The sequence below is a fragment of the Haematobia irritans genome, chromosome 5 (genome assembly GCF_050003625.1).
Source record: "Haematobia irritans isolate KBUSLIRL chromosome 5, ASM5000362v1, whole genome shotgun sequence".
Taxonomy (NCBI): domain Eukaryota; kingdom Metazoa; phylum Arthropoda; class Insecta; order Diptera; family Muscidae; genus Haematobia; species Haematobia irritans.
Genome location: NC_134401.1, coordinates 134,984,405 through 135,128,583, shown reverse-complemented (window position 1 = coordinate 135,128,583; position 144,179 = coordinate 134,984,405). Strand labels below are relative to the sequence as shown.

The following is a 144,179-nucleotide window of genomic DNA, read 5'->3' as shown; positions in this document are numbered from 1 at the left end:
GTGATCTGTCAAATACTAATGCATGAAAATCCTAACCTCAAAAGAATCACCCTTTACTATCGTGGAGTACATACGCATACAGTCGAAATTTCAGCCCACGGATTTGAGAAAAATGGAAAAACAAAAACACCGCTTTATATTGTGTATACATATAAAATTTTGACAGAATTTTCTTTATTTATAAATTTTGTCAAAATTTTATTTCCATAGAAAATGTTGTCAATATTTTATGTCTATAGAAAATTTTGTCAAAATTTTATTTCTATAGAAATTTTGTCAAAATTTTATATTTAAAGCAAATTTTGTCAAAATTATATATAGAAAATTTTATCAAAATTTTATTTCTATAAAAATTTTATTTCTATAGAAAATTTTTTTCAAAATTTTATATCCATAGAAAATTTTGTAAAAATTTTATTTCAATAGAAAATTTTGTTAAAATTTTATTTCTATAGAAAAGTTTGTCAACATTTTATGTCTATAGAAAATGTTGTCAAAATTTTATGTGTATAAAAAATTTTGTCAAAATTGTATTATATATAGAACATTTTGTCAAAATTGTATTTCTATAGAAAATTTTATCAAAATTGTATGTCTATAGAAAATTTTGTCAAAAATTTATTTCTATAGAAAATTTTTTCAAAATTTTATTTCTATAGAAAATTTGTCAAAAATTTATTTCTATTGAAATTTTGTCAACATTTTCTTTCCATAGAAAATTTTGTTAAAACTTTATGTCTATAGAAAATTTAGTCAAAATTTTATATCTATAGAAAATTTTGTCAAAATTTTATGTCTATAGAAAATGTTGTCAAAATTTTATGTCTACAGAAAATTTTGTTAAAATTTTATTTCTATAGAAAATTTTGTCAAAATTTTATGTCTATAGAAAATTTTGCCAAAATTTTATTTCTATAGAAAATTTTGTCAAAATTGTATTTATATAGAAAATTTTGTCAAAATTTTATGTCTATAGAAAATGTTGTCAAAATTTTATGTCTACAGAAAATTTTGTTAAAATTTTATTTCTATAGAAAATTTTGTCAAAATTTTATGTCTATAGAAAATTTTGCCAAAATTTTATTTCTATAGAAAATTTTGTCAAAATTGTATTTATATAGAAAATTTTGTCAAAATTTTATGTCTATAGAAAATTTTGTCAAAACTTTATTTCTATAGAAAATTTTGTAAAATTTTGTCAAAATTTTCTATAAATTTTGTCAAAACTTTATTTCTATAGAAATTTTGTCAAAATGCATATGCCTACAGAAAATTTTGTCAAAATATTATTTCTATAGAAAATTTTGTCAAAATTTTATTTCTATAGAAAATTTTGTCAAAATTGTATGCCTATAGAAAATTTTGTAAAAATTTTATGTCTATAGAAAATTTTGTAAAAATTGTATTTATATAGAACATTTTGTCAAAATTGTATTTCTATAGAAAATTTTGTCAAAATTGTATTTCTATAGAAAATTTTGTCAAAATTTTATGTCTACAGAAAATTTTGTCAAAATTTTATGTCTATATAAAAATTTTGTCAAAATTGTATTTGTATAGAACATTTTGTCAAAATTGTATTTCTATAGAAAATTTTGTCAAAATTTTATGTCTATAGAAAATTTTGTCAAAATTGTATGTCTATAGAAAATTTTGTCAAAATTTTATGTCTACAGAAAATTTTGTTAAAATTTTATTTCTATAGAAAAGTTTATCAAAATTTTATTTATATAGAAAATTTTGTCAAAATTTTATTTCTATAGAAAATTTTGTCAAAATTGTACATATATAGAAAGTTTTGTAAAATTTGATGTCTAGAAAATTTTGTCAAAATTGTATGTCTATAGAAAATTTTGTCAAAACTTTATTTCTATAGAAATTTTGTCAAAATGCTTATGCCTACAGAAAATTTTGTCAAAATTTTATTTCCGTAAAGAATTTTGTTAAAATTTTATTACAAAAGAAAATTTTGTCAATATTTTATGACTAAAGAAAATTTTGTCAAAATTTTATGACTAAAGAAAATTTTGTCAAAATTTTATTTCTATAGGAAATTTTATTTCTATAGAAAATTTTGTCAAAATTTTATTTCTAGAGAAAATAGACATAAAATATAGAAATAAAATTTTGACCAAATTGTATGTCTGCAGAAAATGTCAAAATTATATTTCTACAGAAAATTTTGTCAATCCACTGGTTTGTTTCTGAGAGCAAGTAATAGCCTGACTGCCCGACTAATTTTCTCCAAAGAGGACTGAGACTGTCCCATTGTGCGGGAAGGTTAGTATTCAGTTTTCTGGGATATGATGCGGTGAATATCACTGATTTCTTGATCACATGATTCACATCAACTACCTAAAGACGAGTAAAACGATAACATAACTGTACTATATCCAGTTATATGGTCTTATGAATTCGTATCACATCGGTCGAATACAGTGTACAGTTCTCAATTTTTCGAATAGTTCTCTGAAGTACCCGTTATCGTTTTAGTGTAAAGTGGCCAAAAATAGCAGCTTTGTCGCACAGTCCAGAGAAACCTCTCATAAGTGGACAACTAAATTTTGTTCACATTTGGGAGGTGTCCAGTTATGAGAGATTAATTTTAATGTGTTAATATATCAAACGAATTGCGACAACTGTCCACTTTTGAGAGGTGTCCGCTTATCGAGTGTCCACGTTTGAGAGGTTTCACTGTACTATGGGGTAACCCAGACAAGGAAAAGGTTGGATAATCACTGAAAGATAGTAGGACGACAGTCAGAAAAGCTGTGGAACCGGTAACTAGAGTTGAGGTAACTTTAAGGTTGAGAATTTGACAAAATTTTATTTAGACATACAATTTTGACGAAATTTTCTATAGAAATAAAATTTTGATAAAATTTTCTATAGAAATAAAATGTTGACAAAATTTTCTATAGAAATAATATTTTGACAAAATTTTCTGTAGACATAAAATTTTGACAAAATTTTTTTAAACATAAAATGTTGACAAAATTTTCTATGGAAATAAGATTTTGACATAATTTTCTATGGAAAAAATTTTTGACAAAATGTTCTATAGAAATAAAATTTTGACAAAATTTTCTGTAGACATAAAATCTTGACAAAAATTTTTGTAGACATAAAATTTTGACAAAATTTTCTATGGAAATAAAATTTTGAATAAATTTTCTATGGAAATAAAATTTTGACAAAATTTTCTATAGAAATAAAATTTTGATAAAATTTTCTGTAGACATAAAATTTTGACAAAAATTTTCTATAGAAATAACACTTTGACATAATTTTCTATGAAAATAAAATTTTGACAAAATTTTCTATAGAAATAAAATTTTTATAAAATTTTCTATAGAAAAAAAATTTTGACAAAATTTTCTATGGAAAAAAAATTTTGACAAAATTTTCTATAGAAATAAAATTTTGACAAAATTTTCTATAGAAATAAAATTTTGACAAAATTGTCTATAGAAATAAAATTTTGACAAAATTTTCTATATAAATAAAATTTTGACAAAATTTTCTATAGAAATAAAATTTTGACAAAATGTTCTATATAAATACAATTTTGACAACATTTTCTATAGACATAAAATTTTGACAAAATTTTCTATAAACATAAAATGTTGACAAAATTTTCTATAGAAATAAAATTTTGACAAAATTTTCTATAGAAATAAAATTTTGACAAAATTTTCTATAGAAATAAAATTTTGGCAAAATTTTCTATAGAAATAAAATTTTGACAAAATTTCTATAGAAATAAAATTTTAACAAAATTTCTATAGAAATAAAATTTTGACAAAATTTTCTATAAAAATAAAATTTTGACAAAATTTTCTATAGAAATAAAATTTTGACAAAATTTTCTAAACACATAAAATGTTGAGAAAATTTACAATAGAAATAAAATTTTGACAAAATTTCTATAGAAATATAATTTTGATAAAATATTCTATAGAAATAAAATTTTGACAAAATTTTCTATAGAAATAATATTTTGACAAAATTTTCTGTAGAAATAAAATTTTGACAAAATTTTTTAGACATAAAATTTTGACAAAAATTTTTAAAAACATAAAATTTTGACAAAATTTTCTATAGAAATACAATTTTGACAAAATGTTCTATATAAATAAAATTTTGACAAAATTTTCTATAGACATAAAATTTTGACAAAATTTTCTATAGACATAAAATGTTGAGAAAATTTTCTATAGTCATAAAATTTTGACAAAATTTTCTATAGACATAAAATTTTGACAAAATTTTCTATAGACATACAATTTTAACAAAATTTTCTATGAAAATAAAATTTTGACAAAATTTTCTGTAGACATAAAATTTTGACAAAATTTTTTATAGACATAAAATTTTGACAAAATATTCTATAGAAATAAAATTTTGACAAAATTTCCCATGGAAATAAAATTTTGACATAATTTTCTATGGAAAAAAAATTTTGTTGTTGTTTTTTTATTTCAGCGTAAAACCATACATTGACTAAACTACAAGTGTAGCTTAACCAACAGAGGAAAAAAATGTTTGTCAAATTTATTTGGGCAAAGCCCTATAGACTGCAAGATGGTTGGATGGACGCACGTTTCGGAATTACCACATTCCTCATCAGCATCCTCTACTTGCAGCAAAACTATCAACCAATTATCAGAATAAAATCAGGCAGTTCATTAAACCCAACAATAAACCACACTTGAACCCTCCGAAAAAAGGCTTTACATTGATAGCCGGCTTATGCCAAAAAAATTTTGACAAAATATTCTGTACAAATAAAATTTTGACAAAATTTTCTATAGAAATATAATTTTGACAAAATTTCCTATAGAAATAAAATTTTGACAAAATTTTCTATAGAAATAAAATTTTGACAAAATTTTCTATAGATATAAAATTTTGACAAAATTTTCTACAGACATAATATTTTGACAAAATTTTCTGTAGAAATATAATTTTGACAAAATTTTCTATAGAAATAAAATTTCGACAAAATTTTCTATAGAAATAAAATTTTGACAAAATTTTCTATACACATAAAATGTTGAGAAAATTTACAATAGAAATAAAAATTGACAAAATTTCTATAGAAATAAAATTTTGACAAAATTAAATATCTTTAAAAATTCAATTCAAATCAAAATAAGACTTTTTATATTTGGTAGATTTTTGGTCAAATTTTCTTCCAATTTTGGTACGGTGATACCAATATTAGGTAGCCATGTGCAGGCCACCTGAACGCCGATAAGCAGAACTATAATTTCAACTTTTTACCAGCGAAGAAAGCTAATTTCTCCCACCAGATTATTGTTATTAAAGAAATCTTCTGTATACAAAAAATACAAAAAATATTTCCTGCGAATGAAAACCGACATTTTTTTTCTTACGTACAACCGTCACAAATTTCCTTCAAATTTAAGAAATGTGCATCATAGCGAATTTTGCGTAAATTCATATGGATTCTAAGAAATTGTATAATTCTCACATAAAACATTTGTAAACCAAGATTTGACTTCTATAATTACTCCTTTGTTGATAATTACGAGTTATGCGAATTGCTTATGCGAATAAAGAAAACTTGAATTTTTTCCACGAAACCCGATAAAAAAATTATACAATATTTAATGTTTAGGATATTTTCCTAAAAAAAACTCATAAAAATAGGTTAAATAGCCTTGAAGACTATTTATTTACGCATCCTTACAAAAACTTGCGTAAATTTTCATAATATTTTCCTGCGTTTTTGTTTGTTTTTTCATTTGTCCAAAAGGTAAAGGTTTATTATCCTTTCGCAGAAACTCTTTCTTTAGTATACGAAAAGAAAAAAAAAACCCTTCGCTATTTACCTCTTCCTCATTAAATCGTCGCGTAACTGGTTAGCATGGACATAGTCAGTTTTTTATGAAGAAATGTAAAAAAATAAACATTCACGAAAAAAAATGATTAAGTCATAAATTCACAGAGTGGCAGGTAAATATGGCAAGTATCCGGCCAAAAGCAAAAAAACATCATAGTCCTATCTATGCTGTAATATTAAGCAGTCCTTTTTATTGTCAGCATACGCGCCCATAACCATCAACTTCTAAAAAGTCCGTCCTTCCGTTTTATTTTGCTAAAAAAAATAACAAAAAGAGATTCGTCGAATTTGTTTGCCTATAGGCAAGGGTATTACATAAGGGTTACACAACCGGTTATATGACTTTAGCTAATGTTACATCGTAAAACTAACGAAAAAGAATACCTTTTTCGCTCTCTGTTAAGCAGACAGAAGAAAAAAAAAACGCTATGTCACATATTTTTCGCTATGGGTAGTGTCCGTCCAACCAAATGTCCGCCTATTCGCGTATTTTACCCAAAAAAAAAACTTAAACCCAACCCGTTAGAGAAAGGTTTTAAGCCGTGTTGTAGTAAGTAAACAATCCACCACTTTAAGAAGAGGCATAAAATCCTTACAACAATCAGGAAGAAAGGAGTTGTAAAAAATAAATTGCGTATTGTTAGGCCTTATTGTTTCGCAATTTTATGACGTCCGTTTTTTTTTGCTTTGCCTATTGCGGCAAGAGTTTTTAGCTGGTTATGACTCGCTGACACACGGTTTAGCAGCGATGGACCTTTATCTTTAGTCCTTTCGAAAAAACAACAATCCTTGCTACAAAGCCAATGATATGATGAAGTCATAATGGGCAATTTCTTGTGTTTTTTTAACCATAGACAACTAACATCTTCATCCTTTGTTCCTTTCTCTCATACTTAACCACCAGTTTTTTACCTAGTCTATGTTACATCAACCCCATAAAGGAAAAAAAATTCGTAAAAAACTAAGAAAGAGTATCATAAAAATTCTAGTTAAGACAAAACGTCAGCCGCCAGGGAAAGCAATTGAATATTTTGTTGTCGTAATTATATATCATAAAAAATCTTTGGTTAAATATTACAAAATGTTGACAAATATTGTAGGAAAAAAAATTAATCCTTATTACTATTTCCGAGTTTTCTGCTAGCATAGAAATGAGAGAGAAAGAGAAGAGAAAACCTAGTACTTGGGATGGTTATGTATTTTTTTTACTATTGCTTCAGTCTTAGTAAACCGCATTATAAATGGGATAAAATAGTCTTGTCAAATTTTTATTTTTTGTATTCAATCATGAATTGGCTCAATAAATTTGTAAGTGAAATTGTTTCAACCAAGGACTTAATAATAAAGGATTTTCCTATAATAGGTGTTATCCTAGTATTCAAAGAAAAATATAATTTTTTTAGAAAAATGAACGGATATTTATTTCGTTTATACACTGAAAAAAAGCATGCCCTGTTCCAAAGATTTTGTCTTTACTTTAACAATTTTGGTATTGATTCCGAGTCCAAAAAGCGGAGTATACGGGTAAGGATACTTTTAAGACACAATTCTCTTTTAAATTTGGGATTTGTGTACTTGCTTCTAGGAAGAAAATTTTAATTTTTAAATTTTCAGCTTTTTTTCTTCATATGCTATCAAAGTCCTTTAAAAACGAGTTAACGACAACTTTTTTTTTTCAAATACAGACTCGACTTTCCGTAGAAATTATGCTGCGATTCAAATAAAACACGTCTTTAAAATAAATTGTTGGAAAACATAGTCCTATTTTTGAATGATTTTTTGATTTGTAGTCAAGTTGCAAAAAGACAACAAATTTAAAGACAATTTCACTAATTTTAAAGAATTTTTTATGAATTATTAAAGTCAAGTTGACTTTAGCCCAAAAGTTTTTTCTTTCATGTTATGATAGTCATTTTTAAGTCAAATCACTTAATTAAAGGCTGGTTAAAATTTCAAGGGCCGATGTTGATTTTGAATAAAACACAAACTATTTAGGAAATTATTGTAATTTTATTTTATTATGATATATTGGTATTACTCAATTATGTATGGAACAAAATATCGGCCAAATGGGCGCCGCGACCTCGGTGGCACACCTTCATCCGATGGTCCAAATTTTCAATGACGCTGAGGCATAATGGAGGTTCTATGCCGTTAATGTGCCGAATTATCTCATCCTTTAGCTCTTGAATTGTTGCTGGCTTATCGACGCACACCTTTTCTTTCAAATAACCTCAAAGAGTAAAGTCCAACGGTGTCAAATCACATGATCTTGGCGGCCAATTGACATCGCCATTACGTGAGATAACACGGCCATTGAATTTGTTGCGCAAAAGAGCCATTGTTTCGTTAGCTGTGTGGCAAGTCCTGCACCGTCCTGCTGAAACCACATATCGTCCACATCCATATCTTCCAATTCGGGCCATAAAAAGTTCGTTATCATCTCACGATAGGGAACACCATTCACAGTAACTGCCTGACCGGCCTCATTTTGGAAAAAATACGGCCCGATTATGGGCTAAAACGCACCAAACAGTCACTCTTTGTGGGTGCATTGGTTTTTCGACAATCACTCTTGGGGATTCTCATTCGCCCAAATGCGGCAATTCTGTTTATTGACGAATCAACTGAAAATGTGCCTCATCACTGAAGATGATTTTCTTCGAAAATTGATCATCCACTGTTGCCATTTCTTGGAACCATTTAACACGTTGTTGGATTGTGTATCTCTCCATGGTTCAAATGGAGTAAGTCTGAAATAGAGAAATGTCAAATAAAATTCGGAAAAAACTTGGCGTGTGTGTGTTTCACATTCAACATCGGCCCTTACAATTTAACCACCCTTTATAAGGACAATACGACTTCATTGAAAAGTTTATCGACTTTTGGACAAGGAAAAAAATTATATTAGAAAAATGCGTCTTCTATGCTGAGCAAAATTTGCATTCGTATTTTAAGGACATGCAATCTTTGGCCTCACGACAATATTTTTTTCAGTGTAGTGAATAGCAGTATCAGCCAAATGGCCACATCGATCAAGTTTACAGGAACAAATCCTCTTAATGTAATTTTGCATAGCCAAATCGCTAAGCTATGACTACGACCGAACACCAAAATGTTTTTTTTTGTTTTTTTTTCCTTTATTTTTTAGATATGTTCGGAAGATTCCGAAAAGATGTTCAACATTACATACTACTATATTAAATTTTTACTATGAACTGTAAAATGTGTATTATTAAAGACTTAAAATCAGAAAAGAACAGTGATTGATATAAACGAAATGGACTGTGTTGTTGGTTCAAAAATAATTTTGTTTATTGAAAAAATAAAAATTTTGTAACAAAAGAATGTTTTTGGTGATAAAAGTTTACAATTTTCGAAGCAATTCAAAAAAACTCTGACAAAAGAAAAACTTCTTTGCGTGCCCATATAAACTGATCCCCAAATTTTGCTTGCGGATCATCTCGGAGGAGCAAATTTCATCTGATCCGGTTGAAATTTGGTACACGGTGTTAGTATAGGGTGTCTAAGATTTACGGTAAAATTGGTCCAAATCGCTCCATAATTATATATAGCCCCATATGAAATATAGAAATAAAATTTTGACAAAATTTTCAATAGAAATAAAATTTTGACAAAATTTTCAATAGAAATAAAATTTTGACAAAATTTTCAATAGAAATAAAATTTTGACAAAATTTTCTATAGAAATAAAATTTTGACAAAATTTTCTATAGAAATTAAATTTTGATAAAATTTTCTATAGAAATAAAATTTTGACAACATTTTCTATAGAAATAAAATTTTGACAAAATTTTCTATAGAAATAAAATGTTGACAAAATTTTCTATAGAAATAAAATGTTGACCAAATTTTCTATAGAAATAAAATTTTGACAAAATTTTCTATAGAAATAAAATGTTGACCAAATTTTCTATAGAAATAAAATTTTGACAACATTTTCTATAGAAATAAAATTTGACAAAATTTTCTATAGAAATAAAATTTTGACAAAATTTTCTATAGAAGTAAAATTTTGATAAAATTTTCTATAGATATAAAATGTTGACAAAATTTTCTATAGAAATAAAATTTTGGCAAAATTTTCTATAGAAATAAATTGTTGACAAAATTTTCTATAGAAATAAAATTTTGATAAAATTTTCTATAGAAATAAAATTTTGACAAAATTTTCTATAGAAATAAAATTTTGACAAAATTTTCTTTAGAAAAAAAAGTTGACAAAATTTTCCATAGAAATAAAATTTTGGAAATATTTTCTATAGAAATAAAATTTTGACAAAATTTTGTACAGTAATAAAATATTGACAAAATTTTCAATAGAAATAAAATTGTGACAAAATTTTCTATAGAAATAAAATTTTGACAAAATTTTCAATAGAAATAAAATTTTGACAAAATTTCCTATAGAAGTAAAATTTTGACAAAATTTTCTGTAGAAATAAAATTTTTACAAAATTTTCTGTAGAAATGAAATTTTGACAAAATTTTCTGTAGAAATAAAATGTTGACAAAATTTTTTATAGAAATAAAATTTTGACAAAATTCTCTAATGAAATTAAATTTTGACAAAATTTTCTATAAAATTAAAATTTTGAGAAAATTTTCTATAAAAGAAAAATTTTGATAAAATTTTCTTTCGATATAAAAAAAATAAAAAAAAATGATAAAATTTTCTATTGAAAACAAATTTTGATAAAATTTTCTGTAGAAATAAAATGTTGACAAAATTTTATATAGAAATAAAATGTTTACAAAATTTTCTGTAGAAATTAAATTTTGACAAAATTTTCTATGGAAATAAAATGTTGACAAAATTTTTTATAGAAATAAAATTTTGACACAATTTTTTATATAAATAAAATTTTGACAAAATTTTCTATAGAAGTAAAATGTTGACAAAATTTTCTATAGATATAAAATGTTGATAAAATTTTCTATAGAAATAAAATTTTTGGCAAAATTATCTATAGAAATAAAATGTTGACAAAATTTTCTATTGAAAAAAAATTTTGATAAAATTTTCTATAGAAATAAAATTTTGACAAAATTTTCTATAGAAATAAAATGTTGACAAAATTTTCCATAGAAATAAAATGTTTACAAAATTTTCTGTAGAAATGAAATTTTTACAAAATTTTCTATGGAAATAAAATGTTGACAAAATTTTTTATAGAAATAAAATTTTGACAAAATTTTCTATAGAAATAAAATTTTTCAAAATTTTCTGTAGAAATAAAATTTTGACAAAATTTTCTGTAGAAATAAAATTTTGACAAAATTTTTTATAGAAATAAAATTTTGACAAAATTCTCTAATGAAATTAAATTTTGACAACATTTTCTATAGAATTAAAATTTTGACAAAATTTTCTATAAAAGTAAAATTTTTACAAAATTTTCTATAGAAATAAAATTTTGACAAAATTTTCTATAGAAATAAAATGTTGACAAAATTTTGTATTGAAAAAAAATTTGATAAAATTTTCTATAGAAATAAAATTTTGACAAAATTTTCTGTAAAAATAAAATGTTGACAAAATTGTCCATAGAAATAAAATGTTTACAAAATTTTCTGTAGAAATGAAATTTTGACAAAATTTTCTATGGAAATAAAATGTTGTCAAAATTTTTTATAGAAATAAAATTTTGACAAAATTTTCTATAGAAATAAAATTTTGACAAAATTTTCTATAGAAGTAAAATTTTGATAAAATTTTCTATAGATATAAAATGTTGACAAAATTTTCTATAGCAATAAAATGTTGACAAAATTTTCTATTGAAAAAAAATTTTGATAAAATTTTCTATAGAAATAAAATTTTGACAAAATTTTCTATAGAAATAAAATGTTGACAAAATTTTCCATAGAAATAAAATGTTTACAAAATTTTCTGTGGAAATGAAATTTTGACAAAATTTTCTATGGAAATAAAATGTTGACCAAATTTTTTATAGAAATAAAATTTTGACAAAATTTTCTATAGAAATAAAATGTTGACAAAATTTTCAATAGAAATAAAATGTTGTATAGAAAAAATTTTTGACAAAATGTCGTATAGAAATAAAAAAAATGTCGTATAGAATAAAAGTCTACAGAAATAAAATTTTCACAAATTGTCCATAGAAATAAAATGTTGACAAAATTTTGTATAGAAATAAAATTTTGGCAAAATTGCCTATAAAAATAAAATTTTGACTAAATTTTCAAAAAATTTTCTATAGAAATAAAATTTTGATAAAAATTTCTATAGAAATACTATTTTCACAAAATTTTTTATAGAAATAAAATTTTGAACAATTTTTCCATAGAAATAAAATCTTGACAAAATTTTCTATAGAAATAATATTTTGACAAAATTTTCTACAGTAAAGTTTCATTCATTTGAAGAAAAGTTATTTGATCATAAACTTCAAAATATATATTTGGTAGATCGTGGTAAAATTTTCTTCAAAGTTTCGAACCCTACATTTAATGAAAAAATTTTTAAGCAATGATTATGAACTTTCTTTAAACAAAATATCTTTATTTTAAAGAAATTTGATCTGAAATATAAACTTTTTACCAGCGAAGACAGCAGGTAAAATTTTCTTCAAATTTTGGTAGATTATTTTTAGCACAAGTGGCAACCGTGATTGTGCAGCATCTTCCTCATCACTTACTTATATCTGCGCGATTGCGATCGTCTTATTACTTACTTGCTTTGGGTTCATCGTACAACGATTACCTTGTACATAGAGGGTAATGGGTTCATTTTCAGCATCCGATAGGCAATATCAAAACAAATTTGCAATGGCAGTTAAGTCAAAGTCTTGCATAACTTCTCTATAAATTGTGCTTAGCTTTTAATAAGTCTACCCATAACCATTTCCTATACCCGTCAAGGTCACTAGACTCTAAACCCCAACACATTCATGCCATTGCAATCAATAACCGGTTAATGTCAATTATCCAAATGGACACAATCTGCAATGTATGGCTATACTGTCACCATGGTACTATGGTGTCGAGAAATCCCATCTGCGGTAAAGAAAAAATTCACACCTAAATTAAGAAACCACAAAATTTGTGCAAATGGTTTGGAGTCTAACCTATATGCTTCATTGCATTTAGACAAAGGTTTAACTCTGTTATTGTCCACCCCAACAATTAATCGACCAACATAAACGATTAACAATTCAATGAAAATCAAATAAATTGTTTAATGGGTTTGGGTATTGAAAGATACTTGCTAAAGAGTCAATCCAATTATATCCATTAAATAGAAGAATTTTTAAAATTAACCCTGAAACCAATACCACCAATTCCACCCCTTAAGTAGCGAAAAAAGGAGTTCACTATGCCTTTGTATGGACGAGGTGTCATGTAGTAATTGAGGGGTTCAACAATAGAGTCGAAGAAGTCATATTTCGAAAATTCTTTTGTGGGGGGGTGCTGAATGCTGGATATTTGCTCACTTTTCCACACAAAAAATCTCTATATCACTCATGGCATAGAAGAAGGATATAAAGCCAAGCGTAAAGCAATTTGCAATGTTTGCTTGTTTATTGGCTTAAATGACATTAATGACATTCAACCACCCCCGGCAGGGGATACACTGAAATGACAAGCGATGGATAAACTCATACTATATCCTTCCTCGTGCATGAAGAGAGTCATTATTCTCATTTGAAATTGTTTCCTTTGTGTCGGTGTTTGATGAGCGGTTTTTGGTTTTCCTGTTTTTAATTGTAGCACATAATTTATTGGAAATCACGCATTTTTATATTCCTTTATTCCTGCCACAGGGAATATAACATGAGTGTGGGTGCGATTTTAAATGGAACGTTTAATGGCATTTCCAATGATCCATATTCGTAATAAATAAATTTCGGTAAATTGTGGCCAAGGGATAGACTTCAATGAATTGTTATTTGGTTGGTCTATTTTTTGTGTATTTGTGATGTGCTCTTCAGAGAGTATGAGTAAAATAAGTTTTTGATGGAAACAATTTTAAATAGTAACATACAGCTGTCAAACTAGAAAAATGTCAGAGAGAGAGCGAGGGATATTAATCTATTGGTATTAAGATGGAAGAGAATCAATTGCATGGAGTCATCATAGCGGTTTTATAACCTTTCAATATAACCTCAAAAATGTTTGGACTTGAATACAAACCCTGAGAAATAAGTCTACGAGAATTTCTAAATCATTACAGTATTATTTGACTTCATTTATTCTAGTCAACTTTTCCCTATTTTGAAGATTTTTTGTATTTTTGTTATTCTAACAACATTAATTCAAAATGGGAAAAATGTTTTACATAAATCAACATTGAAAAAATATTGACCTACTATAGAGTATTATGTAGCCTACATTTTAGGATACGCCAGTTAATCAATATTAGGGACAAATTTCTTTAAAATAATGAAATTTTAATTAAAAGAAGTTTATAACCTTTGCTTCATTTTTTTAAATAAATTTAGGACACGAATCTTGGTAATTTGCGTTCCTCCATTACAGTTGTATGCTTTTAAATTAAAGGAAATTTTCCTTAAATCGAAGAAAAACTTTTTTGATTTAAAGAAATTGTATTTAAATTCCCATATTCATAACTATTTACTGATAGTTTATCGAAGGATTTTGTATGGTAATAATAGGTTTATAGTCTACGTTAACTTTTAATGGATCTTTAGATTTGAGATAAAAACGCTTCAAATATAGGCTAAGGCTTATTTTGAGAATTTTGCATCTTTGGGTTTCTTGGAATTAAGAAAAACCATGACCAATTTAACGATACCGTTCATTCTTACTATTTTTGGAAATCGTATGAACATTTTATTTTGCTTTAGTTTAGTTCATATTGAACTTATTTATACGGCCATTGAACTTTATACCCACGTTTAGTTCATAAAATGTTCGAGACCTACTTAAAAAAAGTAAGATTCATTAAGCTGTGGAAAATTTCGAAAAAATAGTAAAATTTAGCTGTAAACAAATAATTTTTTTGCAAAAAAAAAAGTTTATTAAAAAAAGTTTTAATTAATTTCAATCAATTACTTTAAAGACTATTTCTTTATATCAAAACAATGTTTTCTTAACTTTAAAGAAAATTCGCCTTATTTCAATGCCGTGCTACTTTAATGGGGGAAGTAAATTCGTGTTCTAAATTTAATGAAAATTTTTAAAACAACAGATTATGAATCTCCTATCAGTTAAAATTTCTTGTTTTAAAGAAATTTGACCTTAATTTTGAAATTTTTGAAATTTTAAAGTTTATAATCTTTGTTTTAATTTTTTTTATTAAATTTAAGACACAAATTTGCGTCCCTCCGTTTAAATTATATGTCTTTGAAATAGGGGAGATTTTCAAAATAAATTTTTTTATTTAAAAATCATACTTAAATTAACTGAAAAATTTAATATTTAGATTTAGGATAAAAATGCTTCAAATATAGGCCAAGACTTATTTTGAGGATTTAGCGTCTTTGGTTTAAAGTTTTTTTTTGGAATTAAGAAAACAATTTTTACTTTGAAGTATCTGTTATAATTTGGATGTTTTAAACTGGTATTTGTTTGTACGTGAACAGCTTTATTAATATACCGCGAAAATAGAATGAAAACTACATAAATATATCCTAATTTTAATTTTATTCATCCTAGATTTAAAACTACAGAAAACTACATCTGGCTCGGAATCAATACAAATATTTTTTTTTATGAACGTACGCACCCAGAAAAAAGTGACCCATTCTTTAAGTTAAAATGAACTCATTGTGAAGAAAGTTGAACTTCGTATAGCGCCAAAGACATTTTTATTTGTTTGAACGATGTGATTTTCGTAGAAATTAGGTAGAATGCATTCCATATATTAGTTAACATTTTCCTATATTTATGTACCACTATACTACATAATGAAAAAATTAAACTGAATTGAATTATATATGGAATGATTTTATTGAACTTTTTTCATTCATTTGGACAAATCTTACATATTTGTGGTAAACTTTTTACTTCAAATTTAGAACTGCTTACACTGAAAAAAATATTGTAGTGAGTTCAAAGATTTCATGTCTTTAAAATACGAATACAAATTTTGCTTAGCATAGAAGACGCATTTCTCTAAAATAAAGTTATTTTCCTTGTCCAAAAGTCGATAAACTATTCAATGAAGTCGTATTGTCCTTATATTTAAGTGGTTTGACTTAAAAATGGGTATCTTAATATGAAAGAAAAAAATTTATAGGCTAAGGTCAACTTGACTTTAATAATTCAGAAAAATTCTTTAAATTTAATGAAATTGTCTTTAAATTTATTGTCTTTTTGCATCTTGACTACAAAGCAAAAAATCGTTCAAATATAGGACATGTTTTTCAAAACTTTATTTTAAAGAAGTTTTTTACTTCAAACATAGCATAATTTCTACTGGAAGTCGAGTCCTAATTTGGAAAATAAAGTTGCCGTTAACTCGTTTTTAAAGAACTTTGATAGCATATGAAGAAAAAAAGCTGAGAAAGCGAAAAATTAAAATTTGCTTCCTAGAAGCAAGTACACAAAACCTAAATTTAAAAGATAATTGTGTCTTATAAGTATCCTTACTTCTATTCTCCGTTTCTTTGGCTCGGAATCAATACCAAATTTTTTAAAGTAAAGACAAAATCTTTGGAACCGAGCATGCTTTTTTTCAGTGTACCTTCGTTTTTAAATACAATTTTATGTATTTATATAAGCAATTTTTTCTTCAATAAAAGACATGTTTTATTAATATATTAAATGTATTTATTTAGAATCAACAGCATAGACCAGCCTTGAAATATTAAAACACAGTACCTTTCACTTTGAATAAGTTGCTGCCTAGCAATTTTGTGCACCTTTTACAATTTCAATACCTACAAATATGAACAAAAAAATCCTAAACCAATTTTTTCACAAAAGGTTAGCGTCACTGAATATTACCTCATAATTGAAGATTCCAAAATTAAGTCGAATGAAGGGGTTGTTATTCTGCTGGTGTTTTTTTTTATAAACCAATTTTCAAAAAACGAAATTTAAATTTTTCTCACTAATTTAAAATAACAAATATTTTATATATTTTATTTGTTTTTTATTATATTATTTTACAATATTATTTTTTAACAATCTCTCCGTATACCATAACAACGGGATTCCAACTAAAAAAACAACCCATGCGCAAACACATCGATGACAGATATCGATTATTCGTATGTATGATAAGCTTTCTATAATAAAGGAAGTCAGAATATCATTTTATAAGAAATCTTACTAAATTTGAGGAAACTTGGTTTTAGTTCGGTTTTTCTTTTTCAGTAGTAAATTCTTATACCCAGCGAAGAAAACAGTATTAGTAAAATGCCATGCCTTATTCTAGTTAATGAACTATTCCTAGCTGCTTTCAGTTTAGGATTTTTTTACTGAAACAAGTACATTTTATTATTTCACACAAAAATGTAACTGAATGAAAATAAAATGACTAAACTAAATTGATGAACATTTTTTCCTTTAGTTTCGAAGACACTTTTTTTCTGGGTGCGAGATTTTAAATCCACGGACGGCGACCCGAAGTTTTTTCCATCGTAAGAATACCAACAAAATCGTGTTCCGCACTTATTTCGAACAAAAAGTATGCAATTCTCTAGATATTAATCCGATTGACTTTTATTTTTTTTTTTTTTTTGTTTTTTAATTTCTTATTTTCATATTTTGACCGATTCGGAACAATAGTCAATACAAACATTTTTTTTCAAACATTTGTTACAAGTTTTTATTAAATTTCCGGTAGAATAATAATTTATTCTCGATTTCTATAAATACCTACGTTTCTAAAAGCTGCATGCATAACAAATTCCCTCCTAAATAAATTTAAATAAAAACAACTTCATGCAGTAAAATCATCTCCTTTTAAGTTATCATAATTTTCCATATTTAAACTCCCCACATTCAAAGAGAAATTCAAAGCTCTACATCATGTAGCCATAAACAATTTGTTTAAATCGAAAATGATCGTTTTGCTGGCAAAGAAAACTGCAAATAATCTCCATCGTTTCTTTTTTTGTTGCTTGGTTAGAAACTTAATATGGGGAATTATTATATTTTAAGCATTCTGTGAAATGAATTTATACCATCATTCACTCATGCAGACATTATTAGAGCGTCCTGCCAACACATCGACACAAACACACACACCAAAAGTTTTACGATAATACACAACACCCATCCCCCCAATTCATTTAACTATAGTAAGAAATGTATGTGTATCAAACCAACATCCCCTTAAACAAGCAAAGATAAATGGTTGCGGATGAATATGAAAGCTCCCAGCAGCAACAACAATATCATCAACATTGACGACAAAAGCAACAACATCAATATAACTGAAACGATGCAATTATTATGCTTTTCACGATGTGTCTGCTTGTCCCCCTACCCCAACGCACACACACACAAACAACAAATGATGGAGAGAAAGAGAGTGATATAGAAAGAAAAAATAATGGCGATTGGAGCATTGTTTTTTTAGGCAACTCCCCTCGCTGTTAACTAAATAACAGTATTGTATATATTTTCCCCCGTAAAAAGTATTATGTATGTTAGTAAATGAGAATGAGAGATTGGAAATTTTATGAAATGTGGGAGTAATATCTTTATGATAAGAATAATTCAGTTATGAATAGAAGAGATGTAATGATAAAAAATGTACTAAACATTAAGCAGAACAATGCTGTTAACCTTAGAATGCTAAACATATTTTTTAGCTTTATGAAATCACAAAAGGAAAAAATTGCTTCGCCTCACAGGCTATGTTTAGTGTTCTAGGATTAAGTTGAAACACAGGAATCTGATATTCAGCAGACCCACTCCAAAAATGTTTTGTCATTGAAAAATAAAAATATTTTAGGGAATGTAAATGCGAGATTAAAAATCAAAACTATGTCGAAAATTTCAAAGTAAAATATATTTTCGGTATTAAAAAAACACTGCCCAAAAAAAGTCTACGAAAAATTTCAAAAGCCTGTTTAATATCATTTTAGTTCATGAAAATTAGTTTGTAAACTTAGATTATAGTAAAATTTTCCCCATTGTGATCAAATTTTCGTGATTTTAATTATATTTTCCATACTCTAATAGCATGAATATAAAGACATTAATAAGAAAAAAGTTTTACACAAACGAAGTACACTTTATTACTAAATTTGAATTTCTCACAAAATAGTCCATAATACTCTACACTAAAAAAAAGGATTTTGGTATTGATTCCGAGCCAAAGATACAGGTTCTTTAAAATAAGAAAATTATTTTGCGACCTATCTGGCTTTAAATCTAGGATCTATAAAATTAAAATTATGATACAGATCTCATTTATCTAATTTCCACTCTATTTTTCCGGTATATTAATAAAGCTATTAACAGGTTGGCTGATAAGTCCCCGGTCTAAAAAAGAAAAACAAATTTTTTTGTCAAAATTCGTTTTTATTATTCAACATAGTTCCCTTCAAGAGCGATACAACGATTATAACGACCTTTCAATTTTTTGATACCATTTTGGTAGTACTCCTTCGGTTTTGCCTCAAAATGGGCCTCAGATTCGGCGATCACCTCTTCATTGCAGCCAATTTTTTCCCTGCGAGCATCCTTTTGAGGTCTGAGAACAAGAAAAAGTCGCTGGGGGCCAGATCTGGAGAATACGGTGGGTGGGGAAGCAATTCGAAGTCCAATTCATGAATTTTTGCCATCGTTTTCAATGACTTGTGGCACGGTGCGTTGTCTTGGTGGAACAACACTTTTTTCTTCTTCATATGGGGCCGTTTTGCCGCGATTTCGACCTTCAAACGCTCCAATAACGCCATATAATAGTCACTGTTGATGGTTTTTCCCTTCTCAAGATAATCGATAAAAATTATTCCATGCGCATCCCAAAAAACAGAGGCCATTACTTTGCCAGCGGACTTTTGAGTCTTTCCACGCTTCGGAGACGGTTCACCGGTCGCTGTCCACTCAGCCGACTGTCGATTGGACTCAGGAGTGTATTGATGGAGCCATGTTTCATCCATTGCCACATATCGACGGAAAAACTCGGGTGTATTACGAGTTAACACCTGCAAACACCGCTCAGAATCATCAACACGTTGTTGTTTTTGGTCAAATGTGAGCTCGCGCGGCACCCATTTTGCACAGAGCTTCAAAATCATTTTGTGGAATTTTTTGATGTTTTCGTCGGTAACCACCTCTTTCGGGCGTCCACTGCGTTCACCGTCCTCCGTGCTCATTTCACCACGCTTGAATTTTGCATACCAATCAATTATGATTGATTTCCCTGGGGCAGAGTCCGGAAACTCATTATCAAGCCAAGTTTTTGCTTCCACCGTATTTTTTCCCTTCAGAAAACAGTATTTTATCAAAACACGAAATTCCTTTTATTCCATTTTTTCACAATAACAAAAGTTGCTTCACAAAAGACGCCCTATCTCACAAACTAATTGAGTTGCAGACGTCAAATTTTGACACGAATCATTTGAAAGTTGATACTATATAAAAATAATATGCATTTAATACTAGCGACGCCATCTATGTGTCAGACCGGGGACTTGTCAGCCTACCTGTTACGTTAAGATTTTATTGTTGTATTAAATCCAAAAGTGTAAATCTATGTTAATATAAAATTTATTTCTTTACACAAAAAAAGTGTTTCTTTACGAGTATATTGAAAAATAAAAATATTTTTGAAAAACTAACTATTCTCTTTCATTGATAGGCTAAGAAGTTTCCGAACCGCCCTCGTACATTAAGATAACTAAGGGATGGGCGCTAATGTCGGAGTCAATTATCTTAAATTTAAAGAAAAACTTTTTTAATTTTGTTAAGCACGTGCTTAGCCGCTAAAATCAAAATTTAATCAGAAAAAAATGTATAAAAGTATACATCTGATTGAGTTGAATTGAAGAACTTTTCATAAAATGTTTTACTAAAGTAAAGTAATCGTGAAAAAATAGCGTATTTAGCGGCCACACTCGAACTTAATACCCACCTTTAGCCACCACTTTTTTACGATTACATTTCTTTAATAATCAATTTTACAGAATATTAATAAATATTAAATTTATGAAAAGTCGTTTTGGGCTAAAGGGTGATACGGTCAAAATTTGGTCAATATAAACTTGACGTATTTCTTTCAATTTTGCATTTAAAGAACCTGAAAACCCCTCATTTTGAAGGTATGTGTGTGTAGAATGTTGCTCCTATTTTGATTTTGGAATTCACTCTTCAGTTGTCAAAATGCCGTCCAAGCAAGAAGAGCAGCGTATCAAAATTTTGCTCGCGCATCGCGAAAATTCGAGCTACTCGCACGCAAAGCTGGCAAAATCACTAAAAGTTGCCAAATCCACCGTTACAAATGTAATTAAAAGGTTTGGGGAACGTTTGTCGACAGCCAGGAAGTCTGGATCGGGGGGAAATCGAAAACCGGAAGCCGCTGAGACGACAAAGAGAGTTGCCGGTAGTTTGAAGCGAAACCCTAACCTCTCTCTCCGAGATGCCGCAAATAAGCTGGGTGTATCGTCTACAACCGTGCATCGAGCCAAAAAACGAGCCGGACTATCGACTTACAAGAAGGCAGTGACTCCAAATCGCGATGATAAACAAAATACGACGGCCAAAGCGCGATCCCGGAGGCTGTACACGACGATCCTGACGAAGTTTGACTGCGTGGTAATGGACGACGAAACCTACGTCAAAGCAGACTACAAGCAGCTTCCGGGGCAGGAGTTTTATACGGCAAAAGGAAGGGGAAAGGTAGCAGATATTTTCAAGCACATAGAACTGTCAAAGTTCACAAAGAAATATCTGGTTTGGCAAGCCATCTGTACCTGTGGCTTCAAAAGTAGCATTTTCATAGATTCCGGGACTGTCAACCAAGAAATTTACGTGAAAGAGAGTTTGAATAAACGTCTGCTGCCTTTCCTGAAGAAACACGGTTGTTCCGTACTGTTTTGGCCGGATTTGGCATCTTGTCATTACGGTAAAAAGGCCATGGAGTGGTACCCCGCCAACAACGTGCAGGTGGTTCCCAAGGACAAGAACCCTCCCAACACGCCAGAGCTCCGCCCAATTGAGAAATACTGGGCTATTGTCAAGCGGAACCTAAAGAAGACCAAAAAAACTGCTAAGGACGAGCAGCAATTCAAGGGAAACTGGCTTTCTGCGGCGAAGAAGGTGAACAAGGTGGCTGTACAAAATCTGATGGCAGGTGTCAAGCGTGAGGCCCGGCAATTCGGATTTGGAAAAGCGAAAGCCTAACTGAGTATTTTTCCTGAATTTTATACTAATTGAACTTGAAAAAGAAATTTAATTTGATTTTTTAAATAAACGATTTCACCGATTTACACGCGTTTTTGACCGTATCACCCTTTATTCCCCATCAAGTTTTAATAAAATTTGCATCAAAGCGATTTAATGTTATACTTCTTTTTACTGATTTATGTTTTAATTTTAGCGTCTAAACTCTAAATTAAGAGTTAATTATTTTAAAGAATATTGCATAGGTATAGGATACAGAAAACAATTTGATGAAATTTAATAAATGAAGTTTTAATGAACACTTTTCAGTACATATTTTTCAGTGTATGTACATTTTTGTTCCCTGAATGATTTTACCATCTCTTAACAACCTTAAATTTTAAAACAGATAGTAAAGAGAGTAACATATAGTTAGAGAGCATAACATATAAGGGGGCAAATGTTAAGTTTGTAAAGAGAGCCTTAAAATGTTAACAACATTATATTTTTCTGATTGGCTGTCTGGCCTCTTATAAACTGAGAAATTTCAGTGAGCACATATCAAACCGATAAAGATAAAACATATATGTATCTCTTTCCTTTTGCAGTGTGATAAAATTGTTGGAGAGGCCACACCCAGCCAACAACAAGGACAGAAAAACCTAATGCTTTGTTCACTGATGGTGTTTAGTGGTGTTTATGTATACTACGCTGACATCTTAGGATGATAATGACCCCCCCTCTAACCATCACTCCACATAGATTCTCACACACAATGGCCTCATTATACTCTGCTATGGTTTTAGTCTTGTTTTTGTTGTTGTTTGTTCGGTTTGCTGTGATAATAAGTTCAATATCATTTTTGATACAACAACACCAGCAGCAGCAGCAGCGATGAAGCAGACAAAGCACAGAAGCTCAACGAAGAACACTTATTATACACATAACATCAAATAATATGGATTTAATGGAGAGAAAAACCAACAACAACAAGAACAGCAAGAATGAATACAATAACAACATCAAAAAGGAAGATGCTTATTTAACATTCTGCTGCTCTGCGGCCTCATTTAATAAATGGTATAGTTATTATCTGCATTAAAAGCAGTTTATAACAATCACATAAAAATAAAACGAAAATGAGTATGAAAATAACTAAACCTCACTAGAGCCGGGTGACTGTGAAAATGACTTCTTAAGAGGTGAGTCAAAATGAAGAATATTCCTTTGGTTTGTGGTTGGAAAATTCTTTCAATATACAATTTATTGTTGCAAACATATATATACACACACACATAGACAATATTCACTGAATCGCAACAATAAAACGAAATCATAAAAGATAGCACCGGTAAACTGGCAATATATTCTGGCCAAATATAGCAGCCCACTCCTCTACAGCTCCTTATACACTTCCATTTGTCTACACTAATAGAAAAAATTACGTTCCATAGTCGTGAACGGACGGTGACAAAATGAAACGGAAACGTTCACAAAAAATCAAAACGGAATGTTCACAATTTCGTCCACGGGCGTTCACAATTTCATGAACGGCATTCGTTTTTCTTTGGCCATGAAAAGTCTTAAAATAATCGTTAGACGTTATTATGGCAAATCCCTCGGTGGTGCAATGTGCTAAGGCGACTGTTAACGCGTATGGTGCAGGAAACACAGGTTCGAGTCACGCTAGCGGAAGTTTTTTTTTTTTAATTTTGTTTATAAAGTCGTAACCATAACGTTGTCAGATCATGAACGCTGGTTGTTGTTTTGACAACGCATGGTGTCATTTTATCGTTGTCAGATTGACACCGCCTGTTGACAGTTTGACACCACATGTGTGTTGATTCGCTTTCATGAACGAATCGTTTTGAAATGAGCACGCCGTGCATGATTTTTTCTATGAGTGTAGCAACCTGCATTAATCTCTTCCAAATTTATGAGTCTCCAATGGTTTATCCACTCTCACTACACGTTCAGCCACATTGAAGTAAGCCTCATATTCCACTGTCTCAGGTGTGGTATCGTAATGATAGTGACCACCCCAATTTGATGTGGAGAATGAATGAAAATGTTGTAAACGTAAATCCAAATCCTAGAAATAAAAACAAAAACAACTGAATTAATCTCTGGCATTAGGGTCGATGAAGGCTGGAAGTGTGGAGGCTCGGAGGCGCTGAGAGAGAGTGATAGCTTTACTTACATTTTCATGAGTTATCAGTGTACCCAGGGCATTTAATGTTGCTGGCATCTCAAAGAATTTCAACCATTGATTAAGTTCCGTCTCATTGACTATGGGGGTTTTGCTGAAATCCCTCATGACATGCTGATAAGCTTTGCCTTGGTTAATTTTAAATATACCACCCATACCTGAGGACAAAGGAAATGAAGCATTAAAACAATGTTATAAATGTTGTGATAATAACAATATAATAAAGCTGTATCATACTATGTGGCCATCTAAAATGGACTAAATACATCCATAAATGTAGCTGTAAAGAAAATTATAGGAGGAAATGTTTTTCTGTATGGTATGGCAAAACATCAATCGACGATAAAACAATGAGGTAATGGAAGAAATAATAGATTTTCTTGTCCAGCGTGTCGGATGATGCTACTCCAACTTCGAGATTAACGATTAGGTAAGTGGATTTATAACTACATCCAAAGAATTTTATTTGTAGTAAAAATCTGCTCAAAACAGCAAAATAATCTGCTGTTGTTTGCTAAAACAACAAAGCAGAATCAGCTACTGTTATATTCTAATAATTCAAATACAAACTAAGAGCGTGAGTCACAATTTTCCATAGTTTGAATTAAATTTCACTCATATTCACCTCTAGTTTGCACATTTTCCCAGGTGTTGTTGTATTGCGTAGTTGTATCCAGATCGAGGAACTCTGCGACTAAGATGGTATACGGCCACAGTTATCTGGAAGTGAAGCGAGTAGGTTTGACTGGGCAAGCGAAAAGGTGAGGTGTGTGGCCCTTAATAACAGATGGGACACACGTCAGCTACGCTACTATCAATCACTGATAAGCAGGAATTGCGCCAAAACTATTAGGGCTAGTCTGCCGTGGGAGGTCTCTTTCCTCCGGTGCTATGGGATGTGGCAGGACTCCGAGAATATGATTAAGCTTCCCACCGCTTCAGCTACAGTATCCTCAGATTTAGAGACTCTGTAGCGGTGGATCACGCGCTCTAGATAATGTAACAGGTTGACTGATAAGTCCCTGGTCTAACAAAGAAAAACACATTTTTTTTTTGTCAAAATTTGTTTTTATTATTCAACATAGTTCCCTTCAAGAGCGAATGATATGACCAACACGTTCCTTTGATATCTGTAAGGCCTTTGCTATCTCGATCAACTTCATTTTACGGTCATTCAAAATCATTTTGTGGATTTTTTTGATGTTTTTGTCGGTAACCAACTCTTTCTGTAACCAACTCTTTCCACTGCGTTCACCGTCCTCCGTGCTCATTTCACCACGCTTGAATTTTGCATACCAATCAATTATTGTTGATTTCCCTGGGACAGAGTCCGGAAACTCATTATCAAGCCAAGTTTTTGCTTCCACCGTATTTTGTCCCTTCAGAAAACAGTATTTTATCAAAACACGAAATTCCTTTTTTTCCACTTTTTTTTCACAATAACAAAAGTTGCTTCTCAAAAGACGCTCTATCTCACAAACTAATTGACTTACAGACGTCAAATTTTGACACGAATCATTTGAAGGTTGGTACTATATAAAAATAATATGCATTTAATACTAGCGATGCCATCTATGTGTCAGACCGGGGACTTATCAGACAACCTGTTAGATTAACTCTTACATTTCTGGGTGGTGGTTGCCTATCCACAAAATGGCAATGATCTTGGTCTTCACATAAAGGTGATGTAGGGGTGTACGGCAGAGATATTTTATCGCAAGGGGGCATCTTTCTGGCAGGTCTATACGAGTATGTCATAGCACTGCGTATCACTTATCTGAGGTGTACACACTGGTGCAGCATAGTTTACTACTGACCGGCCAATTGCCTTATAGGTTGTCAACAACAGTGCTGCCGCTACTACTTCAATCGAAGTATTTTGCTTCATTTTCACAAAATTTACTTCGCCACTCCTTCTTCCAAAAATCTGCTTCACTTTTTGTTCTGCTTCAAATTTTTAAATTTTCCCCATATTACCTAATTGTTTTTCCTATTCCTTTAATTACGATGAACATAGCGGTTTTAATCATTGAATTATTAACCGATGTTGACCAATTTTTGCATAGTTGTTAGAGACCATATACTTACACCATGTACCAAATTTCAGCCGGATCGGATGAAATTTGGTTCTCTTAGAGGTTCCGCAAGCCAAATTGGGGGGGTCAGTTTATATGGGGGCTATATATAATTATGGACCGATGTGGACCAATTTTTGCATGGTTGTTAGAGATCATATGCTGAAACCATGTACCAAATTTCAGCTGGATCAGATGAAATTTGCTTCTCTTAGAGTCCCCGCAAGCCAAATTTGGGGGTCCGTTTATATGGGGGCTATACGTAAAAGTGGACCGATATGGCCTATTTGTAATACCATCCGACCTACATCATTAACAACTACTTGTGCGAAGTTTCAAGTCGATAACTTCCTTCGTTCGGAAGTTAGCGTGATTTCAAAAGACGGACGGACGAACGGACATCAGATCGACTCAGAATTTCACCACGACCCAGAATATATATACTTTATGGGGTCTTAGAGCAATATTTCGATGCGTTACAAACGGAATGACAAAGTTAATATACCCCCATCCTATGGTGGAGGGTATAATAAAATGAATTCTATTGTTTTGTTTTCAAAAATGTATGCTACTTCAATTTTATTCAATCTACTCCACTTTTTTCTAAAATCTACTTCACTCAATTTTCCACTAGCGGCAGCACTGGTCAACAAGGTTTATTTGTCAGCATCCCAAGTGCTGCCGACAAGCGACTACACTGAAAGCAAAATGTTTTACGAGTTCCTTTATAGAATTCTTGATGTTTTGGTAGATTTTGTAAAACATACCACTCCAATTAAGGGATACATCAATTTTCTATTGAAATAAAATTTTAACCAACCTTTCAATAAAAAAAAAAAGTTTGACAAAAATTCAATAGAAATTTTTCTATAGAATTAAAATTTTGACAAATTTTTCTATAGAAATACAATTTTAACAAAAATTTTTTATAGAAATAAAATTGTGACAAAATTTTCTAAAGAAATAAAACTTTCTATAGAAATGAAATTTCGACAAAATTTTCTATAGAAATAAAATTTTTAAAAAATAAAATTTTGACATAATTTTCTATAGAAATAAAATTTTGACAAAATTTTCTATAGAATTAAATTGTGACAAAATTTTCTAAAGAAATAAAACTTTCTATAGAAATGAAATTTCGACAAAATTTTCTATAAAAATAAAATTTTTAAAAAATAACATTTTGACATAATTTTCTATAGAAATAAAATTTTGACAAAATTTTCTATAGAAATAAAATTGTGACAAAATTTTCTATTGAAATAAAATTTTGACAAAATTCTTTATAGAAATAAAATTTTGACAAAATTTTCTATAGAAATAAAATTTTGCAAATTTCTCTATAAAAAAAAAAATTTTGAGAAAATTTTCAATAGAAATAAAATTTTGACTGAATTTTCTATAGAAATAAAATGTTGAGAAACTTTTCAATATAAATAAAATTTTTACAAAATTGTCCATAGAGATAAAATTTTTACAAAAGTTTCCATAGAAATAAAATTTTGCAAATTTCTCTATAGAAATAAAATTTTGACAAAATTTTCTATAGAAATAAAATTATGACAAAATTTTTTATAAAAATAAATTTTTGACAAAAAAATTTTGACAAAATTTTCTATAGAAATAAAATTTTGACAAAAGTTTCCAAAGAAATAAAATTTTGAGAAAATTTTCAATAGAAATAAAATTTTGACTGAATTTTCTATAGAAATAAAATTTTGAGAAAATATTCAATAGAAATAAAATTTTGACGACATTTTCTATAATATTAAAATTTTGACGAAATTTTCCATAATTTTGACAAAATTTTCCATAGAAATAAAATTTTGATTTTTTCAAAATTTTGGTAGATTATTTTTGGCAACCCTGTTTGGCACCCAATTAATAGGTCGACATTTCGTTGCAACAACAACAAAATATACTTCAGCGCCTCTAGTGGACGAGAATCTTGAAACTTTTGATTTCCAAGCTGTCTCATCTGTTTTACAGCTCCCTGCTTCTCTCCAATTGAATATATTCATAAGAAGAACGGATCTATAACTCTGACCATAATTTAGATAATATTTAAATCTGAAGGCAACCTAAAATCTTGAATGGTAAAGTATCTCCATGCATTATCTGTATGGTTTGGGACGGCCTTCGGTATTCTACTGTTATCATTATCTAAATGGTTTAGGACAGCTTTCGGTTTCATCCCTTCGTCGGCCCGAATCATTTACTAATCTAAGACACCAACAAAAACGTTTTAATCTCCAGTTATAGTTTCTTTTATCGCCAAAACAGCTGATCGCATACAAAACTTGTATTAAACGGTGATATTTCACCATTAAGCCTAGTACTAAGATCATGTTTTCGCACGAAAAACTGTTATACTCCATATAAAAACCGTTGGCGCGAAATAAATACATCTTTGTTTTGATAATTTTCAAACACATATTTATACAACCCTGGATTTTTCGCACGAAAAAATAGGCAGGCATATTATTTCGCATAAATATGTTAACATACCTGGGTTTGAGACCCTATTTACGGAGATAGATGAAGATATTCGTTTTTCGCAGAAACGAACTTAGTACTAAGCATTAAAGGCCGGTATACAGTTCTAGAAAATAATTTGTATGCGTGCCGATAACACAGTTTTGCCAAGCATTTGTTATGGGAGCAAAATGTAAACAATCGTTAACAACACCTCACGGAATTTTCATTAGCAAATATAGTAATAGATTTCTAATGGGTAGCGGAAATTTCGTATGTGGTGCATATAGATCTTAAGCACAGTATTTACCTTTAGCGAAATGTCTGCTATCCATAAGATATGCGTATAAGTTAATCGGAAGTGCAAAAATATGTCATTAGTCTTTTAAACATAAAAAAATGGTTCTTATCGATCTAATTCACCGCTAACATTAATCTCAGCTCCAACGACATAAATTGGTAACTTATTCAATCAATTTCAATATACTCACCAACGCATTTCTCTCCATATTTTTGGAATAAACCCAAACGGATACATTCGATGAAATTCAAATGTCCTGTACGTTTTTTGCAAGTTATTTTTATTACAGAGCCAGGTTCACCACGACATACAAAAAGATTTAGAAGAAGAGCACAACGTGGTTCAGTGTCAGGTATTGATTCGAGAACACATGATTCCTCTAAACCAGATACTTTAGCTGTATAGCTGCCATTTTTTAGTTCACCTTCTGGAGTAATACCCATATTATAAATGCCCTCACAATTGGAATTACGCAAAGGATAGGGACCAGCACCAGCACCAACTGAAAGTATTTGAAACGATTTATTGATGATAATATCAAATTAGCAAATGGCTAAACTTTATATTAAATATACTTAATTTTAAAGATTATTTGGCTCAAATTTTAGGACACAAAATTTAAATACTCATATAAACTTCGTTACAAAAATTGTTTCAATGAACAGTGCACAACGTTATCGACCTTAAAATATGTTCTCCCACCGCATTGGAGGACGCATTTCTGTCCAATTTTCCAGATGTCGGTGGACTTTTCGGTTAGAATAATTTTAGAAATCATTGCAAGAATGCTGTACCGCTGAGGAATTAAAATAAAATTTTATTTCTATAGAAAATTTTGTCGAAATTTTACTTCCATAGAAAATTTTGCCAAAACTTTATATCTATAGAAAATTTTGTCAAAATTTTATTTCTACAGAAAATTTTGTGAAAATTTTATTTCTATAGAAAATTTTGTGAAATTTTGTTTCTGTAGAAAGTTTTGTCAAATTTTTATTTCAATAGAAAATTTCGTCCAAATCTTATTTCTATAGAAAATTTCGTCAACATTTTATTTCTAAAGACAATTTCGTCAAAATCTTATTTCTATAGAATATTTTGTCAAAATTTTAGTTCTATAGAAAATTTTGTCAAAATTTTATTTCTATAGCAAATTTTTACCCATGTTCGGGTATCCACTTCAATTCCACTTCCACTATTCACGTCAAATCCGCGAACGCGAAAATCGGTATCCTTATTTCCACTTTTTTTTAATAGTCTGTAACCAGCCAGGTGGAAATCAATAAAAGTAGAATCAGTAGACTTTTTATAGTTATTGGATTTGAAAAAAAAATTGAACAAATTTTATTTCTATAGAAAATTTTTTCGAAATTGTATTTCTATAGAAAATTTTGTCAAAAAAAAAATTTTTTTAATAAAAAAATTTGTGAAGATTTTATTTCTGCAGCAAATTTTGTCAAAATTTTATTTTGTATAGAAAATTTTGTCAAAATTTTATTTCTATTGAAAATTTTATCAAAATTTTATTTCTATAGAAAATTTTCTCAAAAATTTTGTCAAAATTGTATTTCTATAGAAAATTTTGTCAAAATTGTATTTCTATAATAGAAAATTTTGTCAAAATTGTATTTCTATAGAAAATTTTGTCAAAATTTTATTTCTATACAAAGTTTTGTCAAAATTTTATTTCTATACAAAATTTTTTCAAAATTTTATTTCTATAGAAAATTTTGCCAAAATTTTATTTCTATAGACAATTTTTTCAAAATTTTATTTCTATAGAAAATTGTGTCAAAATTGTATTTCTAAAGACAATTTTTTCAAAATTTTATTTCTATAGACTATTTTGTCAAAAATTTTTTTTTTCAATAGAAAAATTTTGTCAAAATTTTACTTCTATAGAATTTTTTTCAAAAGTTTATTTCTATAGAAAATTAAAAAAAAAAATCAATAAAAAAATTATGTCAAAATTTTATTTCTATAGAAAATTTCGTCAAAATCTTATTTCTATAGAATATTTTGTCAAAATTTTAGTTCTATAGAAAATTTTGTCACAATTTTATTTCCATACAAAATTTTGCCAATACTTTATTTCTATAGAAAATTTTGTCACAATTTTATTTCTATAGATTTTGTCAAAATGTTATTTCTATATATTCTGTCAAAATTTTAATTCTATAGAACATTTTTACCCATGTTCGGATATCAACTTCAATTCCACTTTTCACGTCAAATCCGCGAACGTGAAAATTGGTATCCTTATTTCCACGTACTTTTTTGAACTTTTCTGTAACCAGCTGGGTTGCATAAATCACCCAAAAATTCACTAAGGTGTATATCAAAATAAGTGGAATCAGTAGACTTATTATAGTTATTGAATTTGAAAAAAAAAATTGAACAAATTTTATTTCTATAGAATTTTTTTTTTCAAAATTTTATTTCTACAGAAAATTTCGTCAAAATTTTATTTCTATAGACAATTTTGTCAAAATTTTTTTTCAATAAAAAAATTATGTCAAAATTTTATTTCTATAGACAATTTTGTCAATTTTTTTTTTCAATAAAAAAATTGTGTCAAAATTTTATTTCTATAGAAAATTTTGCAAAAATTTTATTTCTATAGAAAATTTTGCAAAAATTTTATTTCTATAGAAAATTTCGTCAAAATTTTATTTCTATAGAAAAATGTGTCCAAAATTTTATTTCTATAGAAAATTTAGTCAAAATTTTATTTCTATAGAAAATTTTGTCAAAATTGTATTTCTATAGAAAATTTTGTCAAAATTTTATTTCTATTGAAAATTTTGCCAAAATTTTATTTCTATAGAAAATTTCGTCAAAATTTTATTTCTATAGAAAATTTTGTCAAAATTTTATTTCTATAGAAAATTTTGTCAAAATTTTATTTCTATAGAAAATTTTGTCAAAATTTTATTTCTATTGAAAATTTTGCCAAAATTTTATTTCTATAGAAAATTTCGTCAAAATTTTATTTCTATAGAAAATTGTTTCAAAATTTTATATCTATATTAACTAAGTATTAATTATCTTACCGGCTAAGATTTTTCCAGCACCCATTGCTCTTTGACATATCTCCTTAACATTATACAGTTTATCATGTTGAACTAAAGGTAATAAATAGGGGGCACCACCTAATTCCAGCAAAGTGGGAGAACCACACAATCCTATGAAAGAAATTAAATATCAATAAAAAATTGAAAATTTTTATCAAATATTTTTAAATCAAAATTTCCATCATACCTGTATCCATTAAACCATATTGAGGAGCTTTTAGATCGGGACAAGCAGTAATTTCCACAGAAACATTTTCAAAATTTTTTGCTAGGGCTGACTGTATAACTGTACAAAGAAAAAAAGCTTTAGATTGGTATCAAAACGAAAAGCTTACAATAAACTACAAATACATTGGCAACCACCAAGAGAATAATCGCCAGGTAAATAAACAAAAGGGGAAGAGAGCAAAGTGACAGATACCGTTTTTAATATAAAGCTTACCAGACACTCAATTTGTCTTGCCATTTTGTTGTTGTCGTTTGACTGGAACAACGACCATAAACAAAAACACATGTTTATCTAGTGGCCCATATATGTATGTATGTAGATAGCCATCAGATACATTTGCCGAATGTTGAGATAAATCCCCAGTGTGAGAAAAAAAACGACCCCAAACAATGTTTACAATACGATACGAACCTTCCTTTAGTTCCTCCAAAGGTGGTTGATACAACTTTTTCTCTTCGAATAATAATTCATTGGTGTTCAAAGCCTTCATAGTGCTGGACATGATTAATTTAAAACAATTTTATTTATTGACCCTAGTCACCTTTTTGGCAAATTATTCAAAAGTGCTTTTTTTGATTTGTTTCTATGTTACACACTTGTTTTCTTTCGAGTTTAAAGCGAGTTGCACTGCGTGCTGAACAACAGCCACCTTAGCGGGCGAATGAATGTGATTGACTGAATGACTGAAATATTTTCTCAGTACAACATTCAGTGGCGTGGTGTGTGTTGTTGTTAGTGCTCCAAACGAGTCATAAACACTACATACAACGATCGCAACAAGTACACAAAATAACGTCAAGAAGCCTAAGCAAGATATTCTGAATCGCACTTTACCTCTCCCGCTCAAATAAACCATGACGCTTTACCTACAACGGTGGTTCGAGAAGACAACATTTTTGATTTGATTTGTTTACAAACGCACTCAAAGAAATGTGTTAGTGCTCACAACAAACTTCGGTACAGAACCAAGATAAACGATCATTTGTTGGTCGTTTGTTCGTGTCTTATACTGCTGTCACACCAGACACGAGCTCTGTTGAGCTTTGATTTCTCTTAATTTAGATAAATAAAAAAATCGTAAAAATAAAGGCATGGGCCGTTGTTATCGATTGTTTATATTTTGCTTTCATAAGAAATACATAGTTGAACTGTGTTATCGGCATGTAAACAAAATTACGCTAGAAGTACATACCGAGCTTAAAGAAAAATCAACTGCCCATAAGAAATGTATTGCTATATTTGCTAACGAATATTTGGGCGTTATTACCGACTGTTTACATATTATAATATGTAAAGTATACTTCCATAGAAGTACTGTGTTATTAGCAAACAATGAAATTTCGTTTCTCGGAAGCTTTTATTAAAGATGTATACCGGGGTGTAACACTCAACTGAAATTTCTGCAAAAGCCGCATTCCGGCCTGTAGAAAGAAGATTTTTTCATTTTCAGTATCATACCATTATATACCTTGCTTTATTGCAGACAATTTTTTCTGAGATTATATTAATGACCTCTCTCACTATCAATATATTATCATCACTTTCTTTATAGGGTGTGTGGTTGGCAGCGATTAGATTCCCATTATAATTAGCTATTGTTCCAACCAACACTTAAATTAGGCAAATAATATGGTTGTGGTTTTAATTTTAAGCAATTAATTACATAATTGTTTGTTAGCACCTCATTTGTCATTTGGTTTTGATTTATAATTTTTGAAAACAATGTAGAGGGAAAATATAATTAAAATAATTGTCTACACTTTTTTACAAAAAAAAAAAAATAATAATAATTGTTAGGTATGATCATAAGCGTAGGAAGGCCTCTGGGGAGGGGGCTTAGACCCTCCCAGAAAAATTGTAGCCCCCCCCCCCCAGAATTTGTCAATAGTTTTTTTTAATTTTTATATAAATTAAACAAGTATATACAATCGCACAAAGTTCCGCTAAAGATTTTCATGAACAATCGAATTACTTGGGTTGTGGTAGCAGTTGCCGATGGCAATGTTTGAAGTCATATATTTATGAAATAGAGCTGTGGTTGAACTTATGATTGATTTAGTTTAGTCAATTTAATTAAAAAAATAGTAATTGATATTAAAACTATTCTTTCATAAATTAATATCTTAATAATGCTGCGAAAAAAGTTGCCAAAAAAGTAGTGAAAATGTTCTTTTTGGGTCTAGAAGTGGTGCAAAATTGGCGGAGAAGCAATGAATGTAATATGAGCTTGTCATAGGACAAATGTCCACCGTTTCAACAGCCGCTGCAATGAATTTGCATCACTTCTTAAGGTGAGATCCGAATTCAGTGTTTTGAAAGTGAATTAAAAAATTTTGTGATATTTTCCCAAATAAATAATTTTTATATTTTTTTTATGATTTTTAATTCTGACGCTTGTTTGAAACGTTTTTCCTCGAACAATTTCCAAAATTATCGATTTTTCTATAATGAATTTAGCAGTTTTGTGGCAAAATTTGAATAATTTGTAACAATTTACTTATTCGTACTCTTTTTTAATCTATTTGAAAAAAAAAAGAAAACAAAAAATTACACATTAAAATATGAAAAAATGAAGTAAAAAAACTTTCTGTGTAGTTAAAATAATTGAGGACATTTGTGGAAGCACTTTTAAAGTTGTGCCTTTAGAACAACTCACAATTTTTTTGCTGGGAAAAGTGTCGAACTACTTTTAGTTGCTTTATTATAAATTAATTGTCGAGTTATTTGGATGTCTAATTTTTTATTCAATTTTATGAAATAAAACATTAATTGAACCTATAAGTTCAGTCTGTACATTTTTAGCTAGGGGGGCTATAGCCCTCCCCCCAGAAACATTGTCTAGCTACGCTAATGGGTATGATAGCAAAAATGTTTTTTTTTTAATATCCTTCCACATACAATAAAACTAAAAATTTTAGTTTCTATAGAATCAAGTGAATCTTTATACCCGATATGCAATTTCCGGTGACAATTTTGTGTGCATGCCAATAATACGATTGTTGGTATCTTTTCGTGCGAAAACGTGATCTTAGTACTACACACAAAAAAATTGATTCAATCACGAAATTAATTGATCCAATTAATTTTTTAATTGAAATGTCTTCAATGACAGAAATGATAGTATCAATTAAAAAATTAATTGATACTATTAATTTTTGTGATTGATTTTTCTTTCAATTAAAAAATTTGTTGAATCAATTTAAATTTTAATTGAATATTTTTCAAAACTTAATTAAAATTTTTAGTTGGAGACATTTTCGTGAATTTTTTTTTTCTGTGTAGGCTTACCTCAGAACAAAAAATTTATTTCAGCTAATGGGTCAATTTATTTATAACGCTTTAATTTATTAAAAAATAAATATGACAAAAAAAAATAATGTAAAAAATGGAATTTCCTTTATATCCAACGTTCCGCTGCAATTATTCCCACACAAGTTCAATCAAATTCAATCACGATATTAATTGATCCAATTAATTTTTTAATTGAAATTTCTTCAATCATAGAAATGATCAGTATCAATTAAAAAATTAATTGAAAGTCAATTAAATAAATTAATTGGCCCAATTAAAAACTTAATTGATTTTTATTTCAATTAAAAAATTTGTTGAATCAATTAAATTTGAATATTTTTTAAAACTCAATTAAGACTTTAATTTAAAATTCTCGTGAAAATTTTTTCTTGCAGCCTTATTTTAACTAAATGCTAAAAAAATAAAATGAATATCCCTAAAATCTGTCGCCTAGTTTATTTCACTTTGCCCGAATTGATAAGCCAACACATTTCAAACAAAAAAGCTGCTACGATAATGACAACACTCATATGTAGCTGGTGGCAATTGAGATTGTGTTTCACGATAAGCTTATTTAATTTGTAACAAATTTGAAGCTGTCATAAAATTGTTGTCCATTAAAAACTGCATCGAAATGAAGTCATTTTCTAGAACTCTCATTTAAGGTCCTTTATGCACCTCTTGTAGAAATTTCTTATGGGATCAAAATATAAACACTCGATAACAACTTCTCACGTAATTTTCGTTAAGAAATATTGTTATGCATTTCTTATGGGTAGCGGAAAGAAGATGTGCATACAGGGGCCAAATCACCGCATTCGTCATCGAGTTCTGTTTCGTATAGAGAAACATTTCGATCGCATTAAATTTTTGGATCACCGCATTCGATCGTAATTTATTTTGTCTACTACATTTTTTTACATTGCTGCAAACATATGGTAATAAGAAATTGGAAGAGAGTAGAATTTCAAAATAATTTTTTGTTATCAAATTATGTTATTTCTGAGATATTTATATTGTTTTTGTGTGTTAAAATATATGTGTAAAAATATATTATGAATCCAAGTTGTTTTTTTGTTTTCCTCGTCTTCGGATTCAGAGGATGAGTACAAAGTGGCATTAATAAGGAAAAATATTCGTGACAAAAGCAGTCCTTTAGCATTGCCTGAAGTATAGTGATTCTATTTTGAAGTGAGTGTTTTTAACATCCATAGATTTAAAAGACGTTTTCATCTGTCAAAAGAAGCTTTTAAATATGTTCTTGAAAAAATAAGTTTTTTTTTGAAGAGGCTACTGAGCATTCCTTTCTTTGATCCGTTTCCCTAAATGCAAGTAATATTATATTTTCTTAAATGTATTTTGCCAAAATAGATAATTACATTTTCACCAACTTTTTTCTTTTTGTTTACCTTTTTCTGCTCTAAAATCACTACATACTTCGTTTTCGATAGCATGCTACCTATCGTGTTCAACTTCGAGTAGAAACAATTCGATAACGACTACGGTGATCCGCGTAAACTACATTACGATGACGAAGTACTCGATTTCGACTGCGGTGATTTGGCCCCAGGGTTTAAAATATGAATGACTCAATAGTCTAACGAAAATTTCTCTTGGCCTCGTTATACAATATTTACATTTTGCTAACATAAGAAACACATGAAAACTGTATTACCGGCATGTAAACGAAATTTCCGCTTAAGATCAGACAATAAACTTCAGGAAGATAGGAAATTGGCTTGCGTCATACCAAATGTTGCATTTACATTGTTAGTTCCATACATGTTTGTTTTTTTATTTGTTTTTCGTTTTTATTTTTTTAATGAAAAACTTAATTTTCTTAATGAAACAATTTTAAATTTTAGGCAACAACAAAAAAATTACATTTTCCCCTTTATGGAAATTTATTTCGTGCACTTAATTTCTTTTCATTTGCATTTTAATGCTATGTCAATACTTGTCGTATACGCGTTTGGTTCGATAAACGAAAAGTATGAAACTACCACCATAAATGGTTTGATCTCCTCAGTAGCCAATTTCCTATCTTCCTAAAGTTTATTGTCTTTGGTCTACTCAAATGGCACAAAGCTGCCTACCGAACAATTTGGTATTTTGTTATGGCAGATTCATAGAATTTCGTTAGTCAAAACACTTTGTCCTCAACCCATAAGAAATTTATTGCAAAATTCCGTGAGGCGTTGTTATCGACTATTTGATATGATATTTCTCAAGAAATATCAATATATCTTTGAAATATTCAAGTATTCAGATTGACACACAATTTTTTTAAATCAGTTGTGTTCTAACCTAAAACCCTGACGGCAAATTCCGAGACATTTGTAATCGAGCAGGATAAAATTTGTTGACAAGAAGTGCCATCTAGCGCCTTAGTTGTGCAATAACAAGAAAATCAGAGTTGTCATGTTTGCAACCATGATATGTGCACATATAAGAAGATGGCGTTCTATGAATCTCTTAATGAAGGAAAAGTGCAATAAACTACAACGAAACCCGAGGGCATCCCCTTAAAAATGATTTTTACATTTTTATTGTGGTTCATAACGGAAAAAATTGCAGAATTAGCATTTTGAAGGATTTTTTATTCCCATTTTCTCTGAATAAATTTTGGCAACACCCATATGAAAAAAAGTGAATTGGCAACACCGAAGAGATATGTCCCTGTTCGGTGTGTTCAGTGCATGCAATGCAGTTCTGAAGAAATATTACCAATTTATAACTTCGAAAAACGTTAGCCATTAACTGAGTAATAAGTTCGAGTTTATTCGCTATTTGGCTAATTATAACATGAAGGGGAATTATACAAAGCAACAATTAAAATTATTTATTGTCTTTAAAATGAGTTATAACCGTGAACGTGAAAATTTCAGCGCGATAATGAGAACTTAATACCGGTCTTAACACATTCTACTATTTTAACCATAATAACAATGTTTGCAGTGTCGTTTTCGGTTTTCTTCAAATCATTTCATTTATCTCTCAAAAAGTAATCAGCTTCGCATGCATACTCCAGAGATAAACTTTGTTTATAAGAACCTAATTTGTAATAATATAATTAAATCAATTCGAAGCTGACCAATAATAAAGAAGACATTCAAATGGATAACCACCAGCGGGAACAAAAACTAACAATGTCCATTCGCACATCAACAAATAAAGATGCCTCTGCAAGCATAACGTATTTCTGATTAAAACTTGAAACGGAAAGAAAAGGTAAGTATTGACTATCGAATGTGTATTTCAAAAGTCAAACATTGTTTTTGTAATGACGGCATTAATTAAGTACCCAACACATAAGGATCAAATACAATGAATGTCGCGCGCATTGTTGCGGGGATGTCCTACTATTACAATATATTTGGTGTATTGCTAAGGACGCTGATTGTACACTCATAGAAAAACAAGGCTGCTTAAAACAGCAGTCGATGTCTGATACATTTTCGTACTTCAGTGTCTAACGAACAACAAATTATAAAATTTTTAGATTATACATTTTTCTTCGAAGCATATATAAGAACCAAAAGTAGTTTTTGGTATGTTTTGCACTGTAGTATACTTAAAAGCTCTTAAATATGATCAGCAAACATATTGTTTTCTGTTATGCCTCAATTTGATAAATATTCAAATATTTGGGCAACAACCATAGATATTCATAAAATATTGTTTTAACTTTGTAAGGATAGCTCCTAAGTCGACATTTTTATTTGTTTCAGCCAAACTAAAACGTGTTTTAGTGTAATCGAGCTTAAAAATAGCAGACAATGTTTGCTATTTCAACAAACAGTGACTGCTTTCCGTTTTTCAGCAGACTTTTCTGCTGTTTCATCAGACTTTTCAGCACTTTTAGCAGACTTTTCTGCTGTCCCTACTAACATATTTCTTTGGGTGTACCCATTTCATTCAGTATAAAGACATATATTCTAACAATTCCAATACTATGATGAAGCTGGGAATGATAACCAATAAATTCTCGCTTTAATCCGTGATTTTTTTGCATAACTTCTTTTGTTGTTGGGTTTTGAAGAATCTGCTTAACTTTTAGTTTGTAATAGCCAAACAAGCCTGGGATCTTCGTCATACAAAACTATTTCACCACCATTGTGATGCATTAAAGAAATTTAAGGGACGCGGAAAACCTCTCCCAATTCTATACATTTCCTCGCAATGAAGGGAGACTTCCGAGAATTATACAAATGTCGAAATTTGGGTATCCAACCACGGTTGGCACTCGAACCAAAAATAATCTAACAAAATGTAAAGAAAATTTTACCAAAAAACTACCATACGAAAAAATCTTATTTTGCCAAATTTATTTCTATAGACAGTTTTGTAAAAATGGGATTTTTAAAGAAAATTTTATTTCTATAGAAAATTTTGTCCAAATTTGATTTCTATAGAAAATTTTGTCAAAATTTTATTTCTATAGAGAATTTTGTCAAAATTTTATTTCTATAGAATTTTTTTCAACACGTATTATTTCTATAGAAATTTTTTTCAAAATTTTATTTTTATAAAAAAAAAAAAAAATTGTAAAAAAAATTATTTCAAAAGAAATTTTGTCAAAATTTTATTTCTATAGGAAATTTATTTCTATAGAATATTTTGTCAAAATTTTATTTCTATAGGAAATTTTGTCAAACTCTTTTTATTTCTATTTTTGTTAAAATTTTATTTTTATAGAAAATTTTGTCCATATTTTATTTCTATAGAAAATTTAGTCAAAATTTTATTTCTATAGAAAATTTTGTCAAAATTTTATTTCTATAGAAAATTTTGTCAAAATTTTATTTCTATAGAAAATTTTGTTAAAATTTTATTTCTATAGAAAATTTTGTCAAAATTTTATTTCTATAGAAAATTTTGTCAAAACTTTATTTCAATAGAAAATTTTTTTCAAAACTTTATTTCTATAGGAAATTTTGTCAAAATGTTATTTCTATAGAAAATTTAGTCAAAATTTTATTTCTGTAGAAAATTTTGTCAACATTTTATTTCTGTAGAAAATTTTGTCAACATTTTATTTCTATAGTAAATTTTGTTAAAATTTTATTTCTATAGAAAATCTTGTCAAAATTTTATTTCTATAGAAAATTTTGTCAAAACTTTATTTCTATAGAAAATTTTGTCAAAATTTTATTTCTATAGAAAATTTTGTCAAAATTCTATTTCAATAGAAATTTTTGTCAAAATTTTATTTCTATTGAAAATTTAGTCCAAATTTTATTTCTATAGAAAATTTTGTCAAAATTTTATTTCTATCGAAAATTTTGTCAAAATTTTATTTCTATAGAAAATTTTGTCCAAATTTTATGTCTATAGAAAATTTCGTCCAAATTTTATTTCTATAGAAAATTTGGTCAAAATTTTATTTCTATAGAAAATTTTGTCAAAATTTTATTTCTATAGAACATTTTGACAAAACGTTATTTCTATACAAAATTTTGTCAAAATTTTATTTCTATAGAAAATTTTGTCAACATTTTATTTCTATAGAAAATTTTGCCAACATTTTATTTCTATAGATTTTTTTTTCACCACGTATTATTTCTACAGATTTTTTTTCAAAATTGTATTTTTATAAAAAAAATTTTTAAAAAATTTTATTTCTATAGAAAATTTTGTCAAAATTTTATTTCTGTAGGAAATTTAGTCAAAATTTTATTTCTATAGAAAATTTTGTCAAAATTTTATTTCTATGGGACATTTTGTCAAAATTTTATTTCTATAGGAAATTTTGTCAAACTCTTTTTCTATAAGAATCTTTGTCAAAATTTTATTTTTATTGAAAATGTTGTCCAAATTTTATTTCTATAGAAAATTTTGTTAAAATTTTATTTCTATAGAAAATTTTGTCCATATTTTATTTCTTAGAGAATTTTGTCAAAATTTTATTTCTATAGAAAATTTTGTCAACATTTTATTTCTATAGAAAATTTTGTCAAAATTTTATTTCTGTAGAAAATTTATCAACATTTTATTTCTATAGAAAGTTTTGAGTGTAAATCGGGCGAAAGCTATATATGGGAGCTATATCTAAATCTGAACCGATTTTGCTGATATTTTGCAAGTTTTTCGAGACTCATAAAATATTCGGATGTACGGAATTTGAGGAAGATCGGTTGATATACACGCCAATTATGACCAGATCGGTGAAAAATATATATGGCAGCTATATCTAAATCTGAACCGATTTTTTCCAAAATCAATAGGGATCGTCTTTAAGCCGAAACAGGACCCTATACCAAATTTTAGGACAATCGGACTAAAACTGCGAGCTGTACTTTGCACACAAAAATACATCAACAGACAGACAGACGGACATCGCTAAATCGACTCAGAATTTAATTCTAAGCCGATCCGTATACTAAAAGGTTGGTCTATGATTACTCCTTCTTGGCGTTACATACAAATGCACGAACTTATTATACCCTGTACCACAGTAGTGGTGAAGGGTATAAAAATTGCAAAAATGTCTCAAAACTACCTATACCTCTTGCTCATATGTTTCTCCCGATAAATCATAAGTGCGCTTTCCATAATTTTATAAAAAAAATGCTTTAGATTTAAATATTTCTTATACTTTTTACAAATAACATTGTGTTCTGTCCAGGGACATTAACCGATTTAAATTTTACATCTAGAGATTTTGTAGAAATTAACATTTTTAACCATTTTTTAAACCATTACATATAGCACCCAACAACTGAAGGGCTTTAGATGGTATCGAAAATGTAAATCTACAAAGTGATTCAATGTATAAACCCAGCTTTAGATTTTACATAAGTAAAGTAATTGTTTTAAGAGTAAATGATGTTGATGACGGAATAGTTATTACGCATTATATCTCAAAAATAGGGAGATTGAAAGACATTCGCCATTTTTTATTTCAGATGGGAGCCACCGTGGTACATGGGCTCAATTTCGACCGAACGAAAAAGTTTTTCAGCGGTGGATTATACTCGCTCATATTTTCCGTGTTTTATTTGAGGTGGAAGCCACCGCTGTGCAATGGTTAACATGCCCGCCTTGCATACAAAGGGTCATGGGTTCAACTTCGACCGACAACCAAAAAGCTTTTCAGCGGTGGGTCATCCCCGCTCAGTAAAATTTATGACATTTCTCAGTATTTCAAAGCTTCTGTGATTTCACCATAAGGAAAAACGCCGTTCTGACTTTGATGTTAACGGAAAACTCTTGGCATTGAGCTAAATATGGTATCGGTCCGAACTCAGTGACAAGAGAGAACCACTATGGTTATATAATGGACTGAATAGTGTGAAATAATGGCCTCCCGCTACACCTGACCTTTATTTCAGGTCCCAAGGCTATATCGAAAAGCTTATTTTTAGATTTGGAATCCGAAATTAAACTATTGACGCTTTGTCATAAAATTTAGTTTTAGTGGCAATGTGATATTGGCTTATTGTATTTTCTCATATATAAATAAAATAAATTTGCATTCGCATTTCTCCGGGACATCTACCAAAAACCCAAAACTTTTATCCTTAATACAAATCGATTTTCTAAGAAATCTTTGCATTGGATTAAACCAAGAAGATTAGTAAACATTTACGGGGTACCTTCAAATCGCATAATCTGGGCCGTTAAGCCATTATAACTATCATATAATTTGAACAACAAATATCTTCAATCAGACCCATAATACAAAAATTTAAACAAATTAGCTTCTAAATTTTGTTAACGAGTTATTGTATTTTTTTTTTTTTTGTTTGTAAAGGTGTAAAGATTTCTTTTCAGAAGAATATAGGAAAAACAAAAGATTAGCTTTGTTTTTGTAATGTTTTCAGAATTAAAACATTCTTTTTTCTATTTGGGAATTTTATATTTTTTTACAAATATATATTAACACGCTTAAGATCTTGGACGTTCCTTCTTTTCCTTGTACAAGGCCAAAAGTGAAACGTTGGCTACTTTGACAACCTTGAAACGGACACCGGGAATATCACCGACGGCGTGACCTTTACGACCGAAACCGGCAACCAAAACTTCGTCGTTTTCTTCAATGTAATTCAAGCTACCGTCACGAGGTACGAAAGCGGTAATCTTCTTGCCGTTCTTGATAAGTTGTACTCTCACGCACTTACGAATGGCAGAGTTAGGCTGTTTGGCTTCAACACCACTGAAAAGAAAAAAACAAAATAATTATTATTGATAAAATAAATTTTTAATAGAAATTTAAAATTTGTAAGAATGTTTTACACAGATTTTGAGGTAAACACTACCCGGCAACTCACAGTATAATCCTGTGATTTGAATTTTTAAAAATAAACAAAAACACAAAAATATACTGCGAATCACGACGAGTGTTGATGAACGATGGATGCCACAAACAGCATAGGCTGGTCTTGTAATAAAAAAACATCACTTTTCTATTCTTCACTATTATCCATAAAACACATGTAACTTTCTTCATTGACTACTTACACTTTTTCAAGTACAATACCCTTGGCATGGGAAGCACCACCGAAGGGATTGGCCTTCCATCTTGTACCCAAATGAGCCTTTTTGTAATCTTTGTCAGCCCAACGTTGGTCACGACGATGGTTGACGTGCTTTCTGGCTGTGCGGAGACCTCTTGGTTTTCCTGTAAAAAAAGAAAATAAGAAATAGATAAAAACATTAGTTATATATATTAAATAGATGTACTGAAAAAAAAAGACTACAGCCCAAGTCTTGTCAAACAAAACAATAAAGCGCGCATAACAAATACACACACAAACAAAAAGGCGTCACCACCTATCATCAGTCACATTTGTCTGCATTCAAAGAAAAATGAAATCCAGGTTGTTTCACTTTTTCCACTCTCATAGACTTGTGTATTTCCAATATTATTGACATTTTTATATTAAAATCGTAATCATTTTATTGAAATTAATATTTTTCTTTCGCAATCATTGATGTCTTGGATAATTTGAGCTAAATTTCAGTCAACACATTTTTTTGCTACACTTACTACGATGATTTACTACGAAGATATAATGCGGCTTTTTTCAATGTCTCTTCTGGTGAGTGAAGTCCATTTTTTCATTGCAATTTTCCCGATAAAAATTACAAAGCATTTACTGATTTTTTATTGTTAAGAAAGATCGGTCACTATTACGCACATTTCTATTAAATAATTTAACATTTTTCTTAGTTTTCCCGTATAAATTAATATTTTTTCGTAACTCACCCATAATTTCCAAACTTTCTCAAGCAATGGCGGAAATAAAAGAACGAGATAGATTTAAAAAATTACCCATCTCGCTCTCAGAGTTGTTTATGGATACACAAATGTACAACCCTTCAATACAGTGTTGTATTTGGTCTTGAATAATTCCCCATTGTGTAGAGGGAAATTTTATGCAGTGTTACCACAGCCATTCGTTTCGCATTAAAATGTATATACATAAATGGAAGTCCGTAGCAGAAGATAAATCGATCAATATACTGGATTTACATATTATAAAATCAAGAACAGAGAATGAAGCCGACCCGTTTTTGTCGTCGGCGGCGGCTTGACGGCTAAGCCGATATAAATTTGTCTTACCGGCAATTATCCATAATAAAATCACTTCGATGTTATCCGGATGGTAATGAGATTAGTTGTACAACTAATCTTACAATCACATTTACATTTAATTCAAATGTTCAGAGCCAAATGTTTGCAAAATTATTATAGCAACTTGATACTGACGGATTTTGGGTGGAAAGTTAAACGTTTTGACAAAAAAATGCAACCATTATTAATAATTTTTTCTGATTTAAATCAATATTTTTGATTAATTGGCGGCTTACTTTAAGTCGAGATGAGTCGACAAATTCGGCGACGGCTTCGACTGGTAAAAACTAGTCGGCGGCGGCTTCATTCTCGAATCAAGAGACAGAGAATGAAGCCGACCCATTTTTGCCGGCGGTGGCTGACACTAAATTTTTGCCTCCGCAGCGGTGGCTAAGCCGATAAAAATTTGTCAATTCGGCGGCAGACAATTATCCATTATAAAATAAATTTGAAGTTGCTCGAATAGTAATGAGATTAGTTGTACAACCAAACTTACAATCAAATTTACATTTCATTCAAATTTTATGAGCTAAATTTTTGTAAAATTATTATAGCAGCTTGAAAATGATTGTTTGTGGGTGGAAGGTGCATTATTTTGGAAAAAATATGACAAATATAAATGCATTTTTTTATTTAAATAGATATTTTTGATTAATTGGCGGCTAAATTTGAGTCGAGATGAGTCGACATATTCGGCGACGGAATCGACTGGCAATAAATGGCGGCGGGCTGGCCCTAATTGTTTGCCTACGGTAGTTGGACGGCTAAGCTGATATAAATTTGTCTATGCGGCGGCGGACAATTCTCCATTTTAAATCAAGTTGAAGTTATCCGAATGGTATTGACATTAGTTGTACAACCAATCTTGCAAACACATTTACATTTCATTACAATTTTTTGAGCTAATTGTTTGCAAGATCATTATAGCAACTTTATACTGACGGATTTTGGATGGAAAGTTAAACATATTGACAATTGTTAATAAATATTTCTGATTTAAAACAATATTTTGATTAATAGGCGACTAATTTTGAGTCGACATATTCGGCGGCGGATTCGACTGGCAAATACTGGTCGGCGGCGTCTAAAATCGGTGGCTTCCTTCTCAGAGAATCAGAGAGTCGGGGCGCCGATTTATAAATTTGTTGCATAACTAATCTCATTACCATTCCGTTAATTTCAAAAAGATTTTATAATGGATAATTGTTCGCGGCCGAACAGACAATTTTTTTATCGGCTTAGCCGTCAAGGCGCCGCCATCAAATGCAAAAACTTAGTATTTGCCGCCCCCGACAAAAATGTTTCAGCTTCATTCTCTGGCCTGGACGGCGCATAAGCGAATTTTATGCAAAATTATTATAGTAACTTGATACGGATTGATTGTGGGTGGAAAATTTAAAATTTTGGCAAAAACTACAAAAATTAGTAATACATTTTCTGATATAAATCAATATTTGGGAGCTAAATATGAGTCGATATAAGTCGACGGCGTCTACTGGCAAATACTGGTCGATTTTATTGGCCGATTTTAATCACAGCGTACCATTTGTTGTTTTTTATGCCTTTTTTTACTGATTTAGTTTTCACTTTAGTGAAAAAAATGACGATTTTAGGGGCTAAACTAGAACTTAATACCCACCTTAAATTGGCAATTTTTTCATGGCTAATTTTATTTAATAATTCATTTCACCGAAAAAAAAGAAACATTTTTAATTTTTGCATTGGATCATTGGCGACAAGAAGATGTAATTTGAATCTGTTTTTGCAGATTTACCCAGCAAAAAAATTTGGATATTCTTCCAAAGGCACAACTTTAAAAGCACTTCCAGAAGATGCACTCCCAATGATGTTCTTTATTTTAACTACCCAGGAAGTTCTTTTAATTCATTTTTTTATAACTTGGTTTTTTCATACTTTTAATGGGTAATTAAAACTTTTTTTTGTTTCAAATAGGTTAAAAACAGAGTAAGAATTCATAAAATGGTACAAATCATTTAAATTTTGTCGAAAAAAAAATGCTAAATCCAATCTGAAAAAATTTTGAATTTTTGAAAATATTTGATGTCAAACGTTTCCGACAAGCGTTAGAATCCATTAAAATTTTAAAAAAATAATAAAAATTATTTATTATTTTTTTCACAGAATTTGTTTATTTACATCCAAAACATTGAATTCGGATTACACATACAGAAGTGATGCAAATTCAGTGCAACGGCTGTTGAAAGGGAGGACTTCCGTCCTATGACAAGTCCATGTTAAATTCAATTAAATTCAAAAAATCATTGTGCAATTTCTTGTTCCTCTAGATTTCGGCAAGACTTTACAGGAATATGTGTTTTCATTTATAATTTTGATTATTTCAGAAAAGTAATCGCGAAAATAAAGTGATTTTCAACTCGAAAACCGAACATAGTACACACCTTTAATAGACAAATTTATATAAATGTTTGCCTCCGGCGGCTTTACGGCTATTGCGTCTTACAGATTATAAGGTTTTCCGGACGGAATGTCTGTGTTTTTAAATAATCTTACAGTTTGTCCATTCGATACGACAATTCGTTGATGACTAAATAATCGTTAAATGTGTTATCGATCTCATAAACATGCAGCAGTATCGATTATGCCTTCGGACTTAACTTATAATGTGGCCAATATATAGGATATGTTCGACACGACCACTGTCGTCCGAATAAACTTATAGTCTGCAAGGCGTATTAGCGGATATAAATTTATCCACTCGGCGGCCTGCAATCATCCATTATAAAATCAATTTGAAGCAGAGAATGAAGCCGACCCATTTTTGTCGGCGGCGGCTAACACTACATTTTTGCCTCCGGCGGCGGCGGCTTGACGGCTAAGCCCATAAAAAATTGTCTCTTCGGCGACGCAAAATTATCTTTTAAAAAATCAATTTGAAGTTTTCCGAATTGTAATGAGATTAGTTGTACAACCAATCTTACAATCAAATTTACATTTCATTCAAATTTTTTGAGCTAAAATTTTGTAAAACTATTATAGCAACTTGATACTAATTGATTGAAAGTGGAAAGTTCAAAATTTAGGCAAAAACTATAACAAATATTATTAAATTTTTCTGATATAAATCAATATTTTAAATTAATTGGCGGCTAAATTTGAGTCGAGATGAGTCGACATATTCGGCGGCGGCGTCGACTGCTAAAAACGGGTCGGCGACGGCTAAAATCGGCGGCGCGACTCGGCGGCTTCATTCTCTGATTTGAAGTTATTCGAATGGTAATGAGATTAGTTTTACAACCAATCTTACAATCAAATTTACATTTCATTAAAATTTTCTGAGCTAAATTTTTGCGAAACTATTATAGCAGCATGAAATTGATTGATTATGGGTGGAAGATTCAAAATTTTGGCAAAAAATTATTAATATATTTTTCTGATTTAAATCGATATATTTGATTAAATGGCGGCTAAATTTGAGCCGAGATGGCTAACTGGCAAAAAATGGTCGGCGGCGAGTGAAATCAGCAGCGCGTCTCCGTATGGCGAACGAGCTTTATCGATCGACTGAAATGCATTGAAACAGCTGATTTTGGTTATAAATTCAGCTGTTTGTTTCCATTTCAGTCGATCGATAGACCTCGTTCGACATAGCGAAACTGGCTATTATTTCATGCATGATTATTGAAAAAGATTGAAGATTATTTCATGCAAATGTTGACTGCGACTGTACCTCAAATGGTCCATCCCCTTAGTCCAATTTTGGCATACTCTTTCCAATATTTCAGCCTGTATCTCACGAATAACTGCTTCAATGTTGTTTTCGAATGCATCAATTGAAGACAATCCCGCGTCTGTATAGAAATGCGCTTTAACATAGCCCCACAAAAAATAGTCTAAAGGCGTTAAATCGCACGATCTAGGCGGACAGAGCACGAATTTTGATAATAAAATTCAATAATTTTCTGTTGTTGGTTTGTATGACGATTCATGGTAAAATTCTAGACCAAACTGAAGAAGTTTGGTAGTGAAACAAATCATGAAACGTGCCTAAGCTTTAAACAGCTTTCCAAAAATATAATAGATAAAATATCAGTCTCCGAAAAATGCTAACATTTGAAGAAAGCGAAAGCGCTGTATCACCAAGTCCATGTCACGAGTCAGTGAAAACTATGCCAAAATTCCATAAAGTTGGCATCAATTTATATCCATCACCACTGCATTCTCCAGATCTAACCTCCGAACATAGAATAAAGCCACGTGCCGCAGATTTCAACCACGGCAAAAAAGGATCGGCTTCATTCTCAGTCCACGAATGAGGGGGTGATGTCAAATTGAAAGGTGATGTCAAAGGGTGATGTCAAATTGAAGGGTGAACTGTCAAATTGGAATAACAAAAAATTGTCATAGTAAACATCCACAAATATTGAAATAAAAATTAAATTATCAGGACACCCTATTTGTCTATTAACATTTAGAAAATACACTCGCTTTATGTGAGAGCAAACATGTGGTATATTTCATTTTCTAAAATTCTCTAATGCTGAATGTTCTCCTTGCGTAAGCATCGGTATTATTGTTTGCGACAATATGCTATATGAGAAGAATGAAGCACACTCACATACTCCATGCCAGCCATACGTATCAAATAAATTTTGGCTGGCACATTGGCTCTCGGCAGACTATGCAAAACATTATCGAAATACCGACCACGTGTATGAGTCACTGCCATAACGCAGAGGCTTTCATTTTCCGGTAAGTGGGATCATTGAAGTACTACCAATTATCAAAGCAACACCTACGTTTTAATTGATTTACTTAGATAGAATTTAAAAGCAAACGGGAATGGGAGGAATAAGCGCCACAAGCATAAAACTTTTAATTCGTAATCGAACTTCGCATGTATGATTGAAGTTCATTGTGAAAACCATATATGTCACATTCAACGATAGTTTATTTATTTGTTAAGATCAATTTATTAAGACTAAAGTAGTTAAGTGTAGGCAATTTTGTTTTTACATTAATCGAAAGGGAAATGTGTGGCATACGGAAATGGCAATATGAAGGAGTGACACCTTGGAATAATAGTCTAAATTTCCTGGCAAAATTTATCGACAAATTATCTGATCCCATATCCAGCAAAAAACATGTATCCAAGAAAAATTTATTCATGGATCCGGAAGTTGATTAAAATTGGCTTTTCATAGGTCTGAATTTTTTTTTATTATCTGCCGCATTAATTTCTTCAGATGTGATGCTATGTATTTTAAATGTGGCAAAATGAAAAAAAAACTGTTTTAACTCGTATCTCTACATAAAGAAATAAAACTAGAAATTATTTTATCGCAAATTCCATATCTGCCGAGAAATGGATCGGTACGTTTTCAATTTTTATTTTTTTTGGAAATTCCCTTTACTTTATTTATCATAACTGTGTTTTATACACATCAAAATTTAGAAAATTTAAATTTATTGCGAAAACTGTGTAAAATATGGGATTTTTATATATCACCTCAAAGTAGGGTTTCCACATGGATAATTTTAAAAAGAGAACTTTCGATTTAAAGAAAGAGAACATTTTAACTAAAAAAGAGTTTACAATAAAACAATTCTTTATTAAATAATTAATAACTTTATTGATGTTAAAATTAAAATAATAATAGCTTCTAATGATAGAAACAACGAAATAAATATATAATAAAACAATAAAAAAACAAAAAGAATCAAATTTTCTTAAAAAATAAAAAGAATAAATTCAAAACAAGTAAGTAAAGTCTAAAGTCGGGCGGGGCCGACTATATTATACCCTTCACCCCTATGTAGACCAAAATTTGTGTTACCATCTCAACTACTTCACATTTGCTGGAAGCTATATAAAGAGACAATTTTTTTACTTCTACAAAATCTCTAGAATTAAAAATTAAATCGGCTAACGCTATCCAGTTAATTGGAGGAAACTTCCATTGAAAATGGGTCTAAAATGTGTAACAGTCTACCATATTTCCCCAACTCGGGTGTACGTATATATGGGAGCTATATATATTCTGAACCGAATTTGACTAAGTTTGACATGTATAGTTAGAATAATAATTCTGCTATCTATGCGAAATTTCACGTAAATGGGAGTATAACTTTGGCCCCCCTGGTCATATGAGTGCAAATCGGACGGAAGATATATATGGGAGCCATATCTAAATCTGAACCGATTTCAACCAAATTTGGCACGATTACCGATACTACTAAACGTACTCCTTGTGCGAAATTTGAAGCAAATCACGGCAAAATCCTGGATTTTGAGGCCATATAAGTTCAAATCGGACGAAAGATATATATGGGAGCTATATCTAAATCTGAATCGATTTTAACCATATTTGGCACATACAATAGTATCGTTAAAAGTACCGCTTGTGCAAAATTTGAAGTAAGCCAGGGCAAAAATCCGGCTTTTGAGACCATATAAGTCCAAATCGGGCGAAAGATATATATGTGAGGTATATCTAAATTTGAACCGATTTTAACAATATTTGACACACTTAACGATACTATTAAACGTACCCCTTGTGCAAAATTTGGAGCAAATCATGGCAAAACTCTGGCTTTTGTGGCCATATAAGTTCAAATCGGACGAAAGATATATATGGGAGCTATACCTAAATCTGAATCGATTTTGACCCTATTTGGCACATACAATAGTATCGTTAAACGTACCCCTTGTGCAAAATTTGAAGCAAACCACGGCAAAACTCTGGCTTTTGTGGCCATATAAGTTCAAATCGGACGAAAGATATATATGGGAGCTATATTTAAATTTGAATCGATTTCAATCAAATTTACCAGGCATTGGTAGAATGTTAATTCTACCCTCTGTGCAAAATTTCACGAAGATCGGTAGTAAACTTTGGCCTCTGTGGTCATATGAGTCCAAATCGGGGATAAATATATATATCTAAATCTAAACCGGTTTCTTCCAAAACCAATAGCGATTGTCTCTGTCCCAAGAGACGGCCCTATGCCAAATTTGAGGACGATCGAACTTAAATTGCGAGCTGTACTTTGTGCACAAAATTACATATACAGACAGACGGACGGACAGACAGACAGACGGACATCGCTAAATCGACTCAGAATTTAATTCTAAGCCGATCGGTATACTAAAGATGGGTCCATGACCATTATTTCTGGGCGTTACATACAAATGCACAAACTTATTATACCCTGTACCACAGTAGTGGTGAAGGGTACACGGATGAAAAAGACTGTTTTTCATATGTTTGGCTATAAACATTATATGTTTGGAACACAAATTTTTAAACACAATATTTTTGAGTGCAAGCATATAATGTTCATAAACTAGCATAACATGTTTGGGACATATATGTTAATATGTTAGAACATATTATGTTTGGGACATAAAATGTTTGTAAATATCATATGCTTGGATGCAAACATATATTAATTTAGAAATAGCCTATAAACATATATGTGTTTAGTAGCTTGGAGCACTACTAAAAGGGAGCGATATTGAATTAAGTTGGTGGTTGTTGCTTGTTATTACAAAATTAACATTTTATTTTTCCTTGGGCAATTGATCAGCTACTTCTTTCATCCTTACAAACTGTGTGGTCCGCTGTTCGAATCCCCGTCCGGCAAATGGTAAAATTAAAATAAAAAAAAAATCATAAAATTGAATAATTTCTTATACAATGTTTGTATTACAGAAAAAGGTGCTAAGAACTAAAAATCTCGTGGAAGTGAGAAAGATGTGGGGGAATATACAATTAGACAGAAACAAAATTTTGAGCATTCAGGTCGAAAACCTATGTTGTTAGCACCTATATCACCTGTTTATTTTCGTAATTCATTATGATTGTAAATATATAAATAAATAAATACAATTTTGAGCACAATATTGTTTGGGAGAATTTTTTTAAGCATATAATATTTTTGGGTGCAAAATGCTTCCAAACATATTATATGTTCACATAATAACATATTGTTTTTTAGAAGACAACTTTATTGAATTTGGATGCAAAAATACAAAATGTTTGGAACTTAGACTACCCAAACATATATTGTTTAGACCAATATGCTTTCAAACATATTATATATTGGAAGAGATCAAACATATAAATGTTTGGGCAATACCCAAAAATGTATATGCTTGAAGCAAAATATGTTTGGGAGTATATGTTACAGAAGGTGTAGGAACCACATACATTTTTTTTGGTGGGTAGTGAAATTTTATTGAGATAGTATACGGAATAATAAGATAAATAATTACCCTCACGCCGTAATACAATTAATCAAGGTACTGGCACTATTACAACAATAATGTCCAAATACATCGAACTATTTCGAACACATGTCTATTATGTGCCGTCCAGACTATAAATTTATCCGGACGACAGTGTTCTTGTCGCACATATCCCAAATGTTGGCTATACTATAAGTTATACTCGAAGACATAATCGGCATTGCTACTTGTTTATGGGATCGATAACACATTTATCCATATTTTACTTACGTCCGAAAATTCTTAGCGTTCAGGCACACTGTAAGATTCTTTACCACATAGGCAAACTGAACATTATAATTGCTTGTTATATCAACCACCATCGTGATGCAATGGTTAGCATACCCGCCTTGCATACAAAGGGTCATGGATTCAATCTCTGTCTCGACCAAATAAAAACAAGTTTTTCGACGGTGGATTATCCCCTCTCAGTAATGCTGGTGACATTTCTGAAGGCTTCTCATCGCAATGATTCGGATTCCTCTTGCCATTGAGCAAACATTGAACCGAGCAGTACTCAGTGATAAGAGAGATGTTCACCAGTCGAAGTGAGCCTGAAATATAAGCTGGGAATGGCGATGGAGGTATTCGTTTGCCATTCCGTTACAAAATATCGAAATACCACATCCAAATGTCGAAATTTAGAGGTATTGTAGGTTCACAAAGACCTGGGTCCAATTCGATTCATATCGGTTTATGTTTTGGTAATGCCCTCATATGGATCGATCTTCCGATTTGACATCTTGGGCTCAGAACACCGCGATTTTTATCCGATATCCCTGAAATTGGAAATCTGCAGGCTAGGTCCACATGTTTTGGTATAACCCCCATAAAGACTGATCTCCCTATCCGACATTTTCGACGTCTATAAACCACTCAATATTTATCCTATTTTCCTGTAATTGGAAATTAGCGGTATTTTAGCTCCACAATGTTTTGTTAGGGGGTGTTATAGCCGAGTTCGAACGGCGTTCCACATTGCAATGAAACCACTTAGAGAAGCTTTGAAACCCTCAGAAATGTCACCAGCATAACTGAAGTGGGATAATCCACCACTGAAAAACTTTTTGGTGTTTGGTCGAAACTGGATTGGAACCCACGACCCTGTGCATGCAAGGCGGGCATGCTAACAATTGCACCACGGTGGCTTCACATAAAGAATTTTGAAATAAAAGTAGCAATTATTTTATCGGAAATTCAATATCTGCCGAAAAATGGGAGGGGGGGGGGGGGGTAGAAGTCTCACTGATCATTCTAATTGTCCGAAACTAGAATTTGATGTATTCTAAATCCACAGTCTTTGTGGTAATCTCCAAATATAAAATCTTTAAATTTAACTTTAGCCATATTTATTTGTTTATTCTCAAAATACCAAAATAAAAACAATTGTGCTGAGTTTGCGCTTTATAATTAAAGCGCATGTGCGCGTATTTATTTTCTTCATTCGGAAAGGGGGTCTTTATGAGAGGGAGTCAACTACGCAAGTAAGTTGATTGGCGCCTATTAGCAACGACACCACAATAACTTCCTGAGGAGCCTATGACACACATTAAACGACTGTTTTCTTTATTTTTTTCAATAGCAAGAATACAAAGTCTGATATACTCTATTTATATATGTTTGTGTGTGTGAACAATATGTAATCATATTTGTTTAATGTACATTTTCTGTTTTCTACTGGTAAACATAAAAAGCAGTATCGATAGACATGATCCAATCAGAAAAAAATGCATAGTTCTGAAGACACATGTGTACACATGTTGCTTGCGCTATATGTTAAGTACAGTGTTTTCAAACTTTCAAAAGCTTCAAAACTTTTAAACATTAATGCAAAATTTTCATTTGCATCGGAATTCTTACGCAAAATCGTCTAGTTTTGACGGGTCTTTTCCGTCATTTATGTTACAGTAAATATCTGCGGGACCTGGCAGGTCTGAAGCCATAATGGTGAAAGTATTTTGCGTAACATACTTACGGGCCATAATATATTAGAGATTGTGAATGAGCCGTAGAGGAACTGGGGAGATTACCTGCCGCAGTTAAAAGTTCATCGTTCCGACATGTCAAAGATTGTCAAAGCCACGATGCCAAGATTGCACAATCGTCCAATGCCAGAGGTGTCACCTCGGCTTAATGGTTTCACTGTATCCCTTGGCATTGGCATATATAATTCTTCCCATTCGGAAGACATGTCTTCGAAAAGAGTGGTATGTCTAGCAATTTTTACATGTTGGAAAAACTGCCTTTGATACTAGTGAAGGATAGAAGGGAGATCGGAAAGGATCGCACAGGTCCGTCTTTGCTCGAATTCTGTGGTGGAATCACTCGAACCTATGCTTTTAGAACGTATTAATAGGATGACAAAATTAAGAAGTCTGGTCAGGTGCTAATGTACAGATGCCCCTTGGTGCGGTTGATGACTTCGGCTGGGAAAAATTAAACAAATGTTTCTCTTGGCCACACGCCTAATGTGCTTTACAGACTATCAGTTATTCCGGACGACAGTGCTCGTGTCGAACATATCCCATATATTGTGCACATTACAATTTAAGTCCGAAGGCATAATCGATACTGCTGAATGTTTATGGGATCGATAACACATTTACCGATTATTTAGTCATCGCCGACAAGTCGTATCCATCCGACACACTGTAAGATTATTTACAAACACCGACATTCCGTCCGGAATAACTGATAGACTGCAAAGCGCATAAGTTACGTAACATCAGAGGCTGTATCAACGTCTTCCGTTAGTTTTTATAGATTCTCTTACTGATTACCAGATTGAGTTCCCTACTTCCTGAATAAATGATTTTAGCCAACGGTGCGACGACTATAATATACGCCTTTGTGGGCTCGGCAAATCCAGTTATGCAGTAGCGGCTCACTTAGGGAATTTGACGATCAGGTGTGAAGGGAGAGTCTGTTTCATTGATTCTCTTACTGATCTCCAGATTCAGCTCCCTACTTCCCAGATAAATGATTTTAGCCAATGGTTTTAGCGTGATGAATTTCATCATCCTTGGGAGCCACCGTGGTGCAATGGTTAGCATGCCCGCCTTGCATACATAGGGTCGTGGGTTCAACACCAGTTTCGATCGAACACCAAAAAGTTTTTCAAAGTAGGTCCATTGTCATTGAGACAAACATAGAATCGGCCAGCACTCAGTGATAAGAGAGAAGTTCATCACTGTGGTATCACAATGGACTGAATAGTCTAAGTGAGCCTGAAATATCGGGCTGTCGCAATACCTAACCTAACATTCTTGTTTTGCGGGTCCTGCAATTCAAGCCTAGTGAATTTTAGTATCAGAATCGGGGCTTTAAGCATCAGATATGGAGCGAGCGGGTGCTTCATAGGTGATGTCGCGAAAATTTCTCTCAGAAACATAAAATCACTACAGCAGCAATTAGTGTGGTCACTGAAGTCCTCCAAGTTGGGTTTCTCTTAATTAAGAATCGTGCGTTAAGATATAAGGACATTAGCAAGTCGGTCCATGATGAGAAATATCGGGAAAGGAATGGATCCATCAATTTTCTCTGCTTACGTTACAATCTTTTGGTGGATGCCAAGCACTTTTTATGTCTCAGCAGTCGTAGACCAGAATTCTACCAGACCTTCTACCGCTGGTAGGTCTATAGTGGACGAAGCGCTGTAATATTAAAGCCACCAAAAGCTTTTGAGTGATCCTTACGTAGCCAACCTTATACCAATCGAAGCCATTTTGATTTTTGCATTGAAGCAACTTCCAGAACTGAGACTCGAGATGAAATATTGAAAAAGGGAATATTGTCGTAGGGTAGAAGTCGGACAGATAATGAAGTGACCAATGTTAGCGGGGTTTTTTTGCGTTCTAAAGACGATCAGATTGATTTCTTGCTTCAGTATCGTATCTGCAGATAGTTCACAATAAGTTGGTACATTTGGGTCACCAAATGATATAACATTACTTGGGTCGTCCACCCAATTATTTTGACGATGAAATAGTTTTGATAAAGGTTCCAAACTTTTCACAATCTCTTGGAGAACTAAACGATTAGGTAATATTCATATTCTGTGCATGCATTCAAGCTATTCGACCAAAAACTTAACGCTCTTTCAATCACATTTCATTGCGACTTTTACTGATTGAGACCGGCAAAGTCAAAATATGGACTGTATGCTAGCGGCGTTTGCACTTTTATGCTGCTGTAGTTATTGTTTCAAATTGTTGGTGTCTCCCGGTCCAATACGTTGGGGCCTCTATCAACTAATACTGTAGCAGCAGACAAGAAAGACAAACACAACAACTTTCAGCCGATAACACAGCCACAAGCAAACCAGTCCACAGCATTGGGAGACCCACCAAGCGGCCAGTTCATTTAGCTCACAAGCAGTAACATATCTTTAGTCATTTTTAGACAGTCACAAGGAACGGTTGTTGGTTGTTTCTAGAAAGAAACTAAGAAATTGGAAACATTAAAAAAAAAAAATAAAAAACTCTCTTGAAATAACAAAAAACGCAAACGCTAGAAAACATACGGTTAGTAAATCAAATCGATAGGCTATAGAATCGGTCGGCATATATATATAAACAACAGCAGCAACAAAAACATATAGAAGAAATATAAAAACGAAGAAATAAAACAGCTACAATGTGGTGTGGACTTTTTTTTTTGATGCAATAACAACCACGCAAATAATGCGATATGGATCGGTCGTTTAGTGGAAACGTTTATTTTGGCTCCGTTTATTTTAACTAATTGCTGAATATGTGTTATGGACTTTTGATTGAATTGGCTAGACGTACATTAGCTGATGGTACTTTGTACTCATCACTGGTGATCCCTGATTTGTATATCACCAAAATATATCACACTTTCAGTTTCTTCGTCTTCCTCTTCTTCTTTTTCTTCTGCTTTGATAAAAGTCCGCCACGACAAATTTTCAATGAATGAATGAAGAAGCGACCAGTATTTTTTCTTTTTTTTTCCTAAATATTCAGCATATTATTATTTACCTTGTGTTTCATCATGCACATACCTGTGGCTTCATTCAGAGGCGGCATTTCTTTCTTAATTCATTTCTTATTCACATTTTAGTGTGTTTTGTATTCCTCTTCTTCTTCTTGTGCTGCTTAAGTTAATTTCGATTAGGTCCCCTCTTTGTTTTGTTACTTGGTATATGTGTTTGTGTGCGTGCGTGTGCTCTCATTAGAAGTGGAGTAGACGCAAGACGCTAAGTGTGGCGTTTACGCATTGGGTGCTGTTGCTGCTAAAGTTGTCTATCGTCGTGCGTGTTGTTATTGTATATATATGTTTTAGTAATTTTCCTGTGATTTGTTTTTGTTGCATTATCGTGGTGTTGTTGTGGCATTCAAATGCGCTTGTGGTATACGTTAATCGCCGCGACATTTTTGTGGGGTAGAAAGGCGATTGTCGGTTGGTCGGCCGGGCGTTTAGTGTCAACGTTTAGGTTGTTTTACACACAAACAAACAAAAAACCGGTGACAATTAGTTTGTTCTTTCTTTTATGTTATGTTCAGAAAAAAACTCATTGGTAAAAATAAAACGGATAAATCAAAGAAAGTCTAACATAAAATCCTATACAAAAAAAAAATATATTATCTGAAACACAACCGAGAAGAAAGCGTGAAATAAAAAATATACTTAGAAGAAGACAAAAGCGGTTTGAATGAGTGAAAACAATTCGAACGAAAAAATTAATGCCTGGATAATCTTTTTTGTCGAAACAACATCATAAATTAATAACAAAAAATTAAACAACAACCGCGGCAAATTCCAAAATCTTCACACCACACATACAAAATTTGCTATTCATAAAATATTTAAATTCAAAATAATATAATAAAAGAAACACTGAACGACACTCGAATAAAAAAAACTTGTTCTATCTGGAACAATTTTCTTTTTTCAATTCAATGATAAACAAAAAAAATGCATTAGGTAAACTTGAATAGATTTCCATATCAAATAGAAGTATACAAAAGTTAATGATAGAATTTTTTATTGACACCTGTAAAGAAGTTGCATTAAAAAGTGAGATTAAAAAAAAATAATACAATGATAGAAATACTATCAATATTCCTTAGTTCCAAACCGTTTCTTTATCAAGCTTTCCGATGTCGATGTAACAACGATTTTGTACAGCATTGTATCATTTTAGTTCTCGTGATTTGAAATTAGTACAAATGTGGAACATTTTTCATCGCATTCATTGCTTTCTGATTTTGTGGACACAATCATGGCGACTGACGAACTTTCTATTTATGTATTTCTAATGGGAAGTCCAAAAGTCTGAGCGTGAATTTTTAAAGTTTGGAAACAAAAAGAAGTCAAACAACGCCAATTCAGGGAAATACGGTGGAACAGCGAATAAATCCGCCAATTTTAGGCACCGCCATTATTTATAGGGCCAATTTTAGGCACCGTCATAATTTCTGGCTAGACGACGTCGCCGTCGCCCAATCTCACAATGGTTAATGGATGGATGCCTAATAGATACCCCAGCTGTCAAGCTGACAGTGGCAGTCAAAAAATGCCGATAAAAATGGGTCGTCTTTATTCACTGAGCTGGGTAGTAAATACTTCCTATTCTACAGCATCCTCATTCGATTGATATTTGTGGCTAGCGAATGACTCTTTCGAGTTTGGGAACAAAATGGAGCCGAGCTGCACCACATTTGGTTAAAGGTTGGCAGCCCGATTAAGATTCAGGCTCACTTAGACTATTCAGTCCATATTCACCACATTTGGTGAATATGGTGTTTCGAGTAGCAGATCGTAGCATAATTTAATCGTGGCGAGACGAGAGATGTGATCCGTTGCGCTATCAACGCCGAATAGGCCCAATAATTCGGCAACCATTTTATGTCTGGCGAGAAAACAAAATTTTTGCGACAAACATGTTACATGTTCTCCGTGCAAAAATAACATTTTGCTCTTGGAGGCGATCATATTCCTTCTCCGGGTGTATAGGGTGTCGCAAATTTCCCCTTCTCCTGGTATCGATGTTGAACACACGTTGTGTGAAAACGGTGGTCATTACCTTTCTGGCGGACGGCACTGTCTTTATCTGGTTTGTGGCACGTTCGCTGAGTGTGCCAGTTGATCCATATTTTGTCCAATATAACGAAATGGCAAAGAAACTCCTTGTGATTGCGGTTAGGTTATGCGCTTTACAGACTACGACAGTGCGCGTGTCGAACATATCCCATATATTGTGCACATTATAAGTTAAGTCCGAAGGCATTATCGATACTGCTGCATGTTTATGGGATCGATAACACATTTACCGATTATTTAGTCATCGCCCCCAAGTCGTATCGATCCGACTCACTGTAAAATTCTTTACAAACACCGACATTCCGTCCGGAATAACTGATAGTCTGTAAAGCGCATTAGGCATTGTGGCAGCGCGTGATTTCAGGCTCACTTAGATTATTCAGTCCATTGTGAACCACAGTGGTGAACTTCTCTCTTATCACCGAGTGTTGCCTGATTCCATTGACAAGGGACCTCCTTTATATAGCCGCGTCTGAACGGCTGTTCACACTAGGATGAAGCCACATTGAGAAGCTTTCAATGCCATCAGCATTACTGAACCCTGGATCGTTTGTATGCAAGCCGTACTGTCCCCCATAGTCCAGAGGACAGATGATAAACCATGAGTTTGCTTAGCTATTACAATTTCCATGCCCGAAACATTGGGAACAAAACGGAGCTTATTTTGAAAAACCATTTTTGAAATGTATCAATTAAATACTCAGTGGTCTGTATGAGCTCATGTAGAAAGAAAAAAGATTTTTTGATAAAGAAAAAAGAATTTTAGATTCTTTTTTGTTAATAAAAACGTGACATAGGAGCAGATGCCTGATTATTTGTGTATGGAAATCTCAAGGTTAATTAAATGATAACCTGTTTTAAAATGGCGCCATGTTTGTATAGGTTGAAGCATGTAGGAAATCTTTGATAGATTATCAGCTTCACGTTAATGATTAGAATTCGCAATCAAGTTCGAGGATCGTAATAATTGTTTTGAAAATATAGAGAGAATTCATGAAGCAAAGACTATTTTTTAAATGTCGAAATTTTCCTTTCTATCTATTAAATGAATAAAATTCCTTGTTGTTCGATCAGTGTTACATTTATTATTTTGAAAATAAAAACACAAACAATATTCTAATGTGTTTTATACGTACAGGAATAACAATATCACTTGTTTAACGTTGTGTTATAGATATCCCATATACAAAATATTATCACCGAAAGCAGAGACAGCAGAGTTCATTTACAACATTTGACAAACATTACTAACGAGGTAAGTTCACGATGAGATGAGTCTAAATCCAAGGCCTTATCTGTATACTAGGGATGTTTTCCTAGATATCTGATAAGTCTTACGATTTTGTTAATTTTGAATCTCGAATTGAAAAATTTTTACAAAGCGGAAATGACGTAAATACCATAAGAATTGATAAGAGGTTTAACGAGCAATAAAATAATGTTTTGTCAGAATATTAAATTGAACCCATAAACATTCATATAGAAGGCGAGAATGTTAGGTATTGTACATTGTATCTCCCAAAAATAGGACTTATGGGACCTATTATGTTAGTACAAATAGGAAAGGATAGAAAACTAGAATAGGAAACTAGTACTTATGTTAAGACTAACTTATATTTATACAAGCTAACCACCATGGACTGGGAACAGATTCAGGGATATGTTAAAGATACAGAGATGAAAATGAACTTGACGGTGGATGACCATTGAACCTGATTTCCAAAAAAAAAAATGTGTGCCTAAAATACCTTCAACGTCTCGTTTAGTCTGTTGGTCTGTGAAACAGAGTTAGGTCATGCCAATGTCTGAGCTTAAAGCCTCAGATATGCTTTCGATATTGCTACATAACATAGTCCAGATTTTGGGTTGAACCTTTATCAGTTTGGCTTGTATCTTCTCTAACTGATCTTGTAAGCTTCTCAATATTCTGAGGCTCTAGTGAACTTTGTCCTGTTAAAGATATTCCTCATACTACTTAACTCCATAGAGATCGTGTTTTTCCCTTAGTTTTTGCTATAGATCATTCATACGGAGATGGAAATGAGGAGTTAGTGCGCACATAAAATCCGCTACTGGCTTAGGTGTATGTTTGTTGAAATGGAATAGGGAAACTTTACTCTTTCTTTACAGCATCAACAATTTTTTCCGTTAAATCTAACCTTTTGCCTAAACCACATGAACCTGGCGGTAAATGATCGTTGGGTCTCTACCTACCGCTAAATGACCATTCAGTCTATATGGTATTGCCAGTAAATGGGTCAGCCATCCGATTTCCGGGAAAATATCTGCCCAAATTACCCCCAACGTCTCTCCACTGGACATCATCTATTGGTCCTTTGAACAGAGTTAGAACATGCCAATGGCTGTCTTAGGCTTAAAGCTTCAGGTATGCATTCCATAATGCTACATAATTTAGTTCAGGATTTGGATTTCCTCAGCTAGTTCCTGTAAGCTTCCTCCTGCTACTTAACTCCATGAAGATCGTATTTTCTCATTGGTTTTTGCTATAGATCAGTCTGTTCTCTCAGCGCAATGTTGAAGACTTTCGTTATCTACTCCATAATTTGTTCGGTGCTCTGTAGAGTGCTGATATGGGAACAGGCTATGTCCCGAGTTGTCTTCATCACTCACCTTGTTTGGTGGTAGAATGTTTGGCAGTTTAATGGAACCAGAAGGCATGCGGAGCAATCAGATTTTTCCCACATCTATCACTTGACTTTGTCGAATGATCCTCTCTTCGCAAAATGTGGATACCAACGAGGTGAAAATAATGAAAAAAACAACACAAAATGATCTGAGTATCTATGTTCACCTGATAACCCCCACTCAGATACCTTATCATTCGACTTCTGCAAGGCCAAAATCAGGCAGAAAGTCTGATTGTTCAGTATAAACGCCGCATTGTTTTTTAGTCTATCAAACTGCCAAACATTCCAACATTCAGCAGTTGGAAGTTCTGTGCTTCATTCCTTAGATTCCTTATAGAGGATTTCTTTCCGACAAACTCTAAGACAGCTCCTTTCCAAACTTAATATTGAAGCAGCTTTATAACACTGTATCTCTTGCCTGTAAAGACGACAAGTTTAAATCGTTCTTGTGGCCATTTTTATTTCGGCAACGAGCTTCAGTCGATTGATACTAATGTCTTGGGTACAAACAAAGCATTTCGACGAACCTTAATTAGCTTTCTCAGGCACAATCTCCTTTTGTCGTGGTCGCCTTAAGAAGAGCCCAATTTTTCAAAGTCGACTCTTGTGCATTGTCCCGGAATTTCGAATTCAGATATTCATAATGCACTTTCCTGAATGACATCTCTACCTTAAATTTAAGTATTTGTTGTACTAAAAAAATTGTTTTCTTTTTAAGATCTTTGCTGATGTAATTACGATCTTTTGTGGTCTGAGTTTATGATTCTACTGTCGTTTCTTCAAAGTAAAAAAGTAGTACCAAAATGTGATAAAAGTTAATTACTAAGATTAAGTGTAATTCCCAACACACTCAACCTACTCAACAACCAAAACGATACTTCTGCTATTTCGAAGAAATTTGAGAAAAAATTCCCACTTTTTTTTAACTTTTGGTGGAGCAGTGCGTAATTTGGAACTCTTTTTATTTTTGTGTGTGTTTTTTTTTATCGACATTTTGTTTTCTGGGAATTTATTTTTTGGGCGTGAAGTTATTTTAATGAATATAACAACGACGATACATTCGCAGATATTCTGTGTTTTTTTTTTGTGTATGTCAAAAGGGTCTTGAATGAAGGATGATGAGAAATTCAGAATTCAATAGACTGAATAATCTGAGTGAGACTGAAAAAAGTTACCACATAATTGGGACCCATATTAAAGATTGGAATTAGATTTTTAGATTTTTTACTATTTGGTAGCTTGGTAGAATTATTAATATTTTGGTTGATTTTGCAAAGAGGTACATCATACATTTTCTATAGAATAAAAATTTTGACAACATTTTTCTATAGAAATAAAATGTTGACAAAATTTTCTATAGAAATAAAATTTTGACAAAATTTTCTATAGAAATAAAATTTTGACAAAATTTTCTATAGAAATAAAATTTTAACAACATTTTCTATAGAAATAAAATTTTGACAAAATTTTCTATAGAAATAAAATTTTGACAAAATTTTCTATAGAAATAAAATTTTGACAAAATTTTCTATACAAATAAAATTTTCACATAATTTTTCTAAAGAAATAAAATTTTGACAAAATACTCTGTAGAAATAAAATTTTGACGAAATTTTGACAAAATTTTCAATAGAAATAAAATTTTGACAAAAAATTTCTATAGGAATAAAATTTTCACATAATTTTTCTAAAGAAATAAAATTTTGACAAAATACTCTGTAGAAATAAAATTTTGACGAAATTTTCTATAGAAATAACATTTTGACAAAATTTTCTATAGAAATCAAATCTTGACAAAATTTTCAATAGAAATAAAATTTTGACAAAATTGTCTATAGAAATAAAATTTTGACAACAATTTCTTTAGAAATAAAATTTTGACAACATTTTCTATAGAAATAAAATGTTGACAAAAATTTTCTGTAGGAATAAAATTTTCACATAATTTTTCTAAAGAAATAAAATTTTGACAAAATACTCTGTAGAAATAAAATTTTGACGAAATTTTCTATAGAAATAAAATTTTGACAAAATTTTCGATAGAAATAAAATTTTGACAAAATTTTCAATAGAAATAAAATTTTGACAAAATTTTCTATAGAAATTAAATTTTGACAAAATTTTCTATAGAAATTAAATTTTGACAAAATTTTCTATAGAAATTAAATTTTGACATAATTTTCTATAGAAATAAAATTTTGAAAAAAATTCTATAGAAATAAAATTTTGACAACATTTTCTATAGAAATAAAATTTTGTCAAAATTGTCTATAGAAATAAAAATTTGACAACATTTTCTGTAGAAATAAAATTTTGACAAAAATTTCTATAGAAATAAAATTTTGACAAAATTTTCTATAGAAACAAAATTTTGACACAATTTTCTATAGAAATAAAATGTTGACAAAATTTTCTATAGAAATAAAATGTTGACGAAATTTTCTATAGAAATGAAATTTTGACAAAATTCTCAATAGAAATAAAATTTTGACCAAATTTTCGTAAAATTTCCTATAGCAAAAAATATTGACAAAATTTTCCATAGAAATAAAATTTTGATTTTTTTTTTAAGTTTGTAGTTTTTTGGTAAAATTTTCTTCAAATTTTGGTAGATTATTTTTGGCAGGAGTGGCAACCGTGGGCACTACGGCACTGATCAAAGTGAAAAAGTATTTGAAAAAGTACTTTAGTACTACATTTTCCATCACTACCATATATGGTAATCAATCTCCGGCAAGGTCGAAAGAGAGCAAGAGAGAATTTAATGTGATAATGTATATTTTGCTATGGTCTTGGACTTACGATATTTACACATTCCATATAAGAAATCCGAATTAAGCCTTTGATTATAATGGCAACAACTCAGTTTAATGGAAATTTTTTCATTTGCAAAAATGTCCAGATCGTTTATCAGCTTATATGACATTCAAAAATTCACGTTCATTTGCATATATGTATGTACATACATGTATGAATAAGTATATTTGTACAAAAACAAAAAACAAAAACAAACGTTCATATTTTATTTTTTGCTGAAATACAAATTTTAACGAATTGTGAAAATGATAAGAAATGCTTGTGTGTTGTGTTTAAAAATAATATTCACATAACGAAGAAATATGAATAAACAAATCAAATTACTATACCTATTAATCAAAAACAATATTCAAATTTTATTAATCCAATACTGCAAATATTTTAGCAAGTACAAGCTGAAATGTCAAAAACCGTTTGTAACACCCTGTTGTTGTCTTCTGGTTGGTTGTTGCTTTTAGAACCGCTATATATACAATATGCGTGTTTGTGTGTGTGTATTTTGTTTTGCATACGTATTTTAATTTACATACGTGGTGCAATGGTTAGCATGCCCGCCTTGCACACACAAGGTCGTGGGTTCGATTCCTGCTTCGACCGAACACCAAAAAGTTTTTCAGCGGTGGATTATCCCACCGCAGTAATGCTGGTGACATTTCTGAGGGTTTCAAAGCTTCTCTAAGTGGTTTCACTGCAATGTGGAACGCCGTTCGGACTCGGCTATAAAAAGGAGGTCCCTGAGTAGGTAAGTTAAGGAGGTCCAACCTAACCTAACCTACAACAAAAACATGGTAAAACCGTATTATTGGCATGGAACAGCAGGCTTTAGGAAATAACCACAAGTTGTAATTTCACTGCAATGTGGAACGCCGTTCGGACTCGGCTATAAAAAGGAGGTCCCTTGTCATTGAGCTTAACATGGAATCGGGCAGTACTCAGTGATAAGAGAGAAGTTCACCAATGTGGTATCACAATGGACTGAATAGTCTAAGTGAGCCTGATACATCGGGCTGCCACCTAACCTAACCTAAGGTCTCTGGGGGGAGGGCTTAGCCCCCGCCAGAAAAAAATTAGCCCCCCTAGAATGTGAAAACCTATATATGGTTTTCCATTATAAAAATGTCTAGATACGGCAATGTATGCCTCTCTACTGGAATTTTCGTTTGGGTGCCAATAACACAGTTTTGCAATGTATTTTTTATGGGAGCAAAATGTAAACAATCGATAATAACGCCTGCCGCAATTTTCCTTAGCAAATATATAGCAATGCATTTCTTATGGGTACCGAGAATTTCGGCTAGAGGTCCATTTTCGCCGCCGCAGACCATTCTTTAACAACCGACGCCGCCGCCGAATATGTCGACTCATCTCGACTCAAATTAAGCCGTCAATTGATTAATAATTGTTTTATTTTTTTACCAAAGTTTTGAACCTTCCACCCACAATCATTCAATATCTATTTGCTATAATAATTTTGCAAAAATTTAGCTCAGGAAATTTGATGGAAAAGTAAATTTAATTATATGATTGGTTGTACAACTAATCTCATTACAATTCGGATAATTTCAAATATATTTTATAAAGGACAACTGTCCGCCGCCGAATATCGGTTTAGCCGTTAATCCGCCGCCGCTGCCGGGGGGAAAAATTTAGTGTAAGTCACCGCCGACGAAAATGGGTCGACTTCATTCTCTCAGTGCATACCGGACTTAAGGGTGCAAAATGTAAACAATCGATAACATCGTCCTAATGAACATTTCGCTAGCAGGTCTATACATTTTTTATATGGGTAGGGATAATTTCGTTAGAGCTCCATACCTGGAGACCCGGTATACATAGCTTGAGAAAATTTCTGTTACATGCCGATAAGGCCGTTTTTCTTATGGGAGAAAATACTAATAATCGATGCCATAGTCCTAACGAAAATTTCAATTCCATTCACTAGAGGTGCTTGCTGACCTTGTTTTTTACCAGAATACCACAAACGCAGCGCTGTGTCTATTTCTTCGTCGATAGGCGAATCGCTATGAGCCACATATGTGTTTGCATTCATCTATTGTGAATGCAAACATATGATTAATTTTTGTCAAAATTTTATTTCTATAGAAAATTTTGTCAAAATTTAATTTCTATAGAAAATTTTGTAAAAAATGTCATTTCTATAGAACATTTTGTAAAAAATTTTATTTCTATAGAAAATTTTGTCAAATCTTGATTTCTATCAAAATTTTCTCAAAATTTTATTTCTATAGAAAATTTTGTCCAAATTTTCTTTTTTTATAAAAAAATTCTCATAGTTTAATTTCTATAGAAAATGTTGTCAAAATTTTCTTTTTTTATATAAAAAATGCTCATAATTTTATTTCTATGGAAAAAGTTGTCAAAATTTTATTTCTTTAGAAATTTTTGTCAAAATTTTATTTCTATAGAAAATTTTGTCAAAATTTTATTTCTATAGTAAAATAGACAAATTTTCTATGAAGCTCAACTTCTGTTATAACGCCATTGATCGGGAGCAGTAACATATGAATTTCTTTGTCTCAGCCAACAAAGACCCAAATATTTCCGTTTGAAAAATCCTTGGCCTAGATTAAATTTGAGATTCTTGTTTTAGACACCAACATCCATGCGCATTATATGTGAACTTAAGTAAGCCATTTCTCTGCTGGTCATGTACTCCAAAGCGAGGGCTGAAGTGTTGTCCAATAAGTTTGGCAGATCTCCGGTATTGTTGTGGGTAGTACACTCTAGCATCTTTTCAAGACAATCTTATTCTCTAAAATCGTTCTTCTTCTTTTTGATTGCTGATTCATTCGCTATTTTCTTTTTGCATTAGTACAATACCACGTTGGCTTTTCTCCATGTCTGCTCAATATTGAGTATAATAAAATTATGGATCAGTGGCAACACTAGGATGGATTAAACTTTACCTACAGAAGCTATGGATGTGTTTACTTTCCAATACGTACAAGACATTTCTAATTCGAACATGGTATTCCTATGACGTATTGTCTAGGTGAGACTACTTCACTCTAATATGTTATGGAAAAACACGACTAATGTGATCCCTTTTCGTTTTCTCACATATCAGACATCCGATAAAACATTCCAAAAGAGTTTTATTTCTGTATTTGAAACCACAGACGAAAATAAAAAAAACTAACATTGCGCGCAATCCAAACATTTTTATTTTCCTTTTTGGTAACTTTTTCGCTTAGCATATTTGTAGTCTTTTTCACATGAACGCCCATCACAAGATCATGGTGCTGCTGCTATAGACAATCATGATGATAGTTGTTAAACTGGTGGCGCGGAATGCCATAAATGCAACTAACTATCCAAGCAAGAGCTATATACCGCACTGGTCGAGGTAGAAGGAGCATGTGCTTTTTAGAGTGTCTCGCCATAGCACATTATGAGGTACGACAAACGTGTGGCACTTCGTAAAACAAAAAGCATAAAAGAAAAGATTGCACATTCGTTCCTTTGCCCACGAGTGCTGTGACTTTGATGATGTATCATGTTGGCTGGCTAGTTAGTTGGATGGCTTGAATGAAACCTTTTTTTGTGGGCCACAAACTTTCGTACTGGATCCAGTTGGAAGAGTGTATTCTCATGATTATTTATGTGTGTAGTCTTGCCTTTTTTTCATTGAACCAGAAAGAAGGAAATTTATACGAACCAAGTCAGCGCGACAACAAAAAGACTTATTCTACTCAGCATTTCTCCAAAGTAGCAACTTTTTGTGACAAAATATGTTGAAATTCATGAAGGAGTACCGAAACAAACATTAACAGACGCTTTCATTCAGACAGATATTTTGCCAATTTAAAGATTTCCACACAGTGCCTCGTAGTGTTTGGAATTGGGGGTTATTAACTGCCTGTTCAAATCGGCTCGAGACGAGTCGTTCGTCTAGATTGAAACTAAAATAACTTTACACATATTTTCTACAAAATCCTGAATTTTGTGGTGAACTCATTATTTATGATTTACTATCGAACACCGAAACAATTGGGATTTCACAGACTTTTGTTTTCGAGATATCAATATGTGATTTTGCGCCCGGAAGATACCACGTTTTCTTCAGATTGGTGTATATACAGAGATTCCTGCGCTAATAGACTTTTGGGCAGTTTAGTTTGCTTTTATGGTATTGTATTTTATTCTTATGAAATCAAATGCGATTATCTCCTCGAAGATATGGTCCAACAGAAGTTTTCAGAGGGAATATAACATCAGTTCTTATGCGAGCATTTTGAAAAATCTACGTACTGAACCTATTAACAATCTACGACTTGCCTTATATATTATGGGATTAGAGAACAAACGGAAATATTAATCATCGAAAATCACTTTATTGTTTTACAAAATATTCCCCATAAAGATCTAAAAACTTTTGCATGCGTTTGAACCAATTGTCGAAGCACTTTTGCCACTCTGATTGAGGTATCTCCAAAACATTCTGAATGCATCAATCGCTTCTTCAGGTGTCGTAGAATGTTGACCTCTCATTTTATTTTTTACGTACGGGAATAAAAATAAGTCATTCGGTGTCAAATCAGGACTATACGGCGGAAGAGCCATCAAATCAATGTTTTGAGTGCTCAAAAATTCAGTTTTTCAGCGGTGGATTATCCCACCTCAGTAATGCTGGTGACATTTCTGAGGGTGTCAAAGCTTCTCTAAGTGGTTTCACTGCAATGTGGAACGCCGTGCGGTCTCGGCTATAAAAAGGAGGTCCCTTGTCATTGAGCTTAACATAGAATCGGACAGCACTCAGTGATAAGAGAGAAGCTCACCACCTGTGGTATCATAGTCTAGGTGAGCCTGAAACATCGGGCTGTCACTATACCTAACCTAACCATATGTGTGAGAGCAGGCATAATCGTGGTGAAGAATGATCCATTTTCGGCGATTGGTTTTCCTCATTTCTTGGAAGATATCTGGCAAACAAATGGTTGTGTACCACTCAGAATTGACTGTTCTGCGTTGTTCTAATGGCACGATTGCGATATGTCCCGTTTTTCCGAAAAAACCGGCAATCATTTGCTTCGTGCGCACGCACCTTTTTGTTGGATTTGCCTCATCTTGAAACACTCATACAGTTGACTTCTGTTTACTTTCGGTTGCATATGCGTAAATCGACGATTCATCGCCTATCACGATGTTATAGACGTGTCTCGATTGACAAGTTGTGTGGAATCCAACTGAACAAATTTTTTCAAATGCTCATGCAAAATTGAATGCATGATGGTCTCACGATAGGTCACATGATGATCTTGGAATGCTTTCCAGAACAACAACTGATTTTGGACGATATCTTGGATTGAACTAAGACCTCTGACGGGAGCTACCGTGGTGCAATGGTTAGCATGCCCGCCTTGCATACACAAGGTCGTGGGTTCGATTCCTGCTTCGACCGAACGCCAAAAAGTTTTTCAGCGGTGGATTATCTCACTCAGTAATGCTGGTGACATATCTGAGGGTTTCAAAGCTTTCTTAAGTGGTTTCACTGCAATGTGGAACGCCGTTCGGACTCGGCTATAAAAAGGAGGTCCCTTGTCATTGCACTGAAAAAACAGTGAACCCACCAGGAAGAAAACTTTTGATTAATTTTAGAAAATTTTGAATATTTTTAGAAATTTTTAACTAAACAGTATTACAAGCGCTGGCACCGCGCTGATATCACAAAAATAAGTAAAAATTTTTCGACAAATTCAAGAAAATTTATTAGACATAAATAATTTTTTTCACTTTTTAAAGAAAATTTTGTAGTTTGGAGGAAAAAATTGGTGTTCAAAATTGCAAGAATGTCTTTAGTGACATACGAAGTTCATGATGGACGCTTTTGTAGTAAAAGTTACAAATTTGAAGAAATAATGAACTATTTTATGACAAATACGAATTTAGTAAATCTCTATCCTTAACTTGTGTATAAATTTTTCCCATGTTTTAGTTCATTTAACTAACGTACACAGAAAAAAATATCACCAAAATATTTCCAATTAAAAAGTTAATTGAAGTTGAAAATTTTTTCAATTAATAAATTAATTGATACAATTAACTTTTTAATCATGATAGAAACATTAAGTTAATTAAGTCAATGATTGAAAATTTTTAAATTTTTAATTAAAAAATTAATTGATACAATTCACTTTTTAATCAAATTCGGAAGACTAATTCAGTTAACCCTTTCACTACCGAAATAAACCTAATGTTAAAAACTTTAATTTTTCTTCTGTTTTTACTTGTACTAACAGCATGTAGAACAAAAATTGCCATTTTGAAAACCTATTTCAACTACTTCAAGAGCTATATGAGCTTGTTTTGAAAATTTGATTCTTGAATTGTGACCAAGTGGCCTTACGAAAATAAGCGCTATTTGGCCTATAATGTCCTTCAAAGTGTGAGCAAAAATACAAAAAAGGACCCGAAAAAGTGTCAGCTATAGTTTTCGTATGAATGTCCATTTACTAGAAACATACATTAGAAAAATTGTCTCAAATTTTCGTATCTTTCGTTTATTTCTAAAGAAGTTTACAAAAATGTATTTTGGACCTCACCAATATGGAAAATATTTATAGGTTATTTAGATTACTTTAAAATAACATTGAGAAATAAATCAAAACTAAGTGGAAAAACACTTTTTTCAAAGCGGACATCAGTAGTGAAAGGGTTAAAAAAGTGCTTATTTTTTTTAAATTTTTAATTAAAAATGTATTTCAAACAATCATTTGTTAATCCAAATAAAAACTCTAAGCCAATTCAGAAAGTAATTAAAAATAGTTACATTTTTTAAATAATACATTAATTGAGTTTTGCAATCAACATCAATTAAATTTTTAATTGAATCAATTAAAAAATTAATTGAAATTTTCTGAAAAAATCAATTAATTTTTTAATCAAGAATTTTTTCTATGCCCAATTAAAACTGTGATTGATACTATCATTTTCGTGATTGAAGACATTTCAATTAAAAAATTAATTGGATCAATCAATTTGGTGATTGAATCAGAAAAATTTTTTTTTGTGTGTACGCAAAAAATTATTGGAGTAAATTAAACTTTCACCAAATATAATAAGTTCATGAACTAAAATATAGTTAAATTGGCTTTAGTGAAATAGTGAGTTCACTTTTTTTTTGAGTGTGAGCTTAACATGGAATCGGGCAGCACTCAGTGATAAGAGAGAAGTTCACCAATGTGGTATCACAATGGACTGAATAGTCTAAGTGAGCCTGATACATCGGGCTGTCACCTAACCTAAGACCTCCGATGAATTCATCATATCATCGATAAAAACTGGTCCTTGATGGAGCTTCATCGCCAAAAATTGAATGAAGTTCATCAATGCACCATCGCTAGAGCTATCAGTTGGCAGAATACAATACTAGGGTTGCCCAATCCCGAAATATACAAGGCAAGCATCGTATTATTCACCAAATAAATAAGACCTGCAGTTTCACTTTGCTGCCTTCGTTTTTTATTGTTTAAATCAATCACAATAAACTGATATCGTGAATTAAGGAATCACTTTATCACTTTCCAATCTGGCAATACCGAAGAGATTTGCGCTAATAGTCTGGATAAAAAATTAGTTTAACAATAGGGCTGTTTTCTTTTTGCACTGGATACCCTAAGCAGTCACGGACTAAATGAAAACAGAGTACTCGTTTATCCAGGACATCTCCAAAAAATATGCAACACTATCATCAGCTGTTTAAAAACAATCACAGAAAACAAGTGAAATCTTAAATTTTAATGTATGAAATGCTCAAATAGTTATAAATATGTATTGTTGCGATTATTCATGACACTGTATCACTTTGAATTTCATGATATTCGATAAATTAGTCACAATAAACTGCTATTGTGAATCTAAAAAGCGTCACTTTATCAAAATGCAATCTGGTAACACCGACTCGACTTGCACTGATGAGATGTTCTGGATAGAACACCAGTGCAACGATGTTCTGGATAGCCCATACAAATGCTGCATCCAGTGTTAAAAGAAAACAGCCCTAATGCCTTGGATCACTCATAGACATTATTCAGTCCGAAAACAAAATAGAAAAAATATTATGAACCTTCTTCCGTGAAGATAATCTGTAAATTGGAATAGTTTGATGGCAGCATATGGAACATACCAATGAGTCATTTTAAACCATCATCATCATCATTACATTTGTCTACCGAAAATCTATCTGAATAATTCTGGTATTTTTTGGGGCTTTTCCAGTTAATTGAATATTTCACACCTTTAACACCGGTTATGATGAAATTAGCATATCCAATGGTCACGTTTTTTTCTTGTTTTGTCCATAGATGTGTAAGTATGTAGGTGACAAAATAACCTTTAATGCAATTTTGATTTCTCTTAGCGCTGTTTTTAAGAAATTAATACACTGTGCCATAGGCAATGTCACAAGAAAAGAAAAGAAAAAAACAAAAAAGATTAAAACCAAATATGTTAACGTGTGCGTAGTAAGTTAATATTTTTGTGGAAACTTACAAGAACGTTGAGACAGAAAAAAAACTGATTGGATTGGTGTTGAAGAGCCGGCTTAAGTTAAGAGAGGACTTGTTCATTTGCTCCACGACAATGATCATCATCATGATGATGATGATGATGATGAGACAACGACCATGTTCACCACATAGTCTACACCTATTTAATCATTCCATTCACATATCCCATTGCTATAGCGAAAAGAGTATGACATGGGAAAAAGCCAGGAATATGCCACAAGAAGTAATTCCATGGCAAGCAATTCGTGGCTCAATATCGTTGGTATGGATACACAGATAGTTTTCTTTCCAGGCCCCTTATTGAGGTTACGTGTGTTATGTGAAACATTATATATGTATGATATGTGTCTGGCGTATGCAGGCATTGCGGCATGATATCTCTAAGCGCTCGCCCTCTTTATCGATGATATTCTGGAATTGCAAAAGCCATTGGCGTGGTGCAAACAAATATAGACACTGAAATATGTAATTAATGATTATAAATAGGACGAGTTACTAAAAGTTTTGGAATTTTTTATCAATGTTCTTAATGAAAACATAGTATAGGATTGCCAACACAAAGTGCTACTATTGCATTTCAATTGTATCAATAGGGATAATAATAAAATGTAAATTTGACGTAAAGATTGGTTGTACGATTTATCTCACAGCTGTTCGGTTATGGGCCGGCCTAACTATAGGTCAGAGAATGAAGCCGCCGATTTTAGCCGCCGACGGATCGGGGACTCATCGACTCATCTCGACTCAAATTTAGCAGACAATTAATTGATTTATATGAGTATAAATCAGATTTCAGCCGATTTTCTCTTAGTGTATATACGCATATTAAACTAAGAGTTTTTTCCCCCATTTACATACAAATTTATGTAAATTTCCACCTGTTTGCTTGCAAGAACAACAATTTCACTGTTACATTGTATTACAAAGTACTAATGATAGAAAATCTCCAAGTTAACACTTGCTCGTGAAAAAAGCTCAAAGTGTTAAGTTTCTTTAAGAATACCGCTGAAGCCACTGATTACCTTGTAACTTAGAAATCTTCTGAGAAAATCTCATTACCCAACTTTAGTGCGAATGTCTAGTATGAATAGGAAAATTCTAATTTGGTATTACATGAGGATTAATTAAAATGAAAATATAGTTTATCAAGTCTCTAACATACTCGTATATAAATTTTATAAAGTATGTTACGTCTCCACAATTCACAATGACGAGTTATTGTGAAAAATAAAATCAAAATTTTATTTCTATAGAAAATTTTTCAAAATTTTATTTCTATAGGAAATTTAGTCTAAATTTTATTTCTATAAAAGTTTTTGTCAAAATTTTATATCTATAGAAATTTTTGTCAAAATATTTATTTCTATAGAAAATTTTGTCAAAACTTTATTTCTATCGAAAATTTTGTCAAAATTTTATTTCTATCGAAAATTTTGTCAAAATTTTATTTCTATCGAAAATTTTGCCAAAATTTTATTTCTATCGAAAATTTTGTCAAAATATTATTTCTATCGAAAATTTTGTCAAAATTTTATTTCTATAGAAAATTTTGTTAAAATTTTATTTCTAATGAAAATTTTGTCAATATTTTATTTCTTTAGAAATCTTTGTCAAAATTTTATTTCTATAGAAAATTTTGTCAAAATTTTATTCCTATAGAACATTTTGCAAAAATTTTATTTCTATAGAAAATTTTGTCAAAATTTTATTTCTATAGAAAATTTTGCCAAAATTTTATTCCTATAGAACATTTTGCCAAAATTTTATTTCTATAGAAAATTTTGTCAAAATTTTATTCCTATAGAAAATTTTGCCAAATTTTTATTCCTATTGAAAATTTTGTCAAAATTTTATTTCTATAGAAAATTTTGCCAAAATTTTATTTCTATAGAATATTTTGTCAAAATTTTATTTCTATAGACAATTTTTTCAAAATTTTATTTCTATAAAAAATTTTATATCCATAGAAAATTTTGTTAAAATTTTATTTCTAATGAAAATTTTGTCAATATTTTATTTCTTTAGAAATCTTTGTCAAAATTTATTTTCTATAGAAAATTTTGTCAAAATTTTATTTCTATAGAACATTTTGTCAAAATTTTATTTCTATAGAAAATTTTGTCAAAACTTTGTTTTTATAAAAAAATTTTGTCAAAATTTTATTACTGTAGAAAATTTTGTCAAAATTTTATTTCTATAGAAAATTTTGTCAAAATTTTATTTCTATAGAAAATTTTGTCAAAATTTTATTTCTATAGAAAATTTTGTCACCATTGTATTTCTTTAGAAACTTTATGGAGTACCTCTTAGTTGTAAAGGAATATTTTGCACAATCTACCAAAACATCAAAAATTCTACCACTTTTGGTAGATTTCTACCAACTGTGGCAACCGTTATCGTAACGTAAAAATCACCCTTCAATACTATTTTCACAACTGTCATAAAATCTTGATTTTTAGTACCAAAATCTCTTTACAAATATTAAATTTTTCCTGTTGGCAAAAATTTGGCCATAATCTCTTCACAAATCTCATATTGCAAAAAAAACTGTTTATTTTGTTCAGTTACTCAAATAGAGGATTATTTCGCAACTGAATGCCAAAAAGTTTAGATTTATCTAATTTGCGAATTTAACAGCTGTTTTTTGTTTACAAACAGAAGATGTAGACATTGGAACATTTGATGCCGGTACTAAGTTCGAGGTTCACAGATGAAAACCAAAATTGTTTACCGATTACCTTTCTTTACCATGTTTTTCGTACCGGTTTCATCATTTTTGTATCATTTTTTACTTGGACTGTATCATTTTTTACTTGGACTGAATAAATTTTTTCTATATTTTGTATATGTCCATATTTACTTGCTACCTTTTTAAGGGCTACCCTTTACAACTATGATCCATTTTCTTGAACAATCCATATTGTTGCAGTTGCATAAGAAGTAAATAGTTATGCAATACTATAAAATTATCAGTTAATGTTATCTCTACACCTAAAGATTAAGAAAAGTAAATTATTCACAATTCTGTATTTATCTAGAAGCACTATTTACACAGTATTATAAATTACAGCAGTAACCTTTAAAAACATTTAGACATATTTAAGAGGGGGTAATTTCAAAATTACGTGATATCACCACTGTACATTATTTACATTAAAGTTTATTGGACCTTAGTGTAAACAAACATGGCCAGACCTTTTTATAATTGTTATTACGATTCTTGCAATAATTTCCGTGGTTGATAAAAATTTCAAATAATAATAATAATTTTCAATTGAATAGCTTTAATACTTACATGGCTTTGTGGTGGATTTTTTTGGATTGTATAGAACTATGCTAAGTGATGGATGTTAAAACTATAATGATAAGGTTTTTTTTTATTAAGCTACCACATGGTACCACTAAAGAAAAATAATAAAAAAAAGTTTTGCAAGAAGGTACGTATCAACGTATTAAATATAGATGACCGATCCTCAAGGGTTCAATTTTGAAGTCATTCATTGTTTATAGTTGTCATTTCATTTCTCATTTCGATTACTTCTATACACGCAGAGAGGAATAGATCCCACCAAACATGTTTCAAGAGCAAAATTTAACTTTTTAACGCGGAACATGTAACATGTTTATCGTAATTATATTATTTTCTCGTAATTTATGTGCCTGATTTTGACAAACTTGTGTGTTTGGTGAGAATATAATATTTTTGCGAAAAAAAATGTTCCCAATTTCACAGTGGAAAAGTAACATTAAGTTCTTAAAACATCCCAGCAAAAAAAATTGGAAGTTTTTCCAAAGGCACAACTTTAAAAGCACTTCCAAACATGTCCTCCAAAGATGTTCTTTATTTTAACTGCACAGAAAGTTCTTTTAATTCAATTTTTTATAACTCGCGTTTTTCATATTTTTAATTTTTTAATTTTTTTTGTCTCAGATAGGTTAAAAACAGATTACGAATTACAAATTTTTAAAATTTTCTCACATTTGTTACAAGCCATATATACAGCTCTTGCGAAAATTCCTTGGAAGCAAAGATTTTGCTAGAGGTTCTACCGTACTTTATAGATTCGTTACGTGTCGATAAAAAAGTTCCTTCATGAAAACAAGAGAGATAGAGAGAGAGAGAAAGAGAGCGAGGGAATCAGGGTAGCCATTTTGGTCCAATCGAACCAAAATTAATTTTTAAATTTGGTCCGATTGTCGGACCAAATAGAATTTGGTTGATTTTAGTTCATTTTCTTCAAATTTTCTACAGAAATAAAATTTTAACAAAATGTTCTATAGAAATAAAAATTTGACAAAATTTTCTATAGAAATAAAATTTTGACAAAAATTTCTATAGAAATATATTTTTGAAAAAATTTTCTATAGAAATAGAATTTTGACAAAATTTTCTATAGAAATAGAATTTTCACAAAATTTTCTACAGAAATAAAATTTTGACAAAATTTTCTATAGAAATACAATTTTGACCGAATTTTCTATAGAAATAGAATTTTGACAAAATTTTCTATAGAAATAAAATTTTGACCGAATTTTCTATAGAAATACAATTTTGACCGAATTTTCTATAGAAATACAATTTTGACAAAATTTTCTATAGAAATACAATTTTGACCGAAATTTCTATAGAAATACAATTTTTAATAAAAAAATTTCTATAGAAATAAAATTTTTACAAAATTTTCTATAGAAAAAATAGAAATAAAAGTTTTGAATAGAAATAAAAATTTGACAAAATTTTCTATCGAAAAATTATATTAATTTAGTATGGAAAAATGGTCCGCTGGTAGGAATTTTGGTCCAATTTTGGAAAAATCTTGGTCCAAAATAAAAATTCATTGTGGCAACGCTAGAGAGAATGTAAACAATCAATTATAAAAATTTAACTTAGCAATACTGACGAGATTTTTACTGATGAAATGTTCTCGACAGAACAACAGTTCAACGCTATAGTTCTTACAAATGTTGTATTCAACAATAAAACAAAACAGACCTATTTTTGCTTAGTTATTACAACAACTAATATAATCCCATTCGATAACAAGAGTATATGATAATTTTTGTTTTGATTAAACAAAAACTCATCTCAATGCAAAAGCATCACAAGGAAAACAAAACAAATATTTTGATTGATCATCACAATAAAGACGTCTTGCAGATTAGTATGCGTGTGGGGGGATGTGTGTGTATGGGTGCACCTGTTTTTGTTCCATCCACTATACAAGGATTGCTTTCTCATTGTTTTGCTTTTTGCTATCGTTATTTGCATTTTGTAAAAGTCATCGAATGGGGCTTTGTTTGATTTAGAAAAAAGATTTCAAATATATTTTTATTGGTCATGAGTTAGACTGATGCTAGGTCTAAGTGGCACGGACATGACTATACTTGTTCCACAAATCATTGATTATTTTATTTGTTATTGATTTCAAAAGCTGGAATAACAGATACAGTGAGCGTCAAAATAAACTGTACATACGAATTTGTTTCAAAATACTTTTCAGCCTTTATATATTATTGGGTTTAGCTATAAAATATTTAAGTCTCTACTTCAACTTAAAAATCAAAAATGAAAAACTCATCACTACAAAAAGCTTAATTAAGGCAAATCCTTTGTACAATTTATTTTGACGCTCACTGTATGCTTAAAAAAAAAAAAAAAAAAAAAAAAGTTACTGCAAATCACGAAATTACACCCTCTCATTGAAGAAAAAATAACCTAAATTTAAAGAAAACAAATACACGCAGAGAAGGAATATGATCACCTCAAACATGTTTCAAGAGCAAAATGTTATTTTTGTATGGTGACCATGTAACATGTTTGTCACTGAAATGTTATTTTCTCGTCAAATATAACATGCTTGCCGAAATCAGATACATTTTTTCCGAGAAAATAACATGGTTGCGAAAACCATGTTACATGGTCACCACCCAAAAATAATATTTTGCTCTTAAAACATGTTTGAGGTGATCATATTCCTTCTCTGGGTGTATATACAGCCATAAGTTCGAATCTTATGTACCCTCCAACATGGATTGCATAGAAACCCAGCAAAAAATCGTCGCCAAAAAAGTAATGAAAATGTTCTTTTTGGATCCGGAAGTGGTGCAAAATTGACGCAGAAGCGATGAATTTAACATGGGCTTGTCATAGGACGGAAGTCCTCCATTTCAATAGCCGGTGCACTGAATTTGCATCACTTCTTTAGATGTGATCCGAATTCAATGTTTTGGATGTAAATTAAAAAAGTCTGTGATATTTTGGTAAATAAATAATTTTTATAATTTTTTATAATTTTTAATGGATTCTCACGCTTGTCTGAAACGTTTGACCTCAAATATTTTCAAAAATTCACAATTTTTTTTAAGATTGGATTTAGCATTTTTTCGACAAAATTTAAATAATTTTTACCATTTTATGAATTCTTAAACTGTTTTTAACCAATTTGAAACAAAAAAAGTTAAAATTACCCATGACAAATATGAAAAATGCATGTCATAAAAAATTGAATGAAAAGAACTTCCTGTGTAGTTAAAATAAAGAACATCATTGGGAATACATCTTCTGAAAGTGCTTTTAAAGTTGTGACTTTGGAAGAACTTCCAAATTTTTTTGCTGGGAACTTGTAGTCCATACGGGGGATATATTAAACAAAAAAGGTCGATTAAATACATATATAATTCAGTTTGACACAGTTTTCTATAGAAATACGATTTAGACAAAATTTTCTATAGAAATAAAATTTTGAAAAAATTTTCTATAGAAATAAAATTTTGACAACATTTTCTATAGAAATACAATTTCGACAAAATTTTCTATAGAAATGCAATTTTGACAAAATTTTCTATAGAAATAAAATCTTGACAAAATTCTCTATAGAAACAACATTTTGACAAAATTTTCTATGGAAATAAAATTTGACAAAATTTTCTATAGAAATAAAATTTTGACAAAATTTTCTATAGAAATAAAATTTTGACAAAATTTTCTATAGAAATACAATTTTGACAAAATTTTCTATAGAAATAAAATTTTGACAAAATTTTCTATAGAAATAAAATCTTGATAAAATTCTCTATAGAAATAACATTTTGACAAAATTTTCTATAGAAATAAAATTTTGACAAACTTTTCTATAGAAATAATTTTTTGTATTGTTATTGTTGGTTTGAACTTCAATCATATTTGTTGTTTTGATCTCAGCTTTAAAACCATTGCGTTGATTAAAATACAAGAGTAGCTTAAGCAACAAAGGAAAAGAATGTTTGTCAAATTTATTTGGGCAAAGCCCTATAGACTGCAAGATGGTTGGATGGACGCACGTTTTGGAATTACTACATTCCTCATTAGCGTTAGTTTAACTACGGACTTTTTTGGGTACTCAAATTAAAAAAAAAATAAATAAAAAATTTAAAACGAATAAAATATAAAATATAAATTAAATTAATTAAGGTTAAGCAAATGATTGAACAGTTTTAATTTTTTAAATAAAATATTAATATTTTAATTAAAATAAAAAAAATTTGCAAATAAATAAATAAAAAATTAAATATAAATTAAATAATAAGGTTAAGCAAATGATTGAAAATTTTTAATTATTTAAATAAAATATTAATAATTATTTTAATTAAAAAATTAAAATTGTATAATTGAAATTTTATTTGGATAATATCAGCAAATGATTGGAAATTTTTAATTATTTAAATAAAATATTAATAATTATTTTAATTAAAAAATTAAATTTGTATAATTGAAATTTTATTTGGATAATATCAGTTTCTATATACATACTACTCAATGATTTATTAAATGTTGACTCCAATCCAACTATAGTTGCAATCGGAAAGGTCATATGAAATTATAAACTCTTTTAAGAAAATTTTATTATAACTTAATGCGAACTCAATACCGGCCTTTAAGGTTAAATAATAAAAATACAACAAATAATGGTTTGATGTGTATTAGAAGCCTACATTTATTTTTTGCCAAATTTTTAGTGGAGATGTTCACCTACTTATCTGCTTTTTTGATTATAGAAAGTAATATACTCTTTTACTTTCTTGCACGTTTTTAGTGAATAATATTTACTTGAAACGTACGCGAACATACCTATTGATTCGTGATCAAATTATTAAAAGTTATGTTTTTTTTTGTCATGAACTTATTACCTTTATACTGTCATACGGGTTGTCGATGTTTGCCGACGACGATTGAATGAAACAAAAAAATGTTTATGCGTGAATGTCGTTCATAAGGTTAATATGATAAATGTGCTCATTCACGCATGTTTGTGTCAAGCTTTATTGTAGTTGAAGTTCTTATTTGTTGCGACAGAAGTGACGTTTGATCTTGTTCTGGTTTTGTTGTTGGATTTGTGAATCTATCGACTATATGATATTGTCCAATTTAAGTTCAATAAAATTCCAAATGAGAAATCATTTATCTCTTTCGGCTGGTTATTACTATTGCATATATAGAGGTCTTCGATCAAACATAAACGTACTCGTATGAATGAATATAATTACAGAAAAACAAAAACTGTATAGCTCTGTGTTGTACATAGAATGATTCAAATATCATGTGCCATATAACACATGGTCGGTAAAACAATGCCTTTGTTTTGGGAGATTCGATTCGAAATGTTACCATTACCACATAATGCGTACGTCAAACAAATTTGAATAATTGTCGTCATAATATATGTTTTTTGGGAGATAAACATTTGCTTTTTTGTTGGAAAAAATATATTAATGTTATCAGTTCTAGAAACTTTGAATGAAATCAGCGTAAAGTCTGTTTTGCCTTTTATTGGATTAAACATTAGGTCGGATCAACTGGTGAGATTTCAAATCTTTAACGTAACTCAAGTCTAGTAAAGCTCCTAAAATTCTAGCAAAACTCATTATCTATGGAGATACCACTGTTATCAGATGAAAATTAGGAATTAAGTAATTGTTTGTTCGGCTTTCGAGCCGAAAAACAATTTTTTTCCCAATTTAATTTGCAACCCACCTTAAAGATCAGTACGTTGTTTACAAGTACAAATCAAAAAAAATTGTTTACGGAAATACATGACAATACATGTACAATATTATGCAATCGAAATTGTCGTCATATATGCAAACCGGGCTTAAGCCATTGCCGTGTAGTTGAAATGTATTCTGTCGGTAAGGCCGTCTTTTGCACATAGGAATTAAAAAATCCTAGGTTCATTGGAAGTGAAGTAAAGAAAGAAGTCATTATCGACAGAAAATACATTCCAGAACTTTCTACTTGATAGCAAAAATTATGAAATTAAAAAAAAAAACCTAAGTAATAATAAAAATATATTTAATAAAAAATAAGTTCGTTCACTTCCATTCGACAATGAGAAATCGACATTTAAGCATATATAGAAATCCGCATATAAATAAGCATGTCCACCAACAATTACTTGTCTGTTCTAGAATTGTATGATACCATTTCATAACCATTTGTTGTTTCTATATACACAAAATTAAGAGAAATTAAGACATTAACTACTGTTTGATTAACATTTTTACCGGCTTTATTGTGAGCCGCTTTTTAAACGGGTTTCATTACCGACTAGTATGACGAAAAGGTAACTAATGGATCTTGGAATTCTAGATTAACAATGTTGTTGTTAATTTTTGTTTTATCGTTCTCGTTTTGTTATATTTTTGTCAGCTTATGTTTGGTTTAATTTAGTTTTTATTTTTTCTGTAATTCATTAAATATGAATGGTTAAATATTGGGCCATTGTTTTGTTTCTTTCGTTTAGTACCCGCATAGTCTATATGAGAGGCATATTAACAATGTATATATCGCAATACAGTTTATTGAACTACATTGTTTGTATTATACATCAGCAATTTGTTATTATAATCAGCATTATTGTGAGAGAACTTTAAATAGAAAAGTTATAACGCAGTCAAATAAATTAGTATGACAATGTATTAAACTACTTGCACATGTTTTAATACTATAATTCCATATAGGATCCGGTCCTACTTAGGCCCACATACTTTCAAAAATTACAAATCTAAAAACATCTTAAATTTTCTTTTCCTATATGTTCTTTAAGAGCAAGTACACCCTTAAAAACACAGTTGTTTCAATTTTCCCTCATGGAAAAGGATGCTATTTTCTCAGTGTATAAAGCATACATTGAGAGAAATAAACTCAACTCTGAAGGAAGAGCTTTCTTTTTTGAGGAACGAAATGTTAAACAAGCGAAGTTTTCTCTTGAGGCTAAAAAATGTTTTCTAAAAGCAACAAAAAAATTAAGAGCATCTTTGCAATGTTTAAATTCGGATTTATTTGCTCTTAAGGTGGAATTACATACAATGCGGTCATGCGTGTGTACGTTGTATTCGAATGCGTTGATGAATACGATTCTTCAATTGAGTTACACAGCAATTGAACTTTGGTAAAGCTATGAACTTTGGTAAAACTAACTGGGGGCTATTTACCTAGCTAACCGAGTTTGCCACTGCCCCGCTACCAACGTCAGCGCCGTCTGGAGAGAGATTCTTCCGGGATGTCTTAAAAAGGGCGTGCAAAAGATGTATACCAGCGGGTCGGATCCCCGACTTCCGTCCGAATTTCCATGGAGACATCAAGGTTGGCAGATAAGAGGGTCGAGAGCCGGAAGGTAGATCCAGCTGATCCAAGGATCCCGAATCTTGCTAAGGAGATCGACCGGCTTGTGGCCACCCATAAGCGAGAGAAGTGGCGCAAGCATTTGGAGGAGTCCGATCTCGGATCCAAACGGCTGTGGTCTACCATCCGGAGCCTCTCGAACCCCAAGAGAAGGGATAACATTTCCATTTCGTTTTGGGGTGCAAACTCCGAAAGATGACATTCCAGCAATAAATGGAGCGCTATTTCAGCAGGATTGTAAGGGAGAGAGGCAGTACCAACTGCTTACAAAACAACCGAATCAGTACTGATTTTTGTGAGCGATGTCCCGATTTAGAGCACTTTCTACATAGCGAAGATATAATTGCTCATTTTAATAGAAATATTGCTCAGAAGTAATATATAATCTTGAGTATAGCATTGTTGGCGTGAAGGAAAACAGCACTACCTTTGATGCATCTATAGTGCATGAATTGTTTGCAATAACGTTAATGAATGATCATAAACTAGTTTTATTACTCGTTTACGTTATTGCCACCGATTCATGCAGTGAGGATGCACTGCCTACTTTATTGTATACCAAAAAGGGCAACTAAACTCTTACTGCTGAAGTATTTTTTGCTGGTATGCGTGTAGCGAATACGTTCTGCAGACAATTCGTCGAGCACCCCCAGAAAGTAGATTGTGCAGCAGAAAGCAAAGACTTGTCTTCCGTGCACTCAGACAGGACAACCCTCCTATGGTCATCACTCAGGAGAATGTTCTCCGGGCGATAAAGGCCGCCAAGAGCTCCACAGCAATTGGCCTAGATGGCTTGGCTGCAAGGATGTTGAAACACATTGGAGAGAATGGAGTTAGATTACAGACCCATACCTTCAATGTCTGTCTAAACACTCTCGAAATACCAGACACTTGGAAATACGGAACGTTGTTCCTGTTCTGAAACCAGGAGAACGGACACATCTTGGAGACTCGTATCGACTAATTACTCTTCTTTCTTTCTTTCTTTCTTTTCGAAGATTCTGGAAGCTATTCTACTGCCCTACTTCACAGAACATCTAATGTTGGCAGAACATCTGCATGGTTTCCGCTCGGGCAGGAGTACGACCAATGTGTTGTGTGAATTAACAGCCAACATTGCAGAGGGATTGAATAGTAAGAGGCCGCATAAACGTTCGATTCTCGTAGCATTGGACTTGTCTAATGCGTCTGATACAGTGAACCACACCACACTCTTAGGAGATGTTAGGGAACCACCCTTCCTAATTATCTTAAGAGATGGTTGGCGAACTACATGGCTGACAGACAATCCTATGTGGAATTTAGAGGAAAGAGATCTTCGCCTACACGCACAAAAAAATAATTCTTTCCTTCCAAACGAAATTTTAGACAAACAAAGTTCGTTTCTCATTTGCTTTTCGCTGTAAGGAAGTTTATTTGGAATTAAACGTTTATTCTTTTCCAGGATGTAAAAACAATTTCATAAAGAAGCTATTCTACTGCCCTACATCACAGAACATCTAATGTTGGCAGAACATCAGCATAGTTTCCACTCGGGCAGGAGTACGACCATTGCGTTGTGTGAATTAACAGCCAACATTGCAAAGGGATTGAATAGTAAAAGGCCGCATAAATGTTCGATTCTCGTAGCATTGGACTTGTCTAATGCGTCTGATACAGTGAACCACACCACACTCTTAGGAGATGTTATGGGAACCACCTTTCCTAATTATCTTAAGAGATGGTTGGCGAACTACATGGCTGACAGACAATCCTATGTGGAATTTAGAGGAAAGAGATCTTCGCCTACACGCAAAAAAATAATTCTTTCCTTCCAAACGAAATTTTAGACAAACAAAGTTCGTTTCTCATTTGCTTTTCGCTGTAAGGAAGTTTATTTGGAATTAAACGTTTATTCTTTTCCAGGATGTAAAAACAATTTCATAAAAAACAATCTTTTCTGGCAAATTTGCATTTTCCCTCACAAAGACCGAACAAAGTTTTTTTTTTGTTTTTATACATATATTCCAGATATGCTCGGAAGATTCCGAAAAGATGTTCAATATTACGTACTATTATATTAAATTTTTACTATTAGTATCTTCTTAATGTTAACATTCATTGGGTAACTAAGCGAGATGGGTAATTAGGAAAATTTAATTAACCGTGTATTTTTGTGTATTAAAAATCATTAAATTAAGCAAATAGACGCAGGTCTTAACCCTTTCACTACCGATATACACTAAGAAGGACATTCGAAATAGACACCAAATTCTATTTTCCCACTTAGATTCGATTTAATTCTCGATGTTATTTTAAAGTAGAGACTACATTTTAATAAACTTCTTTTACAATAAACGAATAATACGAAAATTTGTGACAATTTTTCTACTGTATGTTTCTGGTAAATGGACATTTATACAAAAACTATAGCTGATACTTTTTCGGGTTCTTTTTTGTATTTTTTCTCACACTTTGAAAGATATTATAGGCCAAATAGCGCTTATTTTCGTAAAGCCATTTGGTTACAATTCAAGAATCAAGTTTTCAGAACAATCTCATATAGTTCTTGAAGTAATTGAGTTAGGTTTTCAAAATGACAATTTTTGTTCTACAAGTAAAAACAGAAGAAAAATTAAGTTTTTAACATAGGTTTATTTCGGTAGTGAAAGGGTAATAAGCGGAGAATGCTGTAAACTCTCTACACATTAAAGTTCTTGATTTCCACACATTGTTAGCTTCAAATATGTTGACATCAATGTCTCAAGCCATAATCTACGAATCAAAGATTTGACCTTCGATCAATATTTATCCATGCAAATTAGGCACGTGGAGGAACAGCAACAATAACAAATCAAGGCATCCATTTAGTTCACCTATAATTAAGAAACTTTTGGCTTTTATTTACGCATTAATTTCAATCTTAATAATCTTAACATCTACACCAATTCGTTTTAAAATAATTAAATGGGCGTTTTAAGTTAACCCAAGTTCCTTAGTGTTGTTGTTTGTAGTTCTCAGCGGAATTCATTGCCAAGCATAAAGTAGACGTGAATGATTTAACCCAAAAATAAATGACTAAAGACAATGAAAAACATTATTGAAATAACAATGGATCATCATAAAGTCATACGTTTAGAAAATTATCTCATAATAGTATCCCTCCATATATATATATACGTGTATGGTATATACATTTGCCAAGCACTTAGTAAGTGTACACACACTCCGAAGAGACTACAAACATATCGTTAAAACAAAAAAAAAATACATAAATAAACCTTATACTATTTCTAAAAATAATTTCGCTTTAAATAACCAACACAAAAAGAAATTGTCCATAATGCCAAAGACTATGTTAAAATAAAATTCCCAAATATAAACAAAACATCTCAGATATAGATATTTGAAGATCTCTCATAGGATGCTTAGGGCTATGATATTGTCTGAGTCCGTTATGTAATGTCACTTATGAAGCGGCGAGAAGAAAACGAAAGAAGACCAGATAAGAGAGACAAAAGACGTTATCAACGCTCACTTGCAAGACTTTTTCTACATCAATTACCTCTTCAATTTTGAGTGTATCTGGAGTAGTTGCATATGAATGTTGAGATCCTTTCTACACGCTCACAAAAAATCGCTTCTGTAACATATACTCCCAAACATATTTTGCTTCAAGCATATACATTTTTGGGTATTGCCCAAACATTTATATGTTTGATCTCTACCAATATATAATATGTTTGAAAGCATATTGGTCTAAACAATATATGTTTGGGTAGTCTAAGTTCCAAACATTTTGTATTTTTGCATCCAAATTCAATAATGTTGTCTTCCAAAAAACAATATGTTATTTATTTTTTGGGTGCATTTTGCACCCAAAAATATTATATGCTTAAAAAAATTCTCCCAAACAATATTGTTCTCAAAATTTTATTTATTTATTTATATATTTACAATCATAGTGAATTATGAAAATAAACAGGTAATATAGGTGCTAACAACATAGGTTTTCGACCTGAATGCTCAAAATTTTGTTTCTGCCTAATTGTATATTCCCCCACATCTTTCTCACTTCCAAGACATTTTTTAGTTCTTAGCACCTTTTTCTGTAATACAAACATTGTAGAAGAAATTATTCAATTTTTTTTTATTTTAATTTTACCTTTTGCCGAACGGGGATTCGAACAGCGGACCACACAGTTTGTAAGGATCAAAGAAGAAGCTGATCAATTGCCCAAGGAAAAATAAAATGTAAATTTTGTAATAACAAGCAACAACCACCAACTTAATTCAATATCGCTCCCTGTTAAATAGCGCTCCAAGCTACTAAACACATATATGTTTATAGACTATTTCTAAATTAATATATGTTTGCATCCAAGCATATTATATTTACAAACATTTTATGTCCCAAACATAATATGTTCTAACATATTAACATATATGTCCCAAACATGTTATGCTAGTTTATGAACATTATATGCTTGCACTCAAAAATATTGTGTTTAAAAATTTGTGTTCCAAACATATAATGTTTATAGCCAAACATATGAAAAACAGTCTTTTTCATCCGTGTACTGACTAATATGATGTGACATATTTGAAGTACAATACCGGATATGCTGTTATCATATTGAGAGACTGAGAGAGAGAGAGACATATTTTTATGTGATGATGTCAGGGGTACCAATTTTTGCCGATTTATCGGCATTTTGACGATTTTTTTACTCAAAAAAGAGCAAATGGCGATTTTCCAATTTTTAAAAATGACGATATTTGCTCCGTTCAAAAAATTTTACTAGAAGTCATTCGCTTACACCGAAAAGCCAGCAAAAAGAGAGATGGAGAGATACTACATTTAATAGGTGTCCGATGGAGAAATTAGAAGTGTTTGCTAGAAATTTCTACAGAAATTATATCTAAAAAGTATTCCACTAAAATTGAGACCATTATAAAAAAAGAGAAAACCGCTCAAATAGTGTGGGTAATATAGCCAAACTACTCGTAGTGAAAATCGGACAATATTTATATGTAACAGCTGTATCGAATTATACATCTAAATTTGAGTAAGATCGGCTAACACGCAGAGAATAAATATGATCACCCCAAACATGTTTTAAGAGCAAAATGTTATTTTTGGAGGTGACCATGGAACATTTTTGTCGCAAAAATGTTCTTTTCTCGGCAAACATATACATGATTGCCGAAATCAGACATATGCTTTTTGAGAAAATAATATGGTTGCCGCAAACATGTTACATGTTCTCCGTCCAAAAATATTATTTTGCTCTCAAAACATGGTTGAGGTTATCATATTCCTTCTCTGGGTGAATAAATATGGATATTATAGCCAAATTCCGGTAAACCGGGCGATACATATACATACACTGGAAAAAAAGCATGCGCCGTTCTAAAGATTTTGTCTTTACTTTAACAATTTTGGTATTGATTCCGAGCCAAAGAAGCGGAGAATACAAGTAAGGATACTTTTAAGACACAATTCTCTTTTAAATTTGGAGTTTGTGTACTTGCTTCTAGGAAGCAAATATTAATTTTTGTTTTTTTCAGCTGTTTGCTTCATATGCTATGAAAGTCCTTTAAAAACGTGTTAACGAAAACTTTATTTTCCAAATTCAGACTCGACTTCCAGTAGAAATTATGCTATGTTTCAAGTAAAAGACGTCTTTAAAATAAAGTGTTGAAAAACAGGTCCTATTTTTGAACGATTTTTTGCTCAGTAGTCAAAATGCAAAAAGACAACAAATTTAAAGACAATTTCATTAATTTTAAAGAATTTTGAGCTTAAAGCCTACGAAGCTATAGCTCCTTGCTTTCAATTAGCTTAAAATTTTAATCTTAAGTTAATTGTAAATAAATAAATAAATAATAAAGAATTTTTCTGAATTATTAAAGTCAAAAATTTTTTCTTTCATGTTATGATACTCATTTTAAAGTAAAATCACTTAATTATAAGGACGATTTCATTGAAAAGTTTATCGACTTTTGGACAAGGAAAAAAAACTTTATATTAAAGAAATGCGTCTTCTATGCTAAGCAAAATGTGTATTCGTATTTTAAGGACATGAAATCTTTGCCCTCACGACAATATATTTTTCAGTGTACACTGAACAAAATATTTACGTGATATTAAAGATTACGCAACCTAAGCGTAAATTTAGGAAGCGAAATTTACAAAATATTAAGGACAAATCCCTCTAAAATAATGAAATTTTAATTAATATAAAGTTTATAATTTTTGCTTCACAATTTTTTTTTCATTAATTTTAGGCCACAAATATTGTAAATTTGCATCCCTTCGTCAAAGTCGCATGTCTTTGAAGTAAGGCTAATTTTCCTTAAAGTAAAAAACACATTTTTTATTTAAAGAAATTGTCCTTAAATTAACTGAAATATTGAAACTTTAGATTTAAGATACAAACGCTTCAAATATAGGCTACGACTTATTTTGAGGATGTTTAAAGTTTTCTTTGGAATTCAGAAAACATTTTTTACTTTGAAGTATCTGTTTGTACGTGAGTACCTTTATTAATAAACCGCGAAAATAGAATGAAAATTTAATAAATAAGATCTGATTCCTAATTTTAATTTTATTGGTCCTAGATTTAAAGCCAGATAGGTCGCTAAAAAATTTCTTTATTTTAAAGAAGCCGCATCTTTGGCTCGGAACCAATACCAAAATCCTTAAAGGAAGGTCAAAATCTTTGGATCCAAGTAAACATTTTTTGAGTGTATATGGCAGCTATATCTAAATCCAATTCGATTTTGACTGTGAATAAGAACGGGTTTTAAATAAGGGTATTATGGCCCATTTTGAGAAAATCGGGCGAAATATATATGGGAGCTGTATATAAATCTGAGCGAATTTCTATAATTTTTTGCAAGTATAGATTTTGAGAAAATCGGGCGAAATATATATGGGAGCTGTATATAAATCTGAGCGAATTTCTATAATTTTTTGCAAGTATAGATCGCACTATAGAAGATTGCATTATGCCAACTTTATGTAAGATCGGTTAATGAATAATAGTTTCAAAAAAAAATTGGAAAATCGGTCGACATATATATTGGGAGCAATACCTAAATCTCAACCGATATCGATAAAATGTTGCGCACTTTAACGGTGCTTCAAAAAATACTTTGTGCTAAATTTGAAGGCGTTCGGTTAGTAAATAACCACCATACGACGTCATTTGTTGAAATCGGGCGATACATATATAATGGGGCTATACCTAAATTTGATCCGATTTGATCCAAATTCAAATTCTTTTGCTGTGAAACCGCTCTGAACCAAATTTCATCAAAATCTGTTAAAAATTTCCAAGGGCTAGATCGGCTCAGGAGGTGGTTCTGATCCAATCAGTATATATTTTAAAAACAATAGGCACATTTTTTTGCAGATCAAAGTTATTATACACCAACCACTAAGGGAGTTAGTTACTGGATGGTGTCCGCGAATATGTTCTATTTTAATATCATTTGCATGACCGATTTTTTAACGATTTTTAAAATGCAAGTGCAGATTATGAAGAATTTTCTTTAAATTTTATTGGGGTACTAAAAGTACTAGTAGCCGTTTTTTTCTTTGAGTACTGGATGTATTGGGATCAAAAAGTAAACAGTCGATAACGAGGTCTTTTTAAAGTGTTGCTAGCTACAGTGGTAAAAACAAAGAAAAATAAAATGGGAAATACAATTTTGTCTAAAATTACATGGACAAATGATACCGAAGCGGTATCGAACGCTGGTAAAACTTCCAATACCTGGCGGCGTTAATTATGGTATCAGTGAAGGAGAAGAGTCATAGTGCACAGCATCCAAACGATCTTTGATTTTGCTGCGCAATTTATCTTTCGAAAACATGGAATGTAATCGCCCGACCAATATTGCTTCAGTTTCCCATCAGTCACAATGTCACCTAGTTTTTTTTTGTGTTTCTTTAAATCCATATTGAATTGAGAATATCATTTCGTGGGCCATATCTTATTGATTGATAGGCATTTCCACGTGAGTGTATTCCTATATTTAAAAGTACATATGTTATATATGTATAAATAATCAACCCAACAAGAAATGTGTTAAAAAAACATTATGTTGCATGCACGATGTGGTATTTGTATACAAACGAACAGCGGGGCACCCACACTGATTTTTTTGTATCGAAATTCATTTGAGGTAGTAGAGTCGGAGTACGAAATATACGCACTAGCAGTAAGACCAAAGATTTTATATGTGTATTGTTTGAAAGCGCAATGCGCTTTAACTAATACGACATGCGAAGACGAAACATAAACGAAGCCCCCACGCAGATAAAAATAGCTTGACAGACGGCAACAACAGCAGTGGCAGCAGCATATTTGTTTGCTAGAGTCATTATCATGCGTTATTTCTCCCAAATGTCTCCTCTCTTGTATGCTTATCAGCGAGCGAATACTTAATTTAATAACGAAATCATTTGAATGAAATGCCGCATTGGGAAAAGGGAGTATTAAAACAATTACATAGTTCCGAACTAGTTTATATGAAATGGTCTCTATAAATATGAGAATAACGGGACAAAATAGAGATAGACTTAAACACATGTGATGATTGTCTAATAACTTCCGGTAGACGTCACCATTACACTACGTCCATGGCATCATGTTAAGATGTTTACCTAAATTATTACGTTCAGCGATTACGAAAAAAGTTTATTGGAGTCGACTGAAAATTCAATTAGCTAACCATAGACAATAAATGTTTCTTAGATGATTCGTCCGCTGTACCCTATTAATACATGTTTTTAAAAAACTAAATTAAAAAATATAAATTTTTTATTTATTTATTAAAGAATATTTTTTATAAAACTAAAAAATATTTTTAAAAGGGGGTAAAACTTCACCTTACCAGTTAAAGGTTAATATGATGACAGAAAATTGTCGAGAAAAATGGTCCTCATGATTGATGGTAAAAATTCCTTTAATGATTGATGCGAGTCGTTATATATTTTCTCACATTTAGAAGCAAAAATGGATAACTTTTTAGTTTCCTTTTTTGTTTCAATTTCACTGTTTCAATTTGATTGACAATCAAAATGACAATATGGCTGTTGACATTGTTGTTTTTGTAATACTGAATATACCTTATTAACCCTAGACAGCTTATCTACGTTTCTCTTTCATGAAAATGAGTACCGAAAATGTGATTTTTTGTTACAAAAGAAATAAAAACGAGTTTAAATGATAAGGATTTGTGTACAGAATCGGTGTAAATAAAAAAATTTAAAACAAAAATCCACAAATTTTGTCCACATGATGACAAACTATGATTCGCCCCACAGACGTATGTTTAGCTTATCCGTGACTTTCAGTAGGTTAAGCTTTCTAGGGTGAAATATGCCTTGCATATGACATTTAGTATTATTTGTGAAAAATTCAAAATCAAATTCCAGAAAATGTCCGAAACAGACCCGTTGCGTAAAAATCAATATTATTTTTTTTTTTGTGAGAGAAATTAAAAGTATAAAGTCAAATAAAACAAAATTATACATTTTTATTTCTATTTATGTTTTCACATAAAGTTGATAAGAATTTTTTTATGTGAATCATTTCCGCTTGATTTCCCCTTTTGGTGAAATGCATAGACCAAGGTATGACATTCTTGCTGCCAACTTCGTGGACAGGCCGTTAATTTGGTTCTTGGAAATACAATAAATTGTCACCCCATTGTCTTTAGTCCTCATAGTGCCAATAATCATTTTTACAACTTCGGGGAAAACAAATTAATCTTTGAAACTATCAGACATGTTTTCCGTTCGTACTGTCGGCAAAGATATTCTCTTCTCATTCTTCCATGTATTGTTTTTTTTTTTTTTTTTTTGATGTCAATATTTCTTTTTTGTATATATATTTGGGGATTTATTTAAAATTAAATTAAATATTTGCCAAGTGCACTGAAAAAAAAATATTGTCTAGAGGCCAAAGATTTCATATCCTTAGAATACAAATGCGTTTTTTGCTTACCATAGAAGACGCATTTTGCCGATGTGAAGATGTTTTCCTTGTCCCAAAGACAAGATAAACTTTTCTATAAAGACGTTTTTTCTTTAAAATTAAATGACTCAACTTAAAAATGGATATCTTAAAATGATAGAAAATTTTCTTTGACTAAGGTCAACTTGCCTTTAATAATTGTGAAAATCTCTTCAAAATTAATGAAATTGTCTTTGTTGTCTTTTTGCATCTTGACAACAAAAACGATTTTTACTTAAAACATAGCACAATTTCTACTGGAAGTCGAATCTGAATCTGAACAGTTGTCTTTAACAAGGGCTTCAATTGCACATGAAGAAAATACTAAAAAAAAACAAATAAATCAAAATTTGTTACCTAGAATCAAGTACACAAAACCTTTCAAAAGAAATTTCTGTCTTAAAAGTAACCTTCTCCGCTTCTTTAGGTTAGGTTAGGTGGCAGCCCGATGTATCAGGCTCACTTAGACTATTCAGTCCATTGTGATACCACATTGGTGAACTTCTCTCTTATCACTGAGTGCTGCCCGATTCCATGTTAAGCTCAATGACGAGGGACCTCCTTTTTATAGCCGAGTCCGAACACTGTTCCACATTGCAGTGCAACCACTTAGAGAAGCTTTGAAACCCACAGAAATGTCACCAGCATTACTGAGGTGGGATAATCCACCGCTGAAAAACTTTTTGGTGTTCGGTCGAAGCAGGAATCGAACCCACGACCTTGTGTATGCAAGGCGGGCATACTAACCATTGCACCACGGTGGCTCCCTCCGCTTCTTTGGCTCGGAATCAATACCAAAATCATTAGTGTAAAGACAAAATCTTTGGAATCGGGCCTGTTTTTTTTCAGTGTGGCAAATCAACAATAATATCCAGTATTGCATTTGTATTTTGTATTTGGAATTAGAAGGGATTTTAAATAAGAGTTCAATTGTCGACAATCGACATTTTTATGCTAGTATTTTTCTGGCTCTTGTCCTCAAAATAGGACGCTTTTGTCCCCAACAATCCCCAATTTTATCTAAAGTTCCTCACAAAAATCCCCAATAAAATGTGAAGGAAAGAAAACAATAAAGAAATGATAAATTTGTATGAAGAAAAAACAACAATAAATAAGTAGGCTCTGTTGTGGAAAATCTCTAAAATTTTAAAAATTAAAAAAATAAAATAAATAAAAAAATCTAGATTTTGAAACACAACACCAGGAGACCGGTTATTGTCTTTGAAATGCTCGAGAAATGAAAATGGGAGTTGGGTGACCATGTATTTTGAACAAAAATGTACTTCTAAATACTCACGGTGAACCATCATCGTAATTTTCATATTTATTCATATCAGTGATGAACACTGACGACGTGGGGCCATTATTTAGGTTAGGTTAGGTTATCAGGCTCACTTAGACTATTCAGTCCATTGTGATACCAAATTGGTGAACCTCTCTCTTATCACTGAGTGCTGCCCGATTCCATGTTAAGCTCAATGACAAGGGACCTCCTTTTTATAGCCGAGTCCGAACGGCACACACAGAAATGTCACCAGCATTACTGAGGTGGCATAATCCACCGCTGAAAAACTTTTTGGTGTTCGGTCGAAGCAGGAATCGAACCCACAACCTTGTGTATGCAAGGCGGGCATGCTAACCAATGCACCACGGGGCCAATATTTAGACCCGAGTCCTCTCGAAATGATTTCACAGTTGTAGACAAATTTTCTAGCCACGCTGAGTAAAATTATAAATTAGCCCTTGAGCCCCCAAAATAATGCCGTGGAGTAAAGTTTTCTTTTTTTTTAATTTTGACCAATCGTTGTGCTTCTTTTTTAATAATCATGTAGAAACAAAAATAATTTAATACAAACCATTATTGTAAGCTCGATTTATTATACTGAACTGATTTCGAAAAAATTCCCAAATTGATGGAAATTCCCCACCAATTCCCCAAGTCGCCAACCATTAAAAAATATCCCAATTTGGGGAAAAATCCCCAATACTGGCAACACTGATGCTTACAAGCTAATCCAACACATTTTCTCGATCGCATATGAAAGTTTAACGACTTCATGGTTCAATAACCTTCATTGTGATAAGCAATGAGACCGTCACCAAAAAAATGCCCCTTTCTTTTTTTTCGAATCGATGATACACTCTCGAATGTTTTACACAATTATGCGTTTCTTGAATTTCAAATTCTTAGTGGTATATGTATGTATGTGTTTGTGTATATAAATTAAAAAGCTATTCAAGAAAATGTGCGTTAGAATGCAATGCAGTGATGAAGATTTTCATTTTGCTGTGCTTGGGTTTTTTTTTATCAATTCACAAATTGTTTCCCATTCAATAAAATCTAGTTAAGCACGTGATATTTTCTGTAAAGAGAAACTAGTATAAACAATAACACGTCAATGACATCTTGCATCCAATTCCAAAGGCAAAGAACAATAAACTAACCACTCGAAGATTGCTTGAATGTTAGTAGGTTGACTTCTATTTTGATTTACGCTCACTCTAGTTGGTTATCTAATAATTATGCCTTTCTTTTTAACTATTATCGCCCGCTATCCCCATTTAAATTGTAAGATAATAACAATGGACAGAGCAAAATGTTTGTATGTAGTACATATACATACGTATATCAACCATATATAAAATACTTCCAAACAGAGTCATAATCCAATTTGCTGTATAAACATTCATTAATAAATGACTTTTAACTCCATGTGCTTATGAGCTCACTTGACTCGTGGTCATATCTAGAAAATACTCAAAATACCCTCTAGAAATTGGAGCAAGCAACAGAGAAAGGCAAAATATTCGTCGTAATACACTTATTTGTCATGTTTAGTTACTAAGTACAACTTAGTAACCTAAAATATATGATCTTGAGAGATAACAATGGTGGGCTCGTTCCAAGGAGTTTATTTTAGTTTGGACAGTGATTCAACAGCACATATTTCGAGTGAAATATTCCATAATTTTGCAAATACAATCATAGCGGCTCTTCTCCCCAAATTAGGACATTTTCGTCCCCAAAAGTCCCCAATTTAAATCAAAATTTCACAATAAATTTTTGACAAGTAATAATAAATAATAATAAATAAGAATATTGGTAACAATTTATATATAAAAAAATTAAATTGAAAAAAATTGTAATAAATAAAACTTGAAACTTAGTACCTTATTGCAGCTTGCGATTAAAATTTCGAAACACAAAACCAAGAGACCGGTGATTGTCTTCCAAATGTTCGAAAAATGAAAATAAGAGTTCAGTCACCATGTATTTATGGACGAAAATTTATTTCTAGATTCTCAAGTAATACAATTGGGAGGTAGTTAAATGTGAAGGTTTACCATCTTCATAATTTCTATATTTATAGGATATATTGTCCAAATCAATGATGAAAACGGATGATAGGGCAACATTTAGACCCGAGTCCTAACGAAATGAGTTTACAATTGTAGCAAAATGTTTTTTGTGTAACTCAACTCAAAATTTTCGTTCACATCCACAAAAAAATATCCCAATTTGGAGAAAAATCCTCAATACTGGCAACACTGACAGCGACTGTCGGAAGGCGGATACTACCCAGCAAAAAAAAGCGTAGCCAAAAAAAGTTGTGAAAATGTTCTTTTTGGAAGTGGTGCAAGATTGGTGCTTGTCATAGGACGGATATCCACCATTTCAACAGCCGTTACACTGAATATGTATCACTTCCTAAGGTGTGATCCGAATTTAGTATTTTGGATGTGAATTAAAAAATTTTGTGATATATATTCTCTTTGGATCCGGAAGTGGTGCAAGATTGGTGCATAATCAATGAATTTAATATGGGCTTGTCATAGGACGGATATCCACCATTTCAACAGCCGTTACACTGAATATTTATCACTTCTTAAGGTGTGATTCGAATTTAGTATTTTGGATGTGAATTAAAAAAATTTGTGATATATTGCCAAATAAAAAATTTTTAATATTTTTTATGAAATTTATTTTATTCTTCACACAAAAAAATAATTCCTTCCCCGAAATTTTAGACAAACAAAAATCGTGTCTTATTTGCTTTTCGCTGTAAGGAAGATTATTTGGAAGAAAAGTATATACTTTTTGTGATAAACGTGTATTCTTATCCAGGAGGTAAAAACAATTTCATAAAGACTAACTCAAAAAAAAAACAATCTTTTCTGCCTAATTGCATTTTCCCTCACATCTTTCTCACTTCCACGATGTATTTTAGTTCTTAGTGATACCAACAATGTAGAAGAAATTAAACCATAAATTTGTTAAATTTTACCTTTCGCCTGGACAGAGAATCGAACGGCAAGCCATACAATTTGTAAACCAACATACTATCCACTGGGCTACGTAGCTGTTATTGTCAACAGTCAAACAGTTATATTTATATAGCATAGTTTTCAGGGCCCACGAGCCGATTAAACAAACTTTATTTAACAGAAACATACATTTAGTTCGGCACCGTGGAGTAATGGTTACTACGTTCGCCTTGCATACCAAGGGTCGTGGGTTCAATTCCTGCTTCGACCGAACACCAAAAAGTTTTTTTTTTTTACATATATTCCAGATAGGTTCGGAAGATTCCGAAAAGATGTTCAACATTACATACTATTATATTAAATTTTTACTATGTAACTGTAAAATGTGTCTTATTAAAGACCTAAAGTCAGAAAAGAATAACATTTTTTTTTATAGAAATAACATTTTGACAAAATTTTCTATAGAAATAAAATTTTGACAAAATTTTCTATAGAAATAAAATTTTGACAAAATTTTCTATAGAAATAAAATTTTGATAAAAATTTTCTATAGAAATAAAATTTTGAAAAAAATTTTCTGTAGAAAGAAAATTTTGACAAACATTTTTTTATAGAAATAAAAGTTTGACAAATTTTTCTATAGAAATAAAAGTTTAACAAAATTTTCTATAGGAATAAAATTTTGACAAATTTTTCTATAAATAAAATTTTGAAAAGAGTTTCTATATAAATCAAATTTTTAAAAATTTTTCTATAGAAATTAAATTTTTAAAAATTTTTCTATATAAATCAAATTTTTAAAAAAATTTCTATAGAAATAAAAAAAATTAAATTCTATGGAAACAAAATTTCAAAAAACTCTAACAAAAGAAAAACGTTTTCGGTCCACGTTTTCCAAACGTTTTTTCTTTTCGTAGCGTGTATAACAGCTGCATACAATCCTATTGCAGAATTGCTCTTGACCCTATGATTCACTTAAACCACTGTCACTTCAATCACTAATTTTATACTGATATTAATCGTTATTATCAGCAAAAGATTTATATGGAGTAAATTATGAAATAATTTTACCTGGACAAAAAAAAAAAACAAATATAATAAGAGTACGACTACTGGCAATGGATTTCCTAGGGATAATAGCTAGGTGATTTGCAGTGATATGCCTGTCATGTTGGGGTTTAGTTTAGCAGATTGGACGTTCATAAATCTAAAAAAGCACACCACCCAACATCGATAAGATAATTGTTCAAGTGAAGTAAATGGCAGTAAACCAAGCAAAGTCTAGAATCTAGATTATAGGTTGTAGTGCAGTACAGATCAGTTCTTCCTAGTTGATTGTTTGGTTGGGTGGTAGGTATAATTGACAAAAAAATTCGTTTGCTTAATTTTTAAAAAAATAATACAAAAAGGCATTAAAAATATTTCAAAGGAACATATAATTAGTGAATACACGTATAAAAAAATCTAAGCGGTTAATGAAAATATATGAACAACATATGTGTGAAAAATAAATTATGTGCCAAAAAATTGAGATTTTAAAATTGATTCTATAGAAAAATAATTATGTTAAGGATATACCAATAAAAACAATATTTAAATAAAAACACATCAAAAGTGTGAATTTTACTCTTATAAAAAATATTCTTACGAAAATGTGAATATTACAACAAAACATATTATTCAGTGAAAATTAATTCCACTTCAACTATCACATTATTTAAATTATTATTTTATTTCCATGTAATGTAAAATAATGTGTACTTTTCATTTTGCTATTTTATTTAAATCTAATTTAAATAATACAATAAATGATATTGATTTATCAATTAACCAGTTTGTCACACTAAGGTATTCGGGTATTTGAAATGTCACTTTATTTTTTTTTTTTGAAGTTGGCAACTGACATTGTTTGCAATTTAAATACCTTGATTTAAAGGTCCTTTAAGTGAGTGATTGTTAACAAAAATAAAGTGCTTGTAAGGTTATTTTAGAAATGAAAATTTAAATTTAAGAAATGTAAGTCTTCTAACAAAATATGACTTTAGGTTTGCGTTTATGCTATTTTCATTAAATTTGAAAGATACAATAAAAAAAAAGTTAATTTAAAATAAAGATAATAAAATTAAATCATGTTAAATTAATTGAAAATAAATCTAAAATAAATGCATAATAAAATTAAGATAAATTAAATTACAATAAAAAAGTTAATTTAAGCAAATATAATTTAGTTAAATTGGATTTTAATTTTTTTTTTCGAATGAACTTTAAATTAAAATAATTTAGAATTGTTGTATGTTAATTTGGAATAAATATAATAAAATTAAATCATGTTAAATTAATTGAAAATAAATCTAAAATAAATGCATAACAAAAAATATAATAAATAAATTGTAATAAAAAAGTTAGCTTGAGCAAATGGAATTTAGCTAAATTGGATTTTACATTTATTTCGAATGAACTTAAAATTAAAATAAATTGTAGTGATTAAATAAAAGTAAAATAAATCATAATTAATTAATTTAAATCATTAATAAAATAAATCTATAACCAAATTAACAATAAAAAAATAAATATTAAATAAAATAAATAAATTGAATTAAATTTTGGACAATAAAATTCAACATAAATTTAATTTAATGAAATATAATTTATCTAAATTTGTTTTTTCTTTATTTGAAATGAATTTAAATGTAAATTAAATTGTAGTCAAATTCATTGAAATGAAAATAAAAGAAAACTATAACTAAATTAACAATAATCAAAATAAATAAATAACAAATAAAATAATTTAATAAATTAAGTTAAATTACAATAAAATTAATTGAATTAAAAATTAAGGCAGTACAATTCAAAATATTTTATTTATTTATTGTTTATTTTAATCATACAGTAAATGTATGATAAAAAAGAAAAGGGAAAAGTAGCATTGGCTGCTAAGGCCATCAATTCAAAATAATTTGTTTATTAGTTTATTTTACATTAAATGCATTTAATATATAAAACTAAAGGAAAATCGATTTAGAAAATCCGAATAAATTAATTGTATTAATTAAATTAATTATTAAGTAAAAAATAAATAAAATAAAAATAAAATAAATTAAGTAAAAAATAAAATATAAATGTATAAACAAATTATTTTTTAATTTATTAAGTATTAAAATTAAACATAATTGCATTTTATTTTAAACTAATTAAACTAATGGAATTTAATTAAATTAAATTTTTTTAAATTATTTTTTTTAATATTCACCTTCAATGAAAACATTCAAAATCTAGGATTTTCTTTATATTAAGGAGCTAGGACAGAGAGAAGGTAGGATAATAACAAGCAACCCAATTTTTACCAAGCAAATAGGACTACACAGACGAAATATTTTCAAAATATTTCCAATTAAGTCAATTGAAGTTGAAAATGCAGTTAATTAAAAAAAAATAATTAATACAATTATTTTATTAATCAAATTAAAAAGTCACTTAAGATAATAATTGACCATGTCCGTTCGTCATATTTTCCTTCTTTGTGAAGATTCAAATTCCAAATGTAACCGTCAACTGTTATAAACGTTATTATCGACCACCTTTGCACATCAATTTTATTTGCAAGTGGATATGAGCGGAAAAGCAGCCAAATGCAAAGGCGTCACCGCTATCAACAAACATCGTCCAATATATTTTAATTAAAATATTAATTATTTCAAATAATATTTTAATTCAATAAAAAACATATTTGCACTAAAAATATAATTGAAAATTTTGTTGGAAATAGTTTCATAGGTTCATTAAATTTTGTCTCAAATCAAAAGAAACATGCAACTATAATTATAATCGGATAACTCATAAGAATGTATAAACTCTTGTAGAATTATAAGAAATTTATTTCATCTAAAAGGAAAAATAATTATAAATAAACCAAGAATAACACGATAAATAATTGATTACCTAATTTAATAAAAAAACAATAAAGTTTTTCAAAATCAATTAAATTTTTTATTGAACGAATTTATAAAAATTAACTGAAAGTGCTGGATGAAATCAATTAATTTTTTAATCAAGTCTATTTTTTCTTCGTAATCATGGTAATTTTATTTATTTGTGATAGATACTATAATTTTCGTGATTAAATTTTGTGATTGGATAAGAAAAGGGTTTTTTTCCTGCGGTCAGTTATAATCGGAAAATTCATAACAAAGTACAAACTCTTATAAACTTACAAGAAAATTATTTCACACGAAGATGAAATAATAATTATAAAAAATAATAATTAAATATATAATTAAAAAATTACTTGAAATTGTCGAAAAAAATCAATCAATTTTTTAATCAAGTACATTATTTATTTTATTTTGATTAATGATATGTTAGATACCATCATTGTCGTGATTAAAGCAATTTCACTTAATTGAATCAAAAATTATTTTTTCTGTGTAGTAATGAATTAGAATATTGCCAAAAATTTCGTTTCTTAATGCGGTATTATTTTTTTGCGTGTTAGTTTTAGCCATAAATTCCAATTTCTTAAATTGCCATATAAAGCAATCAAAAACTCGCACACTCTTGCGAAAAAAAATTGTTTAAGAATATCATTATTATTTATTGTTTACTTTGATAATAAGTAGTACTATCAGAATTGCATAAGAAGTTGATGTTATCGACCATCTGATTGTAGGTGGTAATAATTGACCAAGAAATAATAAGTATACACACATATTTAATTAAAAAAAAAATACTATACCATTTCAAATGTTACTGCAATAAATCGATACGTGATCTTTTAAGCTAATTTAGAATATTTATATTATTAAAAATTTGCTACTTTGGAAAAAAATGTTATTAAAAATATCAGAACCGATATGAATATTCTGATGATTAATTATTTCTTCATATAATTTATATTTTGAATTGGAAACATGAAATCATTTTATCTTTTTAGGAATCATAGAAAATCAGTTTGGCTGGGGTAAATCATTAATTAAAATCGAAATTCATTTATGATAATCATTTGTGTGAAACCTATCATCAAACAATATTGTCTTTTGTACTCAATCGGACATATGTGAAAATTCGAAAAATATTCCCAGAAAATCATTAAGACAGCCCCTCCCAAAAAATATAATGGAATATAACAAACAGAGTCAACATAAAACATTACGAATTTGTACGAATGTCTAAGGCTTCCTGACTTTCGTCACATTGCCAAACACCATATGCCTATAAATAACGTGCAATTTGCATTCTATAGCCCATGTTGGGAGACTTGTTCTATCGCCTCTAGTGGCGTCTATTACTCTGTAATAACTACGAAATTGGACAAGGGTTGATTTAAACCGATTTGTGGAATAGGGAAAAATTACAGCAATGTCAAAATACGAAATGACAATGAAGCAACAGAATAATCCTCAATGACATAAAAATGTACGACGTTGTTGTTTTTTTTTTTGGTTTGTTCTAAACCAAGCCAATCCATTAGTGGGTAATGATTCTTAATGTCTATACCCCCATACACGTTAAAAAATTATTTGATCCTAATCTTTACTAATACAGTCATTTTCCAATTGAAAAGGTTAAGAGGAAAAATAGAGTCATTCATGCAATTTATTGATTTGATTAACAAATTTATTGCTTCAATTATCAATCATTTTCAGTTAGGATTTAATTGGAAAAATTAACTTTTTAATCAAATTCGGAAGACTAAGTCAGTTAAAAAAGTGATGAACATTTCTTAATCCAAATAAAAACTCTAAGCCATTTCATGGGAAATAGTTACATTAAAAAAAATTAATTGGGGTTTGCATTCAAAATCAATTAAATTTTTAATTGAATCAATTAAAAAATTAATTGAAAATTGCTAATGACATCAATTAATTTTTTAATCAAGAATTTTTTCTATGCCCAATTAAAACTGTGATTGATACTATCATTTTCGTGATTGAAGACATTTCAATTAAAAAATTAATTGGATCAATTAATTTCGTGATTGAATCAGATTTTTTTTTGTGTGTAGTATGAAATTATTCGTTATTTTATGAAAAAATCTTTACAATAACGAACAATGTCATTGTATTTTTTGAAATTTTGAAGTTTTCCAAGTTTAATTACAGATTTCCTTACTGCTACGTAGCAATTTCTACCACTGTAATACAGGGTAATTGACACGTACTGTTGCCAATTTTATACTGATATATCTGTCAAACTATAAATCACTGTTACATCCAACAAATTCATTTGTTTTCGGAGAAACGAAATTTTAAATCAACCAAGTTTTCGTTTGCTGTTAAAATTGTTTCTTTAAGGCTAAACAAATTTCGTTGGACACGCGGGAACCACACACAAATTTATTTGTTTGCCTTTAAAGGAACATCTTTACCAATAAAATAAAACTTCGTTTAAAAAAATCGTTTCGGTAGAAAGAGTTATTTTTTATGGGTACTTGATATTTGCTTAAATGAAAGTGCATTATATTGATTACAAGAAACCAAAACCATTTGCGTCTGATTTTATTTATAAGGAAATTAATTTTTTTGTCAAAATTTTATTTCTACAGAATAGTTTGTCACATGTTTCCTTTGGGAAATTTTGTCAATTTTTTTTTTATTTTTTGCCAAAATTTTATTTCTATAGAATTTTTTTCAAAATTTTATTTCTAAAGAAATTTTTATCAAAATTTTATTTCTAAAGAAAATTTTGTCAAAATTTTATTTCTATAGAAAATTTTGTCAAAATTTTATTTCTATAGAAAATTTTGTCAAAATTTTATTTCTATAGAAAATGTTGTCAACATTTTATTTCTATAGAAAATTTTGTCAACATTTTCTTTCTATAGAAAATTTTGCCAAAATTTTATTTCTATAGAAAATTTTGTCTAAATTTTATTTCTATAGAAAATTTTGCCAAAATTTTATTTCTATAGAAAATTTTGTCTAAATTTTATTTCTATAGAAAATTTTGCCTAAATTTTATTTCTATAAAAAATTTTATCAAAATTTTATTTCTATAGAAAATTTTGTCAAAATTTTATTTCTATAGAAAATTTTGTCAATACTTTATTTCTAAAGAAAATTTTATCAAAATTTTATTTCTATAGAAAATTTTGTCAAAATTTTATTTCTATAGAAAATTTTGCCAAAATTTTATTTCTATAGAAAATTTTGTCAAAGTTTTTTTATCTATAGAAAATTTTGTCAAAATTTTTTTATCTATAGAAAATTTTGTCAAAGTTTTTTTTTATCTATAGAAAATGTTGTCAAAAATTTATTTTTATTTATCTACAGAACATTTATGAAGTACCATGAATTCTACCAATCTACCAAACAGTATAATTCTACCAACTGTGCCAACCGGGATTACAATACTACGGTAGTCTTTGTAAGCGGATATAAAACTAAAAACAAAAAATATTTCAAATTGAGAAGTTGACAAACAAAATTTTCTTTAAAATTCAGTCTAAAGGAGCTCTTGACAATAATCTTTCAGTGGAATTTTTGGTGAAATTTAGCGAAAAGTAATTTTTCGCTCAAAAAATACAATTTTTGACTTCCTTAAAATTTGTATCTTCCATCCCTGGTGTAGAGAAGAAAGTAAGGACTAAACAAATGTTAGTATTGATTCGTCTAGCCACTACACGTGCAAGAAGGAGGCCGATTACATTCATATAGCCTACATAACTGTGCGTGTCAGCTACTGTATATGTATCATTTCCTCTATAATCCTCCTTCTGTTTTTTTTTCTTCTAAAAATAGAGATCAATTCGATCAAAAGTCAAATGGAATTTTAAGAACTGAGTTCACTGTTCCCTGTTACTCATATGACCTATACCGATCCCAAATAAAACAAAAATCCATCCACATGGAATACTGGTTTTATACCCTATAAATTTTAAAAATAAAATCTCAAATTTGAGTAAGTTTGTTTTTTGGTACAAATTTCAAGCAATGACTTTTAACAAAAAAAAATCGCCTTTCGCTAAAAAAAATCAATTATTTCAAAATAAGTACACTTTAATACACACAAATGTGATATGACATGTGTGTTTACCCCCCACCCCACCATCTTTAAATGAGGAAAAGACAACAAAGTACGCATCACGTGCGTCATTATGGCATTGTCAATTGTGTTATTGGTTTGGCTGACTGGCTGCAGGCCATAATTCACAGGAACAATAGGAACACATCACACAATGAACTTGTCTTTTTAATGATGCTAAATACTTTCTACCTTACGGTTATATATATCAACCAGTTCCACCAACCCACATATCTGTGTTCCTATAAGCATGACCAAAATTTAATATATTATTAAGTGATTGTATGTATGTGTGTGTGTTTTTTTTTTTTTTTTGAAATCGTGACATTTCAATATATGTTCTTCACCTCAAACAAAAAACTCGAAGATATCACATGTTTTATCCATATTCTCGCCTATTTTAATACACACATCAAAAAACTGAATTGCGTTATATAAAAGATTAAGCAAAGCAAAATTTTTGGACATATATTTTACACAAAATTAAGGACAAACTTCTTTGAAATAATGGAATTTTAATTAAATTGTATAGTCTTTGCTTTAGACAAAAAATTCATTATGTTTTTAATATTCATCTCTGAAATTTGTACCGAATGTCTTTGAATAAAACCAAATGTTCATTAATGTGTAGATAAAAAATTCTGTTTTAAGGAAATAATACTTAAATTAATGGAGATATAAAATTTTTCGAATAAATTTAAAAAGGCTTCGAACATTGGCTAAGAATTGTTTTGAGAATGTTGTATTTTTGCCTTTAATATTTTTTCTTTGAAATTAAGACACATTTTTTATATAACGTATTAATTTTATTTTATTTAATGCTTAACTACACAAAAAGAAAAAGTCCTATAATTAAATAAAGTGCAGGATTCTTATTATATACAATTTTCCAATATATATTAAAGTTATTATTGCATTTTTTGAAATTCAGAATGGAAAAATGCAATAAATGTTGTAAAAATGTTGTAGCGATATAAGTCGAAGTCATATTTTTGACAAAATTTTTATAGAAATAAAATTTTGTTAAAATTTTCAATAGAAATAAAATTTTGTTAAAATTTTCTATAGAAATAAAATTTTGACAAAATTTTCTATAGAAATAAAATTTTGACAAAATTTTCTATAGAAATAAAATTTTGACAAAATTTCTATAGAAATAAAATTTTGACAAAAAATTTCTGTAGAAATAAAATTTTGACAAAAAATTTCTATAGAAATAAAACTTTGACAACATTTTCTATAGAAATAAAATTTTGAGAAAATTTTCTAAAGAAATAAAAATTTGGGAAAATGTTCTATAGAAAAAAAATTTTGAGAAAATCTTCTATACGAGTAGAAATAAAATTTTAAGATAATTTTCTATAGAAATAAAATTTTGACAAAATTTTCTATAGAAATAAAATTTTGACAAAATTTTCTATATAAATAAAATTTTGACAACATTTCTATAGAAATAAAATTTTGACAACATTTTCTATAGAAATAAAATTTTGTGAAAATTTTCTATAGAAATAAAATTTTGTAAAAATTTTCTTAGAAATAAAATTTTGGCAAAATTGTCTATAGAAATAAAAATTTGGCAAAATTTTCTATAGACATAAAATTTTGGCAAAATTTTCTATAGAAATAAAATTTTGGCAAAATTTTCAATAGAAATAAAATTTTGACAAAATTTTCTATAGAAATAAAATTTTGACAAAATTTCTATAGACATAAAATTTTGACAAAAAATTTCTGTAGAAATAAAATTTTGACAAAAAATTTCTATAGAAATAAAACTTTGACAACATTTTCTATAGAAATAAAATTTTGAGAAAATTTTCTAAAGAAATAAAAATTTGGGAAAATGTTCTATAGAAAAAAAATTTTGAGAAAATCTTCTATACGAGTAGAAATAAAATTTTAAGATAATTTTCTATAGAAATAAACTTTTGACAAAATTTTCTATATAAATAAAATTTTGACAAAATTTTCTATAGAAATAAAATTTTGTGAAAATTTTTTATAGAAATAAAATTTTGTAAAAATTTTCTTAGAAATAAAATTTTGGCAAAATTGTCTATAGAAATAAAAATTTGGCAAAATTTTCTATAGACATAAAATTTTGGCAAAATTTTCTATAGAAATAAAATTTTGGCAAAATTTTCAATAGAAATAAAATTTTGACAAAATTTTCTATAGAAATAAAATTTTGACAAAATTTCTATAGACATAAAATTTTGACAAAAAATTTCTATAGAAATAAAATTTTGTCAAAAAATTTCTATAGAAATAAAATTTTGACAACATTTTCTATAGAAATAAAATTTTGAGAAAATTTTCTAAAGAAATAAAAATTTGGGAAAATGTTCTATAGAAATAAAATTTTGAGAAAATCTTCTATACGAGTAGAAATAAAATTTTAAGATAATTTTCTATAGAAATAAAATTTTGACAAAATTTTCTATATAAATAAAATTTTGACAAAATTTTCTATAGAAATAAAATTTTGACAACATTTTCTATAGAAATAAAATTTTGTGAAAATTTTCTATAGAAATAAAATTTTGTAAAAATTTTCTTAGAAATAAAATTTTGGCAAAATTGTCTATAGAAATAAAAATTTGGCAAAATTTTCTATAGACATAAAATTTTGGCAAAATTTTCTATAGAAATAAAATTTTGGCAAAATTTTCAATAGAAATAAAATTTTGACAAAATTTTCTATAGAAATAAAATTTTGACAAAATTTCTATAGACATAAAATTTTGACAAAAAATTTCTATAGAAATAAAATTTTGACAAAAAATTTCTATAGAAATAAAATTTTGACAACATTTTCTATAGAAATAAAATTTTGAGAAAATTTTCTAAAGAAATAAAAATTTGGGAAAATGTTCTATAGAAATAAAATTTTGAGAAAATCTTCTATACGAGTAGAAATAAAATTTTAAGATAATTTTCTATAGAAATAAAATTTTGACAAAATTTTCTATATAAATAAAATTTTGACAAAATTTTCTATAGAAATAAAATTTTGACAAAATTTTCTATAGAAATAAAATTTTGACAACATTTTCTATAGAAATAAAATTTTGTGAAAATTTTCTATAGAAATAAAATTTTGTAAAAATTTTCTTAGAAATAAAATTTTGGCAAAATTGTCTATAGAAATAAAAATTTGGCAAAATTTTCTATAGACATAAAATTTTGGCAAAATTTTCTATAGAAATAAAATTTTGGCAAAATTTTCAATAGAAATAAAATTTTGACAAAATTTTCTATAGAAATAAAATTTTGACAAAATTTCTATAGACATAAAATTTTGACAAAAAATTTCTATAGAAATAAAATTTTGACAAAAAATTTCTATAGAAATAAAATTTTGACAACATTTTCTATAGAAATAAAATTTTGAGAAAATTTTCTAAAGAAATAAAAATTTGGGAAAATGTTCTATAGAAATAAAATTTTGAGAAAATCTTCTATACGAGTAGAAATAAAATTTTAAGATAATTTTCTATAGAAATAAAATTTTGACAAAATTTTCTATATAAATAAAATTTTGACAAAATTTTCTATAGAAATAAAATTTTGACAACATTTTCTATAGAAATAAAATTTTGTGAAAATTTTCTATAGAAATAAAATTTTGTAAAAATTTTCTTAGAAATAAAATTTTGGCAAAATTGTCTATAGAAATAAAAATTTGGCAAAATTTTCTATAGACATAAAATTTTGGCAAAATTTTCTATAGAAATAAAATTTTGGCAAAATTTTCAATAGAAATAAAATTTTGACAAAATTTTCTATAGAAATAAAATTTTGACAAAATTTCTATAGACATAAAATTTTGACAAAAAATTTCTATAGAAATAAAATTTTGACAAAAAATTTCTATAGAAATAAAATTTTGACAACATTTTCTATAGAAATAAAATTTTGAGAAAATTTTCTAAAGAAATAAAAATTTGGGAAAATGTTCTATAGAAATAAAATTTTGAGAAAATCTTCTATACGAGTAGAAATAAAATTTTAAGATAATTTTCTATAGAAATAAAATTTTGACAACATTTTCTATATAAATAAAATTTTGACAAAATTTTCTATAGAAATAAAATTTTGACAACATTTTCTATAGAAATAAAATTTTGTGAAAATTTTCTATAGAAATAAAATTTTGTAAAAATTTTCTTAGAAATAAAATTTTGGCAAAATTGTCTATAGAAATAAAAATTTGGCAAAATTTTCTATAGACATAAAATTTTGGCAAAATTTTCTATAGAAATAAAATTTTGGCAAAATTTTCAATAGAAATAAAATTTTGACAAAATTTTCTATAGAAATAAAATTTTGACAAAATTTCTATAGACATACAATTTTGACAAAATTTTCTATAGAAAACCTAATCCTAAATATACATATTTAAGAATCGACACATTTACAATTCAAGGCATATTTATACACCAAAAAATTGTCACTAATAGGAGAGATCATAATATATAAAGTTCAGCTTATTTTCTTCATTATGTTCTATAGAAATAAAATTTTGAGAAAATCTTCTATACGAGTAGAAATAAAATTTTGAGATAATTTTCTATAGAAATAAAATTTTGACAAAATTTTCTATATAAATAAAATTTTGACAAAATTTTCTATATAAATAAAATTTTGTCAAAATTTTCTATAGCAATAAAATTTGGACAAAATTTTCTATAGAAATAAAATGTTGACAAAATATTCTATAGAAATAAAATTTTCTATAGAAAAGCTAAGTCGTTAAAACTTTTAAAGGAGATATTATAATATGTAAATTTCATAATAATTTGCTCTGATTGTTTTTCATTATCATTTAGGACCCGAATCATTAAATTTTGCGTTAATATGTCTTCGGAGTAATAAAATGAAAAACATTTTTGATTTATAACAATAATCTTTAAATTAAGTTTATTGAATATTTTGACTTAGGATAATAAAAGCCTCAAAAAAGGGGCAAGACTTGTTTTTAGGATGTTGCATCTTCAGTTCCAAGTAGTTTTGTAATTAAAAACTATTTTTTTTATTTTGGAGTATCCGTTAAAATTTGGTTTTTTAAACTGACATTTATTTGTATATGAATAGTTTTTTTTTTTTAATATATCGCAAAAAAAAATACTGAATATTCCATAAATGGGATCTGTATCAGATCAAAAAACTGAAGTTATTTCCTTAAAGGTAAAATCGAATTTGGGATAACGAGTATTAATTTTGTGTCTAACAAGTTTTTTGTCTTTAAAACAACTGAAAAATGAAGAGAAGAGATTTTTCTGTTGGCAAAAAAATTAGGTGTAAATGCTATAAACATTTTTTTGGCATGTAGGAATATAATCGGCCCCATACAATATACATATCTTACTCTTGTTTAATATATGTATATAAATATATACAATATTTACCTATGTCTATATATAAATATATCTATCTCATCTATATTTTTAATAATTTCATATCATTTGGCATTTGTTTCAGATTAAATGGCCACAACAAATCAAAATCATCGGAATGCTCCAGCTGCCGATGAAGCAGCAGCCTCTCAGAATTTGGTGAGCAGCAAGGCTAATCAGGATGCGGAGGAATTCGAGGATGTAGACAAATCAACAGCGGCTGTTGTAGTACCGCCCGACAGTGGTTGGGCCTGGGTGGTTATGGTGGCCTCATTTCTATGCTGTACCATCATTGATGGTATTGTCTTTTGTTCTGGTTTCATACAAGACGATCTGATCAAAGAGTTTAATGTGAGCAAGTTCTATGTGTCGTTTGTGTCATCCCTATTGAGTGGCTGTTATCTAATGGCTGGTCCATTTGTAAGTGCAATGGCCAATCGTTTTGGATTCCGGCCGGTAACTATTGCTGGTGCTCTTTTTGCAGCTGTATGTTTTGTTCTATCCAGTTATGTGAACAGCATAGAGTTGTTGATGGTGGTCTATGGTGTGCTTGGTGGCATTGGATTCTGTATGGTATATATTCCTGCGGTGGTAATCATTGGTTTCTACTTTGAGAAGTGGAGAGCTTTGGCCACTGGTATTGCTATGTGTGGATCAGGTGTGGGTACATTTGTCTTTGCCCCCTTGTCAAATTACTTGTTACACGAGTATGGCTGGCGACGCATGTTGCAGGTTCAAGGTATGATAATTATCGCCTGTGCCATTATTGGTATTGCTTTCAGGCCCATTCAACCATTGACATTGGCTGTCACTGAGAATGGCAACGTCGAAGAAGACAACAAGAACAAGGCTAATGGTCATGGTAATACTGTTGCACCAAAACAACAATTTGCCACAAATGCTTTCAGCAAACCACTGCCAGAAGGTCGTTTTGCTTATTCCATGCCCAATTCTGCCCACAATACCTATATGGGATCATCACCAAAGCATCATTATCCCACAGCAGCTGAGGTATTTAAGGGTGCCAATTTGGAACGTCGCCTTTCGGGGGCTTCTGGCAAGGGTACTGAAATGAAGAATCTACGCAAATCTCAACCCACCACACCTAATGGGGAACCTTCCCAAATGACCTTTAATCTTAATAAAGAACTTACCACAGTGGGTGAAAACGAAGAAGAAACTGAGAATGAGAACTTGTTGGTTACCGAAGCTAAACCCACGGTTGTCCAAGCTCGCCGTCACACCGTATCCGGCAAGCGGCCCCTTAACATCGGAAGCCGCAGTAATGTTGGCTCTCAAGATGCTGTCAATACCGCCGTCACAAGACCCATGTATCGTGATGATATCTTCTTCAGCGGATCCCTCACTCGTATACCCCAATACCAATCACAATCGTCACTCGCTTATCACATGTCCGTTACCAGATTACCCACCAAACAAGATCAACTCGAAGAACGTGAAAGTGGTTGTAACATATGCCCGGAAGCTGTACGCCGTACTCTGTCAACTATGTTGGATGTAACATTACTGAAATCGCCATCTTTTATGCTGTTGGCCTTCTCAGGTTTCCTCACCATGATGGGTTTCTTTGTACCCTTTACTTTCTTGAAACCTCGTGCTGTTTTCGCTGGCATGGAAGAGAGCGGTGCTTTGCAGGTTGTCAGTGCCATTGGCTATTTCAATACAATTGCTAGGATATTCTGTGGCTCCATTACCTCTTTCCCCAGTGTGAAACCATTGTGGTTAAATAATATAGCTATTACCGCTGGTGGCATAGCCACCATTTGCAGTGGATTCATCATAACGACCGCTACCCAATGGACATTTGCTGTATTGTTTGGTTTCTGTATTGCCTGTTTTTCGGCTCTGCGTTCATTGATTGCCGTCGAAATGATTGGTTTGGAGAAGCTAACGAATGCCTTCGGTTTCCTTATGTTATTCCAGGGTATTGCTGCAACTATTGGCAGTCCTATAGCGGGTGAGTGCATATATAGAAATTAGGGTGTACCGATGTAACTCAAAGAAATCGGAACATATTGGCAAATATTTGCTACACTTATGGAAACAAGTCTGCTAGAAATATATGTCGTTGTTTTCTGAACTTTATAGTCTAGCGGACAACAGTACGGAAAAATTTTAGGATCTAAAATGTCACCGAAAGTATATTCAAGAACCAGAAATATTTTTTTTGTCTGCCCTATAATCCCAAATGATATAAGCAAAAATTTTGATTATCCCATCATGAACTTTGTGTGCTACTAAAGCAATTTTTATAATTTTAAACTCCATGTTTTTCCTTCAAACTTCGAAATTAATTAAAAAATAATTATGTCTAATAAATTTTCTTGAATTAGTCGAAAAATATTTACTTATATTTGTGAAATCGGCGTGACATCTGCGTTCATAATTAGAGTGATCAAAAATCCGGATTTTTTGAAAGTCATGTTTTCTCGGTTTTGAAAAATCGTATTTTTTCCAAAACCTGTGGACGGTATTACCGGTTCAAAAAAATAATTCAAAATTTTATTTAAAGTTGGACACAATTTATTTTACTTAAAATTCACGTTGTACCTATTTAGAAGTGCCTTCATTGCAATTTATTAAAATAACCAGATGTATTTTCCTAAATTTGGCAATAAATTGGCAATTTTTCAATAAAAATATTAAAACCGAATGTCGGTTGTTGAGGCTTCAAAAGACCGGTTCTATCGGTCGTCCGAAAATGGGATTTTAATGAAAACCGACAGTCGGTGGGAGAAGTGAAACCGGTCCACCGGTTGAGTGAATCATAATACAGTATAGTTAAAATTTTCTAAAATTTGTAAAATAAATCAAAATTTTCCCTTTTGGTAATTTCACTGTTTTTTGAGTGTACAAAATTCTTTTCTTAATATATTGTGTTACCATAAATATTCGGTTTGTTTCGGCCAGCCCAAAACATTTTTAGGAAAAAATAGAGTTTAAAAATAGCAAACACAGAAAAAATATCACTAAAATATTCCCAATTAAAAAGTTGATTGAAGTTGAAAACATTTTCAATTAAAAAATTAATTGATACTATTAATCTTTTAATCAAACTAGAAACATTAAGTTAATTAAGTCTATGATTGAAATTTTTTAAATTTTCAATTAAAAATTAATTGATACAATTAACTTTTTAATCAAACTCGAAATAATAAGACAGTTCAAAAATTAGGGATTTTTAATTTTTTTTTTTTTTTGAAACTATAAATTTTTGAATCAAACTAAAAAGGATTAATAATAATAGTTATAGAAAGTGATTGAAATAGTTTCGTTTTTAGTTAAAACAAATTAATTGAATTTGCCAATCAACATCAATTAAAAATTTAATTGAATCAATTAAAAAATTAATTGAAATTTTCGAATGAAATCAATTAATTCTTTAATCAAGTATTTTTTTGATGCCCAATTAAAACTTTGATTGATACTATCATTTTCGTGATTGAAGACATTTCAATTACAAAATTAATTGGATCAATTAATTTTGTGATTGAATCTGAAAACAATAGCTGCTTTCCATTTTTCCGTAGACTTCTTGCCGTTTTTCTGTTGTGCTTACTAACAAATTTCCCTGGGTGTATTCCTTTTAACCAACACTATTATTTTGTTCTTATTTCCAGGTGCTTTATACGATGCCACACAGGATTACAATGCCTGTTTCTATTTCTCTGGCAGTTTAATTTTATTATCGGCTTTCCTATGTTATCCCTTGCCCGCAGTGGCCAGATGGGAAAATAAGCGAAATGAGAAGAATACACTGCCGGCACATGCTTAATGTCCTACATTTCAACCGTCATAAATAAAGCTTCCAACCCCCAATTTCATTTTCATGATCATCAATATTGTAAATTGTATCTTAAAGGAGAGAAATCAAGGGATTTCAAATGGAAAACAAGAGAGCATGGCAACCAATCAGCCGTGGCCCAACAAACTGTTGCGACAAGAAAAATGTTGAAGGAAATAGATAGATGCGAACTTAATTCGAACTTTAAAAGCTTATTAAGTAGTCAAAGTAAAGCAATGAACCTTGCTGGCGTAACAGAAACACATTCGCAAATATGTAGGTGCTTTCTTCTGTCAACCATAATGAAATAGTTTTTTTTTTGTTACAAATCTGCTCAATGAAAGATAAATGTTTGAGATTGGTTTGAATTCAACTAGCTTCTCAGCATAACTCTTTGAATACGAATTGTATCCAAGCGTTTTTCAAATGTTTTTCTTTTATAGTGTTTGGATAGTTAATGTGCCTTGCATTTCCTTGTTATACTAATGTTTTATTTTTTTAAATATTATTGTTTTTAAGTTTTTTTTTTCTTTACTGTACTGTACTTTATTTTATTTTTTTTAATTATCAGTCATAACCCAAATATTACTGTTGCATTGATTTTTTCTTTTGTAAACTAAGCGTAATAGTTAGAAACTTGCCTCATCATACATATATATACATAAATATATATGAATATTAACATATATATTGTTTTATAAAAAGGGTGATCAAATGAGACTGATACAGGTTTTATGATTTTTTATTTTTTTGATTTTATTTTATTTAACCTCAAATAAACTAATACTAACTAAATAAAAACAAAAAACTATGTTGTAGTAATAGTTAGTAAAATAAAGTTTAACGAAACAAAAATGTACACATACACACACTATTGCGGTTGAAAAGGTGTGAGAAGTGTTGTTGTAGTCAACAAACAAGGCACAGTGGTCTAAAATGTAAAAAACAATACTAAACTGTTGGGATGACTACATCAAAATGCTCTAGACATTTGTAGAAAATGATATAAGATCTTTGGTATCATTGTTCTAATGTAGGTAACTTTACCACTGATATTTTCCATTGAGAACCACAAAAAAGCGTCATTCTTAAAAACTAAGGAATCATATTATTCAACCGTCTTCAGGGGGATATCCCATTACCAACATTAAAAAAATGCCATTGAAATATTTGCATGCTTTGAACTGAAGTTCTAAATGTAGCCGAGAAGTATTTATAATACGACTGGTATTTGTAATCAAAACCGTATTATAAATCAGTGTCGGCGATGATAAGGTATATTAATAACACGACTGGTATTTGAGATGGGGATAAAAGTCGTATTATTTATCAGTATCGGTAATGATATTTACAAATGATATTTACAAAAATATAAGGAAGATTCATAAAATGGATTAAATGAGCCAGAAAATTGCACAAATTTGAAAAAAAAACTATGGAATTTGCTGACATAGAAGTTCAATAACATTGAAAAAGAGCAGATTTACCACTATCCGTAAAAACAGAACCATGTCGGCTGACGTTAGGCGAACACTTGTTTAGGTGTAAAGGTGGGTACTAAGTTCGAATTTAGCCGCTAAAATCAAAAATAAATCTGCAAAAACAGAATAAAATTATATTTTCTTGTTTCAAATTTTTGTATATATTATTATGAGGAATGATCCAATGCAACAATTGAAAATGTTTATTTACTGTGAAATAAATTATTAAAGGAAAGTAACCGTCAACAAAATGGCCAATGATGCCAACATAATACTGACCTTAAGAGCGTTATTTTGGTATTCATAGAAAGACTTTGTGTTTGAGATGTGTTGAGGCATGTATGCGGATACACAAAAAAAAATATATATATAATGGATTCAAACACGAAATTAATTGATCCAATTAATTTTTAATTGAAATGTCTTCAATCACAGAAATGATAGTATCAATCACCAAAGCTAATTAAAAATTTAATTGATCCAATTAAAAATTGATTTATATTATTAATTCTTATAATTGATTTTTGTTTTAATTAAAAAAATTGTTGAATCAATTAAATTTTTAATTGAATATTTTTGAAAAAGGCAGAAGCTAATAAAGAGAATTTTTTGCCATTAAGGTTGTTTTATTCGTTTGTGATGGAAAATATTTTCCTATCGTCCCTCATGCTTTTAATAGCCCACGGAGACTATGCCCGAAATCTAATCAAAGTCAATATTAGATGAAATCAACATAGATTTGAGAATATTTCAAATGTGAAAATATTAGTTGGCTCGTACAAAATATCCCTAGCAACTACAACAACCACGGTTCCTCATGGAATACCTAGAACATTTTGATGGGTTCCTTTCTATTATTTAAGAGTTATGATACCATTTCTATTTTGATTGCTTTCGAACCACTGTGCAATGCTTTGGTTGATTGGGGTTTTGTTGTTTGGCTAATAATATCTCTTTAGTTTTGTTTTTTTTTTTCTTCTAAATAATTAAGTAAAGAAAAGTGTAAAACAAACATTTTATTGGCCTTCGTTTTTGTTAGAATTTTGCACAAGTGCCTTGGCCAAAAACTAGGTCTAACTCGCAAACGAAGACCGCCACTCTATGACCTTCACTTTCACACACACACACACTCACACAATTCGAAGCGTTTTTCAATTGAAATTATTTTGTGAGTTTTAATTGAAGTTTAGCAATATGGTATTTTTATAAGAAGTCTTTTTATTACCGCATATTATACACTTAATTACATTTATAAATATTTGATCCCTTTTTTATTATTAATTTTCGGTTAACAAAATGAAACCTAAAACAAAAAAAAAAACAGAATGGAAAATACATGCATACATCAGTAATGAGATGTTATATTTAGACCAGCTGTTGATCAGCATTTAGATTAAAAATAAATAATAATATAATTTGAAACAAATTCTAGTGGCGTATCCTTCCATGAAATGGCAGAAAAATAAAACAAACATATAATAAGTTGTATATTTGTTTTGGAACATTAACATGCAAATATTTGACTTTAAATAAATGTTTCGCACACCCCGATGTGGATAGAATCTAATCAGGATGCCAACTAGAATTTATATCATAAAAGCCGTAAACTAATGTGTCAAATTAAAAAGTAAAAAAAGTGCCTTTCAATAAATTAAAATGTTGTTTTAAAATTAATAAAATAATAAAATTTATTTTTATTTTAATGAGACTTTTGAGTATCAATTGGACTTTGCATGTAAGTATTATAAAACATTTCTGGAAACATTATTTGTATAAGGGGTTAGTTCGGACAAGGCTAATGTGATAATTATGTACACACAAATTTTTTTTTCTGATTCAATCACAAAATTCATTGATCCAATTAATTTTTTAATTGAAATGTCTTCAATCACGAAAATTATAGTTTTAATTGGACATTAGAAAAATACTTGATTAAAAAATTAATTGATTTCATTAGCAAATTTCAATTATTTTTTAATTGATTCAATTAAAAATTTAATTGATGTTGATTGCAAAACTCAATAATTTTTTTTTATTATAAACGTAGCTATTTTCAATTAGTCGTTTTGTTATCGTTGATTTATTCTTCAATCATTATTAGGACTGTCTTCTTTTAGCACTGGATGCAACATTTGTGACGCTTCTTCGATTCACAATAGCAATATATTGTGACTATTTTATCGAAAAACATGAAATTCAAAGTGATACAGTGTCATCAATAATCGCAGCAGTAAATATTTATTACTAATTGGAGCATTTCATACATTAAAAATGCAAGATTTCACTTCTTTTCTGTGATTGTTTTTAAACAGCAGATGACAGTGTTGCATATTTTTGGAGATGTCCTGGATAAACGAGTACTCTGTTTTCTTTTTGTCCTTCAAGGATTAGGGTATCCAGTGCTAAAAGAAAACAGCCCTATTGTTATTTTTGATTTCAGCATAGAACCATGTATTGACTAAACTACAAGTGCAGCTTAACCAACAGAGGAAAAGATGTTTGTCAAATTTATTTGGGCAAAGCCCTATAGACTTCAAGATGGGTGGATGGACGCACGTTTCGGAATTACAACATTCCTCATCAGCATCCTCTACTTGCCGCAAAAGTATCAAGCAATTATCAGAACAAATTCTGGTAGTTCACCAAATCCAAAGTGAACCACACTTGAACCTTCTGAAAAACGTTTTATGATAGTCGGCTTTTGCCGAAATAAATCTTTGTATAAACATTTCTCTTTTCCTTTGCCAATTTCAAATCAACAATTTGAGTGCAGTTGGCTGGGTTTATTTTGACTTCGTGTTTTTAGTTTGATTAAAAAATTTATAGTTTCAAATAAATTTTAAGTTAAAAATTAAAAAAAACGTATTTTTAATTGACTTACCCCCATTTTCATAAAGCTCCGTTAGTGTTCCGTTAACTAACCAACTTTTAAACCGTATTAGGGACGAAGCTGTCATTTTGGCTTTATATTCCATAGGCCAGTTAGGAAATCAAATGACCAACATTTTTCAGTTAAATTTAACCGAAGAGAAGATATTTCCAATTTACTTTCTGTTAACTGGCAATTAAAGCATAACGGAGCTACATGAAAATGGCCGTTAGTCTTCCGAGTTTGTTTAAAAATTTAATTGTATAAATTAATTGTTTAATTAAAAATTTTCAATAACTGACTTAAGTAACTGAATATTTCCATCTTGATTAAAATGTTAATTGTATCAATTAATTTATTAATAATAAAAAATTTTCAACTTCAATCAAATTTTTAATTGGAAATATTTTGGTGATATTATTTTCTGTGTAGCCTACTAAAAGGAACAAATATTTCAAAAAAAAAATATCTCCTTTAACCCCATAGACTTGGACCGTCGAACCTAAAACTTTTTATCTTCGGTCGTAACAATTATCCTCTCATATGAAAAATCAATACAATTTTTCATTAAAATTGTGCTAAAGGAACAATTTCATAAATACGACAAATCTTTTCGTGATTGTAATGTAATTTATTTTCGTAATATTTAAAAGCATTTTATTGTATTAGTTTACAGATTTTTTTGTGTGGATACGTTCATCACGTGACAACAAAAAGTCACACAGACAATACATCCATAAAATTATACATATTTGTTGCAAATGTTATTATAACTTGATGGGGAATAGCCCAGAGCAAATTTTCACAAAGTTTGTATTCCTTAAAATGGATTATTAAAGAAAAGTAATCGTTTAATAATAGTCGTCGTTAAATAAATTCATCAAAATAAATTAATCATGTACTGGAATGACACATGTGACACAAAAACCGTGTTGGCAATTAATACTTCGCGTTTATGGAAAACGCAAAATGTTAACATTGTTTTTCTCTCACACATCTACTGTGCTCCCATACACAACATTGACCACACTGTATTTACCGTTATTCATGCTGTCGCTATCCATGTGCATTTTAGTTTACAGACGGAAAGCAATTAGAGCAAGTGTGTTTTTTTACCTCCGTGTTTTGAAGAGTTCAGGTAAGTAATTTATTTTCCAATTCTAGTGATTTACTAACGTCTATATATAAATCAGTTTTTAAAGTTAGACCCGGCATGCAACTTTAGCGGAAATTCGTTGTTGTGCCAAAAATAAAATTGTCCATATATTTCTGCAGTTGCTCCGGGCAAAGATGTATGCATTTCCTACGAATAGAGGAAATTAAAATATATTGTTTAAAAAAATATCGTTTAAAACCAAATAACGATCATAGTAGAAATGCATCAATTATGGAAGCTGTGGGTTACTCTCGCCACTCGACATACATCGGAGCTTGGCAAAGAAACACATACAAAATTGCTTTAGAAATGATAGTTTTTTCATATAGTAGACGACACCCTTCCCTTGCGTTAAATTTCAACCGAATGCGGTAAGCCAAAAAGTTAATTCTGTTGACTATTTTCTCGATACTAACATATATTTGGTATCGAATACCATCATTAGCTCTCTGCAATAATAGTGTCCCAAATTTTGGGGTATAATGTTATTCGATATTTTAAGGCACGAAAAACTGTTATATGTACTCCATATAAAAATTTTCTATCCGAATAAATGTGGGATAAACCACCATGTTTCCAATGTTACTTTTATGTGTCAATATGTCCAAATGGTACATAAACAATTCATTCATTATTTCACATACTCTTAGAAAAAAGACTACATTCGTTTATGCTGTTAAATTGTTGTACTTCAGCAACAAATTAAAAAATATTTAGTTTGTAAAATGTTGCCCATGTCATATTTAAGAATCAAAAATACATAGTTTTTGTATTATCCTACCCTCTAATGTCTTCAAAAGTTCCTAAATGCTTTCAGCAAACATTTTATTTTATGCTGTTATGCCTTAATTTTTTGGCAGCCACCACAATTCAATAGTAGCATACCCGGCTTGCAAGCAAAGGGTAAATCCCAATTTCGACCGAACGCTTAAAAGTTGTTCAGCTGTGGTTTATTCTCTATAAGTAATACTTGTGACATTTCTGATGTTTTTAGAAGCTTCTCTATGTGGTTTCACCGAAATTGCCGTTCGGGCTCGGCTATAAAAAGTAAGTTCCTTGTCATTGAAGTACACTAGAATCGAGACATATTCATAATATATAATTTGTTTTTGTTGTGTTACGATATCCCCTAGTTTATTTTTTTCTTTGCTTCAGTCGAACTAAAACGTGTGTTAGTGTAATCGATTCTAAAAAATAGCAAACATTGTTTAGCTTAGGTATAGTGGCAGCCCGCTATTTCAGGCTCACTTAGACTATTCAGGCCATTGTGATACCACAGTGGTGAACTGATCGCTTATCACTGAGTGTTGCACGATTCTATGCTAAGCTCAATGACAAGGGACCTCCTTTTTATAGTCGAGTCCGAACGGCGTTCCACATTGCAGTGAAACCACTTAGAGAAGCTTTGAAACACTCAGAAATGTCATCAGCATTACTGAGGTGGGATAATCCACCGCTGGAAAACTTTTTGGTGGTTTGGTCGAAACTGAGTTCGAACCTACGACCCTGTGTATGCAAGGCGGGGATGCTAACCATTGCACCACGGTGGCTCCCTGACATTGTTTGCTTTCCCTTTTTCAGAAGACATTTTGTCTACACAATTTGATACCTTAGTCCTTGAAATTCTCTCATTTAAATGAGTTTTTTTCTGATTATATATTTTGCTGAGATTTAAGTGATCCTAATCCTACAGCCGATAGACGGTTGACAACTGTTAAACAACTTGTTATTAATTATACTGGGACATTCGAAAGAATTTCACTTTTATTATTTATTTCAAATTCGATCCAATTGTTATCTGGTTGATTTTTTTTACCTTACCAAACAATCCGAAGTAATAGTTTGCTAGAACCTTCTTTTAGTAAATAAACCATAAACTATCTTAACTTGTTCATTACAACAATCTTTATTCTAAAGAGTTGAAAAACTTAAAAATAAAACAAAAGATACAATAGGCTTGAAAAATATAGAGAATGCAATTCAATCGAGTCGAGTCGTAAACAAAAAAAAAGGAAAACTCAACACAAATGTATGTATTTTATAAATAGTTAAATAAAAAAACTATATAAGTATAGATGAAGATCAGGACTAGACACTAAATTTAAATGACTTATCTATAGAAAAACAAAAGACCTTTGATTTCTTGTTTTGCTTGTTTTGGTTATGAACAGCGAGAATGATAATTTTGGTTTTTACTTTTCTTGGTTCAGTGAATTTATGAATTCCTCCAATTTCTCTTGTATCTGTCTTACTTTAACTGGAAAATAGGAATAATTAAAAATTGAATTGTGGTGAATATAGTCAATATACACTTACTTAGTTCTTCGGCTAATGTTACTCTCTTGCCTGTTAACAAATGAGCTTTCTTTTCTTCATCTTCGCTGAATTCGTCTAGGACTTCTTTGATTTCTTTGTCTAGTCTTCGGGCTTCCCGGTTAATGACCTGTTGACGCAATGCATTTGCCGTTACTCGGATAACTTGTTGAATACGCCAGAAGAGCACAACATCGCTACAATTTATCTTTATTTGAAAAGAAAAAATATTTGATGAAAAAAATTTTGAAAATATAAAGCAGCTATGATTGACTTAAAGTTAAGAAACTAACTGAGAGCTAGGCAACCACCTTGGTGCAATGATTAGCATGCACTGGCCTCATGGCCTGCCAATCCTAACACCTGGAAGCCTATGGGCAACCCAGTTGAGGCGGATGCTTCCTTGAACAGGATGTGAATTCTCTCAATGTCACTTAAAATGTATATATCAATTGTTGTAAAAATATTATTAACTTACATCACACTCTGCCCCTTGTTGACTGTATAGATAATACGCTTTGCGGCAGTCTCTAGCTCTTTGGAGAGCTTGTTTAAGGAAATGTCTGAAATAGTACAAAACGAAATTTTTGAAAAATATGACAATGGTAGCATGGAAACTATTTCATAAATACCTTCTATATACGGGGAACCATGTTTGTCTAATATAATCTGTGTCCACTTCAATATTTTCTCTTTGCAGATTTTTACGTATCGTAGTCAATTCATCATACGATAGTGTAGGCATATGTTTCTAATTTTTATTTTTTGTAGGAAATTAAATTATTAGTAACTATTTTGCATTTGAAAATATAAACAAACATACTTCATCATTCTTAAGTATTTTATCCAATTCATTTTTAACATGACGTCTCTTGTTTTGATCTTCTGTCAATGATTTCCAATGTGTTATACGAGTAAACTGGCCTGGTCCAAACATTTCACTGAGTGTTTCTTCAGTTTGTGCCAATTTGGCTGTGACTGATGTCTCTAAAAATTTCACCGCTTGATCCCATTCACTTTTGTCATGAACAAAACGATCTTCTAGAGTATTCAATTGAATAACTCTTAGCATATCTATGGCTTTATCTTCCCAAGAATGTCTCCGGATAGCCTCCTCTACAACGGCAGCTTTAAGATTATCAAATATGTTATCATGATCAGGGGATTTTTTCGCTTTCTCCATGAGTGTAATGAATTCTTTTTGTAAAGTTTCCCAACCTAGATATAGAAAATAGAGAAATAATAGAGAATATAGCATTTTTTAAAAAGATTATCGGAAGCATTTATACCCTTCACCATAGATTTGCCAGAATAAAGATTTTAATATTTTTTTTGCCTCAGTGTAAATACATATATAGAAAAAAATTGAGTTCTGTGAACCATCTTTTATACACTATTATGGATTCATTAGGCGAGAGTGCTGTGCACTTTTGAGATGTTTCACTGTATTAGAGGCTAAATGTCGAACATAATAAACACTCTGTCCTTTGGTGAAGGGTATACAAATACATAATTGGTTAAGTATGAATCTAAACTTACCAGCTTCCACAGATTTTGCCGGCAAAGCTTGTTCCGCCCATTGCCTCAGTTTAATATCCACCATAGTATTGAAGGAATCTTTTTTTTTTGCATAACAAATGTTAGAGAAAAAAAGAATTATGCCATGGTTTGCAAATGGTAAAATATGAGGACAAAAATTAATAATGTATACATTAAAATAATGGATATGAAATAATGCTATGATTTTTTTTTTGTATATTCCAAAACGAAAATGTTAAACAATAGACCAAATAATAAGAATGTACAATTATTAAACATGCCAATTATGATGAAATTAATAGAGAATTTAGATAATGACATTGCATTATAGGGACAAAAGAAACGAAAGTATGAACAAAAAGAAAAATCTATTTAGAAAATAATGTGCAATAGACATTAATACTTCATTTTAGAACTGACACCAAAAATTATTTGGAATTTAAACTTTCGTTTCTATTTCTATAAAAAAAGTAAACATGTGAAATATTATAAGAACTAATACAATATATATATAAATAATTAAAAAGACTGAAATTTGTTTTGCATACATTGGAAGCATGCCAAAGTATTGATGGATATATGCTTTTAGTAAAATATTTTAGTATTTATATTCAATATTTTGATGCTATGCTTGATAAACTGGAAAAAAAGATTTCGATATAATTTCTGATAAGAATTAAATTTTCTCAAGCCCACAGTTTATCACACATTTGTTTAGGGCTACTTCATGTACAACCACACCAATTTATATATTAGAACGAATTTTACATTCAAAAACAACTACATTCCAGGCTTTTAGTATCTCTTGGCCTGTGACAATTATCTCGTTCCAGTTAGTTTTAGGTAACATTTATAGGACACTGTCTGTGTTTGGAACATATAAGCCTATGAAAATGTTTTATCTTTTGGTACAAGTCTTATTTTTCGTTTTTGAATTGAACGGCGACAACACATATGTTTTGGACGACTATGTTTCTGAATCCTATGTGCACATAACTAACTTAAAATACAGTGACAAAATATTACTTTGAGAACCTGACTGAGCAGCTGGCAGATAAATATTTTCGAATACATAATTCGATAATTTATCCCATAATCTATCGTTTAGTGCTTCTTCCCATTTTTTAGCAGATATTTGTGATAATGTTACAACTTCATCTAGAATTTCGCCTTTGGCTTTATCGAAAAGTTCATCACGACCAGATTCGCGCAATCTGAAAAGGTAGAAAATAAAATAAAGTGATATTATAATACACTTTTTCAGATTTTTTTGTAAACATATATTTTTACATTGTGAGAATAGTGTCATATTTGATTTCCATAGCAAATGCGTTAACAAAGAAAAAGTACCCGCTTTATTTTATATTTTAATAGAGGCTGTTGGTTTGTGCATATTCCATAATTAGAAAGGAACGGACGGGCTTCTAAGTTTCCTCTTATTCGTTTCTATTTTCCTTATATCTTGTTCATCAGAAATTGGACAAAATCATGTACAAATAATTTTTTTTTATTTCAATCACGAAATCTATAGTTAATTTGAATCAATTGAATGCTTATATGAAATATTTTCAAATTCAAATAAAATATAAATTAAACAAAATATTGTTTATATTTTTTTATATACGTCATATTGAAATCTTAATTTAAAAAATATTGTTCTTATTTTTTTTATGTCATATTGATCCTGTGGTGAGTTTATTAGGTTTGAAAGGTAAAGAGAACATGTTACCCTTATTACATACAAATTTGTAGTTTTGGGCAAAATCGTTCACAGTAGTGATTTAATAAGAGGAACTAGTTTCTTATATATCATTGCTTAATTGCTTTGAATAAAGTCTATCATTCAGCCATAGGCTATATATGGACTCCCCAAAACATTTTGGAAATATCATTTTTGACCATCGCATAGATAGATCTATTTTCCATTTGGCTACAGTGGTCGAATTTTGGAAATATCATTTTTGACCATCGGATAGATAGATCTATTTTCCATTTTTTTTTATTTATTTATTTTCTCGATTTTGTAATTTGAAGCCATGGGCCAATATATATTAAATTACAATAAAGACTACTCCAAAATTTAGAATACAAAATTATAAAAACATAATGACTTAAGACTAAAAATAATAATAATAATATGGGTAACAATTATTTAAAAAAAGGAAACAATGTATAGATATAAATTTATGTTTATAAAAAAAAAAAATACTATAAATAATAATAATTAAATCACATATTTATTGATTAGTGTTAATAATTGTACATGACGATCATATAAAGCGGTAAGACAAGTAATGGACACAGCATACTATAAAGTTTATTTATTTTTTATTTATTTATTTATTATTTTTTTTTTTTTTATTATGTCAGATTATGTCAGATTAGCAAAATGAAGAAGTAGCTTTTTTCGATATGTAGGACAGGAAACGTTGAATGTTCTCAAAGTTGAGGGTAGCGCGTTAAAAACACGGGCTACTCTGACCCCGAAAGATCCATCCAAATAGGGCAGAACTCTAGGTATAATCAACTGATTTGCCCTGACCGAGTGACAGAACGTAAAACTACTAACAAGAAAAGATGGAGTACGATTACGAAATATTTTATAAAACAGCAACATAATACGAAAGTATACGAAATTAGAAAAAGAACAATTAAGAAAACGGTGGACGTCTGGGCTCACATGATCAAAGATTCTACGAGAGTATTTGGCTACAATGGTCACATTTCTCTCGGGGAACAGTGCATCAACTTTTTTCTAGGCCATTTATAACTACTCTTAAGCAACGTTTTTACCATCGGATACTGGACTAAACGATCTATCTTTCGCATATAAATCTGTATGCCCATCTTCCATTTGTCCACTGTAGTCACATATCCTTTTGTTTCATATACACTGCATTACAATTTTTCTATGTAGGATTATATCGCTCATTTTTCACATATAGGTGGCGCTGACACGAATATTCAAATTCGGATTTATTTTCCCTCACATTATGTATTGGGGTGTTATTTCATATTTTTGTAATTTGTTGCAATCCTTGGGAAATGAGGGGCTTCTTGTGCTGACTTTGAAGTGTAGGACCGACTGCAATGAGGGTTTTTGTGACTGTTTTCTGTGCTGTAAAGCCTCATGAATAGTTTTAACTAAGTTTTCTTTTTATTTTATTAATTTTTGTTGTCGTAAGGTGCGTTTTACCAAAAGGGTGCTGATTTAATGAAGCCCGCCTAAAGGCGGGATTAGGCATTAGAGGGTTAAGTTCATGCTGATATCGATCCGGCTTCAATGCAGCCGATCATCGTCTGAGTCTATTTCATCGCTGCGTAGGTAGTTCGTATTTTAGATAGTTGCTGTTAATTGATACTGGCTGAGATTGCTCACTGCCCGTTTATTTATACAATGGAAATGCCCCCGGATATAAGTGATTAAAGGTGGAATTACATACCATGCGATCAGGCGTGCGTACGTTGTATTCGAATGCGTTGACGAATACGATTCTTCAATTGAGTTACACATCATGCGTCGGAACACCAATGAATTTGCTGATTATATTCCATGACTTTATCTATTTTAACTTCAATCAATAATTTCTCGTCCATATTTTTGATTGTTTTTCGTTTCTTGATTTGTTTACATGTTGTTTAATGTTGTCAACGCACCTGACGCATTGAAAAGTTCGTCAACTTTATGGGTCATATGCATACGTTACTTTTGTCGTGTAACTCAAACAATTGTAGTTCCAACATTTTAACTTTTTTTTACAATAGCATATAACGTACGCACGCATGACCGCATGGTATGTAACTTAATAATTCACGTAACTAAACTATTTTTGCCCATTTAACATTAACACTTACCTAGGGAAATTATTTTTCCATTCTGTTTCCAAATTGAAACGTGTTGCCTTAAAAGCATCAGCTTGTTGCTCAATGGTTTCTCTAACCATTTTCCAAAAACGGTCTGATACAGCCAAACTAAGGTTACGACTGGTGACTTGATGTGGCATAATAACACCACGGCGTCTGCTAGAAAACAACATTAAATTTTTTTCATATCAAAATCACATTCATAATATATATGCTTTATCAAACGACTCACTGGAATAATTTAGAATTTTTAAAGAAATCTTCTTCGTATTGTCGTATAGCCTCTATACTATCGTCTTTACGACCACGTCCAGTTACAACAGCATAATAACCTAATGCTTTCATGGGGAATAGTTTTCCGGATAAGATTTTACGAATCTATAGGGGAAAAAGGAGATTACAAATAAGGGTTGTAAATTTTCTCTCAATTTCAAACAAAAATTGATATTCTTACTCTATCGGGATCGGCCAATTCTTCAGCTAAATCCACTTTTGTAAGTACGAATATAGTGCGACGACCCAAAGGATCACATTGCATTACCAAATCAGTGACATTACTGCGTTCTGCATCCACAGAGCCATCTTGGATACATAATATAATGGCATTAGGATTACTCATATAGTGTTTTGTCATTTGATGTATAGAATCTTTGGTATCTGAGGCCATATCCACTGTCATTGTCTATGCAAAAATGAACATTGTATATCTGACATCCAAATGAATTCATAACATACTCACCGATATAATGCCTGGTAAATCTACCAACACCATACGCTGTAGACCTGGACCTTTAACAGTCATTGATATAACCTCATTGCTTACAGTTTTGCCACCACGTACTGAGGCTCTCATACGAAATTCTACTTCTCTACGTAGCTCCGACAAATCCGATTCTTTAGTCAGATCATATTCACGATCCGAGTCACGAAATTGTGCCACATGGTAGGGACCTTCGGCTAAGGTGACTTTAACTGGAGCTCTTGTCATCATTTCACCACTGCCTCGTGGAAAGATTCTTGCTTTAGCGATCGATTCCAATACAGATGTTTTACCACTACTTTGATCACCTACCACAACAACGCGAGGTAAATGATCGGCCATAGAATAACTTGTGTCATAGCCAGAGAGCTCGTCCAACACTTCGGAATACATATCAATAAGGGATTTTTTAATTTTCTTTGTGCTAGTCTTCTTATTTTGTTTGAGTATTAGAAACTGTTGGCGTAATTCACGATTTTCCTTTTCCATTTTTTCCAATTCCTTTTGATATTTGATTTGAACATTCATGATTTCTGTTTGCAGTGTCTCAACTTGTGATTGGAGAGTTTCTAAAGTAAAGAATAATTAAGAAAGCATGTAGAATTTGATATTTGAAATTAAACTTACCGTATTTCTTGCGGCTTTCATCTTGAGATAAACTCAAGGCAGCTACTGTAGTCTTCGATTTGATATCATCTTTGGCTGGAAAGACAAACAATATTTTTGCCATAAAAACAAATAAAATTCAAATATACTATTAGTACAAATATATAGCAACATATCTCTCACTTTAAATAATCTTAGCTTAAGGATATGTAAAAAGGATCTTAAACAATTTAATGGTAAAAACATACATTCGACTATAGCCACCCCTTGATAATCTGCTGCTTCAATGGCATCATCCAAACGATTATCAAACCACTGTCTCCATTCGTTTACCTTGTCCTCTCCGAGTTGTTTCAGGCGGGGATCTAGATGTGAAGACATAAAACCCTTATTGTAAATTAGGTTTATGGTTGCGGTTAGCTTTTTTTTAATTACTTTATAATACAATTATATGTGTTTGGTTAATGAAATGAATGAATTAAATATTGGTCATATGATCAATTATAAAGCCATGTAATGCCTGTAAATTGTAAAAATATTCATTCTATAGAAAAGCCGTCACTTTAATTCAAATGAATTTGGCGTTTATTTTTTTATTTTTGAAAGTTTGTTTTGTTTTTTTGCGACTACATTTGTTAACAAAACTGGGTAAATGAAATTCTTGTTTTTGCATCAGAATTCGTTCAAATAGAATTGAGAAATATAAAAAAAAGATTTCGAATTGTTGATGCATTAGCGCAGTAACAAACCGAAATGGTGATAGAAATGGTTCAATTTGGGAAGATCAACTATCATTTATTACTTCCAATTGGAGTTAGCATATAAGAACCTAAATGGGGGAGATTACTCATTTTGCCTTAGATGCTTGTGTATATTTGTATTTGGCATTTCGTAATATAGTTGTCAAACATTTAAAAGTATTTGGTATTTGTGGTACTTCGCATTTTTTTATATATTCATTAATTAGTAACACGTAAGCCAACAAGGCCAATAAATGTATTACATGGTAAACATAGCCCAAAATCTAGCCTAATAATAATTGTCCAAGAAAGATCGTAATATAGTTGGCAATCAATTAAAAATAAAATGAGCCTGAATTATTTATAGCAGGCTAACATAAAAATAACTATAAAAACCATCATAAACATTTTGTACTAATTTTTTTTATAGAATACATATACAAAATTCTGATATTCGGTCGAGAAATATTTTTTTTTTTTTAATTTTTATCTAAATAAGCTTTTGACTGTGCTTCCTAAATTCCTGGATTTCTTCTTACTACTCCTAATATAAATAGATTATTTAAGTATGTGTAACGGAGTAAAATAGAAAACATAGTTATATGACCCCAGGGGAAAGGATCAACCGCTGGTTCGATATAGGACTAGTCCCTGGTGTGTATGCACCAATCCCAGTTCTGGTCAAAACGTATGGAAAACACCGGTCACTTTAACATGGGTTTATCACGGGGTAAATTTACATTTTAGCACACGACTTGGACTCAATCCAAATAACACGTTCTGGGACAGTTTAGTAGGACTAACCCATTAAACAGGTCTCCATGAAACAGTCCTTAACGTCTTCATAATTTGATAATGTGAACCAATTTCCCGTGAAAAATTATACTAATGGAAATTGTAAGTATGTATGCTGAAGGAATGTTACTAATGCTGTTAAACAACTCATTCGTGCTATGTTATAGATGAGCATGAACCAGTGAACTTATATCCCAACAATTTATACATATAAAGAAATAAAGTTCTATTAGCATTTAAAGTGAGAGATAGTTCCAAAAGCGTGGTTAAATCGTAGACTAACTAGACTAATAATTAGCCTACACATACATACCAATTTCTATAACGTCTTTGACGGCACCACCAATCTCCATTAGAGTTTTTGAAAATTGACTCCATTTTTCACCCTGAGGCAAGGCTTCTTCCAACCACTTGAGATCGGGTAGACCATCTTTCCAGTCTTCATATTTCTGTACATAAAGCAATAGGCGATTATATAATAATTATGAATCAAAGTCAAGTCAATATCCAAAAATATACCTTATTTAAAGTCATGCCACCACCAATAGCACCACCTAAGAGCAAATAGCGTAGTTTCATAGCACCACGTAGTATACGGACAACGACCATGCCGTAACCACGATTTGGTGGTATAGTCCATCCCTTTGGACCATGCGGTGCTAAGAAGTCATTACGAAAATTCTGACCACCTCTGTTGTAGCCATTCTGATGTTGATGATGTGTATTGCTACCACCGAAACGATGATTCAATGTGGAATAGTTAGAGTTGGAAGAAACCACAATTTTATGACACAAATACGTCACCCGTTTGGTAGCATTGCTATCGACACGAGAGAAACAAAACAAATGAAAACAATCATTATTTATTTTTACAACAAACGAGAGATGTTGTCTCCTAAGAGACTAGGGGTTGTGCAAAAAAAAAGAACAAGAGTAACACAATTTTTTTTTTCACGGGCATCGGACAACGCCAATTTCATAACTCCCCTTTGTGAGAAAATATTTTTGGAAATCTTACCGTTGCGCGATATGTTTCGTAACCCGTAACATAGTGTTTCCAATTTGCCAGACGATCTTTTCCAATATTCCTGCAATTCCGTATTGGAATTTTCAGAGCAAATGATGGATTTCAGGAAAAATAAAACCGAAAAATTATTTTCCTTGCGTAGAGCGGCGACTGGCTGATGATGACATGAGATCAAGATTCTTCTTCTTTCTCTGCACTAGGAATAATGACAGCTGTGTAGCTCTCTCCTTAGAACCATCACCTAAAATAGAACGTAAGACGGCGATACGCTTTAGAATGATGTTTGCGTATAATATTTGAAGCACTTGCGAAAATTCCTGTTACATGTCAACAATACACTTTTCCATGTATTTCTTATGAGAGCAAAATGTAACCATCGATAACAACGTCTAATGGAATTTTCGTTAGCAAATATAGCAGTGCATTTCTTATGATTAGAGGAAATTTCTTTAGAGGCGCATACCAGCCTTAAAATGAAAATATTTGTTTGATTCATTTAATGCGTGTTACGGACAATAAGTTTTTCCGGACGGAACGTCTGTGTTTTATGCGCTTTACAGACTATCAGTTATTCCGGACGATAGTGCTCGCGTCGAACATATCCCATATATTGTGCACATTCTAAGTTAAGTCCGAAGGCAAAATCGATACTGTTGCATATTTATGGGATCGATAACACATTTACCGATTATTTATGCGCTTTACAGACTATCGGTAAATGTGTTATCGATCCCATACACATGCAGCAGTATCGCTTATACCTTATAATGTGTCCAATATATTCGACACGACCACTGTCATCCGGATAAACTTATAGTCTGCAAGGCACATACAGCTCGTTTGGTATCAGCTTTATCGGAAATTTCGTTTGCGTGTCGATAATACAGTTTTGGCAAGTATTTCTTATGGGAGCAAGACGTAAACAATCGATAACGACACCTCAGGGGTTTTCGTTAACAAATGCAGCAATGCATTTGTTATGGGTAGCGAAAATTTCATTAAAAGCGCATACTAGCCTCAGCCTTCAACTGAAAATATTTGTCTTCGCTTGTTCGGTATCAGCCCTAGCCGACATTTCGTTTGCGTGTCAATAATACAGTTTTACCATGTATTTCTTATGGGAGCAAGATGTAAACTAAACAATAGACAACACCTCACGGATTTTTTGTTAGCAAATATAGCAATGAATTTCTTATGGGTAGCGGAAATTTAGTTAGCAACGGCTTTAAGCAAAATTTCCGCTATCCTTAATAAATACATTGTTATATTTGTCAATTCCCGGCGGCGTTATTATCGATAGTTTACATAGAGATTCTAGGAGAAATACATGTCACAACTGCACTATCGACACCCAAACGTTAGATCTTCATATCGGGCTTTTATTCTGATTCTACCTTATTGAATTGATGCTTCGTTTTATGTAATATACGTGATGTTATATTTAGTATTTTGAATAAATTGTTATATTAATGTCAATTTTTGCACTGGAAATTAATAGTGAGCAGAGTCTCAAATCATCGGCACGACTTGGCGGCTTCATTTCAGTCCCTTTTTCTTATAATGCTAGACCACAATTTTACAGATCCAAAAACGTGATATTTTCGTTAGTTAGAAACTAATTAAAAATCCCCAAATTGTCGATTACAAATTACAATATCTAATGATTCTGAAAACTTAAAACCCATGTCCCAGCATCGTATAGAATTTCAAATACATAGTCAGCTTTTTATTTGATTCAATCTACAATCGTGTTATTACTATTTTAGATTCTTGTATGCGTTTCATTTATTATTATTACATGATGTACGTTTAATTAGCTTTTCATGGTGTTTTGTTATTGTAGCTAAACAAATATATTATTGCATTAAATTTATCAATAAATAGTACTATTTAGTTATTTGTTTATTGAAATGGGGCGGCGGCGGGTAAGAAGGAATAGACAGACGACAGGGTATTAGGGGTGAAATAGTACTGGTTAAGTGTGATCCGTAATCAATTAATTTAGCTTCTATGTTCTTTGAATGCAGTAGAGTAATACATGTGTTATTTGATTTCTTTTTAAATAAATTTATACTTATATTTATTGTTTATCTGTTTTATTTTATATATATAATTTGTTTTGTTGTTGTTGTTACTAAATTCTAATAAACAGGCAATAAATGTCTAAATTGTAAGTTTTACATGTTACGGTATACACGACGACATATTTGTAATATGAATGCAAAGTTTTGTTTTTTTGTTTACCACAAATATTTGATTTAGATTTATATAAGAAGTTAAAAAAGGAATAATAACTCAACTTAATAATTATTATCATCATGATCATCATTGCTACATTATATCATTATTATTTATAAATATATAATTCTACTACTACTATATAGAAATAGTGCGTCTTGTTGGTTTTGTTGTTGTTGTTGTTGCTTTAATTCGAATAATACGAGCTTTGTTTTAAGAGGGGGGATTGATTTGAAATGTCATCATCTTTAGATTTATCTCCAGTTCTTCGAATAAACATCTAGCATCTTATGTTGTTGTTTTTATTATTACTTTGGTGGGGGCTCCATCATTTAACCAATACTAGATTATTATGAAAAATTAACCACTGGAAAATATTTGCCTAATTTGCGTATCTTCCTTATGGTTACAAAACATTTCGAACTGGTTGCCTGTAATGTTTTTGTTAGACTCTTTTCTTTGATGATCAAATCAATTTCTTCTATGGAATTCAGTTTATAAATGCTACTACTTGCTGAACTATGGGTATGAGATGATTTTAAGCTACTGCTATTTGAATGATGGCTGTAATCACCACCGCCACTTCCAATATCGCTACCGATCAGTTTCAATGTGTTCAATGAATTTCTGAGTTGCTCAGCTTGATTGGCAAAATCGGAATTCTATTGAATAAAAAGAAAATAAATATTATTTTTTAAATTAAGGTTTTCGCGGTAATTTCTAATTTAAATAATAATTACCTTTTTCTTATAATCTTCTTTTGGTGATTTTTCTATTGGGCAGGATTTAATGAAATCGACAACGTCCTCAGAATCCTCTTCATAATTGAGACTATCATCGTCGTGGTCATTTCCATGGCTGTTTGCCATCGCATGACTATTTGTCTTATTCTCAAATAGACCCATTGATATGAGATTGTCGCATAATTGATGACGCATTTCGTATTCTTGAGCTTCAGTGATACGATCTAATGATTGACTTTCGCGTATTCGTCTCCTTATCCGTATTTGATGATTTAGAGTGCTTGATGGAGCCGAATGTTTTGTCTCAGCCAGTGAGTTGTGGACTTTTTCGGCACAATCTTTTGTTTGTCTATTGCTATTGTGTTTATGATGTTTGTGTTGTGAAGAATGATGGGTATGCGACTTATTGCGTGTATCCGATTCAGATTTGTTATGCTGAAAATGCAGGAAATATCGAAAAATTATCAAACAAATCAAATGGACCTTTGTTGGAGAGTTTGAGCTAATTTTGGAGAAACTTTTATCCCAAATGGCTTGATGGGAAACATTTTTATTTGGTCGGTCACGTTGTCGTTGATTTAAATCAAAATATACAAAAGTCATAAATCGGATGGTGTGGCTAATTGGAATTTCCTTCAGGCTGATATTTTATTCAAAGATCTCCAATTTCCATTGTGCTCACAACCCCAACATACATATACATGCTTTATTCCAACTTACCTGATGCGTTTGACCCTCCCTTTTATTGCTAACATTTCCTGATGTTATCAAGTCATGGGTACCACCATGAGTACCCGTAGTAGGAAAGCCTTGGTCTTGTGAATCGCTCGAATCATCATGGGAATCTCGACGATGCATACGAAAACGTGTGGGGGTATCACCACCAAGTTTGTGGATTTTCTTTTTATTGCGACTTTTTGTATCGTCGTCTGATGCCTCTGAACTGCTACACGATGGTGTCCTAATCTTATTCAATTTTGTATGCCGTCTATGTGTTAGCACTGGATTTTTATGTGAATTCCCAGGTAAATGTTTTAGTTTGCCTATTTCCAGTTCCTTTAAACCCTTTAAAGTGTCTTCCATCTCAGATGATTTGTCCACGTTTTCAATGTGTTGTAAATCCTTATGAACTCCAACTACATCAAGATCGGTTGTATCCTTGTCGATTTGTTTGAGTTTTTGCGCCAGCGCAGCATCAACAGATACAACCATTTTGGTTGCCGTATCCATTACTACAACATTGTCATCGGCATCTCCTCCACCGCCACAAACATTGCCCTTGTTAGAGGCTGTGGAGGAGACAATATTAGAACATTTCTCTTGAACAGAACGATTGAGGCGGCCATCTGATATTGACTCACGTCTAGTGACAGCAACTTTTAATTCATTCCCCTCGGATTCATGGGAGGACTCCTCTTCATCTTCTTCCCGTACAATACTGCATTTTCGAGTACGCTTGTCCTTTAAAATGGAAAGAGGTGGGTAGCAGCACAACCAATTAATGTGAAATTAATAGAAAAAAATTAAAGACCGTTAATTTTATGCTTCGATTTTTTTTGTTTGCTAAAAAAATAAAATGTTAACACACCGTTTTGGCTTCATTTAAATTTTGTAAAGGCTCCGGAGTACAAACTATATTAATAGGTACCAACAATGGTTTACCACTTCCTGCACCACCTCCCCCGCTCTCGAAGGGTTTGCCTTTTTTATCCGGCACTTGGGCACGCCCCACAATATTTCTTTAGACATGAGAAATGTACGAAAGATGTTTTAGTTATATGAAATGAAGTTGATAGCAAAATAAAGTATTTTATCGATATGCTGGTGATTACTATGGGTGATATGAGAGTTTAAATGATAACATCCAACTTACTTTTTGCCTTGTAATGATGCCAAATTTGGATTATGCTTTAAATGCTGTTCTTCTCTACGTTTACGTAAACGCATTTCAGCCAATAGGAAATATGTTGCAGTTATATGATTATACTTATCTTTATCTAATGCTCTGGAAGCACATACAAATATACGAATTAATGAATATTACCATTCTGTATACACACAAACTTATGAACACAATAAATGAAGATCTTTTTTCACTTACTGTAAAATGTCCTCTTTTGGTGCTATATTTCCATTGATCATCTTTTGTATTATGAAAGCATGATCTTCATCGCTTAACTGTTCTCGACTTATCAAAGGAAGCGAATCCATATGATCATTTGCTGTACTCATTTCATTTACCCAAGCATCGGCTGATATTTCCTCGAGAGTGGCACGCTTTTTAGGGTCACGAACGAGCATTGAAGCAATAAGTTTTCGACATGTTGGTGAAATTTGTGGTGGCACACTGTATTTGCAATCCATAATCATGGTCAAGGTTTCCGAATCATTAGCCTTCTCAAATGGCGGCTGACCACATACCAACATATAGAGTATAACTCCCAATGACCAGATATCTGAAAATAAAAAATAAATATTAATTATTTTAACAAGATAGTGTGGCATGCAGTGTTACGCATTGTTATGAAATGGTCGATATTACAAAATTTTATGCTTCAGTAGTTCTGGTAAGCAAATTTTCCTAATTTGTGCCTCTGTGATGATTTTATATAGCTATGGTTATATTTAGACACTTAGGCTTGTTTTTCAAAAGAACTATTTTAGACTTTTGTATACCAAGGTACCACGATAGTTGGCAGTGATTGAGAATGGGGGCGAATTCTCCACTGGTCGAGTATTGAACTGAAATGGGCAATTTAGGTAACTGCTCGAAATGTCGTGTTGTTAAAAAAAACGTTCGTATAGTGCAAACCCTACAGCAATTTACTATCTATAGTACACATACTGCTGACGATACATGCAAATCGTAACGAATTCTTGTTATTTATCTTCTGTGGAAGCAGGATTGTCCTAGGAGTATACTTTTTTGTTGGCAAACCACATATGCATTTTTTGTTTTCGTTAAATTGAACATATCATCCTGTAAATTTCTTTACTTCCCCATCTGCATTTCTACCCACCAAATCATTCAAAATAAAAAAGTTTTCTATTAAGCTTAAAATAATAATGATTTTGAAAACAAAACAAAAAGACATTAGATTAACCGCAAAACTTACCCACAGCTGGCGCATCGTATGAATCACCAAGTAATATTTCAGGCGCTGAATAAGCTAAACTTCCACAAAATGTTTCTAGTTTTTGGCCTGGTGAAAATTTATTGCTAAAGCCAAAATCTGTTAATTTTACAACACCCAGTTTTTCAAAGAACACTACATTTTCTGGTTTTAGATCTCTGAAAAAAAAAAGAAAAACAATTACATAAATCCATAGCCAAAGAGAAATATGCAGATTGGGGTCTTACCTATGGACAACATGTAGTTGATGACAATATGTGATGGCTCGCAGAATTTGACGAAAATATTTTCTTGCCAAATTTTCACTTAAACCTCCATCATGTTTCATAATATAGTCATAGAGATCGCCGCCATCACCTAGTTCCAAAACTAAATATAATTTAGTTTGAGTGTCTATAACTTCGTACAAACGTACAACATTTGGATGCTGTACCAGCTTCATGCATCTGTTGGAAATAAAGTGAAAAAAAATTTTATTATTATATTTCAAAGGAAGCCCATATGGAGATAAACATATTGTATTATTTTAAAAATATAAATATCTATTGCAAAAATTTTTAAATGTCGTTGCTGTCACATTTTGTCTTATTGCCTTGAACATTATGATATATAGTAAATCTACTGGCCTTACGTCATTGAACATTCCAGCATCCACAAAAATTGTGTTTATGCTGATGAAGGAAATGACATATATATTTGTTTAAAAAAAATCTAAAAAACTATACATTTCGAAACTATCTTTTAGTTAGTCAACAAGTAATAATACTCCAAGAACCTCCAAGACAGACTCTTGAATAACAACTCAAATAATATCTCAAATACCTAAACTGTTATTTTCCTAATCATCATGTACACCAATGGGTTTTTTAGAATTTACCTTCCGTAAATGAATACAAAACTCAAAATATCTTACCTTACTTCCTGAAATAAATGGGCCTTGGAGACTTCATCCAATTTTGTTTTGTCCACTACTTTTACTGCAACCTTTGCCCCCGTGAAGACATGGCGAGCTAATTTCACTACGGCAAAATGACCAGATCCCAAGGTCTCTTCCAAATCATAAAGCCCAGCAATTTTTCCATCATATGAAGCACCCCCTGATGGTGTATGGGACGAAGCCTCCAGCGTTCTGGCATGCTGGTGATGTTGCATATCACCTTAGTTGTGTTTCAATTAACACCAAATAGTGTTAATAGATGATGTGCGAGTCACTTGTATATGCAATTTCCGTTTTGGCACTGATTTTTAAATGACGACGATGATTTTATCAAACAAATATGATCCTTTATTATTTCTACAAGATTGTATGTGTGTGTACGTTGCGCAAGGTTTGCTGCTTTCTACCGTTGTTGTATCGGATTTTTTGATGCTTCTTCTTGCTGCTCCACACTTGCCAAATAGCGAAACGAAGAAAATATGCATCGAAATTTACTTTTGCTCCACTTTATAAAAATGTTCAGTATTTACCCTTGAAAATTTCTTATTTCCACTTTAAAAAATCTCTTAGCACTTAGGTTTTTAAGTTTTGATTAAAGTGGTCCATGGTTTCATTGAAACTATTTTTTCTTTCAGGAGTAGAGCAGTTTTACAAATGTCAGCACTCTTCTATGCATTCATTTACAACAAATTGCAATCCCAAGACATGAAATTCTTTGCCTTGGAGTTTACATATAAGTTTCACCATTCAAAATTCACTATTTATATCTTATTAAAATATTTCTTATTATCTGCCTCAGCTCGTCTTCAATGCAATAATTTCTTCAATTTCTCTCCAGCACGGTGTTAAGATGTAATTATTTTTTTTTTTTTTTTTTTTCCTTTTAAGTTGCTCCCAATGCCGATGAAAAAAAACACCCTTATTGGAAGACTTATTTGGCCCGGAATCACAAAGCCAACACTAATAGACATCGCAATGCTGTGATGAAACTAAATGCATGGACCAGTCTTCTCCAAGAAATCCGCTAAAATGCTCAAACCTTCTATACCAAATTTGTCAACAAATTGTTCAATATCAAATATACCATCCAATTCGGTGAAGTGCGTTCTTTCCAAGAAAAATCTAGGGCATTCAAAAATCACATGGGATGGGGTCTCCACCCCACCACATGACTCACACTCTGGAGAATCAGCTACTCGCACCTTATAAAGTGTAGAATTGCAGAATGCATTGTCACTCAGTATTCTATTAATTGCTTTACACTGAAGAGTATTCACTGCCACATTACCGAACCACGGCTTCTTCCGCACCGTCGGAAAGATTCTGAAGTAACAGGAATTTCGTACTGACGCCTCTTGTATATATTCCGTTGACCATTTCAACCACAATTTTTCCTCTATTGTACGAATAGCATCACCTAAGGGCCATTTCAAATCTAAACGCCATCCCTCTTCAAATGCCTTTTTCGCTGCTTCATCCACTTTCTCATTGTGAGGTATTCCCATGTGCCCGGGAATGAAATGTATTTCGATGCTTCCACAGTGTTCATTTGCAAGAGCCAGAAATTGATGTGCCAAAAAATTAAGTCCTCCGTTGTTTTTAAGCGCTTGAACTCCAGCTAGACTATCCGTTAAAAATGCAATATTTGTCAGCCCGTTGTTTGTAGCAAATTCAAGAGCTTTATATAACGCCACAAGCTCCGCCGACATAGAAGACAGTCTTTTGGTGACACAGAAGGCCTGAACCAAACCAGAAGCCTGGTGGTAGAAAGCAGCCCCCGTATATTCAGCATGCACTGAGCCATCCGTGAAGATTAAATCAAACTTTCTATCTTGTAGATCCGCCTCCTTCTCCAACCTCAGACTCCTAACCAGTTCAACGCTAGCTTCAGCCTTATTTTTGACAGCTCCTTTGAAAAAGTCCTCATCAAACTTTATATTACTTGGCTTAATGATTGATTCAGAGATCTGTGCGACGTCTTCAAAAATATGCTGGAATTGATGATAGATTCTGTAGTAACTAGAATTCAATGGACGATCCCGAACAGCCATTATCTCCTTTGCCGGAAGGTTCAACGCAAACACTTTTATTAGTTCCTTTGCCGTTGCCAATTCAAATCTCTTGTCAGGAGGCAATTCACCAGCCATATGATATATGACTGAAACAGGTGTTGTGCGTATGAGACCCAGGGCCTTTCTCAGGACATTATTAAGGCAACTTTTAATTCTGCCAGAAGCAACTTGAGACATATTTGAAAGAGCCGAGGCTCCATATTCAGCTTTCGACCTCACAAATGCTTTATAAAAAAGTAATGCCTTAATCGGATGCACTCCAAAACGACACCCATTGATAATATTCATGAAGCGGCATTTCTTTTCAATCTCCCTGATCGTAAAGTCCACATGTTCGTTCGACGAACCATTTGTCGAGATCACCACACCTAGGTATTTCATTTCCTGTACTTGATTCAGGAGTGTGTTTTCAACGCATATGTTCAAATCTCGTTGTCTTCTGTTAAAGTGAACCACACTTGTCTTGGCCATGTTGAAATTAAGACTCTTTTCATTACATCTTGCCTTAAAGTCAATAATTTTAGACTGAAGCAATGTCTTGGTACTGTTAAAATCCTTGTCATAACAGATCAAAACAAAGTCATCTGCATATTGAAATAAACGACATTGACTCGAATTGACATGATGAAGTGAAATGGTGTATAAGTTAAAAAGAATTGGACTCAGCCCACTCCCTTGAGCTAGTCCACCAAATGTCTCTTTCGACTTTGTCCCGCAAATTAATATCCTTTCTCTAAAAAATTCATAGATCCACCAAGTAATGTGACTGTTAAAGCCCAAAATTTCCATGACATCCTTCAGAACCTCTATATCTGTGCAATCATACGCTTTCTCCACATCAACACACATACCCATTACATGCATTGACCTCGACTTCAGGTCGGCCACAAAATTCACAAGGTCGTTTATGCACATGGCTGTCGAATGATGAGGTCTAAAGGCATAAGAGCGTTCAGGGAGCAGGTTAAATGATCTGATATGTTCATTAATCAGATTTTTCAGCACACCTTCTATTAATTTGACATG

General features: G+C 30.7%; 5 protein-coding genes across 15 annotated transcripts; 1 reads left to right on the top strand and 4 right to left on the bottom strand.

The window, feature by feature from the left end:
* Nucleotides 1-23,385: 23,385 nt before the first annotated feature.
* Nucleotides 23,386-33,234, bottom strand: LOC142238729 (ester hydrolase C11orf54 homolog). The gene is made up of 7 exons (XM_075310440.1): nucleotides 32,931-33,234; nucleotides 32,478-32,576; nucleotides 32,270-32,401; nucleotides 29,410-29,721; nucleotides 24,360-24,526; nucleotides 24,068-24,251; nucleotides 23,386-23,585 (listed from the first exon to the last, which is right to left on the bottom strand). Exons 1-6 carry the CDS (start codon nucleotides 33,019-33,021, stop codon nucleotides 24,078-24,080), a joined length of 975 nt encoding a protein of 324 aa, XP_075166555.1. The 5' UTR covers nucleotides 33,022-33,234; the 3' UTR covers nucleotides 23,386-23,585; nucleotides 24,068-24,077.
* Nucleotides 33,235-43,614: 10,380 nt separating this feature from the next.
* Nucleotides 43,615-45,143, bottom strand: RpS23 (ribosomal protein S23). Its single transcript, XM_075310493.1, has 3 exons — nucleotides 45,022-45,143; nucleotides 44,274-44,433; nucleotides 43,615-43,968 (listed from the first exon to the last, which is right to left on the bottom strand). The coding sequence occupies exons 1-3, from the start codon at nucleotides 45,023-45,025 to the stop codon at nucleotides 43,701-43,703; spliced, it is 432 nt and encodes a 143-aa protein (XP_075166608.1). The 5' UTR covers nucleotides 45,026-45,143; the 3' UTR covers nucleotides 43,615-43,700.
* A 12,884-nt stretch (nucleotides 45,144-58,027) lies between these two features.
* Nucleotides 58,028-120,068, top strand: LOC142240582 (monocarboxylate transporter 9). Of its 3 annotated transcripts, none has more exons than XM_075312274.1 (4): nucleotides 58,028-58,182; nucleotides 61,899-61,979; nucleotides 113,160-115,052; nucleotides 116,716-120,068. In XM_075312274.1, the coding sequence occupies exons 3-4, from the start codon at nucleotides 113,165-113,167 to the stop codon at nucleotides 116,868-116,870; spliced, it is 2,043 nt and encodes a 680-aa protein (XP_075168389.1). In that variant the 5' UTR covers nucleotides 58,028-58,182; nucleotides 61,899-61,979; nucleotides 113,160-113,164; the 3' UTR covers nucleotides 116,871-120,068. The 3 variants fall into 3 exon arrangements, with proteins under 3 accessions (XP_075168389.1, XP_075168388.1, XP_075168390.1); XM_075312273.1 differs by having other exon boundaries at nucleotides 58,031-58,182; nucleotides 61,863-61,979; XM_075312275.1 differs by lacking the exons at nucleotides 58,028-58,182; nucleotides 61,899-61,979 and adding an exon at nucleotides 100,868-101,003.
* A 4,199-nt stretch (nucleotides 120,069-124,267) lies between these two features.
* Nucleotides 124,268-134,214, bottom strand: Opa1 (Opa1 mitochondrial dynamin like GTPase). Of its 7 annotated transcripts, none has more exons than XM_075309034.1 (16): nucleotides 134,021-134,214; nucleotides 133,522-133,822; nucleotides 133,316-133,451; nucleotides 131,716-131,832; nucleotides 131,489-131,563; nucleotides 130,841-131,430; nucleotides 130,556-130,783; nucleotides 130,334-130,479; nucleotides 130,093-130,260; nucleotides 127,264-127,451; nucleotides 126,238-126,315; nucleotides 125,522-125,916; nucleotides 125,331-125,449; nucleotides 125,177-125,261; nucleotides 124,702-124,906; nucleotides 124,268-124,642 (listed from the first exon to the last, which is right to left on the bottom strand). In XM_075309034.1, exons 1-16 carry the CDS (start codon nucleotides 134,050-134,052, stop codon nucleotides 124,578-124,580), a joined length of 2,928 nt encoding a protein of 975 aa, XP_075165149.1. In that variant the 5' UTR covers nucleotides 134,053-134,214; the 3' UTR covers nucleotides 124,268-124,577. The 7 variants fall into 7 exon arrangements, with proteins under 7 accessions (XP_075165149.1, XP_075165151.1, XP_075165150.1 ...); XM_075309036.1 differs by having other exon boundaries at nucleotides 127,273-127,451; XM_075309035.1 differs by having other exon boundaries at nucleotides 130,093-130,257.
* Nucleotides 134,215-135,740: 1,526 nt separating this feature from the next.
* Nucleotides 135,741-141,916, bottom strand: Snrk (SNF related kinase). Of its 3 annotated transcripts, none has more exons than XM_075310401.1 (10): nucleotides 141,058-141,916; nucleotides 140,372-140,590; nucleotides 140,127-140,302; nucleotides 139,112-139,466; nucleotides 138,884-139,015; nucleotides 138,599-138,749; nucleotides 138,372-138,471; nucleotides 137,731-138,299; nucleotides 137,008-137,445; nucleotides 135,741-136,929 (listed from the first exon to the last, which is right to left on the bottom strand). In XM_075310401.1, the coding sequence occupies exons 1-10, from the start codon at nucleotides 141,294-141,296 to the stop codon at nucleotides 136,618-136,620; spliced, it is 2,691 nt and encodes an 896-aa protein (XP_075166516.1). In that variant the 5' UTR covers nucleotides 141,297-141,916; the 3' UTR covers nucleotides 135,741-136,617. The 3 variants fall into 3 exon arrangements, with proteins under 3 accessions (XP_075166516.1, XP_075166515.1, XP_075166514.1); XM_075310400.1 differs by having other exon boundaries at nucleotides 137,731-138,471; nucleotides 141,058-141,533; nucleotides 141,612-141,915; XM_075310399.1 differs by having other exon boundaries at nucleotides 137,731-138,471; nucleotides 141,058-141,915.
* Nucleotides 141,917-144,179: the final 2,263 nt, after the last annotated feature.

Bases quoted from the DNA above. Each gene is read 5' to 3' on its own strand.
- LOC142238729 (XM_075310440.1), bottom strand. From the start codon at position 33,021: ATGTCCAGCACTATGAAGGCTTTGAACACCAATGAATTATTATTCGAA. The intron at 32,402-32,477 runs GTATGATGGAAA...TTTCTTTCATAG, and splicing joins ATATGGTTTAATGGATACAG to GATTGTGTGGTTCTCCCACT. The intron at 29,722-32,269 runs GTAAGATAATTA...AAATACTTTCAG, and splicing joins TGCTGGAAAAATCTTAGCCG to TTGGTGCTGGTGCTGGTCCC.
- RpS23 (XM_075310493.1), bottom strand. The intron at 43,969-44,273 runs GTAAGTAGTCAA...TTTTCTTTTCAG, and splicing joins GGTATTGTACTTGAAAAAGT to TGGTGTTGAAGCCAAACAGC.
- LOC142240582 (XM_075312274.1), top strand. From the start codon at position 113,165: ATGGCCACAACAAATCAAAATCATCGGAATGCTCCAGCTGCCGATGAA. The intron at 115,053-116,715 runs GTGAGTGCATAT...TCTTATTTCCAG, and splicing joins TATTGGCAGTCCTATAGCGG to GTGCTTTATACGATGCCACA.
- Opa1 (XM_075309034.1), bottom strand. From the start codon at position 134,052: ATGTTACGGGTTACGAAACATATCGCGCAACG. The intron at 131,833-133,315 runs GTATGTATGTGT...CTTCACATCTAG, and splicing joins CAAAGACGTTATAGAAATTG to ATCCCCGCCTGAAACAACTC. The intron at 125,450-125,521 runs GTATGTTTGTTT...AATAAAAATTAG, and splicing joins AAATACTTAAGAATGATGAA to AAACATATGCCTACACTATC.
- Snrk (XM_075310399.1), bottom strand. From the start codon at position 141,296: ATGCAACATCACCAGCATGCCAGAACGCTGGAGGCTTCGTCCCATACA. The intron at 140,591-141,057 runs GTAAGATATTTT...TATTTCCAACAG, and splicing joins CATTTATTTCAGGAAGTAAG to ATGCATGAAGCTGGTACAGC. The intron at 136,930-137,007 runs GTAATTATTATT...TTTATTCAATAG, and splicing joins AAGAAGATTATAAGAAAAAG to AATTCCGATTTTGCCAATCA.